Genomic DNA, 121,896 nt, shown 5'->3' on the forward strand with positions numbered 1-121,896 from the left:
GAGCAATCCAGATGGATATACCCATTTCTGAGGCTTATTCCCTGGAGTCAGTGGGAAAACATGGCATCGGTAAGTGTGTGTATCTGTCTGTTTGCATCTGAATAATTGAACAGATTAAAGTGTAGGATGCTGAAAATGTTTCTCTTGTTCTCTGCAGCGATAGAGGTCGGTCCTCAACCCAACGGCGTGACCAGAGCTGATATTTTTAACATGGCGAAAGAGGCAGTGGATCTCACACTAGAATGGCTTCAGAAATTGAATTCTGGTAAGAACCAAGTTCTGGTATTTTGTGAGGATACAGTCATTCCTAAAAAGCATGTTATGGTGATGGTGTGCCCTAATAACAAGCCATGGGTCACTAAATCCCTGAAAAATGTGCCAAATAGAAAACAAAAGGCCTCGCTTAAAGGTGACAGGTTAGACAGAAAAAAGGAGGCAAGGAGAGAGGGAAGATTGCTAATTAAGAGGGCCATATTACAATACAAAAATAAGATAGAGGAAAACTTAAGCAGCAATAATTTGAAGACAGCATGGTACGGAATGGTAAATGTATCCAGTGGTGTGATGAGCCTCTCCAACTAAATGCCACAAAGACCAAGGATATGGTCATTGATTTTAGGAAATCATCTCTCCCACCATCTTAAACCTTCATCAAAGGAACTGGCATTGAGTTTGTAAAGCATTATAAGTATCTAGAAACAGTCATTGATAAAAACTTTACCACTGGGGATAATTGATGCAATGTAAAAAAATGTAATAATTTCACTGAAGTTTTCAAATTACCTCGCTACCTCTGTAACTGTGAGCCTCCTTGAGTACACCAGCATTTCTACTTATTGCTGTACTTTGCCAACAGGAAGTACTTTTGAAGGCGGTGAGGTGGAAGCATACACTTTGGTGAAGAGTGTAGACTACCCAAGGGATCCTACAACCAATGACATTACTGCTGCCATTCACCCCCAGCTGCAGGTACAGGACAAAGACAAGATGCATGCACATATAAGCCTTCACTTAAAGTGACTATAATCTATATTTTTAGAAAAACAATGCATCAAATGACAACGTGAAAGGGGTCACTCACAGTGATGAATCTGCACAGAATTACCTAGAATCTGCAGCTCCCCTTGGCTTTATGGAGTTTTAAAACAAATTTGGGCTCATTGATTAGCTTTTCGACCCACAACTTTACTGTTTTAGTTCACTCTCCTTGTTTTGTCAAGGAGAGTGTGGTGTGGAGGATGTGGTTTCGTTCGTAGCAGGTGGATGTTTTTTGCAAAAAAGCTCTTAAACCCACGGTACACTACCTAAAGACAGTTGGTATACACTGGTGAACACAGTGGAGCAATTAGCAGCTAAAGCCCTCAAATGAATGCTAATGTTTCTCCGTATCAGCTGGATGTGTAAATACTCAACTCTTTTCTGACAAGTTTGTTCCCCATATTTGTCAATGTTCTTTGTACTAACAAATAGTTTCTGGTGCCACCAAGTGGCCACAAAACTGGTTATTGGAAGTAAAAAAGCCTGTTTCCCCAAATGTCGAACTAGTTCTTTAAACAATGCAATACTACAAGGTAGTCCCATTTGCACAGTGCATGCAATTAATAAAGCCTTGATTTTGGTGAACTACAGTAACAGTTAATGCCATATTTACATTCAAAAGCTGCCCTCAAGCATAATGACTAAGCTGTGAGCATTCTCTGTCTTTCTCCAGGATAATGACTTCAAGCTTCTCAAACCAGGCGACCCCATCTTCCTGTCATTTTCTGGGGAGACGGTGAAGCATGAGGGGGAGGAACTCTACCCTTTATTTGTAAATGAATGTGCCTACTATGAGAAGAAGATTGCTTTCCATTTAGCTAAGAAAGTCACCTTGACCTTCCCGTCTATAAGTGTGAAGAAAGAGGACTGAGAGTACAGAGACAGAAGACAGACTTTAAATTGTAATCACAGAAAAAAAAAGAATGTGTACACTACATATATATATATATATATATATATATATATATATATATATATATATAAAAATAATTGTGTTTTTAATAATCACAAATGCACACTATTGATTACCTCATTATCCTGTTTAGCAATCCACTACAGCAGCTCTGCAAGAGTACTACCTCTGTAAGGGCCTAAAGAAGAGACTTGTGTGTAATACCAGAGTTGTTATTGTACTTGACTGAATGATATTGCACAGGTACTGGATTTATAATCCTCCACTCCCTGTAAATGAACTAGATTACTTGGACATTGATCTTTTTTGCACTGTGACAATGATACAAAACACCATGTGAGAATGTTAGAATACATGGCAACATGGATCACTTTTCAATAGTGACTTATGAATTCGAACATGCAGATGTTTAGCAGCTTTATTATTTACGATGTTCACCAACTTAGTTTAGCATGCTAACATTTGCTAATTATCACTAAACACAAAGTACAGCTGAGGCTGATGGGCATTAGCTTTGCAGGTATTTAGTCATATACTAAAGTATTGCATTGCTATGTCATTGCAATGCATGCTATTTTTTATCGTTATCGCAATATCAACTTGCGAAATACACACTCACGAATCGAGAAAGACTACAACGTATCGCGAAAGACACTTTCTAACTTTTTGTTATTTGAGAGTATCAGTAGAAAACTCCACTTAAAAGTGTAACTAACATATATATATATATATTCTTTTTAAATGGTGCCTTTTATGTCTAATTCAGTGTTCAATTTGTTTAATAACATGTTGGAAATTTTCATTTTTTTTAAATTCAAAAAGCAATTTGCTGTATTTTAGCATAATACTGAAAGCAGCAGAGTATAACTGAGTACACTTTAATATCAGTTTATTTATCGCAAGCAATATCATCGCGATATTCAACATATCGCATATTGTATATTTCCCTCTTATCCTGCAGCCCTACTGAAAAAAGCAATAGCTATCAAAAAGCATCTCTGTAATTTCTATATAATTGTAAGGATTAATGATGTTTTACTAATTCTATTACAACGGATCACACAAAAACAGTACGTCTGCAAACGTCAAATTTATAGATACAGAAACAGGTACAGTGTGCTTCAAAAAAACATTTATAAAAGCCAGAGTGTATACATATCAGACGAGTAACAAAACATTGTGACAAAAAAAAAAAAAAAAATCACAATTTCTAATCTGGTGCTGTGTAATTAGTTGTTTTGGACATACAAAAAGTAACAAATTCATTAACTTTCCAGACAAATGTCACAGTAAGTGTGAAGACGTAGATTCATGAGGATTTTCACTCGCAAATAAAGATTTTGCAAATTCAACTGTCACTCTCTTTGACTCTGGAGTCTCACCAACAAACATTTAAAAGGCTTTAATTGTTTCAACACTGGTATTTGGCTGTCGAACCAGTCAGTTAAGTAACTGAGGAAACTGAGCTCTAATGAACAGAGACTGCAGCCACAATTAAAAAACATTTAAAAAGGAGCTTAACAAATGTAAAATGGCAGTAGTATAATCTGGGGCTGAAACATTAGAATTTAAATAACAAAGAGATCACAGGTTTGCTTGAGAGGTCGTCAAATCAAATTTAAGTTTTTTTTAACATTCAAATTAACTGCGTTAATAAATACTAGATCTATAAACACAAGGGACAATGGGAGATTAGTGGTTACATTTCGTCAACACATACCACAGACTGAAATCAACAATTTCCACAGATGACAGAAATGTCATCTTAAAAAGGCATGCACAGGAAAGGCTCGATAGTTAAGATTATGCAAAAATAAAACCATACAAAAAAAAATTAGGCTTGTGTAATATTTTTCATGCAAAACCTTAGAAAGCTACCCTGACTTGCTTGAAACTGCATGTCTGAAACGTTTGTGCAAGTTTATAAGCTATAAATGATTTAAGGGCAATGTGGTGAGCAGCTTTAGAATCAATGGTAACCGAAAAGAAGGCATTTAAGTATGGCACAACAACACAGTTAACACCACAAATAACAAATGATCCACAATATCTGGGTGTTAAAATACATTAAAGAACATGCTTTGGGTAAGATACAGGTTAGAGATGCTAGAAAACATAAGGTGAAATAACATAAGCCAAAGTATTAAACCCCTGATTATGAGCACTTATGATGATTAGCTGCAAAATGGTTTGGTGTAGTCCTGCCTAGGTCTGTGATTTCATGTCATTGTTTTTTTCTATTTAAAGATTGTTAAGAAGAAGTGCAAAGTTATAACAAATACAGTCCTTAACCAGAATTTTTTTTTTTTTTTAAAGAAAGTCCTCAGACCAGTAGGCTGTTTTTAAGGGAAGTTGTTGTAGTAGTCTCTCTTTAGGCTACCCTGTAAGCAGTCATGCGAGTGTAGTTTTTGCGGTGACTCCTGGCTGCCCACAGGAACAAAGCAGCTGCCATCATCTGCAGAGGAAATGAGATGAGGGCGAGGTAGAGGGACCAGCCCAGCGAGCCCTCCACCCCTTCTGGTGGTGGCGAATACTGTTGGAGCAAATCCACACCGGCCAGGAAACAGCAGACGGTGCCCAGAGTGCAAAGACCTGATGAGTAAAAGACGTAAAAGATGAACACCACGAAACAGCAAAATTGAAGCACCTCATTGTGTTGATAGAGGTGTGAAGGCGGTAGGAAGAAAAGAAAACTGTGAATTTATATGTTGTGTCAGCTGAAACTAAACTACAACTACTACAAACTACAGATGATGATTGATGACATCATATGTTTGCTTTACTGTAATTAATCAAAGCAAAAGAAAACTTTCAGAGGTTTGTGCGTCTGAGAAAGTAAAACGGTTTAAGTAGTCACAATCAGGTGGGGATGTACGAGGAAGAACTCACCTTACAAGAAGAAGACCACAAGCAGCACCACCAGGCTGATGTAAGTTTTAAGTTTGAGAATCACCAGCTGGACACGTGTTAGGCACAAAAGGCGCTGGCGGCATATGGCGTGCCATACAAATACCCGCGACAATTGTTTGCTATGAAAGGTCAAACACCAGCGTCATCATTGTCAGTGAATCAGGACACTCCATTGTACATTTGTTCCACCAAAAGGCACATCCCAGCTACCCGTGCCTTGACTACTTTAGTGTGCGTGCTTACTGGCATCAATTGACACACGCCAAATTATGCAGCGCTATGCGATGTAGTGCGTTTGTGTTATACGATAAGAAATAGTCTGCATTGAGTTGAATTTAGTATTACGTTGGCGAATTACCAGTAGGACATGTATTTTAATGTCAGTAAATTTTTTTCAATGACTGTTAGTTTAAAAAAGAGCACAGCAGCAGCTCTGCCTCTGTCTGCTCCTCTAAAACATACTGTGGCGAGTTCACCATGTAAAAAGGATATTATACATTTAGGAAGGTGTTTGCTTGACTAACAGGAGTCTCTTGCTACAGTACTCTCCACCACCCCAAACTTAAATCCCAACGTCCCTTTAGAAAATCACAGATGTTATGCCATTTTGTTCCATAGTCCATGGCAGGAATTGGGGAATATGCATGCATTTCTCTCACCTGCGAGTAGATGGAGCACTCCCACACCCAAGGTGGGGGTGAAGCTGCGGCACAGGCAGGCGCAGACCCCAACAAGGCCACCGAGGAACACCAAAGCCAGAGACACCAAGGGTAGGAGAAACTGGCACCTCCACAAGTCTGAAAACGGAGAGAACATTAACAAAAAAAAGCCTACATTATCTTATGTTCAAAAATGTCAGGTGCACGTTAGGACCGTGATCGGAGGGAAACAGTGCAAATCATCAAAGGTAATTGGGACATTTTGGTCACCTGGAAATGCCTTATTCAGCGTTACCTGGTAACTTACGGGATTTGTCAATTTTCTGTTCTGCCATACATGCAGATGAACAGCGCAAGTACCCGGAGGTCCGCGTTTACACGCTGGTAAAACTCCGCTGGATGTCTCTGTTCAAAAGGGTTTGAAATCAGCAACTTTTCCCTCTTTAGCATTTAGCTTAGCGCCATTGCAACCATAAAACACTGGTTTGTCACCCACCTCAGCTCCACCCTGTCGTCAAAAATCATCACATCCTGTATCGCCAAATTCTGGGCTTCAAAACGGCAGTCCACAAACTAATGGGTGATGTCACGGATGCTATGTTCACTATTTTCACAGTCTATGGCTAAACATCACTTCACAATAGTGGTCTTTAAGTCTGGTGAAACTGGGTTAAAATGGAAGGAATGGCAGGATAAACAAAAAAAACTTAAACACAACCTTGTGTAATCTACAGCCAGCGTTGGGGAGTAACGGAATACATGTACCAGCGTTACATATTCAGAATACAAATTATGAGTAACTGTATTCCGTTACAGTTACAATTTAAATAGGTGGTATTTAGAATACAGTTACATTGTTGTTGTTTTTTAAAGATTATATTTTGGGCATTTTAGGCCTTTAATTGACAGGACAGCTGAAGACATGAAAGGGGGGAGAGAGAGAGAGAAGAATGACATGCAGCAAAGGGCTGCATGTCGGAGTCGAACCCGGACCCGCTGCGTCGAGGAGTAGCTAAACCTCTATATATGGGCGCCCGCTCTACCAACTGAGCTGTCTGGGGGCCCAGAATACAGTTACATTGTTGAAATCAATGGATTACATGACGATACTTCTCTGTATCACTAGTTTATTCACTCTCTAAATAAATTAAGGCAACTCCACGCATTTCCCAGAAGCCCCAATATGAAAACGAAAAAATTAGCCATTTGCATGATCGCTGCTAGAGGTAAAGATGGAGCCAAAACCGGCACAACAGAGCCAGGGCAGGAATGCGTTTCTATCTTGGAAATTCAAACAGCATTTCACATTAAAGAAAGAACAGGGACAACGAAGTACAACTGTGCAGTGCAACCTCTGCTTGCCAGCAACCAACCTCCTTTCAGCGTCCAAATTACTCCACCTCCAACCTGAAGAAGCATCTTAAAGTAAGTTTTTTTTTTTTTGTTTTTTTTAATTAGCCAAGGGTAGTCGTCTGCTGTAGTTTTACTGGTCACCTTGCTATTTTATAGTTGACGTGCGACTTTACATTCTCCTGTGTGCTGATTTACTAGCCCCAGAGCCGTTGAAAGACTTGACTAGCCCCGTTTGACATGCTAGCTAACGTTAGCTAAAATTAGCTTGTGTTAGCTTAGACTGCGGTTAGATTTTTGTAGTATGCAGTTCGGGACTACAAATACAACAATCTATCTGCTTGTTTAGGTACACATTCAGCCAGTTGGAACAGAAGAACACAACAGAATAGGCCTGTTTAGTAAGCTGTATGTGATGGCCGCATTCCTACACTTATAAAATGCAATTCAATGTGGAAGTAATCCAAGTATTCAGAATACGTTACTCAGATTGAGTAACGTAACGGAATACGTTAGAAATTACATTTTTGGGCATGTATTCTGTAACGGAATACGTTTTGAAACTATCCTTCCCAACACTGTCTACAGCCACAGGGATAACAGGGTAGACTCACATGTTCTCAGCAGATCCTCTTCGTTGTTATGGATTCCAGGGTATTTGTACTTTGGTCGAAACTGCTGAGGAAGAGTGAAGCTCACACACTGCGTCTCCATCTTCGGATCTAACGTCAGAATCAGAGAGCAAAAATTCAACAGAGCTGTCATCATTTACCCATACACAGGCTGTGATGTAGGGTTGGGCAGCATGAGGATATACAGTACACCAGGAGACAATAGAAATGTGTCATTTTCTCATCATTTATATTGAGTTAAATATCCCCTTTATTGTCAGTGGTTGTACTGCTGCAAAATCGATGAGCTGAAGTGTTTTATGACAATATTGGAGTAACAGGTAGGGATGCATCGATTCAACTTTTCCTTTTAACTAACACCCTCAAGTAGGGCTGGGCGATATGGAAAAAATCAAATATCACAATATTCTTGACCAAATACCTTGATGTCAACATTGCGACGATATTGTTGGATTGACAATTGGTGCTTTAACAAAATATTATTTACACAATGAGATTTTTGATAATCATCAGAAATGTGGATTTAATGACAAAGTGTGTAAAGGCAAATAATAGAACAGCTAGAACAGTCTGTTGAGTTCAGAAAATTACATCACTTTACTCTAATGCAGCCTTCAAAACCAGGAAAAGACCACACTTAATATATTGCGATTTTACGATATCCAAAATCTAAGACGATATCTAGTCTCATATCACGATATTGATATAATATTGATATATTGCCCAGCCCTACCCTCAAGTAACTTTTAAAGCTAGACAAAACTTTTTTCTGTACTGTTTTAAATCATCATTATCTGCTTGATCTGATGCTCTAGACATTATTTGTATTGCTTCCACCTTTTATTAAATGAAACATTTTAGTCACATTTTCCTGTAATGCAGCCAGACATATTTGATAACTACAATTTAAAATAAATCAATGTCAGGCATACGTATACGCCTGCCTGTATAACATGAGTTAATAATGGGAGATCTACAGAACCTATTAGTGTGGGATTAAGGAAGCGTTGTGAAAGCTGTAGATATGTCATTTTTGAAGGGGGGGGACGCGCACATACCTGGCTCTTTGAACCAGTGGGACTGGCTGGGCACCAGTATGCACCTCCACCACAGTCCCAGGGTGCCGTTCAGGCGGAACATGGTTTCACTGTAAGTCTTCTCATCAAACTCTCCATTGAGGAACTCCTCTCTGAGCTCGGAGGAGTTGCTCCCCTCACGTTTGACTGGTGGACAGCTGTACTGGTACCAGTGCTGCGTTCCCACAGCCACAGAGAGATACACTGTCGCCAGCAGGCTCAGCACCGAGCCGATGACCAGAGCCGTGGCATAGCGATTGTCTACCATGGTCTAGAATGAAGACAACTTGATTTGAGGCTGTCTTTGCAAGAAGGTACTGCTCTCTGATGATAATAAAAAAAAAATCAAAATGCAGTTGGGCATTCACTGTGTGATGGTTACAAATTATATTTCCGCTTGGTGTTTAGGCACCACGGCATGTCTGTTAAGTATTGTCAGGTAGTATGCCAGTGTCAAGAGTATCTCAACATGATACTCTATTTAATCAATGTCCAAAACACAGATGAGGCGTTCACAACCTGCGGAAGAAGCAAAGATACACATAGATTAATGTTTAGCTGGCTGATATTATATCCTTTTTACCTAGTTGCTTAACCGAACTGGTAAGCTACAAATGACAACAGTAAGGTGTTGTTAGCTTGTTAGGGACGTTGCAGCTAATTAACTGTTTCATACAGCTAATAATAACAAATGTACAACTAGCGTTAGCATCTTACTAACGTTAGCTAGCTAACGTACTTATCTAGCTAGTCACAGCTGGCTGCATACGTATCGAGACATTCCACTTAACGTTAAAGATTTAATTCAAGGTCGTTGTTGACCTCAGCGATGGACAAAACTTCTTAATATTAGCGTTATTATTTCTGCTCGTTGGATTTCAAGCAGGCCTCCACACTCTTCTTCTACGTTGATAGGTTTTCTTCTTCCTTTTGATTTTTGACGGTGGTTAGGCGCACTAGCGCCACCTTGTGCTTCGGAGCGTGGACCAGATAGCAAACCTTGCTGAAAAGAAATGTAAAAAAAAAAAAAAAGAGACAATCTGCCAGTTCTCTTAATACATCCATGCAATCTGGCGGTACTACTTAAGAAGGATAATTATTGTCGTAATACAATTTTCAACAGTAAATTGTCCTGTTCAGCTCCTATCTTTATCAGTTATAGGGGTCCTTATCTAAAAGCGTTTGTTTATATTCTGTTTATAGGGGATCATTGAGAGTATTATCAAGGTTCAGAGTATGATGGGAAATCATTTTAAAGTTAATATAAGCTACATATCAGCAGTCCCACAATGTATCTGTAGTTGTATGATAATATATAGTATTATAGTATAGTCCCAGATGTGTTTTTCACAAGTAAAACATTCTCCAAAACACAAGCTGCTATGATGTTTTTGCAGTGCTTTAATTAGCAGTATTCCCTTTGTGAAGAGAAAATGTTATGCAGAATCAATGAGGTAGAAATGCCCACAGTTGATGTGATGGTTACATACAATATTTGACTAAAAACACATTTATTCACTTTTTATAAAAAGACACATTCATTCACTGTTGTGTCCCAAATGAACCTTCTTTCACATAGTACAGCTTTTTAACAATCAAGCATACATCGAGCTAACACAACAAGTACTGATTTGAGTTTCTACATCAGCAAATAGAGTAGTGCAAATTGATTGATTTTGTGCAGCAGTGAGTTCCCTTATTATCACAACAAATCATCTTTAGTGAAGAGCCTCCTGTGCTCATGGGTGGATGACCAAATGGGCCGTCAGGCCCAGGGGCCCCTAAGCCAGAGCTGCTGCGTGAAGTCCTGTTATGAACTTTGCATTTCCTGTCGTATAGTCAAAGGGCACAGTCATTCATGTCAACAACAGAGCCCCAAAAGTCCTACTGAAAAACTGAAGGAATAGCCTAAACACTCACTTTAAAGATGTCACAAGAAAGAAGCCATAAGTGAATTGTTGGGTCTTTGTAAATGATAGAGTGTGGTCTAGACCTACTCTATCTGTAAAGTGTCTTGAGATAACTCTTGTTGTGATTTAATACTATAAATGAAATTGAATTGAACGTTTATCCCCTCAGTTTATCTATAGGACTTTATATCAGCTGAGTAATCCCCCCCCCCCATCCACATCTACAACTGCATGGCCATACGGTAGATTTCATTGCAAGGCAGGGTGGGATATTTGAGATGCTGTCTGTTGAAGAATGCTCTTTCAAATATTATTCATGCAAAATAACCTACATTGAGGTTGATGTAATTTTTTAAATTTTGTTAATGTTCTGTTGGCTTAAGTGTACCTACGCTGTAAATCCTGTGTTGTTGAGAAACAGGTGAATTTATTTTTAGGTATTTTGCCTTTTGTTTTAAGATGCAGGTGAATTTCTTTAATGTGCTGTTGGCATTAATCGTGTGTATGTGTGCTGTAAATCCTGTTGAGGTACAGGTATATTTAGTCATTGGCTTTTACTTCCCACTGTCTCATAGCCTGCCTATACCAGTGCTGTTTGTAGTTTGACTGGACTGTTGCATTCAGGATGGGGGTGGCAGTAAACTCTACACTACATGGCCCTGAGCTGCAGGGAGCCTCTTCCAGCTCCAGAACAGTCACATTGTTGGGTGCAGCTGTGCTGAGGATGTTGGCAGGGACAAAAAGCGTCACCTGCGGGCCTCGGGTCGGCCAGTAACGTCCAATGTTGAAGCCATTAATCCAAACTTGCCCCTGAAAAAAAAGACAAAGGACTGATTAATTATTAGTATTCTGTATTTGCATTGTGTTTTGAAATACGTCTTTAATGATTTACAAAACCACAACCAACGCTTTAAAACCTTCACAGATGAGATACTCTGATTGTGCCCATGCTAGGGAATATCTTGAAATGATCAAACAGCATGTATTTTATTAGCACTTTTTTTGTTTTCACCACATTTAGAGTAGGGCTGCAGCTAAATATTATTTTTTATTATTCTTATTTGTTATTATCTACAAATGTGAGTAAATCAGGCTGATTTTCAATTATGATCCATTGCGTTTTCCATCTAGTTAAACTCCTCAACATGCGTATATACCTGCAATTTATTATTTTGTGGTCTAAAATACTGAAAATGGCTTTTGTTCTAACTAGATGTCTTGTATGGGCAACACACCTTTCTCCATTTGGGCAGTTGGATGTAGGTGTCCTGGGGGAGGGCTGGGATGCCGCCAGGAATGATGAAGCTTCCCTCGTAGAAGGCTGGAAGGGAGAGAGCAGCAGGCTGAGGTGGGTCTGTTGGTTTCGTTTCACAGAGAAGGCCCTGACTGACCGCCTCATCGATACTGAGGCTGTACATGGTCCAGCTGGTGAGCATATCTTTCCCCAGAGTCAGGTTGGACACTAGGCCCTGTGCAGCAAAGAAACCAGACAGAAAGAGCAGATAATTCACACTGACATCCCAGCTTGTTGGAAACTGTAATGTTTTACTTCACACATTTTTTTTCAAATTGAAATATAACATATCATTTGGTTGCAGTTACATCTAATCTGTAAATTAAACTGTTTTTAGGATTGTGCAATCTGAAATCTGAAACCCAGTAAAGCCTTGTGACACCTGTAGCCTATGTCAAAGCACACAGTAACTTTAAAATGTAGCTGCAAAAAAATAACCTTAAGGTCGTTGATGTCTTTTCCGTAGTTGATTCTGCCCATATTCTCCACCAGTATCTCCAGCTGACTGCCAGCTTTCCCAGTCACTTTGACAGTTATGGCTTTGTTCCTTTCAAGAATCCCCACAGCCACCTAGAGAAGAAATCAGCAATGTTATATCAGAAATAATCACTTTGCTACATTTTTTACAAGAAATATGTATAATAAAAAAACAACGTTATACACTACCCGAGTTCCAGTGCAGAGTAGACACATTAAAACAGTATTTTTTTATCTATCTTAAAATAAAAAATATGAACAAATCTACAAAAAAGAGTTTAAGTTCTCTAATTTCAAATGTTGTCTAAACACAAGCATCCGTACAAGAACTGGTGCTAACCTAAAATTGGTACAATGATGACGGTGCTGGGGACGTATTTAGTACCAATAAAGTTTTTTGACTTTTGACGGCCAGCGTTATGTTTAGCTATCTGGGGATAAAAGCAACTAAAGGAATGTGCATGGACTTGCATGTAATATTTGATAAGAAACAATCAGACTCACCCCGTCCACTGACACATAGGCTCTGTCATGGACCCCGTTCAGTGGAGATGACAGAGGAGTTGGTGTGCTGCAGTTAACAGGCAGTGTAGTCCTGTACAGCACATAACCAAAGGCCTACAGGACAAATAGGAAAGAGGCACATCTTGAACAAATTAAAAATCAATCATACAGTTTGACAAAATATTGCTAATGAACTTCAAGCTTACTACATAAAACAGAAAAAAAAACATTAAAGGATACCTGGTTCAGTTCAATGAAAGTCTGAGGATACATGCTTTTGACGGGACCAGAGAAAGACAGTGTTTCTAAGGCATCTGATATCGTCTGGAGCTGCGGTGGCAGAGGTTTGCTTTTTAGTACTTCATGTTTTAAATCATGTGACAAAAAGTTTTTTTAATGGTAAGTTCATAGAAACACAGGGTCCACCGAGTACCTACCTTTTTCATCGCAACAGTCCCATATGCATACTTTGGAGTTGTGGGTGGTATTGGTCCCTCTGGTATCTTATGGTACTGTTGTGAAAGGATACACAAGTTCTTTCAGATGACATATACTCTAATAAGTTAAAAAAAAATATGAATGTAATACTTGTGGTTGTGGCACATTAATAACACCTCTATATTTGACACAAACAGCTGAAGTGATATTTAAAAGCAAAACTAGAGGGCCTGCACTAGTGTTCTTACCATTTGGATCACCTCTCGAATAGCAAAGTACTTCTCTGTGAGGTCTCCTGCTTCCGTGAGCGGGGCATCGTAGTCGTAGCTTGTGGGCTGCGGGCTGTATGGCGTGTTGGCACCTGAGATATCAGGAGGCAATCAGAGGGGGAGTTTCTTCTTAAGGCAATCCATTTTGCAACACACAAGAAGTGGTTCTGCTGTAAGTCTGTTGAAGTGCACTCACCATTCCAGTATCCAAAGTTTGTTCCTCCTATGAACATGTACCTGGGAGGAGCGAAATCAAACTGAAATGTAGACAGAAATGAAGCACACGTAGATTCTAACAACTTTAAACTATTTAGAAAGTTATTCCCTCTCTTCAAGAGAGTGTATTCTGCAGATGTACATTATGTAACATACTAACCAACTAATTTGTTGGCTGGAGTGTCACCATCATAGCAACTTGTTTACATTTCCGGCATCAGCTGATCAGCTTCCAGTGTATTACTGTGTCTAAAGCTGTCATAGAAATCTGTAGACTCACAGGTTAACGTTTGCTCCCACGGCCAGCATCTCATTGAGGGACTTGGCCACTATGGCGGACAACACAACAGAGTGATGTGACCCCCAGTGGTCCAGCCAGCCAGTGTAAAATTCAGAGTTCACCTGTTAACACAGGACAAACCCCTATGAGTGTCTAAGAGAAAATCTAGCGTGGTTCAAAAATCACAAACCGTACTGAGGGAAATACTTGCCAAAGGTCCATGAGGTTCAGCGTGTCTCTGTGCAGCAAAGGCAGCGGTTATATTTCCACCTAACAGCATCAAAACACAAAGATAAGCTCACATGTATTTGTGCAATTTCCTCATGACTTCTGACTAAGTTAATGTGAGGAAAAAACAGAAGCTGACCACTAATATCGCAACTACTGTAAAATGTCATGTATTAGTCTGATCTCAAGTTGCCTCTACAATACATAATCAAACCTTTAACCAGCGATCAATATTTGCTTATATTACATTGCATTGACTAGACACCTGACACCTACCTGGCCCAAAGTCCACAGTGGCGTAGAGACCTTGTATTGAGCCACACTTGAGGTAGCTAAGCCCAGCTCCATCTGTGGTGAAGAGCACCACCTCCTCGCCCAGGTGAGACCGGAACAGTTTGCTCAGGTGGCGCATGTAGTTGTAGTCACAGGCAAAATAACTGCCATATTCATTCTCCACCTACCAAACACAGGCACAGCAGAAGGAAGATGTTATTTTACTTATTGAATGAAGTACTGTAATGATATGTAATGCACAACAACAGACACAGACCTGCAGAAATCAGTCCAGGACTCACCTGCACAGTGATGATAGGACCACCGTTCTGGTAGAGGTAAGGCTTCATCATCGGCAGTAACTTCCCCATCCACTTATCTACTGCTGCGATGTAATCTGAAATACACAAAGTATAGTGTTGTATGTACTGCAGCATGCAACCACAACTATATTTCATTATTACCTGCGCCCAAGGAGGTCATGGTTTTGGCTTGGGTTTGTTTTTAGGTTTGTTTGCTTGTTTGTTTGTTTGTCTGTCAGCAGGATCACAGAAAAACAACTGGCCATGAAATTTGATGGAAGGGTGTTTCATGGGCCAAGGCAGAGCCCATTCAATTTTGGAGCAGATCGGAATCATGGGGCGAATACACAAATTATTTTCTTTATTTGTGTTAACATTGTGAGATAGGGCATTTTTTTCTGCATTCATCTGGTGTCTGAATAATCTGAAAATTAGTTTCCACCTGGAAAAATTCACACTGCATTAACATTGTGAGGTAGGGTATGCCTTGGAGGAGGTCTGCCCATCTAATTCATCTTGTTTTTCTTCTTACCTGAATCTGAGGACCGCAGCACAATGTCTTTCTTGTTGAGAAGCCAGGCAGGCAGCCCACCCTGAATACACACAGAACAATGTAATGGAAGCAGGTTTTTGGTGCAACTTAAATGGAAGGTCAAGTTCAAATGAATTCAAAGTGATACTACATCACAACTCCATGTTTTGAGTAACCCCCCTTTGTACACTTCAAAGGTGGCTTTAAAAAAGTTTCTAGTTGTGTCCTTCATGAACAACAATGATCATGGTCCTCTTAAAATCCCGTCAGTTACAATAGATTCCAGTTCTCATACTGGAAAACAAACACCAAACTTCTATATATATATATATATATATATATATATATATATATATATATATATCTGGTGGGGATAAATATGACTAGTTTATGTACTGTTGGGTGGCTCAGTCTTTAAATGCATCATATTTTATAATTTGATCAGATGGTTGTTTGTATAATCTTGATCTCCAAAGTAACAACTATACAACTATAGCTGTCAGATAAATGTGGTGTAAAAGGAACAATATTTCCTGAAATGTGTTGAAATAAAAGCATAAAGTAGCATGAGATGAAAATTCTTCAAGAGTTTGATATGTGCCGCATTTCTTTCTTTTTAAATTGTCTCTGAAACTTTTTTTTTTTTCTAGAAACTCTATCAAAAACTCAAAATGTGTACATTTACTGACAACCCGCACTTACCATGTCCCACTCTCCACATATGTAGGGTCCAGGCCGAAGGATCACCACTAAACCAAGGTCTTGGGCCAGCTTAAGGAAATATTCCACATCTCTATCTCCACCAAAATTGTACCGGCCTGGAGACTCCTCGTGGTAGTTCCAGGGAATGTACCTTCAACATAAAAAAAAGTGTGAATATAATCCCAACACACACACTCTAGTTATTTATGTAGGTTGTGGCTAGCTAATATACACATAAGATCAGGATAGTCCCCTCTCTATCAATATGCTTTACCGGAAGTCCTGGGTACATACATTTTACACAATTGCATTCCTTTATATATACTGTATTAGGGCTGCACAATAGGAGGGAAATATCTAATTGCAATTATTTTGACTGATATTGTGATTGCGATATGATTCATGATATTGGAGGAAATTATCATTTTTGTATTATTATTCTAATTTTCATTGAAAAATATTACATTCAGTTTTTTTTTTCTTTAGTCTGTACGATGGGATTTGTAGGCCGGGACATCTCTGCAGCACCACAATATTAAATTCAGAATGGTTTGACACATATTTTGCCTTTAACAAATATTGCGTCCCCCTGTGATTTGGATATTGCTCTAGTCCATATTGCGATTTCGATAAAATTGCGATTTAATTGTGCAGCCCTACACTGAATATACCGTAGACAAAAAAGTCTCTCTTACTGTATGTCTATAATATTTTACATACGTTAAAAACAACTAATGACACAAAACATATCAAAGATTTGCCGTTTGTCACCTAAACAGGTATGTCAGGTGTAGAGAGGTGTGACGTACAGATTTAAAGACCACTGTCAGTGCAGTTACTTATTCTGTCCACTATGCTGTTAATACCAGCAATTCTGAGGAAGTTTGTGAATCTGTATGTGGTCTAATGGCCTGTCAACAGATGTACAGCTCTATTGATCACTCGTTGAATCTGGTCTATAAGTTACTGATGATCAAGTTAAACTAACAAATTTGATACGAAACCCCTAAGATGAAATGACAATACACTCGCACATCCCAGTGGATGTTTTTGCAGGAGGATTATCAATCAACCTGTTGTGTCCATCATAACTTCTGAAATCCCAAAGTGACATCTTCAAATGTCTTTTGACATACAATAATCTCCCTCCTCCTTGATTAGTTTTGTTTGTATTGAAACCAGTTGAAACAAGCACAGTCTCAACAACATTCTGCAATTAAAACAACAAACCAAAGTCAGAGTGAAGCATAAAGAGAACGTTAAGGTAAACCTACGTCTGGATGGCATTCAGGCCTGCCATGTACATCTTGAGCAGTCGATCCTTCCAGTAGACTCTGGGGATCCGGCTGTAATGGATGCTTCCTGATATGTAACGAAACTCTTGCCCATCTCTCCGAAAGCAGTCGTTCTGGTAATCCACGCTGAATGAACGAGGTGCCCCAAGCTGCAGGCCAACACATCATAATATGACTCATGAATGTTCATCATAAATCAGTTCATGTTGTGTTACATGATGAGGTTAAAGTTTCATGTTTTTCTGACTTTAGGAATGTGTCATTTAGACACGGTAACCTGTCCTTGACTGTACACTAAAGGTTGTGAATAATGTGTAATTAAAAATATTTTCGTGTGGAAAGTGTTTTAGTAATATATAGGCCTATATAGAGACACACACACACACACACACACACACACACACACACACACACACACACACACACACAATACTGACTTGACTTCTGGATTAAAAAACAAACATACAAACACACAAAACTGATGTTAACATGCCTTTGGCACTATCAAAAAGCATTAATAACTCCCATTAAGATTGTTGTGTAATGTATGTCTGTGTATTTCAAGAAATGCAATCAAATTGACAGCAGGTTCCAACCCTGTTTTGAATTATAAAACTAGATCAAATCAATCTGTTTTGATCAGTTGTAATGTTATTGGAATGAGGTTGTAGGTATAGCTCCTTTAATATCGAGAATCGAGACTATAAAAACCTTTAAGAACTCAGAGGTAACTTACTGTTTGTCCAAACAGCAGCAGCAGTATGCTTCCAAATCTGAGCAGAAACATGATTAGTCCTCACACGAGGCGTGCTGTCCGGTTTAAGTACATTAAATGAATGCACCTCTGCATGCAGTGTGTAGGTTACTTCGACACATCCAGCTACAGTTCTTACTTCCCTATGTACACTGTGCTATTTTGAATGAGTGAGACATCATGAGTTGCGGAAGTAAAATCATGTGATCATGTGTATTGTTGTGGTGTAAAAATGCTTTTTAATCAGTAGGCGGCAGCAGTGTCGCGCGTTTTATTTATGAGGCTTGAAGGTGAAATGACGTGGGAGCTATATCCAAATGTGAGAGCCTACCCTATTTCCTCCTCCCCCGAGTGAGGAGTTGTAGAGTATGATGGCATGAGGGACAAAGGAGTTCTTGAGTCTGTTGGTCCTACACTTGGGAAGGAGCAGCCTTCCACTGAACAGGCTCCTCTGGTTGCTGACAACCAAACAACAGAAACAACAGAAAGAGGCAGAGCAATTGACATCAAGTGGAATAGGCAGTTTTAAACAAATGTGTTTTGAGTTGCAATTTGAAATGGGGGAATGAATCGATGTTTCTAAGTTGGGGTGGTAATGAATTCCAGAGACGGGGAGCAGAGCGACTGAATGCACTGCTCCCCATGGTGGTGAGACGGGTGGAGGGGACAGACAGGTGTATGGGGGAAGAGGATCTGAGGGAGCGGGAGGGAGTGGGACACTGGAGGAGATCAGACAAATATGGGGAGGTTGTAGATGGCCTTGAATGTAAAAAGGAGGACTTTGAATTGGATACGGAACTTGACCGGGAGCCAGTGGAGCTGTTGGAGGACAGGGGTGATGTGGTGGATGGAGGGGGTTCAAGTTATGATGCTGGCAGCTGAATTCTGGACCAGTTGAAGTTTATGGGGGGATTTGTGAGGGAGGCAGAAGAGGAGAGAGTTACAGTAATCCAGACGGGAAGTCACGAGACTGTGGACAAGGTTGGCGGCAGTGTGGGGGATAAGGGAGGGGCGGAGGCGATTGATGTTTTGTAGGTGGAAGTAGGCAGACCAGGTAATGTTATTGATGTGGGGTTGAAAGGATAGTGTGCTGTCAAGGATGACATGCACATATAAAGAGGTTACTTCCACAAACAAAATACACAAAAGGGAGTAAGTCATGCCTATATGTGTGTTGGCTCAGCAGAGATGAGAAAGGTTATTCTTCAACCAGTGGAAAAAGGTTGATGCTATTTTATTCATTTATTCATATGGAGCTCAGCGTAAATACTTGCAGGAAGACTTCTAAACTTAAAGGGATATTTCGGGATAGACGAATATATCTTTAAATTGGGTCACTTATGTAGTAGAAATGTGAAAAAATTATAGAAATTGGTGCCTTCTAGGCCGAGATAAGCCAGAAAATGTGTTTTTGGCTGCACTAGCTTCGCTGCTTTAGACTCCATTCCCAAGCCACGCATACCGTTTACAGACAGACAGACAGTGAGGCAGCATTCAACTCAACTCAAGTGTGTTTTATTGTCATTTCAACCATATACACGAAACAACGTTTCACTGTGGCTCAAATGGTGTTACACATTTAAAATATATAAAAACGACATTATATAAAAACGACATACGAAACAGGCTACATTTAGCTAGTGCACACACATTATATGTTCCGTAAAGTTCAGCTAACGCATACTAGCATTAGCGCTTGGTGGGCTATAAACACAGAATATAAACACAGCCGTAAATTTGCGTGGAATGTAGAATGGTCGGCATTTAACAGTCACAAACTCCACCAGCAGAAGCAGTAAGTTGGATACAAGCAGCTCATTTCTGCACAAGTCCGTGTTAACACAGCCCACTTCCACTAGTCTTACCCGGCGACAGAGTAGCAGGCTGGATAGTCCGGTACACTGTTGTTCAGCCATGTTTCCACAACAAAACACAAAACACAGCAGTCACTGAACTCGTGTTAGGAGTGTCGTTGAAGTTGGATGTAGTCCAGTTTGTTGTCTAATGAGCGGACACTTGCAAGCAGGATTGATGGAACAGGTGGCCGGCTAGCGTTAGCTTTCCACCTAGCTAGGTTATACTCCATGACATCCCTGTTTTAAACCTGTCTCTCTCTGCTGCTCAGTTGTCATTTCAGGCTAAGAGCACAACCCTCTTCCTCCCCTTGCTCCTCGGTCTTCATCTTACACGGCTCCTGGTTCCTCCTCCGGCAAGACTGCCGTCTGCTCCTCGGTTCGGTCTTCGGGTTCCTCTCACCACCATCAGTGTCTAGACTCCATCAGGGGATCAGCTTCTGGCTTTCTAACCCCCTAATTAGATATAATTTCATAATGATGGAGTCTAATCTCCAAAGACTGTACATGTCATATCATGCATTCGTACAATAAGTCTTTGCATATCTGCAACGAAGTCTCTCCTGATTCAAATAAATCATAATGAATGGGGTCTTGCCTTCCAAAATAGTAATTCAATAGAACTCAGTGCTTTGTTAATATTTAACTCCACTGATAGAGAAATAAGCACACTATGTGTTTCCATGTTTATTTCAGTTCTGGAAGCCCTGCAATAGAACAACAGTGGCAGAACTATGAGGAAGTGTGGATTTAGAAAAACAAGCAGAACACACACACACACACACACACACCCACCCACCCACCCTGGTGGCATTGCACTAATTTAGATTAGATGATTAGATTAGATTAGATTCAACTTTATTTATTGTCATTGTGCAGAAAACAAGTACAAAGACAATGAAGTTGAAGACGCAGTTTGCGTCTAACCAGAAGTGCAAAAAGAGGCTTAGTTGGTTGGATGTCCCCGGGATGCAGAGTTAGAGTTCAGTAGGGTGACAGCCGCAGGAAAGAAGCTTCCTCTGAACCTGCTGGTTCGGGTGCGGAGAGACCTGTAACACCTCCCGGACGGGAGTGGGGTGAAAAATTTGTGGTTGGGGTGAGAACAGTCTTTGATTATGCTGTGCACCTTACGCAAGCATCACTTGCCCTGGATGGCCTCGATGGAGGGGAGTGAGGCGTGGGGCAGTTTTCACCACCCTCTGCAGTGCTTTTCGGTCATGGGCAGAGCAGTTGCCATACCAAACTGTGACACAGTTGGTGAGGATGCTCTCGATGGTGCAGCAGTAGAAGTTCACCAGGATCTGAGGAGACAGGTGGACCTTCTTGAGTGTCCTCAGAAAGAAGAGATGCTGGTGAGCCTTCTTGATCAGGGTAGAGGTGTTGACGGTCCAAGAGAGGTCCTCAGAGATGTGGACACCCAGGAACATGAAGCTGGTGAGACACTCCACCTCAGTCCCGTTGATGAGAATGGGGTTGTGTGTGCTAGCTTTAGACTTCCTGAAGTCCACAATGAGCTTGTTGGTCTTCTTGGTGTTGAGAGCCAGGTTGTTGTCAGTGCACCACAATGTTAGGTGCTGGACCTCCTCCCTGTAGGCTGTCTCATCGTTGTTGCTGATGAGACCAATCACCGTAGTGTCATCTGCAAACTTGACAATGGTGTTAGAGCCATGTACAGGTGTGCAGTCGTAGGTGAAAAGGGAGTAAAGGAGAGGGCTCAGCACACATCCCTGTGGTACACCGATGTTCAGGGTGATGGTTGAGGAGGTATGATTATCTAACCTAACAGACTGAAGTCTGTTGGTTAGGAAGTCCAGAATCCAGTTACAGAGGGAGGTATTGATGTCCAGTTCACTGAGTTTGGTGATCAGTTTGGAGGGGATGATGGTGTTGAATGCTGAACTAAAGTTAATGAACAGCATTCTCACATTGGTGTTGCTGCTGTCAAGGTGGGACAAGGCAGAGTGAAGTGTCGTAGAGATGGCATCCTCTGTACTCCTGTTCTGATGGTAGGCAAATTGGAAGGGGTTCAGTGAGGGAGATAAGCAGGTCTTGAGATGGGCCAGGACCAGCCTCTCGAAGCACTTCATAATGATGGGGGTGAGTGCAACTGGACGGAAGTCATTAAGGCTTGTTGCAGTGGAGTGTTTTGGCACTGGCACAATGGAGGTGGTTTTAAAGCACGTGGGGACAGCTTCCTGGGCTATTGACAGATTGAATATGTCAGTCCAAACCTCAGTCAACTGCAAAGCACAGGCCCTGAGTACGCATCCAGGGATACCATCAGGACCAGCAGCCTTACATGCATTAGTCCTGCTCAGTGCCACACACACAATGGTGGTGGAGAGTGTGAGGGGCTGGTGATCTGCAGAGACCACAGCCTTGATGCCTTTTCAGGTTAGCTCTGGATGAGTTATAGGCTTGAGCATCACCTAATCTGAATGCAGTGTCTCGTGCCTTCAGCAGGAGTTTGACCTCACTGTTCATCCATGGCACAACTTACCCAATAAACACCTTGTGAATAAGCTATATAAAGTAAAAGCAAAACCATAATGAGTAAGCGTAATAGTTAATAATATAGTAGTAGAGGGAATTTCCTTCACAGGAGGAAATAGCTGGTTTATGTTTAATGATTCTCATGCTTCCTGTGATTTTGCAGTAGTATAAACTTAATGCATGTCTAATCCATCGCTGATTGGATAGCTGACCATACACTCCCACAAAACTGTAAATGTGTAAAAGGGGAATCAGTGGTGATAATTTTTATCAAGAGGGCACTTCATGAAAAGAACTTCTTGGTCTCAGAAACAGGTAAGAGAGATGCTTTATTAAAGACAAGTTTAATATCAGTTGTTATAATGCCATGGTAATTGTGATGCCAGTATTTAAAGTAGTTTGTTTAAGGTTCATCTAGTGAGTGGCTTATCAGTACTGAGAATGGTTATTATTACTCTCTGCCCATCAGAATTGTTTTGCTTTCCAGAGTGAAAATGGTGAATTACAAAGTGACCGTTTCCACTGGCAATCTCGCCAATGCTGGCACTTTTAACAGAGCCCTCATTAAGCTTGTGGGAACAGATGGGGAGAGCAGACGCAAGGCTTCATCATATACCAGACGAGGAACAGTAAGTAATAGGCCTCTAAATGTCTAACCCGCTGCCTCAGGATTAGGGCCACATGTGAAAACTGTATTTGAGTTCTGAGTGTAGAGTCAGAATTCTAAGAAAAAAGTCAGAATTCTGACTTTTTTTTTTTACACACAATCTGAGAAAAAGTCAGACTTCTGACTTTAAACCTAGCTGACTTTAAACTCAGAATTCAAATACATTTTTCACCTGTGGCCCTAATCCTCTTCCGTATATACTGTATGAGAGGCACATTCTATATCAATTTAGAGAAGCTAAAGTGGGATGATACAGCTCAGTTCTAAATACCCTTTATCTTCATTTTAAACTATTTCTGTCATTACTCCAGGTGTCTAGTTTTACTGTGTCTTGCCCTGTGTCCATTGGAAAGCTGGTCCTGATAGAGCTGGAGAAACCACGTCTCCTTTTTGAAAACCTTTGGTTTCCTGCCAAGATTGAAGTGAAATCTCCTGAGGAAGACACCTACAATTTTCCCATCTATCGTTGGATCAATGACAGCAAGGTGCACCGTTTCAGAGAGGGAACAGGTTTGCAGAAGTTAGCTTGTGTGACATACTGGGAATGATATTCACAGATCCAAACTTCCGGGATCGATTACTCTTCAGCAAAATGTTATTAAATCACAAACGACATTGCTTTCTTATGGTAGTAAGGTAGACAACGAGCTACAACCTCATTTCCATCAAAACGAGCCGTCCTCCGACCTGGACAAATAACATTGGTCTCTAAGCAGCTTACAACACAAAGAAAGATACAACAAATATATTCAATTGCTAGTTATGTCTCTAAAATTATGTCAAAAATGGGTCTACTGCTGGTTAGACTACACCACTGAATAATTTGGTGGAATATTTATTGCAAAAATATTGAATATTTTAATTATTACATACTGTAGTGTCTCCAAACTTACTTCAGACATAACTGGTCTCCTGCTGGTTGTACTACAACACTTACCTTTAAAAAAAAGTTGTATTATTATAATAATAGGATAATCTGTGAATATCTTTCCAACTTTACCGAAGTGTCTGACATCCTGTAGGCTGTTCACTGACCATACTATATACTATACTATATACGTCAATAATTTTAAACCTTGTCATTCTTTCTTCAAGCTCTGACAGTCTTTCAAGACAAACATCATCTTGGCATTGAAAGTAGGGAGCAGGATCTGATTCAGCAAAAGAAAGACTATCGGTGAGAGCTCAGAGCTTAAACACATTAATAAATTAATCATATATAATGATAAAATAGCCCTCATATGACATTGTTACACCTGCCAAAGGTACAACATATATTGCAAAATTGTAACATTGAATATGTGTCAAGTATATTATGCTTGCACTCTAAATTAAAATTGCACAAACTGGAATCTAGACTGTCCAAAGTTCATCATCTGCTTTCTCTCTTTTTTTCCCAGCTGGGAAGTGTATGCAGAGGGAATACCCCACTGCATGAAGGCAGAGTGCTTTTTTTCTCTGCCTTCTAAGGACCGTTTCTCCTTTACCAAGAACATAGAGGTCATCTCCACTCTAGCGAAAGAGTAAACTCCTAAATTCTGTTCTATCTATCTATCTATCTATCTATCTATCTATCTATCTATCTATCTATCTATCTATCTATCTATCTATCTATCTATCTATCTATCCATCTATCTATCTGCTTTAAAGCCTCATATAAATGTACTATTTGCTCTTATTTTCTAGGTTTGTTGAGCTGCAACTGAAGAGACTGTCTAAGTCCAAAAAGAACTGGCCTGATATTGATGCTATCAAGGGGGTGTTCTGTTGCAAACGAACTGGCATATCAGGTACTATCATAGTAATTTATTGGAATACTTGATACTGTATACACGATGATGATAATTTATTACCATTATCAATAATAATAATAATAATAATAATAATAATAATAATAATAATAATACTTATTATTGTAACTTTTATTTATAGCACCTTTAAAACTAAGTAAAAAATGCTTTGCAGGGCACCTGGCTAGCTCACCTGGTGGAGTGCGCGCCTATATACAGAGGCCGACCTGTGGTTCATTCCTCCTCTCTCTCCCCTTTCAAATCTAAGCTGTCCTATCAAAAATAAAGGCCTAAAAAATAAAATAAAGTACTTTGCAAAAAAAAAAAAAAAAATTATAAAAGTCAATTATAACTGCTCCGTAGCAATGGGCCAAGCATTTTGGATGGAGAAGAGGACAAAAATGGCATATAAAGGAAGATTCTGTCAAGTACCAAACAGAGCCATTCCTGCTCATCTTTATGAGTATGTCAAAGGAACAGGCCTATGGGTTGGTGACTGGTGCGTAGGCAACTTGAACTCCTAACCTCTCGCTCTGAAAACCAGTATCAACCTGGTTGAGCTACATCTCCCCTCAGAAACTTATGTCTCCAATCTGCAAAGCATAATGCCAGAGTACACAGATGCATGTTAATCTAGGACACAAACTAAGTAAGCTGTAAGCTATTGTCCAGGTGACAGTACCTCTAGCTATTGGGGCTATATTTTATTGAGTCAGCCTGGGTTGACTCAGTAGCCTACTGGGTTGGGTTGACTGATTGTTAATCTGAATCAGGTGTTAATGCAGACACATTTAAAATATGCAGGGCAGTTGTCTACAGCACAATGCCTGATTAGATACATGTATGATCATCTTGCAACACCAGGGGCTCGTACTCAGAACCTTTGACACCCTAGACAGTTGCTGAAAATGCAGAATTTTAAACTACAAAATACTACTAATAAAATTAATTTCTCACTAGAACATTCTGAGAATTTGTGTACTTTGTTAAGACTACATAGAGATGCCTGTAGTTTTCACAAAAATCAATAAATGACAAACTGATGTTTAAAGTGCCCATAATATGAAAAAAATACTTTTTCTGGGATTTGGGGGTGTTCTTTTGTGTCTCTGGTGCTTCCACACGCATACAAACTTTGAAAAAAATCCATCCATGCTGTTTTGAGTGAGATACGGTTTCTGAATGTGTCCTGCCTTCAGTCTCCGGGTGAGCTGTGACGTCACAAGCCGAAACAAGCTGGCTAACCGCAACCGTTAGCTCGTAGCGTTAACTAACGCTAATGCTAACGCTAGCATGCTACCTCGTTCTCAATAGCAAAGCACTGCTACAACACACACAAGTTCACCATAATCTACAAAATAACTACTTACATGTGCGCCCTCATTTAGAAGTCTCCCAGCTAATCCTGCCTTGTAACTGACTGAAGGTGGAGAAACAGCCTTTCTTTTACTGTCTATGGAGCTAGCTAGCTGACATGATCTACATCTGAGCTACTGCGCATGTGCAATCAAAGATAGTACAGAAGAAGAAGAAAAGAGGTCTCACTCTGTAGCTAAAACAGAGACCAGGTGAAAAGAGGATCTGCAGCAGTGAGAGAGAGCTGTGCAGTACAACAAAAATATGGTGTTTTTTGAAAATTAAACCATGTAAACCTATTCTGGTACAACCTTAAAATACAATTATGAACCTGAAAATGAGCATAATATGGGCGCTTTAAAGCTCTATTTTGCATTGGCTACAATGGCGTAGATGAGGACACAATAACAACACTATATGGATGATTTCTTATGAATTTTTAAAGTTTAGTATTTTAGATGGCTGCTGAGCACCACCATTAGGACTATTAGTATACAAGTTAAGTTTGGCACAGGACTGGACTGTCACGTTGTGTCACATCATGTGTAGTGTTACAAGTGTAGCGTACTTTGAGTCGTATGTAAAGCAAGTACAGGTAAGCCTATAGGAGCACCTCAGTGGCTTGTAGGTTGTTGTTTTTTAGTCAAGTAAATCCCTTATAGGGAATCTGTAGATCAAAACACATACACTTTAATTCAGTGTCCAATCATGTCTTTGACTCTGCATTCTTTGTAACACATTGTTTTCCGGTTTCCAGTTTCACATGCAGTGTGCAGTTAACCTGAGAACAGTGGCAAAGTAAGATCTTTTATACCAGAGTTTGAAATTTAATTAAGTATAACTCGGTTCTTTTTCAAGACTATGTCCAGGACCATTGGAAGGAGGACACGTTTTTTGGCTACCAGTATCTAAATGGTACCAACCCCATGTTGATCCGACGTTGTTCAGCACTGCCTGATAACTTTCCTGTCACTGACGACATGGTCTTCCTCCGTGGACAGTGTAGCTTGAGAAATGAAATGAAGGTGATTATCTTGACCTTTATTCAAAATATTCATGTTTATTTAGTGTATGTAATATCCACATTGTATGCATGTGAAACAAATCATTTCTCATCCTCACTAAAATTTGAAACAGAAAGGCAACATATTCCTGTGTGACTACAAGCTTTTGGATGGAGTGAAAGCAAACATCATCGATGGAAAACAGCAGTACTTGATGGCTCCACTCGTCCTGCTCCACAAAACACCTGATGATAAACTGATGCCAATTGCTATCCAGGTGAGATTATCACTCAAATATAGCTAGCAGTAAAGATGTAGCCTACTGTATTGACCCCTTTGCTTATCAAAAGTGGCCACCACGGTTGCTTATTGATAGCATATTTTTTTTAGTGCAATAGATTATCAAATGTCCAGTGTTTTCAAAACAAAGATTATTTATTTATTTTGCGTTTGTTATTAACAGAGTCAAGTTCCCACTCATAGACAAACAAAAACATAACATTCATTTAACAGTTTGCTTCTCCAGCATCAGCAACATCTGAGTGCAGTTACCTTTTAATTATAATACCTTATTCTAATTGACAGTGAACTACTGCCCCAAGTGGTGGGAGGTTCAACACAAACAAACAACATCAACCAAAATGGCTCTTACACCTACATTAGAGTATTGATTAAGGCAACTATCATTCAAACCGCACGATGTAGGTTCCCCTGCAACAGGTAGAATCCACCTTTATGATAGTGTTCTATCAAAAAAGATGCAGGGTTCTTTGCAAGTAGCATTTACCATGGCCAGTATCAAGATGGCAGCTATGAAGTCTCTTTACTAGGAGAGGGTGTTTATTTCATCCTGCCTGAGGGAGGGTTGGGTGCAGAGATGTTCACAAGTCATTTTTTGGAAGTCCAAGTCAAGTCTCAAGTCTCTGGCCATCTGATCTGTCCCTAACACTGTATTATTAAATCTTATGAATTCAAAGCATGTCCTGTAGCTACCATCCATACAGTACATTATCAAAATCAGTTGTAGGATAACTGTATGGGGTCTACTGCAATGCAATCTGAAGAAACACAAATTAAGAACTCTTTCAATTTCATAACTGTATTTTTCAACATTTTGGTATCTGCACCAAATAATACATGTTTGTCTCTGTTACTAACTGGCTGTAAAGCCCAACCTCATCATGCATTACATTTTTCAGTGTTCAAAGTTTGAGGAAACATCCGTATTGAAAGTTAATACACCAACCATGGTGCAAACATGTGAGAACTGATACTTTCCGTATTGCTATTTAACAACAACCGGGTGAAATATTAACTCTAAGTCTGTCACATCATATGGATACAACTATAAAGATACAATGTGCCTGTTCCCAGCATTAGCACAACACTTTGCTATGGTTATCTTGTTACCTGTGACAATATATGCTAGATTTAACGTCTCTTTCACATTAGCAAGTGACTGACCTATCTTGGAGAGTTTTGAGATGTTTGATGAAGTTCGACATTGTCGATCCGGCATAATTTATCTTGGTGCCACACACCTCGCATGTTGCGAAGTTACTGAAAGCAAAACTAATGACAAAAGGCACAACTCCAGGAGGATTTGGTGTTGCCATCGTCAATGCATTTTTTTGATATGTGAGTGCGTGCACATAGGCATAGCGCATGCGTTACGTTGCACATTATGGCAAAGGGCAGGGGACATGCAGATCGTCATACGTTTCCCCAACGTATATGCGCCAATAAAAGAAAATAGAAATACATGAATGAATTTAGATTTAAAAAGCAATAATTGCATGAAAACAGGTTGTTGACGAGTCTCGAGTCCGAGTCAAGTGTGAAGTCTTTTGGGTCGAGTCGCAAGTCAAGTCTGAAGTCAGCTGTTTGTGCGTCTTAAGTGCGACTCAAGTCCGAGTCTCAGACTCCAGTCCCTATCTCTGGTTGGGTGATATGTTGACCTTGGATTCAATGAAAATATTAATTTCCCCGTCAGAAATCAATTTATTTTCTGACTGAAAAGCAGATGAAACCTATAGTAAATAGGCAGTCCCCTCTGGCAGACAATACAGGATGATTCAGTCATGCACAACAAGACGAAAAAAAACAGCTTCTAGCTGTTAGACTCATGAACACATCCCCCCTTCCTTCTCCTGCAGCTGAAGCAGACTCCAGCAGATGACAACCCCATCTTCTTTCCTACTGATTCTGAGTATGACTGGTTGATGGCCAAGATTTTTGTGAGAAGTGCAGATTTCAGTGAGCATCAACTCAATGTTCACCTGCTGCGCACTCATCTACTGGCTGAAGTGTTTGCAGTGTCACTGCTGCACAACATGCACATGGTGCATCCACTGTACAAGGTAACTAAAGGGATAATACTAAACTTACTGTAGTTGTAGTTTTATCAACTACCAAACTAGTTTATGAATCGTAATGTTTGGTATATCATTCTGCTTAATATAGAAGCATCAACATTTCTGACTTTGTTACATGTAATAATGTTCCTAACAGAGTTCCCTCTTTTCCTCAGCTCCTCATACCTCACACCCGCGACACTCTTGAAATCAACTTCTTTGCTAGATATTTTCTCATATCTAAGACTGGAATTTACCCAAAGGTACAAAGCGACCAACATGCTCAGAAGACCATTAGGTAAACAATATATTTTTTTAATATCATAAACAGTATTTGACTCCTTTCTAGATTGCAGCTTCTGGTGTAGAGGGTATGATGACAATCCTGAAGAGATCACTGTCCTCAATGACCTACAGCTCCCTCTGCATACCAGACGACATTGCTGAACGTGGTGTGGAGGCTCTGCCGAACTTCTACTACAGGGATGATGGACTCAAGCTTTGGGATATCATCCAAAGGTAGTCCTGGGTGTGTCCTGGTATATGACAACGGGAGTAAGGACAGGACAAAGGTCAACAAAGGTTGAAGGTCACCATCTTTCAATTTTTGACATATGTCTTGTTAACATCTCTCTTTCTGGTAGAAAACAATTTAATCCTCATTTAAATTGTCTTACAAAAGAGTGTCTCATTCATAGAAATGAAATGGTTAGAAAGAACAGTTTGACCTTGTTATTGGACTAGTACAAAACAAAATGCCGATTGTTGTTAGTTGTCATGGTGACAAGACACGTCAGTGAGGCCGTAAAGTTTTTGCAGCGTAATGGGAGGAGACAGGCCGGCACAGCTCGGGACACATTCTCCGGAGCGCCGGGGAGTGAAGAGGAGGTACAGTTAGACCCAGCAGCAGCGGGTCAGTGGACCATATTAAGAACCAGTCCGCTGTTCAGCTAATTTTCTGTAACCAAGGCAGCACGAAAGCACAGCGGAACCAGCCAGCCAGCTGATGGCTAGCTAGTTAGCTAGCTTGCTAACTCTGCCATGCCCCAATACCACACCGGTCAAAGAAAACAATCCAAACAAAGTTGACACTCACCTGGCGATAGCAATGTGTTTTCCTACATAGTGTGGAAAAAACATTAAGTTGAAATTTGACTCATTTAGCGGCTGGCTCTCTATGCCCTGTTACTTTACTACTCCACTACTAATTTGGCTATACGGCAAAACCTCACCTTTGCAACATTCCGCAAGTCGATTTTTATGGAAGTTAGTCCTTCACTCAATGGCCGCCACTCTGACCATTCGACTGGGAATGCCCTTTCTATCCATTTTATTTCTATGGTCCCACTACTGTAGTGTGTATATAAAATGTATAATTCAACTAGGAATGTGTTTTACATTTTATGTATCCATGGTTCTCAAAGGTTTGTGCAGGGAGTGCTCAGCTACTACTACAAGAATGACACTGAGGTCCAGATAGACTCTGAACTGCAGAAGTGGATTTCGGACATTTTTGAACATGGATTCCTTTCCCAAGCATGCACAGGTAAACTTTAATGAACAGTTGAATCTTAATCATTATTAATGTGTACATAAATGTACCATTATATTATCGTAATGCAAACACAAATTAAACTGTAGTCATCTGGAAGTCTTTGAGTAATGCAGTTTATACCTTCTACAAACTTCTCAGGAATTCCAAAGAGCTTTACCACCTTGTCTGAGTTGATCAAGTTTGTCACCATGGTGATCTTCACTTGCTCAGGACAGCACTCAGCTGTTAATACTGGACAGGTGAAGCATTTTACTTTACTGGGATGATCAATTATAATGTTGCTATTTTTGTGGAATGGGTTCATGAGGTGTTGCAGTTTTTTCTGAACTGGAGAAAGAGACATAAACATACAGAGTCTACAGCCATGCTAACAGGTATGTGAGGCTGCACTTAGGCACAGTGATGCTTTGAGCTAAATGCAACAAATGCTAAAATACTCACAATGACAACGCTAACGTGCTGACTTTTAGTATTTCTAATGGTTACCAAGATCACAATCTTAGTTCACCATGTTAACATGCAAACATTTGGTAGTTAGCACAAAACACAAAGAACAGCTGAGGCTGATGGGAAGGTTTTTAGTTATTCCAAAGTAAAGGACAAATAAAAGTGTGATCTGATGATGGCGTTGGGTGAAAAGTCAGAGGATCACCAAGGTGATCCCAGTTCATCCTGAAGTCAACAAGAATGTCTGAACTAGATTTAATCACAATCTAGCAAATAATAAAGTTTTAAAGTTGAAAACCACAAACGTTAACCTCATGATGGTCAGGGGATCACCAAAGTCATTAGGATGCATCCTCTGGGGACCATGAAGGTGTTGAAATAATTCAGTGTGGACCAAAGTAGTGGACCGACTGACACAGCATGGCTTCAAAGAGTATTAAGCAGTTATCTGTCAACCATTAATTAATTGCAGTATGACTACGGTGGCTGGATGCCCAACACTCCCTCCACCATGCAACTTCCTCCACCAACGACGAAGGGGACAACAAGCGAGGCCAGGATGCTGCAGACATTGCCTAACAAGGGCACAACAGCTAAGACAATGGCCACCTTGTGGCTACTTAGCAAGGAGCCCTCTGACTTTGTAGGTGCCCAAAACCTCATGAAAATTACATAAATCACATTCATGTATTCATTAGAACAAAATACCCTGTTAAAAAACTGCTTACTTCCTATATTGACAATAGTGTATTTGATTTACATTTAAAACAATTTTTTTTAATGTATTGATCAGGTGCCTCTTGGCAAATACCCAGAGGACCATTTCAGTGAAAGAATCCCCTGCGGGCTGATAAAGGTTTTTAAAGGAGAGCTTGAAGTGTTAAGTGCGCACATCAACATCAGAAACCAGAACCTGGATGTCCCATACACATACATGGATCCAATGAAGGTAGAAAACAGTGTGGCCCTTTGAATATTAAGTGTGACCTCCTCAGCTGTTGGCCAAATGCAGCTTCATGTTACCAAAAGTGAGAAAGGAAAGAACATGTTTCTGTTTTTATCTGACTATGGTGTAAGGAAACTACTGCATGTGATCGTTGTATGCTGAGCTGTGATTTTTATACAACCTGTTTGATTCAACTGTGATGAAATCATAATCCACATCTTATCTCTCTATAAAAATATTATTTTGCATTATGATTGTAACACTTTAGAAGTAAACTGTGCTTCATGACTTATTGTCATAATGAAGTATAAATAATTATCGGAATAATAATTATAATAATAATAATTAATAATCGTAACCTATGTTTTGCTGAATTTACTAAATGCTATGTAATGTATTTGTATGGTAGAAAATTAGGCAATTACTGAAAGGAAGACTAAACCTCTGTGTGAACTCTGTGTCTGTTTCATCTCGTGTAAAAAACAAGTAGCCTACTTATCACACCGAACGTAGTATGCTTAATTTCGTAGATTAAAGGAGGTTTCTGTCACCAGAGCAAGAGGTATTGCTTCAATGGTCTTGTGTTGCATGAAGGAATTGTTTTTGTCTGTCCTGACTTATTTTTCTCTCTCTATAAAAACAAATTTTCTTAGTCTCAGAGAGAAACTGCACTTTCATATTTGAGGTGTGTTCCTGCCATGCTGCATGCAATAAAAATGATTGGATATGAGTGTTTTTCTCTCTCTATAAAAGAATAATTTCCCCCATAATTTTCCCCCAAATCTAAAATACCAAATGTGAAGCTGCTGCATTGAGAAGTTTCTTACTATATAAACACATGTATCTTTTGCGAACACCATGTGACAATTTGCACTTGTCTGCATCAACTTTATGTGCCACATCAAAACAAACATGGTGCATGTGAATATAAATGTAATGTGGCTGATTTGTCATTTAATAATCACAGCAAAGCCCTGATTAAATACTGCCAAACAAATTTGAGTTAGCACATTTAAATTAAACATCGATTTGTGTCTATATTCTACACATTCTTCATGTTATAGAAATACTTGAATCTTATGTTGTTGTGTTAATTTGTGTGTGTGGATTTCTGCATTTAATACTTTCTCTGTGTGGTAATTTTTTATCTATACTGTAAAAGTCACTTACATATACTGTAAACTGTGACCAATTCCCTAACCAAAATAAAGTATTGCTAAGCCTACATAACGATGAGTGCCTGAGAGATTATTATTATCATCATTATTATCTAACTACATCATCTGTCAATGTTTTTCACAGTTTTTTTAAAGATTACTTTTTGGGCATTTCCACCTTTAATCACCAAGAGAGCTCAGACATGGAAGGGTAGAGAAGAGGGGAAGACCATAGACTGTATATAAGTCTATGGCAAGCCCTCAACCAACTGAGCTACCCAGGCGCCCCTCTGGCCCTGTTTTGACCATTAAAGCGCCAATATTATACTAATTTTCAGGTTCATAATTGTATTTTGAGGTTGTACCAGAATAGGTTTACATGGTTTAATTTTCAAAAAACACCATATTTTTGTTGTACTGCACATTGCTGCAGCTCCTCTTTTCACCCTGTGTGTTCAGGGCTCTGTTTTAGCTACAGAGTGAGACATCCCACTTCTGTACCATCTTTGGTGGGAGTCGCACATGCACAGTAGCTAGGTAAGGATCACATCAGCTAGCTATCTGTTTCTCCAGCTTCAGTCAGTACAAGGCAGGATTAGCCAGGAGACTTCTTCTAAACGAGGACACACTTCCAACTTTGCGTGGAATACCTGCAGAACAGAGGCATGTAAGTATTGTGTGTTCATAGGTGTGATTGGCAAAGGACAAAAAAGCAGGAAAATATACGCTGCACCCATGACGCTTCGACAGCCTCATTTACATTACTGTTAATCAGTCATCACTTGATTACACATTGCATTACCTTGTTATAATATAAATAATGTGCCACATGAAGAGACAGTGCAGCATATGACAGTAGCAACAGCTGAGAAGATTTGGGTCTGTGGTGACCAGGTCCACCTCACACAAACTTCCTTCTCCCATTCTCTCTCTTTACTACACTACACACACACACACACACACACACACACACACACACACACACACACACACACACACACACACACACACACACAAATTCAGCTCTGGCACTGTAGCCACACCAGCCCACATTACCACGCCCATGCAGCCCCACCCACGGACACGTGCATTCACTAATTACATTTGTGTACAGATGATGAAATAATATAAGCAGTAACTTATGTAACAGATTTTAAACATGTAATGTAACTGGCAAACAATGCTTTCTACTTTTTAAAGAGCACGTTTATAACAAATTTATGTAATTTATATAATTTATTTATGCCGTTTGTATTCTGTTACTGTCATTCTCTACAGTATGTAGGTATGTAGTATGTCTGTCTGTTTGATAGTCCGTGTTTCTCTCTGTTGACACTGTACATATTGTCTGTCTGGTTCTCCATCTTTTCATCTGTTTTAACTCTCTAACTCTGCAATTTAAATGTTTTTTATGGCTGTCTGTGATGATACTTCAGGGTTTTTCCTTGCTCAGAATTTGTCTTTGCGGGAACACATAAAGTAGGGGGAGGAGGGGTTCTGGGGTCCTCCCCCAGGAAATTTTGAGGGTGAAAGACTTCAATTCCTGCATTCTGATACATTTTTAGGCACCAATTTATGGTAAAAATGTCAATATTTATTGCAAGGAAATCACAAAATTCTGGTGGCAGGTAACAATTCAAAATACAAAATATAATTGAATATTATTATATTCAGTAGTCCAGTAAAGAGGCTTTCACATCCGGGACATGGGCCGGATACGACAACACTTGACCCTAAAGTCCAGTTGTTTAATTAGCATGAACAGGGCTTTATGGTAAAGTTGTTTCCCCCCAAGGAGCACGTTTTGCTCCCAAGTTGAAAAATTTAGGATTGACTTAGGATACTTAATCAGTGATGTTGAATATAGCCTACAGTGTAACGGACCACCACAGTTCATACATACATGTGAACCGCGGATTAATTGCAGAGTTGAACCTACATAGTGTAAAACTACTACGTGAATGGGGCACAGCAGAAAGACGGAGCAAAACGAGTACAGTTTTCATGTGTACTCCTATAGGCCTACACTTCGCATCAGGCGTTAAAACCAACTGTCAGCCCGTCAGCAGCGGCTTCTCACTGCGCAGCCGGTCCCCCAGAGCAGCATGATCAACAGGAGGGAAACAGAGATCCCGTTTGAAGGTGATGTGCTTGATTTTGAGTGAACGTCCCAATTTAAGTAACCTCTGATCAGGTCGTAGTAAATTAAGTACCCTAAGTTTAAGATTAGGTGTTGGTCATTCGCAACACCTTTCTACCCCCCACACACACACACACACACACACACACACACACACTTATCAACTCTGAACTCTACTAACTCTGGCTAACGTTAGCTGTCAACCTCCCGACTAACGGTTACCGCTAGCTAGTGATCTAGCGAGGATTAGCCCTTCAGACCACATTGGACATCAGTGGACTCTCCATCCAAACTCCCGACTGGACCTTCGTCTGCCACAACTGCCGGACTCTTTCAAATACATGTACTCCCTGTCTCCGCCGATCACTTGGTAGCATTGGTCAGCTGTCAGCTTACGCCAGCTAGCTTCTGTTAGCTTCCACAGATTGACGACTCACCCAGCACATCTGTTCGCTGTAGAGCTCTTTTAGCCATGTTTCCCGGCTCAACACTAAGTTAGTGTGGGCCACCACCTCTCTGCACTGCCGAAAATAGTGCTCCCAAAATATTCCTCACTGCAACTTCTCAACATCATCTGCTACGTCGCTTCAGCTTGCATTGCCAACATAAAATAAAAATATTGTCCCGTTGTCGGCTTCAGCTAAGAAGATAGTTTGCCCCCACACGTCCAAAATTCTTATTCAAATAACCTTCCGCAACGATTGCAGGCTCTTTGGTGGATCTCTGCTTTGAATTAGGTTATATCGTGACAAATTAATGGACCACTTGTGGAGTGATATGAAGACATGAATCAGAGGCACAAAAAACGTTGACAGCAGTGACCGGTCATTATGTTTACCAATACCCCCGACCCGTGCCTTGCAACCCCCCCCCCCCAAAAAAAAAAAGAATCACACCCATGGTGTTGCAGCAGTGTTTTGCCATTGAGAACGAGGTGGCTAACCGCTAGCATGCGTTTCGGCTAGGGGCGTAGAAAGCCGTGCAGATTTTGAACAGCTCACCCGGATCTCACTCAAAACAGCATGGATGTTTGTATGCATGTGGAAGCACCAGATTTTGAATCACCAATTTGTGAAAATATTTGCCACCGTTAGGGGGGCCAGAGGGGGGGGGGGGTCAAGGCTTAATATTCAGGGCCACTAGCCACCCTTGGCCCCCCTAGAACCACCACTGCTTCACACTCTCTATTTTGTCCCTTCCTCTGGACTCTTTCTGTCCTCTTACTTTTCAGCCGACTAGCCCGACCCCTCCAGCTCCATGGTTGTCTAACTCAGTAGCCCGGTTGACACCAGACCCTTCTCAGTTGTAACTGAGCAAATTTACCGGACGTTCGTCAGGGTTTTCCCAGGCTACTAACTCAGTGCATGCTGAGATGGGCAGCTGAAAGAAAATGGTGAAAGCCATTAATCATCAGTTGCCTAGACCATTGCAACGCACTACTGGTGGATGTGCCTGTATGTGCCATCCGACTTCTGCAGCTCATCCAGAACGCAGCAGCCTAGTTGGTCTTCCACCTACTGAAGTTCTCCCACACTACACTGCTCCTCCACACTCTGCACTGGCACCCAGTGGCTGCTTGAATCCAACTTGTATTATACTCTAAGTCTCTTAAATGTAAGAACACAAAATATGTACAAGTTACTAGAATATTTTTTACATCACCTCTGCTAACCTTGGTTTTATTTTATTTAATTGTATCTGTTTTTCTTCTTTTTTTCCCCATCTTGTGTTTTATGGGTATTTCTTCTGCTGCTATTGTGCCTTATTTGGCTTGGAGTTGACTTCGGCATTGTGATTGTTTGCGTGATCTTGATGGTTCAATAAAGAAAGGCGGTAGTGGGAAGTTTGTGCAGCATCGACTTTGCAGTTCGCACTCCGGACCAAGAGGCGGCGGTAATGCACTCCCACGTTGTTTACCATCCGTCATACAAGCGGAAGTAAAGCAACGTACACATTAACGCTGGCGGTGTTCACACGTGGGTACAGAAGTTTATCAGAGTAATGTGGTGTAGTCTTAGTTAGGAAACATGTCGAAGAGGCAGACAGCCATGTCAGAAGAAAGTACCATTACTGAAGTGGTACTCGAGGAGGAGGATGTCCAGGAACCACCGCCAGAGACCAGACGGACCCGCAGCGGCCGCAAAGTGCGCACTCCTGCAGCACTGTTGGACTCACAACCCACGGCGAGGACTCCCAGCAGGCGGACCAGGAGGTCTGTCCTCCAGGAGCTGCCGGCTGTAGAAGAGAAAAACACGGAAAATTCAGGGCAAAAACTCGAGAGTCTGCCTGCCGAACCGGAGCCGTGTAACGTGTCCGAGCCAGCGAAGCTGCACACGGAGGCTGCAGCAGATACAGACAGAGTGGACGTTAACGGTAACGGGCCTACACCGGTAGAATCTGCACCCTCGAGTTCCGAGGCCGTCCCTAAGAAGAAGCATCGTTCGGGTTCAAGTGGGAAACCATTAACTCCGGTCATTCCGCTGGGAAAACCCAAATCTGGGAGAGCGTGGAAGGACCGCAACAAGCAGAGGTGTGTGGCAGTATAGCGAAGTAATTAAGTACATTTGACGTTACTCAAGTACTGTAATTAAGTAACTTACTTGTTTTTAATTTTACACTACTTGTCCTTCCCTACATTTAAGAGAGAAATGTCGTTGGGAAGATCGCGGACAGCGAATGTGACATTCATTATGGAAAGCTGCAGCATAATAATAGTCATGAATCTGTAATGTTAATTGGTGCTGATATTGAAATTAGGATTGAGTATCAAACCTCAGTACTTTGAATACTACCGACCACATTGTGTCCTTATCAGCAAATGTCAAATCCGTCATCCGTATTGAAAGTTGGCTATTTAAAATTAATTTCAATCCTAATTTTGTCACCATTTAGGTAACGTGATTGTTTGGCAGTTAGTGTTACAGCATAATATGTAACACATGAAGCTTGGTTTATTTCACTGAATGACCATTTATTTTAAAATGTTTATACCGAGCAGAGCAAACACTTTTTTTGTATCAAAAGTCCACCAGTATTTAACATTTCTATTTGTTCATCTCACTTCAATTTTATTGCTGCAAAATGGGATTGCCAAGCAGACAAACTGACCAACACGTATAATAATAGATCGATACTTGGCGTCTGTGTATCGATACAGTATTGCCATGGAAAATACCGCAATATATATCGATTGAGAACAATTTCTCATTTGCAACAACGACCTGTCACATTCACACAGTTTCACAGTGTGATCTGCTGGCCACTGAGCAGTTCCACTGGAGCGGTTGGGGTTAAGGCCCTTGCTCAAGGGCACCTCTGTGGTGGTCACTTTCCCCACCCAGATTTTATCCTGCCAGTCGGGGGATTGAACCGGCGACCTCCTGGTCCTTAACCCCCTAGGGCACCACTGCCCCTAATATTATGCTGTATAGATTTTTTTTCCCCCACCCCAAATATAATAATTTATGAAATTCAGTGTTTCTGTATCAATTACATTTGTCAGTCTTTACTGCCACAGCAGTCCCTAGCCTCATGTTCCTTACATGGAAATAATTGCAGTGATGTTTTGGGATTGAAAGAGTTGGATCGGTGCATCCCTACTTTCACGGGATGCTTTATGAATGAGACACTGTTACAATTTGTCTTGTATTATCTAAAAACCTGCTTTATGTGATTTTTGTCTTTTAGGTTCTCTGCAATGGTGAGAGATAAACCGCTGTGCTCTTCTTGGGAAAAGAAGATGGAGGCCAAGCGGGAGAAGGAGCTGGTGAAACAGTATACTTTGAAGCTTAAAGAGGACAAAGCCAGAGAGAAAGCGGTAAAGCTGTGTGAGGATTTTACCCCTGTAATGTTTAATCATTTGCACCTTTTTTTTATTGATGCTATTTTTCCGTGCTTTATAGGAAAAGAGGAAAAGGAGAGAAGACAACTTGAAACGTCGCGCAGAGAACGAACGCAAATCAGAGATTGTGCAAGTGGTATGTCAACTGTTATTGTCTACACAAAAAGGTCTATAGGCATCTAGTAGGTTACATATGTTTTGTGACACATTTGAGTCGCATTAAAGTTATGGAGAAGAAAATTCTAAACTGCTTCAGAATTTCATTTGTGCAATAAAAAGAGCGTATCAAGTGAAAAGTTGTTAATTAGCATCGCAAGCACACACAATCTTTCCATCAGTGATTTGACCTTTTGTTCATATATTCTCCCGTCTCTTTTGCATCACAGATCAAGAACACAGCAAAGATCAAGAGGATGAAGAAGAAACAACTCAGGAAGATTGAAAAGAGAGACACTCTGACTCTGCTGCAGAAGTCACAGAAGCATCAAGTAAAAGGCAAAGGGCAAAAAAGTCACGCGGTTGACCAAGATTTGACCTAAAGACTGAGATGATAAAAATTAATCTCTTCAGTACTTTGCCTACATGTCTTATATTTGGATGTCTGAAATACAACAAACGCGTTTCTATGGGAGGACGTATTTTCACATTAAAAGACAACAATGAGCGCTAAAGTGATCATCAAACTGTTAAGATTCAACCTTTTCTGTTTTGTTTTTGGCGTTATAAGTATCTTATTTTGCTTTGCCTGTTTCTGTTAAATTCTCATAAAAGCCTGTAAAACATCACATATGACTGACTTTGTTTCACTTGCAGGATTTTATATTAAATAAATAAAATTTTAATTCTTACTGTTCATCAAATTGTCACTAATTGATGGCTGGGAAAGCTGCACACAGGTTAAAAAAATAAATAAATGGTACAATGAAGTTATGCTCAATTTTAAATATGCACCATTAGCACACCAATAACTAGAATGTGTACTTTTCCTTTAAGTTGAGGTGCTCTGAGTATTGTGACATCTAAATTCCTTTTCATAAATGGCATGGAATGTAACCCGTAAAATGCAGAACTCAAGATTGATCAAAATGACAGGATGACGGGCCTGGCAGAAAAGGGATTTAGTGGTCGTTGAAGGCAAATTCTCGGTTGCCGTTGTCACAACAGCCTCAAATTTAAGATGGTCATCAAAAATATGTGATGAAATGGGTGCTGAGAAATAAGAATTTTTAGTTGACTGAAAGGAAAATTAATCAGCAATTATTTTTGAAAATGTATTCATTGCTTATCCGTTGAGCATTTCAGTCATTCATCCAAATATGAGAAATACTCACTGGCACCAGCTTCTCAAATGTGAGGTTTTGGTCCTTTTTTTATTTTATATGATAGTGAATATCTGAGTTTTTGACTATAGGTCCAACAAAACAAGCAATTTGAAGGTGTAGACTTGGGCTTTGGGAAATAATAGTAAATGAAGGCTTATTTTTTAGATACTTCATAGACAAAACTATGTATCTGATAATCTAACCCTGGTTTAGATTATCAGATACATATACACGTCTTCAACGTTTTTTTAGGCCAAGGACCCCTTAGCTGAAAGAGACGGAGCAGGGACCCCATATTGTATAAAATTAAGTTGCAAATTAAACTGGGCCTACAATAACAAGTAGAGCCCTTACACATACCGTTTTATGGTGCATGTATACAATACTAAGCTAGTAAAATAATTGACATTCATATATTTATACATCATGTTTTAATGTTAAACATATGTGTAGCACAGTGAATCCTTAAGCTTAACTGTATCTGTCGATGGCTACCTTACCTACTGACCAGTAACCTGTCATCAATGTTATGTAAATAAAAAACTAACACTAAACACTAATAGGCCTACTTAACTTTGCTAATATGTTGGATTCATGTTTATGTATATTTTCAGACATTTTAACTAAAAAAAATGTTTTATGATTGAACAATTACTTGGTGGCAATGGTCAGTTTGTGTCATTATTATATGGCTTCAGCTGATATAAGTGTGTGGGAGGTTTGGGTGTGGACACTGTCTCTAATGTCAGACACACTGTTTTGTTTTTTTCGAAGTGTTAAGCAAGAGGCTGCTGTCATGGGACCAGATGACGGTTCACAGAGTTGCAGACACTTGGCAGTAACTTAATCTTAATGTTTAGGCTCTGTACTCCTCAGTTGGATTTCAAAGTAAACTACGACTATGAGATTAAAGTGAGACCATAAAGACTAAGTAACACAATCTAACTCATATAAAAAATACCATGTTAGTCTCACTGAGATATAAAATCTCTTTTTCAAGAAAGACCTGGTCAAGATAGCAGAACAAACATATAAAACAATTTACAATCACAAAACAACTGAATTCGTTTATAAGAATTCAATTAAAAAATTGAATTCATAAGCAATAAAACACACCCTTTACCACCTTAAACACCTGTCAGCATAATGCAATACAATTCAGCACCATTATAAACCTCATGAATGTGGGATACAGGCATTTATTTTAGCTAGGTGTACCTAATAAACTGGCAACTGAGTGTATACTGCTGTGTAACTGATATTACTGAGTCAGTTCCTTGCCTTTTTACTCTTTCATATTTGTACTACTAATACACAACATTTCAGCATGTCACATAAGATTCCAATGGTTTTATCTCAAACGCAATCTTCAATATTCCATTATCCTGTAATTGCCATCGGTGTTCAGCGAAAGTCACTCTGAAAGTGCTAATGCTTTAAATGTACAAACGGTACCATATTTCGGTACCTGAGAGCGCGTAAGTTTATCTGCAGGGTTGGGTAGTAACGGATGACATGTAATCTGGATTACGTAATCAGATTACAAAAATCAAGTAACTAATCAACCCAGATTACAATAAAAAAAGTGTAATCAAATTACAGTTACATTGTTGAGGATTACCTGATTACATTTTATCATGCAAACAATGCAACTTTTTTTTATTTTTAATTTTTAGTTAGTTCACACCGGAATGCTTTAAAGAGAGCAAAAAGATTTCTTAGATGTAATGAAATAATGAAGAGAAAAGTAAAATAATTCACTGATCAATTCTGTTACGGTGTCTTTTATTTAAGGTGCATATTTATTGAAATGATATAAGAGTAATCCTAAAGTAATCAGATTACATTACATGTTTTGGGTAATCCAACTGATTACGTTACTGATCACAGAAATTGCCATGTAATTTGTAGTCAGTAATGGATTACATTTCAAAGTAATCTGACCCAACCCTGCTTATCTGTCCTCTCTGCATACTGACAGAGAGCGGAGCTCCGACACACACACACACACACACACACACACACACACACACACACACACACACACACACACACACACACACACACACACACATACACGTGCAGAGGTGCGGACGGAGTAAACTTGAGCAAACTACGTCAAGTCTGCAGTTTTGTTGAAGTCACAGTGAGTCATGGCAATGCCGATAAAGTGGTTTCAAGTGTGGTTACAGTTTTTCAAAACTTCACACAGACAGCGTTTGCTGCGATATGATGTTAATGGAGAGGCAAAAGCGGTCGCGGTGCTGTTGACGTTACACTTCCTCTGAGACAAGCAGGCACAACAGTGGTTTCTATGCCCTGGTGACTGACTGACAGGCTGAGGTTGTAAGGCAAGGCAACTTTATTTCTACAGCAACTTTCAGCAACAAGGCAATTCAAAGTGCTTCACATAAAACATTAAAGAGCAGTTAAAACATTCATGATGAAAATAAAACTAAAAAAGAATAATATACAAACACAAGAATAAAAGTTACAGTGAGTAAGAAATGAATAATTATTCAATTTAATAGGTTGTAGGGATGGGTTTGGGAGGAGAGAGGGAGGGGTTTTATTTTTATGTTTGTTTAATTTCTTTAGAGTGTAAAATATTCTAAATAAATAACATAATGTTCTAAGTAAATAGGATAAATAGGTTTGGGATTATTTTCACAACTGAAATTATTGTTCTGTAGAAAATCCTAAAAGAAACACTGTTGACACATAAGTTTGAGTGACATTGAGTGACACATAACTTTTGTAACACTGCATCTACTTAAATGAATGCATCATAAGACTCTGGTTTCAATCCAAAACGGTGTTCACCCAGAATAGCAGGGTACATTTGAAGAGCAGGTTGCACACAAAGAGACCCTGCTTTTTCCCCTCACATTTATTCTCGTTCCAGAGACTTTAACTGATATTCAATATTAAAGTAGACACTACGGTCTTTGTGTCACATTGAGAGACAACTCCTTCAGTTCGTCACCAACCTGTTTGCTTTGTAAATTATTTCAGTTGCAGTAGAATAATCTGCCATCCTTCAAAACGCACGGATAAACATAGCAATTTGTTTCACTGAGGTGACAGATGTGGAAGGAATGATCATCGTTCAAACACGTTGAAAGCTGGGTCTCTTTCACATCATTTTTCATGCAGGTCATTCATTGTATAAAAGCAGGGACAAACTCACTACGGTCTTTGTGTCACATTGAGAGACAACTCCTTCAGTTCGTCACCAACCTGTTTGCTTTGTAAATTCTTTCAGTTGCAGTGGAATAATCTGCCATCCTTCAAAAAGCACGGATAAACGAAGCAATTTGTTTCACTGAGGTTACTGATGTGGAAGGAATGATCATCCTTCGAACACGTTTAAAGCTGGGTGTCTTTCACATCATTTTTCATGTAGGTCATTCATTGTATAAAGGCAGTGACAAACTCAGAGCTTGAGTGAGGGGTGCACATCTGAAGGTGAACTAATCAAAGCGCGAGCTGAGAGAAAGCAGTATTCACATCACAGCTAAGGGCAGCTAATCAAGTCAAACCCAGATACGTTTTGTAAGTACAATCATTTTCTGTCTTTTAGTGTACTGGTTTTATTGCATCATTCAGATTTATTTTGTAGTATTATCTTCTTTTTTTAGAAATGTCCGATAGACTTAGTCTTAACTGCATGGCAAGTGGAAGGAACTGTTTTGTCTGATCACATGAGAAAATATAATTTTTCTTTTAGATGCAACAGAGATTCAAAATGCTTCTGCTAGTTCTGATACAGCTCCTGCTCATCGGTAAGTCAATCATGTTTTTATTGTTGTTACAGTGTAGGGCTGTATTGTTGTTACGATATGCGCAAAATATCTAATTGCAATTATTTTGACTGATATTGCAATTGTGATATGATTTACGATATATATTTTTCATTGAAAAATATTAAAATAAAAAAAATAAAATGATTATTGTGTGATTTTTGCGAGGATCTGTACCAAACGAAGAATTTTTTTTTTAGTCTGTAGGATATGATTTGTATGCCGGGGTGTCTCTGCAGCACCACAATACTTAAGGGGTAACTTAAGGGTTTGTTTTTTTCAAACAAACCTATTTTCCTATGTTTTTGTGTCTAAGTGACTGATAGGAACAACAATCTTTGACATTGGTCCAGTATTAAGCAAGATCGCTGCAGTCGGCAGCACCGAAACAAGCTACAATTAAAGTTAATAGGGCAATTGTGCAGCTTGTATTCACCTTTATAAAAGTGCCACTGACAGGCTCCAATTAATATTCTAAGTGTCTGACAACATTATGGAAAGGATTTCTAAGGAGCTCGACCTTTCTGTTAAAGAGTAAGAACCTTTTTTTAAACATATAAACATCCGCGAAATTGTGTTCCCTTAAGCCACCAGACTCCATGTAAATAAACAGTAATTTTAGCATCGTAAATCACACTTCATTCAAAGTCGACAGAAACAAAATATACATACATGTGAAAATATGTTGGCGCTATACACACTAAAAGTATTTTTTCTTTAAATGGTGTCTGGTGGGTTTAGCGCGAGCGATCTCAGAGCTGTTTCTGGTTAAACAGAAAGGTCTCAGAGAGGTTTTAAAAAGTCCTCTCTGTAGACATCCTTTCCATAATGTTGTCAGACACTTAGAATAATAACCGTAGCATATCAGCGGCAAACTAAAGCACTTTGAGTGGACCAAATTGACGATGCACATTTGCCCCATAAGGTTTCATTGCAGCTTGGTTCTGTGGCTGCCGGTTACAGCGTTCATGCTTAATACTGGACCAGTTTCAAAGATTGTTGTTCCTATCAACCACTTACACACAAAAACAGGGAAATAGAGTCCAGGTTGAAACAGATGGTTGTTACCCTTTAATTCAGAATGGTTTGCACTAGCACTAGTCCATTTTTTTCGATAAAATTGCGATTAATTGTGCAGCCCATTACAGTGCATTACAATTTTTGGAAAAGGGACACAGTCTTCTATTATATTAATGTATTATTTATTGATGCTATTAATAGCATCAGCAAATGCTCAGACTTTATCAACTGAAGCAGCCACAACTGCAGCAGATACAACCGGCGTAGCCACCACAGCCGCAGCCATGACGGCCGCAGCCACGACCGCCACAGCCATGACCGCAGTAGCCACGACCGCCACAGCCACGACCGCCACAGCCATGACCGCAGTAGCCACGACCGCCGCAGCTACAACTGCCGTAGCAACGAAGACAGCAGCGATAACGACAAACACAAACACCACTGCCACTAACACTGCTGCTGCACATGCTGGGATCACGTACATGAGCAGTCTGGTTGTGTGTCACTTCAGTGTCATTCTCTACAAGTTCCCATTTGCACTGTAACTTGGTTGTGTTGCCTTTATCTATTTTTACAGAATACAGTCATTTATGTTAATATATATAACCTAATGGCCATGTTATGAAGCGCTCGTGTTGATAGGTTTAGAAAATCTAGATGATTCAGTGTGTTAAAATGTTAATAATAAATGTTTAGTAGAACTCGGAACATCTTGGTTTGTGTCTTTTTATTGTCATCACTTTTAAAGTCATTAAAAAATATTCAACGGTGATTTTTCAAAGCTTCTCCTGCACAGTTCACAGTCACTTTTGTCCCTTAAAAAACATGGTAAAATTAGTTGATATACCGACTTTTGAAAAAATACTTTCATCCTCGCTCAGTAATTGCAAAATCAAATTTCCCACATTATACGTTTCTTCTAATGTCTGTTTTGACAATCAGGCAGTGAGAAAAGGCTTCTACAATGAATTACCTCAGAATGTACCCTGGGTGTGTCACCATCACCATGACTTGTTGACACTGAGACTATTTGCCAAAGTGACACAGTTTCAAAAAACAGGACTCACCCACATTAAAAGAACAGAAAGAATGAAAATAATGTTTCCTTTAACACACACACAAAGCAAATGCTTGTCTACATTACAAATGGAGTGAAGTGTGTAATGATCAAGGACAAGTCCTGGCTAACATGGTCAGATAAACCCACTAAGGGCCTTGAGTCAAAAATCTAATGTGGGCCCCTTAATTGCAACTCAATTATATTCTGACTAGAGTCCCAGAAACAAATTATTACTCCTGTGCTGAAATGGGTTAATGTTTGCTGTGTGTCAATTAGTTTGTGGTAATTTAAACCAAAGTGAATGCCAATGAATACCCCAGAGAAGAAGTGATTAATCACTTTATATATGTCCCCAAAGGACTATTCAATTGGTAGGTCAGTGAAACAACCACAGGATATAGCTAAACATAAGACACAACGTAAACAATGAGTGCAAAAAAAAAACACTAAACATAGAGTATAGGTAGGTTAGAACTGACATGTTAGCTAAATCTAAGGGTCACTGAGAAACTCAGATACAGGAATCATGGTGTGAAACTACCTGCACAGGTACAGTAGGCTATATGTAAGGGGTGGGCGGTGTCAATAATCCGTGTGTGACTTGTATGAACCGTCAACAGAAATTAAAAAGGCACGTTTGAAAATAGAAAATCTCTGGGGGTGTGGCGTTACCAGACAGAAGTGGTGAGAAGAAGTGAGCTTACCAGACATTAGCTATGCTTGAGACTAGCTGCTCCAGGCTATATTAGCCGCCCGCTACTAGCACACCTGACCCAACTATCGGCGCTCGAGTTGCATTGTGGGTATAGTAGAGGCCAGGTTTTTTTGGAATAAGAAAAGTTGATCTCTGGTTCTGCTGATTCGAATTTGATACAATTTCATATATATATATATATATATATATATATATATATATTTATTATATTATATATGTCTTTATCAAATGTGGTGAAACCATTAGGAAAATGTGAATAAGGTCTTCCTGGAGGCCTAGACCAGTAGGCTAATGCAGATAATTTGGACTAATGATGTTTAACCAGAGGGTGGCGGTATGGCACAATCTTTAAGGATGTCTCTGGTCAACAGTTTTAAATAAAGTCAAAGATAACTTCTGAGCACATTTGTGATATGGCCATAAATGAATCGGTACAGCAAATCATTTGTGTAACTTGTACGAGTTAGAAATATAACAACAATTTTGCATCAAATGTATACCTGAAGTATTAGATAACTGGATCATATTCAGGGTAGAATTGTTTTTAATGGTGGCTGGGTTGGCTCAGTGGTAGAGCAGGCACACATATACTGCAGGTTTATGCCTTGATGCAGAAATCAAGGGTTCAAATCTGCCCTGTAAAAATGTCCTGCATGTCTTCCCCCCCCCTTTCTCACCTAGCTGTCCTGTTAAAGGTGGAGAAGCCCCACCCCAAAAAAAACATTTTGACTGTGTATGCAAGGAAAACACTCAAATCTTTCCAAAACTTGGAAATTTTATTTACAGTTCAAGTCAGTCACATGCAACATTTTCTTCAAATGAATAAACATGAAATTAGCAAAAACAAGAAAAGGAAAAAAAAGCATATTATTTTCTTTTAAAATAGCAATATACAAAAATAGAGCTTACAAATACTGTACAGCAATTGTCTCCAAAAATATTCTGCTGCAGAATTCTTAGTTTTACAAACAATGTCTGTGAGAGTCCACAAACATAATCAGTGTTAACAAAAAGGGGTGTGAGGGTAGGGGAGGAGTGTTGGAAGGGCACTACGAGAGCTCCAGAGGAATAAATAACACACAATAAGAACAAGAGGAAAGTTCACTTCAGGGAGGCAGTGATAGAGATTAATAATCATTAATGGTCTGGTCGCTAAAACCAACCATGTAAATATAATGAAACCCCTCCTCTACAGAGGATGTGGGTACCACATTTTTTTTTTAATTTTTTTTTTTAATAACACAGTATTGTCATATTCTTCCGGAACACTGTCTGCCATCAAACATTGTGCCCTAAAGGGACAATCGTATAAATGTTTCTCTGACGCCATCATTCAGATGCTTTCTACTCTGAGTATCAGTATACTTTTAATGTGAAGCGGTGTTCCCGACTGTCGTATTTCATCTTGTCTATTTATAATTAGAGTTCACTCAGAAGCAGCACGGACATCAATAGTCATTTCAGTGGCGGGAAGCCATTTATTACTATGGCTGGCTCAGTTTCCATTCTTTTTTGGCCATAGACTTTCCCCTATCTCGTTTACATTTACAACATTCTTTCTTATTGGCTGGGACTTTGATTTATAACAGTTCATTTTGGGTTGGCACTTTGTTTTCAGTGGGATTAGGACGGCACACAGGGAGGAAACGGGGAAGTTCAGGTGGAAAGGCTAAAAGTGTTTACAATCAAACACTTAAGATGGCCAAATGGCAGGAAGTGTTCAGCTGCCATTTAGTTTATATGAAGGGGCCTTTTGTTGTGCACCCTATGTATAAATACACTAATACTGATACTATGGTCTACATACATTTAACAATGGTGATATCAGTGGCAACTGGACTATGCAAAAAGGCATGCTTTCATATTACATCTCCTCCTATTCTTGTCTTTCTCTTGTGAACCTTACATTCCAAGACAAAGCTTTAAGACTTGTGTTATTAGCACTGAGCTACAAAATATGTTGTCTTTTAGGGATAGTGGCATGTACAGTATAGTTTATATAGAGACATTTTGGGAATAATGGTATGAAGGAGAATGTTGGTTCTCATATTGTAAAATTTGCAGTGAGATATAAGTTCAACCAAAGACTTAGAAGCAAAAAAGGTACCAAATACTGTACATCACACACCATACTGAAGCTTATGTTGCTGATTTTCCTCAACATAAAGCCACAACCTTGGCAATAACAGGCAATAAAAATGATTTTCTGATCACAAAGACAAAGAGTGAAATGGGCTGGGATAAGGCCAATTAAAAATAGCCCTGGTCTGGGTACCCGGATAGCTCAGTTGGTAGAGTGGGTGCCCATATATAGACGCAGCGGGCCCAGGTTCAACTCTGACCTGTGGCCCTTTGCTGCATGTCATTCTCCCTCTCTCTTTCATTTCTCCAGCTGTCCTGTCAATAAAGGCCTAAAAACGCCCAAAAAATTATCTTTAAAAAAAACAAAAAACAGCCCTGGTCTTTTGTTCAAATAAGGCTAATGTAATATATTAATAATTAATATATTTTGTTGAAGTTGCTCTAAAATAGTTTCTCATCAGTGGTGGCATAGTGCTGCATTAATGTCAGAGGACTGGACCTGGATAAGGGCATGGAACAACCCACTAATACGCTACATACAGGATAGAGAAATCCTGATTGAGCTCTGCTGACATTCTCACCTTGCTGCACGCTCTGACCCAACCAAAAAGGTCATCACTGTGGGGTGTGGGCAGACATTCAGTAGAGATGAAACATTCAAACTACAGAGTAACAAAGCTTATCTGTCACAGAAGGAGAAACACATTTTCACTTTGTAAAACCATCCATGTGTTGGGACCCTGTGCAACTCTGTCCTTGACAGTGTTTGGTGTTAGAGAATAAAGTCTAATTGGGAATTTTGTGTTGTTAAAGGCACAATCAATGTATTTAATTTTAAGTATATACACAAAGATATTTAAGTAAGATGAAAATAGTTTTTTCTAAACCAATCAGAATTTAAAATATAAGCCTGTTTAGTTATTTTTTCCATCAGTAATATTTGTAAACATTAAACATGTAAACAAACCTTTTACAGCACCAACACAACACATTGTAAAATTAAATCTAAATGTTGTCTAATGTATTCATTGTGTTTTTTGTTTTTTTTACAGTGGGACTACTCTTTTGTTTACACTGTGCCTAAAATAAGAATGTATGATTGTCAATTGGCAATACATATCACAAGTAAAAAAAAAAAAAAAAAAAAAAAAAAAAAAAAAAGAAAAAAAAAAGAAAAAAAAAAAAAATCTCCAATTTATCTTAGGTCCATCACTCTGACACACAGCTTCTTTTTTTTTTTTTTTGTTAAGCCACCCATTTAGATCAGCACAATTACCCACAACCCATTTACCAGATGCAGCCAACAAGGGATGAGGACAAAAAACATAACCACAAAAGCTGGCCAGGCTCATAGTTACTGTATGTGTGGCACAAAACAAACAGCCCTCTGTACCGTACAGAAAGAGGGAGAGAGGTGAAAGCACCAGAATACTGCAGGCAAAAAGCAGAACTGCCCTTTATGCATGTATGTGTGTGCATGAATGAAAATGCTGCTTCATTACAACTTGCTGACCACTGACTCTCTGGCAGCCCAGGCCCCTCCCTATGTGCATGTGTTTTACAATGTAGTGGGTATCTTGACCAAAAGATGTGCTGATGATCTGCTGAGGACAGTCATTCTGATGATTCTGCTAACTCATTCACCTAATGCAGCTGTACCAAGAAAGTATAATAAATAAATAAAAAATAAAAAAAATACAAACACTCTATTGGGCCAAAAGCAAAAATAACTGCAACCGTGTATGCAGCACATTTTTTAGTTAGGAGCATAACAGTGAAGAAGGCAAAAGTCTGCTTCATCCTGGTCTCTTCCTAAATTGAATTATCGATGGTTTTCTAGCAGGATATGTAATGCTAGATTAAGATAAATCAACAGGACCGTTTGACATTTTGTTTTGTGTCTCCTTAATGTGAAGCAAGCCACTGTAACATCCACACGGCTCAACTTCAACACAATAAAATGATGCAGCAGCAGAACAAAATAAAACTGGAACATTTTTGTTACATGTTACAGATCTTTGTTTAATGTTGCCTCATTCCTGGTGTTTCTGCTGTAAAAAGGTTTTAAAGATAAAGCACCAGGTTTTACACTAATACTGGTTTAGATAATCACAGTAGTTGAAGCAGTTACTTTGAAATTATCTGTTGGATAGGTTCTGAATAGTTTTTTTCTGAGTAATGCCTCGGGTGACAGCATATAGTCTGTGCTCGTGTATGGAGGATGTTACCCAGGAAATTTGTTTAATGAAAATATAATTTGTTCACTGTATTACAAGAGGATAATAACAACAGTCACATTGTAATGAATGAAAAAAACAGGCGATGAGGGAACAAATTCTATAGGCTTGGTTGGTGTGAAAAACTCAACACATTCAAGCCCTTCACATTTAGTCAGACATAAAGTCTCAGGGTTGCTTTGAGCTTCATTTCTTGAGTGTGTTTAATTAAAACTAGAAGCATTGTCCAAATTTCCTGGCATCTCTCTACCGATATAGGTTTTGTTGTCCCTTTAAGATTTATTTATTTTTTTGTTTTAAAATCAAAGTTTACTAAGTAAAAATGAAAACCTATGTGGCTGGAAAAGTACATAGAAATAATAGTTAATGATAAAATATAAAACATAACCTTGCTACTAGGATCACAAGCAATTAAAGTTTGCCTTCTCGTAAAGTGCTTGTTAAAAAAATAAAGAAAATGTATATGTTAATGTATTGTAGTTCTTGGCTTTTTTTGTTTATCCCCCCCCCCTCCCCTTCCTGGTCTTTAGCTGGTGTCCCCAGAAAAGTGCATTGGTTGAGAAAAAATGATCGACCATATCTTGGCCAAGAAGGAAACTAAATCAACTCGTCTTCATTGTCCATGAAAAAAACCCCAAAAAACCCCCATGAAAACAGTTGATTATCAGTTAGAACTGATATCAGGAAACCTTTTTGTGAACCAATGCAAGAATACGAGAGGTGACGATGGCTGCAGACACACAATTTTTGTGAGTATCTGCGCATGAACTCCAGTTTATCCACAGACTCATACCAAAGGTGTAGCTGTACAGGTGAGAGTATGAGTGACGGGATGTGTTTGTTTGTGTGTCTGTAGTGAACTAAAAGAGAGGGGTTGATTCTTCTACACCAGGTTCTCGATGCCGGGTAGGGGCTGCTGTATTGGCACGGGGGGGTCCGTGCTGCCGGCCTGCTGGGCGAGCTGCAAGACGGGCATGTTGCACAGCGGGCAGACTTTCCTCACCTCCAACCACTTAATGAGGCACCTGGAAACAAAGTAAAACCACTTAGCATATGGTTAGGGCCAAGAAGATGGAGATGAATGGGTACAGTAAATGTAAACTTGGGTTAGCTTGGGTTCACTTGACACACAAAAGGTTATTCAAAGTCACTTTTCTAGCCCATATATTAAGCCACAATTAACAATTGTTTTGACACAATTAACGTGTCAACACTTCTGTTTATGAGCCTGGCAGGCTTCTGCTTAAAGGCTAATTCCGGTCGATTTCAACACGTAGCTACACAACACGTTGTTTGTAAATTTGGAGTGCTGTCGGTAGTGCGAAAAACGAAAACAATCGGTGTTGCCCAAGGGGGTAAGCTTCTCCTCACAACGCGTACCTCCTATGGCGCCATTTTGATGCTAACAAGCACTCACCCCCCGTTAGCATCCCATTGACTGCCATTCATTTTGACGTCACTTTGACAGCGAATAACTTTACATGTGAAGCGTTTAAAGACTTTATTTGTCCGTTGTTTATTTCTAAAGAAACACGATAATGTATAAAAGGCTCCATTACCTTGTATCTCACGTTATGGCTCCGTAGTACACGTTTTTGTAAAAATAGGCTAACGATTGTGTCAAAACCATGCGACTTACTGTCGCATAATAGACAAATTACCGTACAGTACAGGAGAAGCTCGCAGGTAGTTTCGACTTACATTAGCTGTTTAAGTTTAATTACTAATGTTAACTAGCATTTTAGTTAGCAATAATTAGCCTGTGTCCATGTTATCGCCTTATATATACCTACGCTCTCCATCTCTGCAAGATTGGGAATGATTGAGATTTCTCTTGGCACAGCTACCAGCAGACTTACAACTTTCAGACAGGCTGCTCATGTCACATTTACATCGTCTCTCTCAGTTGGAGGCTGCGCAGTAACGCTCAGCGCTCACTGGAAAAGTGCTTCTAATGGCCTTCACTGGTCTCCGTCCAGAGCAACGGGTTCTGTTGGTCCATTCTATATACAGTCTATGGTGTTGCCCACACCGTGTTATCCTCCTGCTAGCGTTAGCACCCAGGAGGCTGAAACCGGGCAAGTTTTAAACGTGCTTTTAGCCTCTTAACATGTTCGAAATGTCATTACAAGTGCCTACCCATGTGAAGTGATTCCTTCCCAGTGAACACAGTGAATCTGACTGCAGTAGATGTGAAAGAAATGCATAAAATGTGTGCTAATTCAGCTCTGTTTAGTTCCGGTGTTGAGATGGCAAGACGAGTGCTTAGGGACCGTCTACAAAGTACAACACCGAAAAGAGATACAAACATATTTATTAATTTAATGATTAAATAAGGTAGTGTCTCCAAACTTACCTCAATTATAACTTGTCTCCTGCTAGTTGTACTACAGCACTTATGCCGCTTTCTATTTACCTCGGAACTCGGATTTTCCGAGGTCAAAGTCGGAAACGCCCCCCGGACCTCAGATTTCCGAGCTCGGAACTCGGACAACCTTGCAGTAGCCCGAGTTCAAAATCCAACATGGCTGCCCCCTGTATCAACAGTTGTGAAAGCTGCAGTAACATAAAGTTATAAGCACTTCCGTCTTATTTGTCACTAAATCAGTCGTTCACACAGGCATGTTCAACTTCTATCTGTGGACATGTTGTTATGCTGTTTGCGTGCACAAAAAACGGCGTAATGCGTTATCAACTGGTATTGCTAACAATAGCTAACCGGGTTAGAGCTAATGAAAACAATGAAAATCCGTCTTTTAAATGGAACGCATTTAACTCGGGTATGACATCATTCCCAGCTCCGGCTTCCGAGTTCCAAGGTAAATAGAACGCGACATTATTTTAAAAAATAAGCATATGCCTATTTTTGAAAATAGTTTTGTATTTGTTTTCGGTGTTGTACTTTGTAGACGGTCCCGAAGTACTCGTCTTGCCGTCTCAAACATTGACTGTAAAATTTGTGGACAGAGCATGTGTGACGTCACCCAGTGGCTTGTGGAGATCTGCTATGAGTCGTCGAGTTTGCCGTTACGGGCGCAGCCATCCTGGTTGCGGAATGCGGATGTGATGATTTTAGACGAGAGGGAAGAGTGAGGGAGGAGCCCTTACACTCTACGTTACACACTTTCACTGGCAATCACATCATAGCCACGCCCTAAAGCACCCCCTGCTTTATGGCCGATTTTAAAATCAACGAGACCATAATTCCAAAAATGATCATTCTGTGTTGCAGAAGACTTGAAACTAGCAATTGAAACCATAAACTCATTATGAAAATGTTTAATGAGGTAATAAATCAAGTGAGAAGTGGATCACTTTCTCATAGACATTCTACAGAAACCAGCCTCCTTTTGCAACCGCACGTGTCGCCCCCTGCTGGAATTCAGACAGAATGCAGGTTTAAGGCACTTTAAACTTGCATTTGCAGCACTTCGCTGAACCGGATGCTTTGTCCACTAATATACAGTCTATGGTCTCAACACCGGAACTAAACAGAGCTGAATTAGCACACATTTTATGCATTTCTTTCACATCTACTGCAGTCAGATTCACTGTGTTCACTGGGAAGGAATCACTTCACATGGGTAGGCACTTTTAATGACATTTTGAAAATGTTAAGAGGCTAAGACAAGTTTAAAACTTGCCCTGTTTAAGCCTGTTTGGTGCTAACGCTAGCAGGAGGATAACACGGTGTGGGCAACACCGACTATTTTTGTTTTTTCGCGCTACTGACAGCACTCCAAATTTACAAACAACAGAGCTACATGTTGAAATCGACCAGAATTCTCCTTTAAGAGTTATATTTTGCCATAATTTTATGTATAATAGTATTATCTGTTATTCGGGATGAATTTAGCTCATCATAAACCTATTGTATTGGCACACATGCTGGTAAATAAGTAAAAAGTAATTACAGTAAAGAAATGGCAAATGCATGTTTGCAATCATTTAGAAAACGGTACAGTCATTACATAGTTTGTCCACCAGAGGGCACTGACAAATGAATCTTTCAATTTAAGATGTCCAGCACACAGTACATGTTTTTGACACATTTTTTTTTTAAACAAATTGAAGAGAACCTTTCATAAGTGTCTGTTTATGTTAAAACAAATGAACATATATTAATATTGTATAGCGGATTTTTTAAAACTTCTCAATATTGAGGTTACCTAATAAAACAGATGGCTAGCAGAGAAGGGTTTTACATTGTAGGAGTGGTTTGATTTTCTTTGACTGTTTAGACTTTTATTCACCATGAAAACGTGTTATTACAAGAATCCATTGTACATGTCAAGAATATAAGCTGACCACAGCCTCCATTCACTGCGAAGAAGCAAACTACAAACGTTTACAGCCACTATTCAATTACACAAGAGCGTGTCATAAAAAAGATAAGATTTTGTGAGGATGGTCAGTGGTATGTAAGCTCCTCTGCGCTGGCAGTTGGAGCCATTTACCCTGTAGTCCTCAGTGGCTCTGGGCTGCTTTCACTCTCCTCCCCCAAAATAGTACTAAATCATGGGGTGAGGAGGAGACAGTATGTAGTAGCCATGTACATACTTTAGTTAAATATGTTCAACTCACACGTTTTCTTATGAACAAGTGTGACTCTCATTAATTGCATAAGGCCAAACATTTTGATTGTTTTGCTCTCCAGCTGTGGTGCTAGTACTGTCAATCAGACAGAGGCAGGCACTGTGCAGTTTTATTACATTCTCTATTCTGGTACTCCATTTTACAGTTTCACCTAACAGTTTATCTAGGAGTAACTTAAATGTGTAGCTGAAACAAGCAGTCAATTAACTTATTAAATGAATGTGAAGTGCAAAACATTTTTTTTGTTCCAGCTTTACCAATGTGGGAATTTTCTGTTTTATACCATTGTATACATACAGTGAATATCTGGTTTTTGGACTGTTAAAAGCAATTTAAAGATTGCCTTGGCCTCTGGGGAATTTTAATTGGTATGTTTCACTTTTTTTCTGACATTTTTAGAGTAAACTATTGATCAAGTAGTTGCAAAAATAATGGGAAGATTAATCAATGATGAGAAGATAGCATGCTCTTCACCACTGAATGTTTTTGTTAATGGTCTGCTTGGAATGTGTGTTTTATTTGTATAACAGCATGGCTTTATTTGCACACACACACTAAAAGGAGTGTTTATACAGTGGATTCAGTGAGTGGTGACAACTCTTGCAGCAATGGGGGGAGACACTAGGCAAGGGAGGTGTCGTGCCGATGTAAACAACTCAGGTGAAATGGTCCGGGCACATGGGGAGGTGTGTGGGGTAAAGTTGGATCATGCAATATATCATGTCCTGTGTAGCTCCGCACTTCACACAACTGGCATTACTTTTATATACAAAAATATTTAATTATTAACTTTTTGTTATCAACATGCTCTCTGTCCATGCAAACACATTTTTTTTATTTTACAACTGTTCACTGTGTCACGGATAAAATGCCTAAGAGTAGGTAAAGATGCATTGGAATCTATCTTTTGTTAAGGAAATCTGTACTGATCCATGTGTCCTTGACTCTGTGCGTGCGTGCGTGCGTGCGTGTGTGTGTGTCCATGAATGTCAACAAAACCTTATACTTACTTCCTATGAAAAGCATGTTTGCACGGACAAATCCCCAGCTCATCTTTCTGTTTGAACTCCTCCAAGCACACCGCACAAATCTGAAAGAGAGAGGGGGAGTTACAGATATTTTCTGAGGAGGGCATGCAACAATTTCAAATTTGTTGGTTGTTCTCTGGTGTTTGGTTCTTTCAGTCTTAAATTTGAACTTTGTGTTGGCAGATTGGAAACAAACTATCCAAACAACCATGGTCAAGCACTCATGGAAAACGACAACTGAGGCCAACATCTGCAAAAAAACTGACACAAACAACAGTGCAGCAACTGACCAACTGTGTTCTGTTATACAACTCTGAGAGAGAGGCTTCCTTTAGCGGCAATGTTTCCAGGGTAAGAGACTTAGAAAGAAGAAAGACTAATTTGAAAGACAGACACGGCCATAAAAGTGGACCCACAACACAGCGGACAATTGGTGCATTTTTTAACCTAATCTTTAAATTTTTTAATGGCTATCTAGCTCATGGGATTCTACCCGACTCTATGAGTGTATGATCCCAGTGCTCTTTGATTTTGTAGGATAGAACAGGTTAATAGCAGTGATAACAGTAGACCTTTATCCGTGACTGGTGTCCTTGTAAAGGTGACTGAGGCAATTCTGATCACAGACACACAGACACACGCACGTTTAGAGGTAGCTGGGATATATAATGGCTGTTGAGGAGGCATCCTAATCAGAAGGCAGACCCACATCAACTGTCTCTTTAAAGCAAAGGAACATAGGTTATCCTCCATGCTGTTGCCGGATGTCAGAGCCTGTCACCCCGTTCTTACAGGTAAGCCCGCACACCCTGTCAGGGAAACTCATTTTGGCAATTTATAAAATAGGTGAGTGGCAACACCATATATAATGTAGGTACATTAGAGTTGTAATGACAAGGACAACAAACAAATCTTAGGGAAATGGACATTTCAAATTGTGAGAAAATAGGCAAACACCTGCAAAAACACAGCACAGCATTCCCATCACAAAACTTCATCCAACCAGTGGGTAACATTTCCATAAAAGAGGGTTTTACTTTGGCACATTTGGCTGTCTAACCCTGCAACTGTTACTCCTTTAGCCACACAGATTCTCTTTTTCCCAGCTCTACTTTATAGAGGTGGATGGATAAGGAAGGATGAAAGGAACAGCATGGTGGCTCTTAGCTTTCTCTTCTGATGGTTTTTGGACACAGAGATCCTCTGTTAAGATGTCTGCTTTGCTCTCTTGATTTGTGAATAGAACAACACTTCTGTTCCTTTCAGTGCCTTGTCTATGGTGTCTCACTCTATAACTATAGAATCCACTATAAATAAACGCTCCGTAATGTAAGGCGAGCATGTCGAGCTGCTCCGCAATGACACAGAATGGCGGCCAGCTGCTAACAAATGATCTTGTCTAACAGTTAAACGGTAAACTGAATTATGTTTCTGAAAACATTTTAGGCCAGAAATAGGCAATACAGTTAACAGTGCTGCCTAGTTTTACCGTTTCATCTGAGTTTGTTCAGCCTCCATTTTTGCAATACAGTAAACAGTATGGCACCCACTTCCTGTTTCAATTGTATTTCAGCCAAACAGTGCACTAAAATATGTTTCTGAAAATATTTTGGGCGAGAAATAGGCAACACAATACAGTGACCGAATCTTATATTTGATCAGCCCTGCCTAGTTTTACCGTTTAATCTGAGTTTGGTCTGAGTTTTTAAAAAAGAGAGAGAGGGGCGTCTCTCTCTCTCAATCCGCTTCTATACTCTTTGTGAAATCACATTAGTTCTGTGATGTCGACACATGGACAAACTATTAACCAAAACCCCTCATTAATGACAGAAAAGATACTAGTAAGGATAAATGGCGTACTGGATTTGTACACAATAAAAACATAATAAACTCTTCACAAAGCATAAATATCTAAAGTAGGCACTATTGTCAACATACAACATAGAGATATCAATATTTTGGCACAAATATTAAGAGGCCTTCAATTTAATCTAATACCCAATGCACTGTAAACATTATCAAAATGAAAACAGCAATGAACTTTATAATGTCCGATACGACTACTTTAAGATAAGGTATAAAATGTGAAATCATTTCCTCTAGCCCATATGGACAGATGTATAAAACAACGGGATACAATCCTGTGGTTGCTAAACGTGTAACCTTAAGACGGGAGGGAAAACTGAATAGTTATTCTAGAATTACAAAGCAAATCCCGCAGCATAGAAGATTTGAGGCTAATCAGAGAATACTATACCAAGGCCAGTGTTTCCCCTAGGTTTACTGATTTAGACTGGCAGATGGGATGGAGGGGTGCTGAGACCACTGCACCATACATCGGTATGTCTTTTTACGGCGCTTTCAAACTAGAGTTTGTTTGCCCTGCTGGTGGGGTTTGTTTGGGCAGGTGAGAATGCGGCAATCACACTTGGGTGTGCACCAAAAGCTGATCAAATAAGCATACTGAGACCTGCTTGATGAGATGGTCTCGGTACTCTATCAATTGAACTCTGGAGCGGTTCGTTTATGGTGAGAACGTGATCCGACCTCAAACCGCACCAACTATATATACTCCGCAATGTGAGCTAATGTCTCCTGTAGTCAGGTGTGCTTAGCACAGAAACAGACAGCAGTCAAGCTCGCCATCCGTCACTCACTCCGTGGTCAAACCAGCCGCCGCTAAAATTGGATACACCGGCAGAGCAGAGCGAAATCTCGGTGACCAGAGCAGACGTAGTAACATTGCTCGCGAAATAATGTCTGGTTATTTAAATGAAATCAGCTGGTTTGACCATGGAGATGCATGAAATATGCACTAGTATGGGGGCCCGTTTCAGGAAGGAGGTTTAACAAACTCTGAGTCTAACCCTGATGTCTGAGTTGATTTACCCTGAGATGGGAAACTGAGTTTTCGGTTCCAGAACAGCTGATATGAGTTGGTTCAATCAACTCAGAGTAGGTTCACACACGTGCACCACCACAATAAAAAGGCAGCATGAATGGAGCCATGATACTACGATTCACTATGGTAACAACCACAAACAAACGGGTCGGCGGAAATACTCATGCGCACAAACAGCGAGTTTGAACATGCATTTTGTTAAAAAACAAGACAGCGGCTGCTGTAAAAGAGAGAGAAGTGGAGTGGGAGAAAATTGCTACTCGAGTCAATGCGTAAGCATTAACAGAGTATTAATTTCATATTTAATCACAGTTAACTGGTGAAAACTGGAATTGTATTACACCTATAATTTCATTTAGGTGCAATCCTGCGGTCGAAAAAGTAAGCTACTACTATATCCCATTCTGAGGATGAGGCACCATGACCATTAACAGAACTATAATGTATAATCATTTATTTCTTTTTAATGGCTCTCACTGGTTTGTCTCCAGGGAACACAACAAAAACGTTTAAAAAACGTTTCAGAGCGAGTCACACTTTTCTGCATACAGTGGCTTTAGGCTACTATTACAGTATGATCCGCATCACCAATGTTATAAAGAAAACTGCCGTTTGCAAAAAACGGTATGCGACACAAATAATCTGCTTGGATGTTAATAAAGCATGTCCACGATGGTGGATGTTAGTGATATGAGGACGGATATCTACATATCTGATGGACTGTGAAAAAAAAATACCTCTCAAATCGGTTATGTGGAAATGAAAATACATCTAGTCGGGACTAGAGATGGTCCGATACCATTTTTTGCTTCCCGATACCGATTCCGATACCTGAACTTGCGTATCGGCCGATACCGAGTACTGATCCGATACCAGTGTGTCATATATTTTATTATGTTTTAACAACTGTATACTACTATCCCTGTATGGATGTGATATTATTTCTATCTTTGCTGTCGGTCTGGCTCAGGTTAAACTCTTTGTGAAACATGAATGCCACAGAACGTTCTTTTATTATGCAGTTTGACAGTCAGTTATAACGGCAAAAGAACATAAATAAACTACTTTAACGTATTTTTTCTTTAGGGCTTTATTACGTGGAATCGGATCGGTGCATAAACTCCAGTACATTTTCCGATACCGATACCAGCGTTTTAGGCAGTATCAGAGCCGATACCGGTATCAGAACATCTCTAGTCGGGACTCAATATCATCTCCCAACGTAAACTCTCTGTGAAGTAATACAACTTTTTCATCAACGGGATCGTCGACAAAAGGACATGAAATGTTTGAGAAATAAACGTTTTATAATTTGCCTAACATAAACCAATACGTTTTTTTATTCATGCAGATAACAAACTGCATTAAAATGCGCCTGATACGGACTGAATGAATGAATGAGGAAATGAGAGAGAAGAAACCTTGAGTTTCTGGAGACTGAGAGAAACTTGCTCCCGACTAGGTTAGGTTCACAGACTCAGTTACCATAGTAACTTTCTGAAACGGAAAACCCAGAGTTTCCCTCAACTCAGGGTTAACAAACTCAGAGTTTTCACTAAACCTGCTTTCTGAAACGGACCCCAGAACACAGGACCTTCTCATGTATTTACTTTCTTGCTCCCGCCCCAGACACATCTGACCAATAAGCGGAGTGAACGTTCTTGTATGATTTGGATGCATTTTGGTATGCTTGGATTTTTCCAGGTGTGAAACAAAATCAAACCAAGGGGAAATTGTTTCAAGTTTACAAACTCATCAACTGATTCAAATCAAAGAAAACGAACTATAGGTGTGGAAACGCCCTTAAAGCTTGTTCACCTACCGTTACTACCGTTATTACCCTTACGAGCAATGTATCATTTAAAAGGCTAATTTTTTTAAATAGGGGACCGGCACAGTGATCACTCCACATTAAGCACTACAATACATCACTTTCAGCAAACTTCACGGAGAACAACAAGGGCAAAACAGCATCACCAATCTGTTGTAACCGCATATTCTCTGGTTGAGCCGTCTATGGGTCTAGCTCAGCTAAAACACAGAATCCGTCAGCGCTGTGGAGATAGGTCTGGCAATGCGAGACTACCAGTAGGCAAATGTTACCCACAATGTTATCTTCACTTCACCTGTTCAACGTTAAAATGACGATTGCACAACTAATGGGAGAATATATAGTAAGTGTGGTTAATTATAGGGATGCACGGATATGAACATATTTGCCAATACCAATAACCGATATAAACATTGCTAACTGATTTTACCAAAATCGATATGATATGTATAAAACAATGTTTCTATGATAATCATATTTTGTACCTACTGAAAAACATGCGTAAACACTGGGAATTTGTCTTTTTTTATTTGCAAAACATTTGAAAAAGTCCATAAATCATAGATTTACCGGATTGTTTCCTCTCATAAGGTAACAGGGCCACAATGAAAAACACAAGTAACTAACTAGTTTGTGGCTACTTTTATAACATGAAGCAAGTGCAACGCAATAACTAGGGATCATAAAACAAAATATCCTGTTTAGGTTTTATGACTTATCAGGGCTTTCCCTGCATTGGCAAGGGAGAGATCACTGAAGCCAAACTTGGCTTGTCACTAAAGAGAATAGCTGGTCCACCTTAAAGCCAGCCCAGCTTAAAGGTCCCATGGCATGAAAAGCTCACTTTATGAGGTTTTTTAACATTAATATGAGTTCCCCAGTGGCTAGAAATGGCGATAGGTGTAAACCGAGCCCTGGGTATCCTGCTCTCTCTTTGAGAAAATGAAAGCTCAGAGGGGCCGATCTGAAATCTGCCCCTTATGGAGGTCATAAGGAGCAAGGTTACCTCCCCTTTCCCATGAGAAAGAGAGAGACATCATGGCTTGCAAACAAGCAAAGTGGCAGTTGGTCAAGGCCACACCCCCACCCTCCACCTTGCCCCCCCTCTCTCATCCTCAATAGCATTTAAAGCTACAGACACAGAAATGGCACATCCTAAGGAAAGCTCATTGTGGAACTGGCTCTAGTGTTTGTAATTCTGCACCAAGGCTGAATTTAAGGAAAGAGACTTCAGATACAGTATTAGGGGACCACTAAGGCCTATATAAAAGCATCCAAAAAGCAGCATGTCATAAGACCTTTAACTTTGAGCCTCCTGTGCTGAACTTTTTTTTCTTTAGTATTTTGTAAAATGATTTCTGCTGCATTAGCTATACAAACCTTTCTACAAATAGATAATAGAAAGTGTAATCATAATAGATACTGACATTTTTACATGTTATTATTTAATGTGTAGTGTCATCACACAGTCTAGTCTTAGTTTGTTTTTGGATGTAATCACTTCTTTGCTGAGAATTTCTATTTCAACATAACCACATTTTGATTCTTTTTGAGCTTTTCTATCTACAATAGAAGTTAGTCCGAGAAGCCGATTACATAATGATTTCCTGCCTTAGTTAAACAGACACTAATTGCACACAGATTGTGAGAGTGAATTGAATGAAAGGCAAGCCACAATATCACCCACAGAACATCACAATCAGTTGAGAACTATTGTCATCCTATAACCAATAGGTTTTACTTGGTTGTAAGAGGGCTAGGGTAGGTTGTTGAGCACCCATTGCACATGCCGGCTGCTAGCTCACATTTACAGTAGGTAGATAGGTGTGTAACTGCAATTGTAAAAAAAAAAAAAAAAAAAAATAGGTGTTAGTTGGTGTTGCATTATGATTTTCTTTACAAGACCAGAGGCATACAGCAGTGTTACTTTAACACCATATGGAATGACATGAAACCTTTACATTAGGGAATTATTTACACTCAACACATGGGACAGTTAAATGGAGAACGGGGTCAATGTCATACAAAAAGGATAACTGATCAGGTTACACATCAAACAAACTTGAACATGACTTGGCCAGTAAACTGATCCCATATTAGCACTCCTATTCTAGATATTCCATCAAAATGCTGGGTTGAATTTGTGCAACTCAGTGTATAGCAGTGTCTTCAGCGTGATCCTTTGGCGTGGGAGCCTTTAAAACTAGGTCATCCACCCAGGCTAGCGTGCGTGTTTGTGTGTGTGTGTGTGTGTGTGTGCGCACGCGTGCATGCGTATTATATTGTTCTTAAACAAAAACAGCTTGGTTATTTTGTCAGTCTTCACTCACATGACACCTCCCAATGCTTTCACTCAGTTTCGAACAACATAAACAATACAAGTCTGAGGCCTGATGGACAGTTGGAAACTCCAACACTGATGACAAGAAACTGTGTTTAGCCACGTGTCAAAGCACACATGAAGATGCTATTGTTAACATTTCATTTGCACTACAGTGTTAAACTGATAGTGTTCCTGGCTGGGGATACCATTTTTTCCACTGCAAAGCCACTGGTGCTGCTTGCAATTTTCCAACCAACCTGAGCTGACATACAACATTACGTAATAGTATGTAAATGTAGGGGAAACACTCAGGACTTAACCAAAAGATTCCATTTTTTTTTTTTTACAGTGTGTCAAGACGGATGCACTGAATGTTAAATAACTAACAATGTATATGTCATCACTGTTGCCAAACTAGACTAAACCCAGAAAACTCTCAAAAACAGATGAACAGAAATATAAAGCCAAGAGTACAGCTGTGCAGACAGCCAAAGAATTACTGTGTGTCCTGATATGTTTAGACATGGCATATGTCTGCTCCTGATGCACATTACATAACAGGAGTTTGTACCATTTGGAACCTTTTAATGTCCATCTTGAAGCGGAGGATGTTTATGTTCATAATGACAGCATGAATTGCCCATAAGTTCCAGGCCTTAGCCCTTTATTTTAAACCAATGGAGAGCACAGTGCATCATGGCACAACCATCATAACTGCACAACCAAGAGGATCGAAGGATAGAAAAGATAATCGTAAATGAACAACATTATGTCTAAAGCATTGTTAAAATTAAGTAGCACACGCCTGGTTAGTCCAAATTAGCTGATATAACAGTACAGTGTGTACTTGTCAGGTCACATTACACACACTAGAAGGTTCTGTATACTAGATAGGCCAAGTTGTTAAAGAGAGAAATTTTTTGGTGTTAAAATGTCATCAATTGAACGAAGAAGTGCTTACCTCATGCAAATTTAGCTCTTTGACTTTTTCCTTCTGAATGACCTAAGAAGCATGATAAAAGACAAGGAAAGTTTAGGAACCAGTTCCTCTGGAAATACAACGTCTAATGAGTGTGTGATGAAAAAACAAGCAGTCATGCTGAATAGTGACATAGAGATACTGTATGATGTACTATAATATAGTTTCTGTTTTACAGTAAATGCATGTGCACAAATGTGTGTGGGGGTTTGTGTGGGTGTCTATTGTATATGAGGTTGGTAGTCTTACATAACCCAAAGAGAAGATGGACAAATGGATATTTTTAGCTGGCTATGCTGGTTACCATAGCATATACTTTTCCAGTGTGTGTGCGTGTGTTTAAGTTTGACATTGTTTGGATGTTTCTGCATGCTCGTATTACATAATTTAAGGACATGAGAGTCATGTTTATGTCCTCCATCTCTCTCCCTCTTACTAGCTTTGCAGGCTATTCTTTGCTGGAATGCTCAAGTGCAATTCTGAATTTTTGGGAGTACAGTTGTGCTCGTCAAAAACCTGTGTGTGTGTGTGTGTGTGTGTGTGTGTGTGTGTGTGTGTGTGTGTGTGTGTGTGTGTGTGTGTGTGTGTGTGTGTGTGTGTCTGGAGTGCTTACTTGTTTGTATGCATATAGCTCTTTGTGCGCCTGGTGCCGTAACCTGGGGAGACGTAAAGACAAAACATCTTTTTGATTAGCAAGTGACCTTCAACTGACTACTTTAAATAGAGAGAAACTAATCATACATCCTGGAAAAAGAGAGAAATGACAACATGGATGTAATTTCCGTATAAATACTTGCCTGCCAAGTGCCACTTGTCTGTTCTAGTGTATCACTGTGGTACCAAATGGGTGTAAAAAGCTATTCTCAATTCATATAAGAATTGTATATAATTCTTATATAATATAATAATAATTTGGCATACATACCGGCTCTAGATTTTATAAATGATATATCTCACAAAGAGACAGCCAAACAAAGGGAGAGTAGTTTTTCAGAGCAGATTTTTATCTTGGGAGGTAAACATGTTTTGGTTGGTAGTATTAAAGAATTGATTCTGTTTCAGTCATATGTCAGGTGAACCAATCATGAGACTTCTGACGGAAAACTCCCTGAACTCTGTTAAATATTGTTTTTTGCTTAGTAATGCAATAGTAGGCCATTAGCAGATATCATTCTTAAAAGACCTGAGGCCTTAGTTTTTTGTCAAAACAAACACCCGACATTAAGTAACATATCAACTCACATCAACATCAACCCAAAATACATTGGATCAGACATTAAAAGCATTACTGCAGGTTGTTGAGGAACTCTTGCAAAACTCCAAGTTAAAAGGAGAGTACCCACAGATACAACCAATGTTTAAGGTTTATATCAAACTCTTGGTATAACTCTTAATAAACATTGCTCTTGTACATGAGAAAAAACAAAACAGCTCAAAACAAAGAGAGATCAGAAAGAGCACTGGATAAGAAGGAAATCTAGGTAATGACAATGAGAATTAAATACGGAGGAAAAAGGGGAAGAAAACAAGAGCAAGAGAGATAGGAAAAATTCATAGGTTTTACCTCCATTACAAGTAACCTTAACCTCTCGCAGCAGAGTGAGAGGGATCTGTAAAACAAGCAGCACAGTCTAGGAGAGAAACTGACATTTTGAAAGAGGTCAGCAGGAAAAGGTGCAGAGACTCCCAAGGGTAGGGGACAACTGGTCGTGTGTTGGGGCGGGGGTCACTCATTTGGGTTGCTCAATTGCCTTTTAGTGCAATGTCAAAGTGGGCAAGGAGAAATGACCTGCTAAAAATTTTAAAAACGCATCCAAATTGACCTTCTTCTCAAAGCCATAATTATCATCAATGGGCAACTTGGAATGTAAAATATGTGGGACAGCCTTTGTTATAGTGAATAACGGCTAAATGGTTTGGTCTACCTTGTAGTATGTCACTTCACTAAACACATTTACTGTTACAAAGATCTAGGTGCATTGCACATTCATAAACATGTAGGCCATGCTCATGAATTCAGCATTCGAGGCCTCCTGTCTCTTTGAGAAACACCCTATGCTCAAGAAATACTTGTCAATTCTTGTTATGTATGCTACATTGCATATTTCACTCGTTTTTGTGTGGACTGAAGACTCACTAAAAGAGGTGGTTGAGTATTTCTATGAGTGTCTGCCTTGTGTCAAACTATGTGTGAGTGTTTGTCTTTGTTGGAATAATGACCGGTCGCTAGAGCTGGGCAATATATCGATATTATATCGATATCGTGATATGAGAATAGATATCGTCTTAGATTTTGGACATCGTAATATGGCTGAAGTGTTGTCTTTTCCTGGTTTTAAAGGCTGCATTACAGTAAAGTTATGTCATTTTCGGAACTTACCAGACTGTTCTATTATTTGCCTTTACCCACTTAGTCATTATATCCACATTACTGATGATTATTTATCAAAAATCATTGTGTAAATATTTTGTGACAGCACCAATAGTCAACGCTACAATACCGCTGCGGTATCGATATCGAGGTATTTGGTCAAAAATATCGTGATATTTGATTTTCTCCATATCGCCCAGCCCTACTCGTCGCACGTCAACTTTAACGTCAATTCCTTGGGGGTATCATTTACCTGTCAATGTAAACAGGAGCAATGAAGCTTACTGCACAGACAGCATAGGATTCCCAAATTAAAGGCAGGATTTGAGGTATAACGAAGGTGTGGCCAATTTGTAAAAGAAGAATTTGTTTATAATGTAGCCGTAATGCATGCATGATGGTGCATATAATTTTCAATTTTCAAGTCATTTTGCAAGGGGTCCTTTGGGAGACTGCATCTTTAAACGCCTTTCATGGAGCAAAATCGCTCTTTTTAGTGACTAAACCTGGCAATCTTGACTTTCAGTATTGAATCATGGTACTGCATCAAAGTCAAAAAGTGTATTTTAACAGTTAGATGAGGAATTGTAGGAACACAGTATTAGTTAACCTACTTACCATTGGCCCTGCACTGGCAGGGTGGCGAGGGGTGAATTTTGTTGGGAACTGCTGCATCACACTGTCTTGCTGGACATTATTTCTGTTCAGTTTGTTGCTGCCAGGAGAAACCCTTGCAGCAATAGCAGCCAGGACAATTTGATAAGACCCGTGGGGTTAAAAAGAGGGGTGAGGGAATGACTAGTATCCACCTCCACTTTTCCTTGGCAAACGATTACTGGATCACACTCAAGGCTAAATGCTTAAAAAGGGAGCTTTAACAAGATAAAAGTTAATGGTTACAAGCAAGAGATTTAAACATCCAATTGCAAATTGATTAAATAACCAAAAGTAAATTTAATTAACGTAGGAATATGGTGAGGACATTAAGGAGGTAAAGTGGCTCTTAAGAAAAAGAGTTAAAACTAGTTTCTTTGACGCTAAGTGCCATGATCATAATAATGTAGACAAGCAGCTTTGGATCTCAGCATACTATTACAGATTTCTTTTCTTTTTTTTTTCTTTTTTTTTAAATCAATTCAGATTATTAAGTCACCAATTGTAAAATCACAGCTACCTTCTCCAAACTGTGCTGTTTACAAATACAAAAACACACATTTATAACAAAAAGGGAGAAAATAATTTAAATTTCATTCAACCTAAACTAAAAGCCATAGTAACAAGTGCCATACAGTTTGTAAAATAGAAACTACATGGATATTAGATATTTCATTTAACTGTTGATTTGACTAGGTATAAAAGTTCCCATCATCATTAGTACCTGTTCATATATCTTGTTTATGCATAGACATGGATACAGCTATAGTCAAGTAGTACATGATGAAACTTTTGAAAAAATTATTCAAGTGACCTGAAATGTAATAATGTTATGGGGGAAGTTATATAATGAAAGTCTGTGAGAATTAACATTCAGTTCTCATCATTTTCAAGTCTCACATAAGTAGAGATGCAGACAGTTTGCTAGTCAGAAGTGGTACACTTTGTTTCACGCCATCATGGTCCTCAGGCTGCACAAAGCGTTTTCTGAACAAAGCTATGTAAATTATAAACTCACATGTAAATTCGGAAGTCGCAATGCATGAGCAGGTGATACAACCCATGCAGTTCATTAAAATCTTAAAACAAATTGTGATGCACTACAACCAGATGAATGATTTGTTACACCCAGTAAATAGACTGTATCGCCTAGCCAAAGAGACTCCTGTATGACACTTACTGCCACAAACTCACACAGCAAAGCAACATCAAACACAATAAAAATTCTAGGCAAGTCCAGAGTTGAAGGGTGCACAGATTTTACCTTATTAAGTAGCAGCAGAAGAGGAGGCTGAGGATGAAGACAAAGATGGCTGTCCCAAACACCACAATGTAGATATTAAGGGGAAGATTCTGGAACCCTATATTTGGCATCCTGAAACTGTAGTGCGGGAAATCGGAGCTCATGGATATTCTGGATGGAGAGCGACAAATAATACAGAACATTAGAATTTCCACACACATTCAGAAAGTGGACAGAAAAAAAAACTTGGACCAATAAGGGCACAGCATTACATGACTCAAAGTAAGACTGGAACTAATGGTCATTTAGTTGCGCTTTCAAATTAGTTTTACTTTCAGAATTACAGGAACCTATTCAGGGTTTGGTTTAATTTCTGTTTAGTTTTATTGTAAATGCAGGGTTTCTCCTACATAGAGGAATTTTTGGCAGCCCCGCAAAGAGGTTTTAGCCAGCCCCTAAGGAAAATGACCAGTGCCAAACTGATAAGAATGTGACTGTGTTGAATAGCAACTTACGAAACAACAGTTGAAAAAGCAGAACATAAACTTGAATAGGAGCGCTTATCTCAGTTTTACCGTCCAGAGTCAGGTTGTGCCGGACTCTCTCGGTGATTATAACCCTGGTATTTTAATATTAATATTATTTTTTAAGCAGTTTTGTTGATTGGGGTTTCATTTATTCAAGCGTAATAGACAATTTTGTTTATCAAATTGTTAGAAATGACAGGCAAATGCATATAGATTTCTGTCAAATAAGGTAACACAGACTCATTGCCTTTACTGTACGCAAACCGATCATGTCCAAAAAGAGAATGCCCAGAATGACATTAAGAGGAAGAGTGACTCCATGCAAAGTGTGTGCCCCCATAATGTGCAACAGAAGACTTTAAATGACAGCATATGTGATATTGAAGCATCATAATATATTTTTTAACACGCAACCAGACACAACATGAGGTAAAAAGATACCCCAGAGCTAAAGATACAATACAGTGCTGAATATCTAGACTTTAAGCTAATAGAATTATTCCAAAATACTTATAAACTCTATTTGTAATACATTTGAGGGGTGTACCCTCCTGCTGTGGCAGATGGTGCACCTGTTTCAACTGGTTCGAACATCTAAAAAAAGAGTGTTTTGGTTCCTAGAAACACAACCACACTAAAAACATTAGAGTAATTCAATAAAAAGCCACAGTATGTTATGGATAAATAGGCACTCCCCCCACCCCACCAACTAATTAGCCAATAACCATTACTGCAGGCTGAATTATGACTCTCCTGCTCTAGGGTTTACTTAAATTGGCCAGATATCAAAACCTTAAAATCTACACTGAAAGTCTAACTAAAACAGCAGGGCTATGGTGCAATACTGTACACTGTGACAATATAGGACACATTAAGTTCTCATGTACATATTCTACTGCTAACAGACAGCTAGAGCTTTGATCCTACAGTATTCTACAGCTCTCTTTATTTTTCATCGACTATCCAGAGAGAAAGACTTCTTTGTTTGGTTTTTATTATATGAAATACACAAAATAAAATACACACTGGTACGCAGTGCTAACACACCCTTTTTTGTTACAAAACAAAAAAACAATGATTAGCGTGGCCGGGTTGGTTAGTGGGTAGAGCAGGCGCACATATACTGAGAGGCTTATGCCTCGACGCAGAGGTCCAGGGTTCGAGTCTGACCTGTGACGATTTCCTGCATGTCTTCCCCCTCTCTCTCTCCCCTTTCTCACCTAGCTGTCCTGTCAAATAAAGGCGGAAAAGCCCAAAAATAATCTTAAAAAAAATAATAATAATTATAAAGGCTACATATTAACATTTATTTGACAACATTGTCTAAGTATACCTAAAATAAATCCCTTCTGAAGAACTGATTCATAAAAGCTAAGGCAAACCAATAAGGAGCTATTGGTCTAGTGCTTTTACTCAATATACCAAAGGGACATGAGTAGACATGTCTACGCCTACACAGAGAAGAGGAGGAAGAGAGGACAGGAATAACTCTTTTGGCTCCTTTGGGAACCCGGTCTTGTGGCCCTCCCCTTCACTAAACACCAAGAGCTTGATTCCTCTATCCTTCTCTGGACTGTGGAAAGTTTTGTAGGTTTTGCTGAGGCCATATTATGATTACACCACATGTGTATCACAGTGAAACTTGTCCTCTGTTATATAAATAAGGTGTCTCTGTATTGAGAACACTTTCTCAGCATTACCCTCAGAAGCCTCTATATAACATAACTCCAGCCAGTATTGGCAGTCATGATCGGCGCCTCAACACAGAGCCACTCGTTTCCCCTATAAAAAAAGAGTTGGCACAGAGTCATCTGCAGTCCAAGATATGCCTACCTGTTTTACCAGCTTTACACAAGTATATAATACAAGTATATATATTGTCCTTGGGCACAAAGGCCAGAATAAGTCTGAGCTTCATCTTATTTAGTTGTCCCGTGCAAATCTTTTGCCAAGGGATGGATGCCTTCAGTATGTTCTGGAACTTGATATTATAGGGGAGCCCAACGGTTATCAAATTAAATAGACCACTGCCATAAGCGTGGCCATTTCATTTGAAATTTCAAAACAGCACAAGCCATTTTAGCTGGTGATTTTGCCACTTAACTATCAATCTGTTGTCGGCTCTTTAATCAGCTGTAGATAAATAATGCAAAGATGTAATTTTGATGGTCAGTCTTTGTCCAATTCTCTCTCTCACTCTTTCCCTCCAAACAAAGCCCAGACAACTTCCTCGCTTATCTGAACACACCGCTGCAGAGCTACATGCCTTTCACACAAACACCTCTACAAGCACTTCAGGAGATAGCTAGATGAAACCAATGAAAAAAATAATGCATAACTAGCCAACAACTTGTAAGCACACTATTACATTTATTATAAAGCTTAACGTTCTCCGGCTAGTTTAAAAAAAATCTTCAAGACAACTAACAACAACATATACCATCTCTTTTTTTTTTCTTTTTTTTTCTTGTAGACTTACAAATATATAGCACACACATACCCACATGGCGCCTTCATGCTGAAGATCAAAAAATGATGCATAGATCTGTAACACAGGCTCTTGAGAAGTGACATAACTTGTCCTTGAGAGCCTTGTCAGTGGGTTGCCTCCTGTTGACTTATTTGGATCATAGCCCTTCTTTGCCCCGTTCATAATGGCGTTACGCCAAACTCAAGCCTCGCTTCACTCTCTGACTCTCTCTCCTGACTCTCGCTCTCTCAACAGCCACAACAACCCCCTGCTTATCTAACACACAAAAACACCTCTGGAGAATGTTAGAGCAACGCACTGAAAATTAGGTGAAAATAACTTGACATGTTTAGCCCTTTTTTGTTAGCAGATCAACTTTAAATATTGAGTTGTGGCTCACCACCCAAGCTGACATGCACCCCCAGTGCTGCATGGAGTTTTCTCCTACGTGTTTCCGATGGTGGTAAACAGTGGACAGTGAAGACATCATGAAATGTGAAGAAAGGTTTGGTAGTTATCTCCAGACATATTTTGTAATCTAGTAAAGCCATTACCACGGCAATCCTTGCAACGAAAGAGTGCACACACGAATAGTGACATTTCATTTTGCATGTAAACATTTGCATTTCAAAAGCTATTCAAGGCTAACCTGACAGACAACAAGACGACGTAAGTATCTTAATTTGTCATCTGCTAGTGGTTCATGCTTAACATTATTACTGATGTTTTTTTCTTCAGTACACGTCACCTACAATTATGAGAAATATATTATTCACTCCTTTTGGGCTTCTTGACTGCCGATCAGCACAGCTTTACAGGTTGTTGTAAGCCAACATAACGAACAAAAATAACAGAAAATCTGAAAACAAATCTGCATAATTGTTAGACATTTATGGAGGAAAAAAAAATCTAATTAACTGCGCCCAGCAAACACTACGGCAGTTTTCATGTAGCCTAAAAATCACATTAGCATGGTGGCTATGTCACTGCTAAATGCTACTGTTTAGTTAGACACAACTATTTAACCCCTTGACAAATAGTGATAACATGAGCTCAGGCTGTATGAAGTAAAACAAAATGCCAATTATTAGGCAAAAAACAAAGCAATCCTTCCAATCATTGAGGGAATGCTTTTTGGAGGAATGGTGTTAGTCTTTAAAGTTCAGACTTGCAGTATATGCCCAGTTAGTCAGTTAATTTGTCACCCATCTGTTTGTTCTGTGAAATTTTACAGATCAAACGTCTGCCATGACATTAAAAACTAGTAGGCTTAGTACTTGCCGTGCTTCCTGTTCCTAAATAGCTTCCTGTGCATCTAAAAATACCTTGTTACCCTCTCCCTCTTTGAAAGTGAAGGGCAAACTCTAGACCAAAGCCAAACTTGCACACCACAATGCGTATAAAACTAGTTGTGCAAAAAATGTGAATTTAGAGTGAAGAAGTGCTGAAATGGATTTTCCACTGGGCGGGTCTGTGCTGCGTTCCGGCTGCGCTGCGGTTTTGTTCCGTCCTCCGCCACGCGCCATACTACACCAGGAGCATATCAGAAGCATAGCGTCTAGCCTCCACAACTCGCAGATTTTATTGTCTCTACAAGTACTTGAAAGAACAATCACGTGTTTATTAAGCTAGTAATTACCTTCCACTCCAGGCACTCCTGCAATTAAACTTCATGCCTTCTCTTTTCTGGTGCTGTCCTAGGGTTGCACAATATTGATAAAATGTGATATTGCGATATCGATTATGAATATTAAACATATGTCAAATTACAAAAGTTATGGGAAAATGCATCAAAATAGATTCATAACAAATGCAACACAAGGTTTATTTCAACTGACTGGCATATTGGACTGGTAAATAACAACCATGTCTACAGAACAGAACATGTTTTACTGGTTGGACAGTATAAAATACTTCTCTGATTCGTTCCGTTTTGTTGTCTCTATCTATTTCTTCATTTACACTGTCACTCTCTCGAAATATGCACACATGTGGTACGCTACATAGGGTTTGTCACGTAGTGGACCTGTGCACTGACGTGCACTAACATGTGCAAGTGGCACGTTAACTGGCCAATGAAATGATGATCATTATAGCTTTTTTCAAGCGGGCTTTAAATCAAACACAACTAAGCCACACAGCCAACGGACGGGACACAAAAATATTGCACACTTATCGCAACACTTTCGATATAATATTGCGCAACGTGATATCGCGATAACGATATTGAGTCGATATATCATGCACCCCTACGCTGTCCTTAAAAAAAGGATCTGTGATGTCATATGATGTTTTTCCACCTCCAAGATGAATCTCTCTAAGTATTCGATATTGGGGGGGTGTCTATTGATAAATTGCTCTCTTGCTGTTTCCCTTCCTGCCCGGCTGTTTGAACACCCCGCGTGAAAATAGACTTTGCGCGTATCTTCAGCGGAGAGCCACATTACGCACACTTCTGGGATGTGTCGAGACGCGGGTGGTGGAAAATCAAGCATTGACTTGAATGGCCGTGACTGCTCGCAGATGGGCAGATGTAGCTATGCACTGACTTATCGGCATATAATCGCCTTGTTGACTGCTGTCGGCCTATCAGCAAATAAGATGACATTCACCGATGGCAGTGGCCCTTGTTTATCTGTTGTGTTGAAACAACCTTTTTGCTGGCTAAATGTTGTGTTGGTTATTTGGAATCAAACTTGAACAGTAGCTAGCATAGCTGCTACTGCAGCTGCTGATTCGGTGAAGCCACTGGGTGGCACGACTCTAGCATGACGTAAGGGTGCAACGAATGCCGTGTGCATGTGTGGTTTGTTAACAAACAAAAGTTGGCCATGTGAGTATAACCCCTTCTCTGTGAAAGATCAGCGACAAGAAAGGTGTATTCTGAAAAACACAAGAGGTGACATTACATACATACATACATTTGATTCATGTTTCACAAAACAAAATGTTTTTGTTCGGCTATTTACTAAAAAATTCTTCTCATTAAGTAGGTAGTTGTATAACTGGTAAAAAAAAAAAAAAAAAGGCTTTTGAAGCAGTTATTTTTCAAAAAAAGAACCTTCATTTCAAACAAGATTATATTAAAGGAACACGCCAACTTATTGGGACTTTAGCTTATTCACTGTATCCCCCAGAGTTAGATAAGTCCATACATCTTCACAACCTTCACATCTCCGTGTGTGTCGTAACTCTGTCTGAGCTAGCCTAGTTTAGCCCAGATCCTGGAGGTAACCGGCTCCATCTAGCCTACTGCTCCCAATAAGTGACAATATAACGCCAACATTTTCCTATTTACATGTTGTGATTTGTATAGTCACAGCGTGTACAAATAACAAGGTCACATGAGACACAGCCATCTTCTAACCGTATACATACTGGGAACTATATTCTCAGAAGGCGAAGCACTGCTACTTGGGCGGAGTGATTAGCGCAACACCTGAAAAGCACTGTTGTTACTCGCTGCTCCTCACCACCAAGGGGGCAAGCGAGCCTCCACAAAGTGTACCTCCCATGGAGCCATTTTGATGCTAATAAGCCATCACCCGCCGTTAGCATTCCATTGACTGCCATTCATTTTGGCGCCACTTTGACAGCGAATAACTTTACATCTGAAGCGTTTAAAGACTCTATTTGTCCATTGTTTATTTCTAAAGAAACACAACAATGTATTAAAGGCTCAATTACCTTGTATCTCACGTTATGGCTCCGTAGCAGACGTCCTTACATATACCTACGCTCTCCGTCTCTGCAATATTTGGAATGATTGAGATTTCTCTTTGCACAGCTACCAGAAGACTTACAACTTTCAGACAGGCTGCTCACGTCACATCTACGTCGGCAAGCTCAGTTTGCAGCTGCGCAGTAACGCTTAGCCAACATCGGAAAAGTGCTTCTAATATACTTCACTGGTCTCCGTCGAAAACAACGGTGTCACTTTGTCCATTTCTTTTACTGTCTATGCCCACCACGGGGCTTCTCATGTGCTGTGAGCAAATCACTCCGCCCAAGTAGCAGAAGTAGCAGTGCTTCGCCTTCTGAGAATATAGTTCCGAGTTTGTATACGGTTAGAAGATGGCTGGGTCTCATGTGACCTTGTAATTTGTAGACGCTGTGACTATACAAATCACAACATGTAAATAGGAACATGTTGGCGTTATATTGTCACTTATTGGGAGCAGTAGGCTAGATGGAGCCGGTTACCTCCAGGATCTGGGCTAAGCTAGGCTAGCGGTGGGTGCGTCAGACACAGTACGACACGCACGGAGATGAGAATGGTATGTATGGTCTTATCTAACTCTGGGGGATACGGTGAAGAAGCTAAAATCCCAATAAGTCAGCGTGTTCCTTTAAAGGTTGTTTTATATATTTGTATGATTGAATTCATGCTCATTCAAAGATAGTGTAATGAAATGCTGAATGACAGTAAAACTGTTATTTTTTATAATTAATAATGTCTTTGTTTCCCTGTCAAAAAAAGAGGGAATAACAACAAAAAAACAAAATAACCAACAGCAAAGAAAATATCAGTATCTGCATCAGCCAAATTGTTATTTTAAACATCAGTATCGACCCAGAATTTTACAAATCGGTGCATCCCTAGGCAGATGTGATATGCAACCTCTCACCTTATCCCACCATTTCTGCCACCAACTGCCTCTTTCACTCAGACATTTTCAATGGCCTCACCCTGTTACATAACCAGCAACAAGACCACGCACAGCACATCACATCACATGTATAGGATATGAGCGTTAGTCGGCAAATCACTCTTCACATTCATTGTGCACCTTTTCCTGTGGTATGATAGAACAGAAAAAAAATTATAAAGTTGACTTCTGTGATATAAAAGGCTGAGAAAGTTTACTTTCCTGTCCACTGTCACTAGCTAATAAAGGGAAAAGCCCTGTTAAATTGTCAGTTCATCAAAATTATAAAAACAGACAGAAAATAAGAACATATTTTCTCCTATCTGTAGTGGTGTCTGGCCACAAAACGTTTGGTTTTATGTGCCAAGGGCAGTGTACCAACTAATCATACAAGCTAGATTCTGTTTTGGTCCGGATGAATTTCAACTGACACAGTATATTTTCATTTCCAGTAAAACTAAATAAAACAATGTAATGAGCTGCTGTTCCTCATGTGTGGGTAGTTTTACATGAGGAGAACGTCACTCCCTAACTATGTGAAGCAAAGATCACACATCAGTATTACACTTTTTCCCCTCTGTTGTTGGCTGGTAGGCCTAAATAGTTTCTCTATTAGACAGATTCTTCTGGACAAGTATTTATTAACCCAGTCTACAAGCAGAAACAATTTCCCACAATGCCAATGAGTCATCATCAATGAGGTACTATGAACCTTCCATTTGTGTCCTGAATAAAGTTATTATTATTATTATTATTATTATTGTATATTATCATCACTTATTTAGGTCACAAAATGGTTTCATTTTGACCTATGCTATGTCAAAACAAGCAAATAGACTTTCTTAAAACAATTACACATTACAGTACTTGCAGAGTTCAGTTTGAGATACGAGTTTCACAGATTGATATCAAAATATTTAGATCAAAATCTGATTCAGGATAATGATGAGTAGTTTAGAGTAGGCCTAGTTAGCATAGGTATTTGTAGAGCATAGTGTAATTATATATGTTTTTAAGACCTTCTAAACCATACCGTATAAGACAACCACATAGCCCATTGGTAGTTTTATCTAGACTTGCCTTAAGCTAAGTTCCCACTACAAGACTCCAGTCTGCTGTACTATTCACACTACACAACTTGCTGTCTTCTTTTCACTGACTGACTGGCGACAGGGGCGCACCATGGATGTATAAAGAGAACTGGATACAGCATTCGAGGCATAGCCTCCTTCATTCCTATGAGAGTTGATCAGTGTCGCATGAAGCCAAAAACGGTCTTTATGACGTAAAAAAAAAAAAAGTATCCATTGATTTACAAACATCTCTTTTGACATGACTTTAGACTACGGGATTTTTGGATGGCTGCCAGAAACAAGCATTCCAAGTTGTTGGTGGCTGATTTGCAGCGATGAAACTAAGTAGAAAAAGAAAGATCAGACAGCGTGCTTTTAGGGGGTGTTGTCATTGCCTGTTTCCACACATCTTTATAGCCTGTTTTCTCTTCGTACAACAACAACTTCGGTCCGTGTTGCAAATGCAGCACATACAGTAAAGTACGGGCAACCCCTCCCCCTGGTTTCCTCTCAACCTGTGTCTGGTGCTCTCATTGGCTGTAGCTCCCTGGCACAGTCCCTGACAGCTCCAGATATTTAGCCAGCTAGATATCTGGAATGTGTCTGCGAGGCACCAGTGAGCCTCTCGTCTCGCATTTCTGAATAGTTCATCCATCGGTGCTTGCGGGCAAGCGCTCGAGCGCTGAACTAATGTCAAATTTGCCTCCGATATGGAGCTTTTGTCGGTAAGCTCCAAAAACTGTTGGCAAGCAGAAATCAGGGCGAAAGTCCTGTAGGGGCACTTGCCATCACCAAACAAAATCTCTGGTCATCAAAATCATTCTTGAACATCTGACTGAAGAACGATCCCTTTGTCCTTGCTAATCTGTTTACATAACTAATTTATCAGAAAATGGTATGACTGTACGCTTAATCAAAACAAACTATAAACAAGTCTTCCATCCGTCAACTTCCCCAGCCCTCTTCCATATCTTTATTCCATATTACTCATAATCAATAGGGGCTGGACCATTAGTAGACACATGACGTGGACGAATGATGACCTTTGGACCCATGATACTTCACATATTTGTCATGTGATGAAATATGGTTTAGGAAGCTAGTGAGTAATACTGCCATTGGGTTTGTTCCAAGGAAAATGTATCCAAATGCTTAACCAAAAACAGGTTAATTAAATTAACCATTGTCCATTAACCTCTAATGCCCTAGTAATTTAGTGCATGTATCTTTGATACATTTCTTTTTTTCCCCCTTGTTTTATCGTATTACTAAATAAAAAACAACCCAAACACCTTAAGTCTGTTCAGTAGTTTCTTGTGATCAGCCCACAATATCACATTCACAAGATGCTGTCTGAATGAGAAATGGAAATTTCCACTAGCAGCCACAGCCAGCCATGAGATTTGCACATCTGAAACTTAATATGCCAAAGGGCAGCAACAAACACCAGGGCCTCAGAGGCAGAGCAAAAGGGCTCTTCAAATGTGCTGGCTGTGGTAAGTGAAATGCCCATATTCAGATGATACTGAACTACCAATTTCTCAGCAATTTGAGGGGGGGGATGTTGCAGGACACTGGGCATTTACATTTCTGACCATCCATCAAAACATTATTGCTCCCAGTTGAAATGTCTTTTTCTTTGTCCTTTCAGCAAGAGAGGAGGAAAAACAGATCAGTTACAAATCATGAAGATGCAGGCCAGGGATACAGCTGTCAGTAAGGGATGTAGAAAGCTTTAAAAGATATCTTTCTCTGTTTAAACTGTCCGACAGTGTTACTTCCTGAGAGGAATGAAGATGATAATATTGATGGTCACGCACCCCATTAATAATGGCAGTAGCCAACAGTGTTTCCACTTTGAGCCCTAAAATATGCATTACAGAAAACTTGTTTTTCCAAAGTTGGGCCAAGTTCTACAGTAAGTACTAGATCGCTGTAACTACAACTGCAGTTATGGAAATGTGGGAGGCACAGGACTTGAGTGGCGCTGCCAAGGTCAACCTAATGCCGGCTGCTGATAGAAAATTTCAATTACTGGATTTACATCTAATGCCACTCCACGTAGGCGGACCTCACCCGTTGAGAAGTGTAAAAATCTTTTCAGTTCATTATGAAACTGTGGAGGGCCTACCTTAACTGTAGGTAATTAATGGAAAACACTAGATTAGTCATGAAAAAATTAGAACAGTGTGAGTTTTCCTTTTGTATGAAAGAGCAAAAAAATTGTAGCATGACATGTTTGAGTTAACTTGACATTGCACGTCCTGCGATGTTGCGCATGTGCACATCGCAATGTCGATGCTGAAACGGTATATCGTGCAACCCTAATATGAAGCCAAATGTCTGGGAACTAAAATCATCTGAATGGGACCAAAATCTAAAAGTGTGTTATGACCTTTACTATATGCTCTTTTGCACTTGCTCCCTCCTATTAAAGCCCATCATTCCTTAGTGGACTCTGATAGTAACACAAGCTGACACAAACAAGAGGAACTGACACACGCAGCTGTCTCGTAGCACTCTTGTTGACTTTTGTCGAGTAGCCACATACACACCCCTTTAAATCAAGAGTGGTGAGTGATTTCGTTTGAAAATAAGCTTTTCAAAAAAATAGCACTGAACAAGATAATATTCAAATTGTAACAAGCATAATCCTATGCCATGGTTTTCACAGCTACCTACTTTAGAGAAACAGGACCCTTGGTCTGTCCCAGGCACTATAAATAAAACCTGTAGTCATGTGAGGGTGAGTAAGTCATACTGAAACATAAAAACAGCCTGAACCCAATACAAGTCATATCAGTTCTCGGGGTTATCCACTACTGACCTGCAGGAAATAAACAAATAGTCTGAGACAAAATGTAGCATCCAAAACGTGTCACGTTCACACACTGCGACTCAATCTAAAATGTTATATGCTTACTCCATGAACCTACTTCTTAGTGAATCATTACTTTAGTCAATCTATTTAAGAAGAATTTGAGTTGGCCAAACGCCTTGTGCTTGAAGCCAAGAGAAACAACGAGGGACTAGGATTAGTGGATAAAAGCAAAGAGTAGCACAATAAATAGAGACATAATGTCAAAAAGGTAGCCACTAACTGCTCTGCATCAAGATAACACGGGAAGGGGCCAGTTATTGATCAACAACAATCAATGCACATGCAGGCTTTAGGCACAACTCTTTGCTTGCATTTAGCACAAACAAAACAGTTCCCCACTTACAAATAGATATTGCAACCTTTGCAATTTGCTGTGTTCTCTGACGGTGGGGTATCAATATGAATTCAATATGTAGTAGCATTCAGCCTTTTACCTACTCATATTTTTTGTTTTACTGTGCATGAGGCTATATAATGCATACAGTATGTCAAATTATATAGCAAATTTTCAGCAAACCAGATTAAGAATTGTGAGTTAAACAAGATGGTTTTTAAAAAGTATTAAAATAATAAGGGGCAACTTATTTTTGCTTTGATTTGCGTATGTATGGGGTCTCATGCATAATTTGGTCAATAAAACCAAATCATGCATCACTTATTCATTACATGACTATATCACACAAACTGAATAACTTAATAATTGTAGGTCCAGCTTTGATTTGATTTATTATGTTTAAATAATAATACTAAACTACTAGTAAAGTAAAACTACTTTACTAGTCTTTGCAGGGGCTTATCATGGAAATAAACCTGGGCCACATCATCTTATTTACCTTTAAGTTCAGCTCATTACGTGCTACGCAATAGTTAAACACTGAAAGTAAAAGTCTGGCCTACTGATTAACCACACAAAAGGTATTTTAGTTTACTATGGTTTGACGACAAATTCAACAAGCTACATTTATCCCCCAATTACAGGAGCTAAAGGCAATATTGTGTTATGTAAAATAAAATCCCCTTATGTTCTTTCCCACTAATTCTGCATATTGCACCTTCTTTATATGTTAAGCGCTGCAGCTACTGGCAAACACTGAGGGAGTCTGAAGGAGGCCTCTTGATCACCCACTACTCAAATGCTGCAGCAATGTGTATTTGGAACGTGTTGGACCAGCTCTAAGTGTTTAAGGAGACACCAGTCTGACTAAAATCTGTTATGTGATATTTGACTATTTAACGTTTGCCCTCAATGTGAGGCACCAGTGCCCTCAAGTAAGTTCCTTACACATAAAGTAACACTCATTTCCTCTTAACAGGAAAATGGCATAACACATAGACAGTATGAAATGACATTCCTTATACTGCCATTGACAAGCAGGCTTTGTATTGGGATGTTCACAAGGTGTCCATCGTCAAAGTAGAATGAGTAATCCCTTTAATTGCGCAAGTGTATTTTTATTTGGTAATATTGTGTGTCAACACATACATAGCTGACCACCATTTTTCTCAGACTGTCTAAAGACCCTTTATAGAAGCTACCTAAACACCAAAACATCCGTTTACAAAAATGAAGTTAGAGGAAGACCAGCACCTTGCTGTTACAGAAGCCCAGTGTTGCACTTACATGATCCATTGGAAAAGAAACTCACTCTATAAGTAAATGAGCTGGGCTCAACTAGTTCTCTTACAGTAAGTCTCTTCAGGATTGGGTTGCACTAGCTATTCATAGGTAGTTGAGCTATTTTATTAATTATGTCATTTCAGTTTGCCCTAAACTGTCTTATTGAAAAATGAAAATGTTATCTGGCTTAACCTCTGGGTTAGGAACATTATAGTTATGCAAATGATAAATGATTTAGGCCTGCTAGATATTGCCATGTAATTCAAGAAAATCCAAGTATCAGACACTACTAGAGGGGCATTTACATTTGTGCACCAATTCATGCAGTGCAACGTTTAACCACTGCAACTCAAGATTAGAAAAGTGCAAATACTCACATTGGCAAGCATGTCTGATCTCTACCAATACTCAAAACTCATTCTCAAATTATTAAGCCTTTAGGACCTGAACGTTACATCTAAATGACGGCTTTCAGCCACTGTTTTTAACTGTAGTGTCTGTGTGCTTTTAGGACTTGTTTTGCTTAAAATTCAGAGAGACTACAAATCTATATCTACTCTGTTTTGGACAGGAGGTACAGTACAGGGACGTCAATGGTATCACTCTCAGAGGTCAGTGCACAGAAGTTCAACTAATTTGAACTTTTGGTGTCGTCCACTGCATTGGTGCAGGGATGTTGTTAGTCAAATAGCCCAAATTCAACACAATGCAGAGTAAGGCTAAAAAACAAATTGTTGTAATCTATATTCTTTCCCTACATGCTAGAAAGACTTCAGAATGTTGTAGGACATTGTACCATTGTTGTACAGCTGCTTCCACAGTAAGAAGTCACTATACAGAAATGTATGAACACATTTTCGAGCACTATCAGGGCTGCATTGTTCAGTGACAGTTGATAGTTCACTAACTCTACACATCAACTTTGCCACTGCTGGAGAATATGTGCAGTCATGCGTACAGGGATGTCAATCATTTGCATTAGTCAGTGCATAGAAAGTTGAACAAAGTGAAACTTTTTGTGTAGTGCACTATCCACAACAAACTTAAGTGCAAGACTCTAGCCAGTCAACATACCGCCTTTCAACAAAATTTGCCTCAGAGGGCTTTACAGTCTGTACAGTATATAGGTATGACACCCTGGATCCTTAGACCATCGAACGGCAGAATAAGGCTAAAAGGTATGTTTTTCAAAATTGTGATGTATATTCTGTCATCAGATTGCTATTAACATGACTGATTCTGGGAATGACAACTTATCTCTGGTTACTTGACAGCTGCTTCCACAGTAAGTAGTCCTACAATCAATATTTTCTGCCACTCTCAGGTCTGCATAGTTCAGAAAATAACCTGCTCTCATCTCATACAGAAATGTTATAGATTGGAGACCATACGTTCTCATTTGCTACTCCATATAACTTTTTCTTTACAACAACAAAAAAAGTACATGATAGCATACACATAATTAAACGGTGTCATACTTGCACTGCTGCCAGCTACACCCACCAAAGGGGAAGCGTGCAATAGCTCATGCGTGTTACAACCCATGAGCCCACACAATGCTGTTAGTGTTGACGGAAACATAGAGAAAGCCCTACTGTTTCCCTGCCATCCGTTTTCACAAGGGTTATCACTGTTTAGCTAAAAGCAAGTTCAGGTTTAAACCTTGGCTTTATTATAATGAGCAATACAAGTGCTATTGTCCCGGGTGATAGGACATAATTAAGCTGAGTTGACTTTTACTCAGTCATTGGGCGCTATGAGAGCTTAATGATTCCACTTGCCATTATATACATATATATCAATGCATCTTTATGTTGCGGCTTGGCGTGGTTATTGTCCTTTACAGAACAGGAGACAGCTGGGCGTAGCCTCGCTAGCTAGCAGCGTTAACCTTAGCTACAAATGACATCGCGTTCCTTAACGTTATCTCCGACTAGCATACAGTCCAAAATATCTAAACAATGGTAATGTTAAATAGCGTTGACGTTATGTCAATTCAAAAACATTCACACACCCCTCTGCAAAGTCTGTATGATATAATATATTCACTAGCTAGTTAATAGACCACACGTTTGACTGATCTTGAACTCCAAATATGACAGCATCAATGCTTCTTGCCAAGAGCAATACATTCAACATAACAGTACGGTTAAGCATTTAGCAGCTAATGATAATAGGACCATCCACTCACCAGCGGTTCCCACAGCCCCAGTAGTAGCGTCTGTTGTGTATTTCTTCACACACTCGGGGTGCTAGGAGGCTTTAAAAGCCGACAAGTTGACCTGAACTGAAAGCGAAGAGTGTCCTAACAACAAAATCTTATCGTAACCAAACCCCTGCTGCAGGGCGACCTCATCACACAGCCCCCGCCTGTGATGTGGACGATGGTGGCGGCTGTGGTTAACGAGAACCGCGCTGGGTCTGAGTGGGAATCAGAGGCAAAAAAAAAATGACGATAAATAACGGAAAGTGGTGGATAAATGTATGTCGCTGGCAGGGAGGGGAGGTTATCCCGCGAGTGGCTTTCTCGTAGTGATTTCCCCCAAAAGAATCCGTCGTTGGCAACAATGATAATCGTGGTTTGCAATCTGCACGACTCGCACGTAACGTATACGTTAAGCCCACTTCCAACAGTAGCTAAATCCCACCTCCTCCCAGTCAACTCAGCATATAGAGGCCCATACAGACCGATGAGGGTAATGCACGGATTGCCGCTGGAGGTTTTGAGGACAGCGTGTACGACGAGGGGAGTGATGCGAGCATGGGAGGGAGGGAGGGAGGGGATGCCGCAAATGGTCACGTAGCTAGCTGACTGCAAGGGGTTTTAAAATAATGGTTAAAATGAGAACCAATACTGATTCTGTAATGGTGATGCCATGAGATACAGGGGACCAGTTTATTAGTCATGTATAAAAAGTCAATGTACAGCATTGCAGCTGCATCAATCAAGTTATTCAGATATATAAAAATAACAATATAAAAGTAGCCTAGCAAATAGACTAAAATAATAAGAAGTAGCCTAGCAAATAGACTAAAATAACAATTAAAAAGTGCCAAAATACTGTATAAGATAATATTAAAGAATGATGTACAATATACAATTACAAATTTAACAATACATTTCAAAAGAAAAAAAAAAAAATCAACTCATAGTGGGCCCTTTCAGAGTAATAATTCTGTAATTGGTTAATTAAGACTGGTGCAGTATTTTACTGTGGTAGCTGGTTGAGGTGAAGCTTTTAAGTTGTTAAAGTTTATGTTTCTTAGTGTAATCTATAACACACATCATATTTGAACATTGAACATACATTAACAACCTAAAGTAGTTGTTATAATGGTTAATATAGCATAAACCCTCTAAAGGGAGCCTTCCTAAAAAGTTAAATGGTACTAAGAAGGTTTGTAATGTGTTGTGATAATGATCAAAATTGCTTAAATACCAAACACTGTTAAAGGGACAGTTCCCCCAAAAATGAAAAATACATTATTTTCCTCTTAGTGCTGCTGCTGTTGGCCATAAATACAAAAAAATAGTTCTTGTATGAAACAGCTCATAGCCAGGTCTGTGGATTATCTTGAGTAGCCATGTGATGATTTCTGGAAGGAGACATTGCTGATGAGTTTTTCAAATTCATTTTTTGGCGCAATGAGCATCAGAAGCTGAGTGCCATCTAGTTCCATTATATTTGAGAAAAGGCCGACATCTCTACACCCGATTTCTCAAACAATGGGGAACTCACACCAAAAATCTAGACTGATAAATAGCACTACAGGTAAGAGAAAAAAAAAATATTTTGGATTTGGGGGTGTACTGTCCCTTTAAGAACCATCTGACTTAAACACTTACTTATACGTGTTTTTTTAAGCACCAAACACAAAAAGATGTAGGTTAATTTCTTCATTATAAGGAACCACCCATGGTTCTAATTTGAGCCTTTATTTTTAGAAGTAGCCTGCTATAGTGAACATGCTGTTGGTGTTTCTCAATGATGATGATGGTGATTCTTGCCTGTTTCAGTAAGGGGTGGATAAGACTGGGAAAAATATTGCCAAGCCAAAAAACAGTCACACACCTAAAAATTGCCTGATTAAATGTTTTTGGACCTCAGGGCTATTTCGAGTTATTTATAGAGCTATTTGTAGGGCTATTTTTTTTCTCATGTGGTTTTGTTAATTACTATAACTATTGTACAATAAAGGCTGTGTCAATTTGCTCTGGGGAAATGCCCAAAAGGTAAATAATCTGATCTGAGTTTCTGAGATTTTTTGATAGGCAATTCAGAAATTATTTAGGCACACCTCCTAATTGCTTATTTATTCTCTGCTGTAGGTGACAGTTCCATACAGCCTATTTCATATGAATATAAAAAAAAACAGTGTATTTTATAATAGCTAATTATAATAATAAAAAAATAGGTTCTAAATCTTGAGGAGTAGACCACTATATTGTGGACATTTCTGATGTTAAGATCAACTACAAAACCACAATCAGCTCTCAATATTGCCATCTCTAATGCAAAAACAATGCCTATATCTGGCAACATCAGGCCATTTCTGGCCTATTCAAGTTATCAGTTATGAAGATTTATTGCTAGATTAGATTTGTCCTTGAGAAATTACACTGAGTGCATACAAATGTATGTCAGCTTTGAAATACTGTGGAAAAATCTAAGTTGCCTGGCCTATGTAAACGCTTCCATGTGCAGACTGAGTAACATTTATCGACTTTGAACTATTTTGAACTCTTGAGCTCTGAGCTCATCACATGTCACTCTTTACCCTAAAACCGTCACTTTATCAACAACTTAATTACCAATGGTTTTCACCTCTGTATATTTATATTACTTCTCATTATGTATATATATAATATTTACATTCATGTTTACATTCATCTTTTTCATTCACAATTACTGTCTTCCACACATTTATATCACCTTATAAAACACCTTTTATTGAATACATTTATACCTATATTTTAACTTGCACTATTATATGTTGTATGTCTTGGATTGTCATGTAGTTTTTTTAACTTGTTTACAACTATTTCTTCTGTAATTGTTGTGGATCTGACAATAAATAACTTCAATAACTACAATATGCAATATATAGCCTAGCACTAACATTTAAAGTCTTTTTTCATAGTAACATTCAAACAGTCCTCCTTTACATGTTGTTAGCAAGACTACTGTTGTTTAACATTTATAATATACAAAACATTTTCTCATGGTAACTGACAGTTAAAGGTGTGGGAGTTTGGTGTGACACATTTGCTGAAACTCATCGCCAATTCCCAGCGCGCACCCACACATACAACTGTGTCAGCACTTCCTCCTGAGTCCTAAGAAATATGAACACCGTATCCAGGAAGCCACACTTTGGCCACCCAGCCCGGCACTTCATTTCCTTTAAAAGTAAAGGAGGAGCACGACCATTCCCCAATGCACATCACTATGAGCGCATGTCAATGAGGTGCGAGTGACAGGGCTGCATTGTGAGATGGGTGCAGAGTGGGAGTGCCATGTGACACTCCTGAATGGGCTGCCGGGGGTTGGCCGGGGGGAAGGATGGCAGCAACCACAAAGGCCCATTGAGGGATGGCAGACTAGGTACAAGACTGGCACTAGTCCTCCTTCCCTTCCATGGGATGGCAGGAGGAGGCTGCTGCTTGGTACTGACTGAATGGAGGAATTATTTCAGAAGAATAGGAGAGAGAAGGTTTATTATCACCATGTTACACTTCCTTTAGTCTGTTGATGGCCTTTATGTCCACTTCTGCACATACACCATGTCTTGTGAGATTTACGACTGCGTTTTGTTCACACAGCCAACAATAGGCTGTTGTGTTTTCAGCACCACAAAAGCATTATCAAATTACACCAAATGAGAGTAATGAAATAAAAGTTTCCCCCCTCGCTGGCATCAAAATAAACATATACAGTCCATTCGAAAGGCCATACTTTTCACAGTCTTTTAAAGAATATTAGATTTTCAAAAAAATGCATTATCAAAGGTTTCAGTCCATAAGAGAGCATGGTATGACTCTATGAATGCTACCAAACCTACAAGAAAGGCACATGTCACATGTGGTGTACAACATTTTAGAAAACAACCCACAATTCTGCCAGAATTACAATTAACACAAACTATGTGCATCTAGTCATGGAGATGATAGTGGTGGGTCAGGTTTAATGGCAATAAAAGCACTTTAAATTCAAAACACCAGAGATTGAAGAATAGTGTAACAATCTGAAGTTTTAGATGTTATCGAAAGCAAAGATTTTCTGGTGAGTGGTTTACTATGTTTTGTCTAGTTGGTATACTGTTTGTAAAATGACAGCCTGACTACAGACTCATGTTTTAGCATAGGAAGAAGACTGTGATAAAAGTGCACTAAATCTCAAAAGCAGAAGGACTGTGTTCAGTATATTCCTCAGGAACACTTACTGTAACAACACTATAACACAATCAAATAGGCATAGCACAGAATACAAACCAAAAGAAAAGAGTACACACTATACATCTATTATATATTTTTACCTTAAATTAAACAGAAATGCATGACATATGGTTGTTAGTTTGCATTTTATTACCAACACTATATATGTAAAATTCAGTGACATCCTCTTATTTCTCAGGCATTTAAGGTTTTTGTACTGCAAGCAGCTGTTGGCTCAACTGAACAAGCTGTCAAAGCTAAAACGTGTTCTCTTTGTTTCATTTCCTGAAGTTAGAGATGTTTTACAGACCTATACTGTACTGTATGTCAACATTATGTTTGCACTGTTCCAGCAAGAGAGAGACATTAAGTGACAATGTGCAATGTTTGAGTGGCGCATTCATACGAAGACACATTATTGCACTATTTGCTGCCCTCTACTGGCGATCATTTTACATTACATTTAGATCTGTGCGTCGAATTTCAAAGTAGGACAATGTGAAGGCGGCGGCGCACTATGAAACATGCATAATATAGTTAATTGATGTGAAACAAATGAGGCTTAAGACCTGAAGATGAATAATCAGTAATGCTACATGAGGCCTGATTACTGTAGGTGTCTCTATCTCAGATGTGTGCTGATAGGTGTCCTGTGTGTTCATAAAAACACTCGCACTCAAGTTAGTTTTATGTGGTGTATTTTCCACCATATGTCATTTAAAGAGTCAGAAAAAAGTTATGCAGATAAGATTTATTATAAAACTTGTGTTTTCTGCATGCAAACAAACTCATGTATTAGGTAGCCTATTTTTAATCACTATCTTCACAAAATCAGTTCCATATGTTTGGTTTGACTGTTTTTATGTCTGTTATGTATTTGTATATTTTTCTATTTAATGAAAGTAAGCTGTATAGGGTGATTCGTATGGATTATGCCTTGTGGGCCTAAGTTGAGCTGGCCTGTAGAGGGCATTTAAAGCAACTGGGAGTCTCCTGAAAATGATATCTACTCCTTAACGAATTACAAACGTCATGATTATGTTACAAGTACAGGACTAGTGCATTTTTGTCCTCCAAAAAAGCATTGAGACAGTGTAGCTCAGTCAGAACACTGCTGCTGGAGTTATTACTGGGACAAATAAACAGTACATTACTCACGTCAGGCCTGCTGAGTGTTAAAGAGTTGGTTTTGAAATATCAAAAGCTCCAAATGTGTCAGGTTTCTGGTCTTCTTTTGTGTGCTCGCAACAATTCTTCATGAAAGCCATTAGCATCTCCACTGTCTTTAGAGCATTTAGCTCCAAGTTGTTCTGACTGCACTAGATCACAAGATGGTCAATCTCCCACCTGTAGGCGCAATGAGGGTGATGTTGTCCTCGAACTTCAGGAGTTTGACGGACTGGTGACTGGAGGTGCAGCTGTTGGTGTACAGGAAGAAGAGCAGAGGGGAAAAGACACAGCTTTGAGGGGAACCAGTGCTGCTGATGGACTTTGAGTCAGAGACATGTTTTCACAACTTCACATGCTGCTTCCTGTCAGGCAGGACGTCTGTTATCCACCTGCAGGTGGAGGCAGGCACGAGCAGCTGGGAGAGTTTAGGGGCCTCTCACTTCCTCTGAATTGCATCCCTGGCTTCTCCACTTCCCTCCCTTACTTGCGTCTTAGTCCGTCCCACCGAGGCAGCATTGGGGAGATGGAGGAAATCATGGGAGGAGAGAGGAAATGTGTTTTTAGATGGATGAGATGTCCTTTCCTCTGAAGCGTCACACGATTAGTTAGCTGTATGGGCAACAGCTTTCAGCTGCACGGCTTCTGGGAAGGCTGCTCTCGTGTATCCTTGCTCATAGCTCCTCAGAGATCCCTCCTCGATCCTCGGTCCTCAGGGCAGGAAGAAGAGCTTTGAGACAGCCTTCACGAAGTAGGGCTAGAAGAACTTCCGGTTCAGCCGATTCAGGTCATTGTTGTGGGAGGGGGGGAGGGGGGGGCCTCTGGGCTGGGCAGTGATGAACAAGCCCCGGGCCGTGCTGAGGTAGGGGAGGGTGGGACTGAAAGGCTGGTGCTGGAGAATGGAGTCACAGGAGATGGTAAAAGTTGTTGAGGTTGTTTGCCAGACGTAGGTCGCTGATGGAGTGGGGATTCAGCAACCTTAGCTGTCTGAGTTATGAGCTTTTAGAGATTCAACATGTCAACGTTTCTTATCACTTTAACAAGATTATTGGCGTTATTGCCTAGTTTTAACACAGAGGCCCATAGAAGTCAACGTTATTTTCAATACAAATCAACTCCTGCTGCTGTAGTTACCGATCAGCCACGGACAGTGTTCAATGTTTACAAGCCTGCCATACTGGATTGGAAATTAGAAAAACATTTTCCATGTATGTGAGAGAGTCAGCACCTTCTGCAGACTGTCTGACATTTAGAATCAGCAAGGTTGTGCGGCTGCAGTTTATGTTTTGTAACAGGAGAGGTCCACGGTCAGATAACTCCTGCAGCTCTCCCAGTGAGACACATATAGCAGCTAGTCTGTGACGAGGTGGCGTATCTAAACACAGGCAAGATGGAAACAAAAGTGTGTTCACTGACCCCACATATAATATAGAGTAGTGTTTCCACATGCAAAACACGCAAATTTGCTTTAGAAGCAACAATTCTTTGCATTGTGTCATAGTATATTAATTTGTTATTGAGAGTGTATTACAAATAATAACTGCACAATGTGATTCCTCTAGAACAATGGATAAGATGGTGTAATAAAAGCCGTCACTCGTAGTGACAGAGGGTTATTATTATTATTGTCTTTCAGCCTATTGTTTTAGGTGTTCTTTATGGTTTTGGTTCATCAGCATTGTTTTTAGTCGCAGCAGGCAAAAAGATAAACCCACTGTACACTGCTCAGCACTTAACATAGTTAGCAACTAGCTGGTTAACAAAGTGGAGCATTTAGTAGCTAAAGAGCCAGATATATTTCATTCGTCAGGTGTCCAGAAACACAACTGCAAATTAATTTTATGTTGATCTGTATCGGCAGGATGAGTAAATAAGAAATCGTTTGCTAATATGTTCACCAAATCAACTTTATTAGGTGATAATATGTCATTGTTGTGTTTGCAGCTTGTTACGCTGTGGAGATAGGTCTGGTAAGCGAGACTGCGCTGCCCTCAAAAGGCCAAAAAATGAATTAATGCTGCTTTAAAGAAAGAGCACATTTACATTTTACTGATCTCTCATTTGTAACATATTGCTTCTTCTGTCTGGGTAAGATGTGTTACTAAAGGTTCAGAGCTGTTGTTTGCACCAGTAACTGGTGATTGCAAGAAGCATTAATAGCTGCAGGTCATAGAATGACTGCATCAAGGCGTTGGTCTCTCATCCCTTTCCTGGACTTCCAAAATAACCTCCACATCTGCGCAGGTCAGGTCAGAGGGTTATCACTCACCTTCCATTCATGTCCTCACTGTAGGACCACCGGATGAGACACAGCAAAAGGCCTGGTCAATAATGTCATTGTCATGCGTCATGTTTTTGTTCTTCAGGCCAAAGATAAGGCAGGAAGCTATATTAATTATCCTGCCTCTCCCTCTTCATGACTATCTCTGTCTGCTTCCTACCTTCTTTAAACCTACATTGTGTAATTTATTGAAAAAGAGAATTAAAACAACAATGCGACAGGCAAAGCAACAAGACCAAAGTTAATACTGGAGTGGCTAGAACAGTTGCGTGTAAACGATGGAGAGAGCTAATTTCGGGTTCGGCCATCGTAGGAGGAAGGGCTAGAAAGTAATATTCAGTTTGTTGTCATATACAATTTCACCACTAGATGGGAGAAATTCTTACACAATGTAGCTTTAAAACATCTTCAACATCATCTTCATCTTGGGTGTTGTCCATGTTTTTGTTTTAAACTTTGACACTCTCATTGTGTGTTTTCACTTCATCAAAGTTAATTTGTTTGCCTAAAAATGTCTTGTTCAGCGATACGCCAACCAAAGCTAGCTATCTACCGTTAGCGTTAGCTGGTAAGTTAAGGGAACGTTTGTCGATTTTCTGTTCTCCTGTACATGTAGATGAACGGCGCCAGTACCGGAGGTCGGCATTTCCCCATCTGGTAAATCTCCACTGGAATGGATGACTCACTTCAGAGAGGTTGAAAATCGCCAACTTTCCTCCTTTAGCGGATAGCTTAGCGTAGCACCATTGCAACTATTAACAACACATCACCAACATCATCATAACAACATCGCCCTCTTTTCAAAAATCTTAACATCTAGTTGCAAAAAACCAAGATGGTGACGCTTGTGTTGCCAAACTCGAGGCTTCAAAATGGCAGTCCACAAACGAATGGGTGATGTCACGGAAGCTATGTCCACTATTTTTACAGTTTATGATCCTATTGCCTATTCAAAGTCCTAACTCATACTTTCCGCAGGTAATTGAAGAATTAGTGAATGAGATTGAAATGAATAATAGTAATCACCAAAAGTGAAGTTTATTTTATTTATTTCTCCATCAAACCGGACAGCATTAGTTGTACGAGGAAGATTGCAGCCTGTTCCGCTGAGTCAGATAGAGAGGTGGTAATGGACCAAGAAATGTTATGTACTGAGTAAAACAAACATCTAGACAACAACGGATCACAATGGATTTGGTCACTGACAAAGTGAGCAAGTTTGAGTGATGACAATGTGTTATTGATTGGATGTAGTTGTTAAAATACAAAATTGCATGAAAACAAGTGCAAAAATGTAACAGAGAGGTCAAACGCCACCAATTTTTACAGAGGAACCTAAATAAACAATTTAAAGACAAGTTAAAAATAAATAAGATAAAGGCAAAAATCAGTAACAATGTAATGAGCAAAGTAATATGTTTTTGCCTGAAAGGATTTGCTTTTGGCCCAAAGAAAATCAAATGAGGTTAAAGCCCCTTGAAGGAGATTTGTAATTTGTGATATTGAGCTATATCAATAACTAAATAACTTGATTTAAATCATAGAATTATCCAGAAGAAGAGCGAGTCTGTTTTGTTAGCTCTGCCTACCCTCTCTGGTGGACCAAATACTGCTGGGTAATTAAACCTGTCACTAACTGTGCACCGCTTGTGATTTTTTCCATAAAACGTCACCACAGACATCAGTTTGTAATAACACAAATGCAAGGGCTTTCATATTGCTACCTTACTTGGCGATACATAGTGACTTAACAAAAATAAATTTAAATGAAAATCCTTAAATACCTTAAATTCTTTGAGAAGGTGCAGCAATGTCTCCAAAACCATAGCAGTACAGTATGATGTGATTTAATCTAATACAGATAAATTAAAAATAGGGTTTGTGTTTTTGCTTGGCTTGAGTTTGCCTTAAATTATATTAATTAGATGGGAAAGCTGTTAAGCTAAATTTAGTCAGAACATCAAGTGACTGTGTCCAAAGTATTGACTCATACAGATAATCTTGGCCCAGTCAATGTTTGGATTTGGATTCTTTTTTGATTCTGCAATGTAGCAGCACAGTTAATTCAATTGTGTACTAATAACCACAAGTCAAATGATCCCTATATTAACCTTTTTTTGCCTCTTTAAAAAAACAATGGAATATAAAGGAACAAGGAGAATGTTTGAAATAACTGCATTGTTACCACTACTCAGTCCTACTTATTTAAGATAAGCTGCTTTGTCCTTTGTGCCATTCTGTGAGAAAGGCAGCTTACTTGTTAACATGGGTGATCGAGAGAGACTTGAGAGTAGGAGGAGGAGGAGCAGGAGGAGGAGCAGGAGGAGGAGGAAGAGGAGGAGGAGGAGGAGGAGGGCATCAGTTTTAGTGAGGGGGGAAGGATTTGGCCAAAACTGTTTGTGACAGGGCTCCTTGTTACACTACAACAACAGAAAACTCCAACCTCTAGCCAAGACCTGTTGCGCAACCGGTGGTGTGATGGTGAGGGAGTGAAATAGAATAAGAGAAAAGAGTACTGAAAAGAGGAAAAAAATGGTGCCTGGAAATAATGTTTTCTTGCTCTGTTCAAACATGTTTACATTTAAATACTCACCTTTGCCTTACGTCCTTGTTGGTGATTAAATTCTAATATACGACTCAGATATGGTTTCCATCAAGTGAAACATCTATCTTCGTCACAGAGTGCCTGTCATGAATGTTACAAATGTAAAAAGAATGTCTTTTTGATAACTAGGGCTGTCAAAATAACGCGTTCATTTCGATTGATTACTCTGAGAAAAAATAACGCAGATTAATCCATTCCATATTGGCGTTTGACCCAGAGCTGTTCTAGCCACCATTGGACTGTAAAATGAAGGAGGGAGACGAGAATGTGCTGCCTGATTGGAACATTTACTTATACAAATCTTCTTCCTGAATAGGGTTGGGTACCGAAATCTGGTGCCACTGATATGTCTGCACTTCTCTCTGATGCTCTGAAACAGACGATACAGGCAACACAAACACCGCTGCACGTGACGCTAGTTAACACTAAACTCAACAGCAGCTAACGTTAGCCTACCGCTAGCTAGTTAACACTATTAACTAGCTGTTTTTGTCGTTCAACAGCAATTTACTAGTGAAATAAGTTATTGTTATAGTTATTACATTATTATTAAATCATTTAATTTTGACCATATGGCCTTAGCAATAAACAAGTTCTTTAATGTCGCCAACTGTTGTTTAGTACCTTTCTTTTTTTTCTTTTTTTTTTAAACTTTATTAAAAAGTATCGGTTCAGGCACCGTTAATTATGTATGCGATTAATTACAGAGTATGTAATTAATTTGATTCAATTTTTTAATCGATTGACAGCCCTATTAATAACCTTTAACATTTTGATGGCTTAAGTGCTACGATTGCTTAGTTGTTATCATTTAACAGCAAGAAAGATCTGTGACTGACAAGTTTCTGTGGTTAAGACGTTTATGTGGTTGTCTTTTGTATGTTTGATCAAAATTTGATCAATTTTATATCTATGAAAAAAGAGAGATAAAAAGCATTCAGTATTTTCCAACTAGAAATTTTCTCCTGGCAGTGTGGAGAGACCTTTGAACTACAGTAGCATTTAGACCTTTACAAATGAAATAGAAGACAGAAAATAAAGTTGAATAAATAGATCCAAAAATCCAAATAATTTAATAATTTTAGAGACTTCTTTTTTGGTTTCTGGGGGAGAGGGGGAATAGACAGTAGCTGGTCCTGGATGCTACCATGGTTAAGGCAGATGTTAGCAGCTGTATCCTGTTTTTATTGGATTTGAGGAAGTTTGCACTCCAGCAACCTTTGCCAATGTTACAGTGTTATGTTTGCCAAACACTTTGGTTAGTCCTCATCATACAAGTTAGCTGGAAACATTAAAATTCAGCTGCCAACTGAACCAACTCATGGAGCTAACATTAGCCTACGTAGCTAGCTAGCTAGCTAGTTACACGTCATAAAAGCAACATTAATTAAGGCTAGTCTCGCATTGCCAGACTGTCTTCCACAGTGCTTTGGAGGAAGGTCGGGCTAGTCCACATGCATTCCGGGATGGGAGAGAAACAGAGCAACGCTTCCTCTGCAAAATAGCCTCGGGGAGGAACTTGTTTTGGTGAAACGTGTAGGTTTAAAGGTTGTTTTAGTCGTGCAAGAGAAAACTCAGATTGGACAGATAGTCTAGCTAGCTGTCTTGATTTACCCTGCAGAGATCTGAGGAGCAGTTAACCATAGTCCAAATCGATCAGAGTTTAAAATGCCAACACAAAGAAAGCCGGAAGGTGACAATGAACAATGAACAATCACCTGAACAATCCCGGAAATGAAACGTCGTTGATATAGACTAATTAAGGCGGACTTGGAATCATTACCTAAAGATTTCTAAAGTCCTGGCTGTGGCCCTGATGTTAGCCCTTTGATGAACAGGTGTCAAGTGTAGAATGTTGAAGTTGTAGATTGTAGATTTTTATTTGCAGACATCATGCATTGCTCTCACACAAGTAAGAATGTTTGCTGTCCAAAATGTCCTGCACTGAACGCTGCAGCGGACTCCCTGAAGCTCTGTAGTGGATGTTCTTTCCCACTCATAGAGGACCTTGAAGTTTGACCAATGTGAGTAACACTATAACAGTAAACCTGCCATTAATGACTGCACTCTGATTGGTCCTTTCCTTCCTTGCTGCTTCACGGTGGTGGTGGAGGTAATGAGTCACTCTGTCTGTAGCATTCATACAGGATGCTTGTTGCTGGGGAATGGCTCAGGATCATGAAAGGCTGTTGTAGCCAGCTGACTGACTCCCATCTTCAATGAGTTCCTGTGCAAGCTCCAACTGACCCATCAATGAAAAGCCACTTTCTTCCCCCGCTCTGGTGTGTGGCTGTGCAGGAGAGCGAAAGGGAGGTGGGAAAACGATGGACAATACAGTAACCCAACGCTGGCCAGACTCACAATGTGAGGTCTCTGTGCCTTGCTGGACCAACAAACAGAGAGGCCTTTCTCATGATCCAACTGCTTCATCAATCCCACGCCAGCATTCCTCTGCACTTTAATTATGCCGCAAACACATGCATATTCACGTGCTAATTACTTAACCTTGGCCGGGACACCCTGTAAAGTAATTAACATAGCAAAGGAACATGTGATCCGAGTGGACCAATACATAGAAAGGACATTATTGTCTTGTGATTGCATAATCCTGTCAATAAAAGACTGACTGATTGTTTAATCAGTGTTGTAGATAGATATATATAATTTTTGCTTCAATGAGCACAGTATGGCTCCATCCCATGTCAAAACAACAATCCTATTAATACAAATATTCCATTTATATCCAGTCAAGTGTCTTATATACTGTACTAATGTACATATTATGTACACTGCTTTTTCTGAAAATCAGTTTGGGGCTTTATATATATATATATATATATATATATATATATATATATATATATATATATATATATATATATATATTTAAATAAATAAATCTGTCTGCTACCTTAGTACCATGAACAGCACCATTGATTTATCAATACACAGCACACTTAGACTACTGATATTTCAGAGCCATGGTCGGGGCCATAACTTGCACAAACCTCAGTCAGATAGAGGATCAATGAGTCAGGCAGACAAGGGGGATTGGATCCCCCTCAAATTGCCTACTAAATAAGTATGTAAGTGCTTGTGTTTTATGTACATACATTTTGGGGTGGCAGTAGCTCAGTCCATAGGGAGTTGGGAACTGGAGGGTCGCTGTTTCAAGTCCCCGTATGGACCGAAGTACGGAGGTGGACTGGTAGCTGGAGCTGGTAGCACCTCCAAGGCACCAAACCCTCCGCCCCCCCCCCCCCAATCGCTCAAGGTGCCTGTTCAGCAGTCGCAGCCCACTTACTCCATTAGTACCTGAGCATGTGTGTGTGTATTCAGGCCTGTGTGGAGTGTGTAATAACAACAGAGTGTAAATTGTAATTTCCCCATTGGGGACCAATAAAGAGTATGTATAAATATAAATTAAATTAATGAATTAAATTACATAGTAATTGTGTACATAGAGTGTTAATCCACAGAGTGCATAATTATAATTTCAGTACAAGGAAGTTTCCATACATGTGCTCAGTTCATCAAGATACTACTCAAAAAGATAGGGCTGTTGCATCTATAATGGCCTGTTGTAACTGTGATGCCAAAGAGAGCCATCCCCCCAAAAAATGTGGTTACTGCAGTCTTTCCTAAATGTGCATGAAACTGACGAGTCTGTTTGAAGTCCATACTAGCACACAAAATACCTGACCATATTATGTTTATTCTAGGGCTGTCAATCGATTAAAAAATGTAATCTAATTAATTACATACTCTGTGATTAATTAATCGAAATTAATCGCATACATAATTAACGGTGCCTGAACCGATACTTTTTAAGAAGGTAAAAAAAGAAAAGAAAAAAAAGGGTACTAAACAACAGTTGGTGACATTAAAGAACGGCTTGTTTATTGCTAAGGCCATATGGTCAAAATTAAATGATTTAATAATAATGTATAACACTAACAATAACTTATTTCACTAGTAAATTGCTGTTGAACGACAAAAACAACAACCAGATAGGAAAAGGACATTTACAATAACTTCAAATGCACCACGAGGCTGTAGTTTACCAGTTTCATTGAACGCACCGGCTGTGTTGTTTCTCTGACGGCAGCTGCAGATTGTTACATGCCGGTGTTGAATCCTCTACAGTAAAACAGTCAAACTTTACACCGTTTAGCGTTAGCTGTCAGCATTGTAACCGTGTTTAATCCAGCTACTAGCTAGCGGTAGGCTAACGTTAGCTGCTGTCGAGTATAGTGTTAACTAGCGTCACATGCAGCGGGGTTTGTGTTTCCTGTAACGTCTGTTTCAGAGCAGCAGAGAGAAGCGCAGACATATCAGTGGTACCAGATTTTCGTCTGTATGCAAACGTCAATATGGAATGGATTAATCTGCGTTATTTTTTTTAACGCGTTATTTTTTCTCAGATTAATTAATCGAAATGAACGCGTTATTTTGACAGCCCTAGTTTATTCCAAACAACAGCTAATCAGTTCAGGAAGCAATGCAGTCTAATCTGCAGGGATATAGGGACCTAAATAATGTCATCCAAAGCACGATCAAGCTGACCTATAGTAACCTTACTATCTGAAGATAGTAGTAATCAATATGTTAACCCAACAATCTGACAGGAAAAAGCAATTTGTGCAGTGTTCGAACTATACCATGGCCTTTGGGGGAGCCCACTTTTAATGACTTGTGTATGCACTATACAGGATTTACCCTATTATACTTTATCGACAGGAATTGATAGGTCAAACAGCAAACAGCCACCCACAAATAGTCTATAAACAAAGCATCAGGCTATCTTTAAAATTTCACATGAACAACAGTTAAAGTTACTCAGGCTACCGAAGAATACCATAATTCCTCCGTTCAATTAGGCCTAAGCGACGCACCCCAAGCTTCCATCCTTAACTGTTTTGTCAGCAGCGTGTTATCATTTGAACAAAGTACTGTGTGTCCACAGTGTGTGCAGACTGTAGTTACAGTATTGCCTGAGGCCTTTTGGAGGCTAGGTTTTAGTTTGTGATCTCCCTGCAGGGGAAACGGTCTCTAACATGTCCCGTTTGAGCTTCTACTTTACTCTGCAAACAAAAGTGTATTGGGAGTTGCACCTATTTGCCTCCTACACAATTTCTTAGTAAAACCAAAATCAATTAAACTGCCTTGTTTTCTTTTTGCCATGGCTATATGATGCTAACTGTAGAATGGATTTCAAGGACTTTGTGCGCCGATTAATGGCCTCCAACGTTTATATTTTTTCTATGAATCTTTGAGTTAACATGTACTAAACATGAGTTGAATTTGCACAACAGCAGCGCCAAGCCTTGATGCTCATGACAAGAATAGCATGTATAGTTATCTTTATAACGAAGTGAATTGGGTTTAAATCGCGCATGCATGAATGAATGATATTTTTGCAATTTTACACATAATAATCCATGATGATCACATTACACAAAACTGAAAAACGTCAAAATGACACACTGTTAATATTTTTAAAGACCCCCCCCAACATTTCACAAATCACGTTTTCAGGGGAGCCCATGTCTTATTAAGGCTCCCCCGTAGTTCGCACCATGGATTTGTGCCGAAAATACTAAGCCAACTGAACAATGATCAGCACCCTACTCCAGTTGAAAAATGAAAACTGCGGCCCCCTCTTAATGAGCCACAGTTTCTAAACTGAGAGTGGTGAGAATTAACCATAACAGTGAAGTTGCAGAACCAGACAGCTAAACAATGAGCTCAAACTCAATATGAAGCTCCATAAAGCTGAGGGGAGCTGCAGATTTTGGTGATATAATTCTCAGTCGGTTCATCACTACGAGTGACCCCTTTCACATTGTCACACTGTTTTCACATTGTCCTTTGATATGTTGTTATACAAATAAATTGATTATAGCGGCTTTAAATGTTCTGCCTTAAACAAATTTAAAGACATACCCTCAGTGTCCTCAATGGCTTTACTTGATACAGTGGTCAGTGCTATTCTTCTTTAATTTGCTGTAAAGCAATGACAATAGGCTGTATCTTCAAACAAACAGATGAATTGGACATAAAGCTGCATGGGATGCATGACATAGTCTTCTATTTTCATATCGCAACTATTGTTTCCCTTTAGTGATATGATTTGTGTAAAGATCTTTAGTTTTCTATTGCAGCTTGTGACATTTTCTGCTGATTATTCAAATGATCAGATGATTGTCTGACAAACTTCCTCTTTTAACAAAGTACAGACAAAGCACACAACAGGAAGGGAGGCAACCTACAAGATGAAGCGATTATTGGCCCATACATAGACAAACGCTGATTACATCCGGGAGGTGCACGACACCACCGAAACATCTTTCTGTTGATTTATGGGTTTGGACCTGTAGACAAAACAGCTGGGGGTGGCCTTTTGGAGAAGTTAAAGGGTCAACCCACCAAAACAAACAGTGCCTGCTTTCCGAGAGATTTCCTGCTCAACAACGTGAAACAAATCCACCACAGGCACCATCATCAATTTGTATCTTGTCATTGAGAAGACACCATAAACACTTTTTTTTCCAATTACCATCTAAACAATTCTGATTGTTATCTTTGTTGATTGATATATTGTTTATTCTTATTAGGATATTTGTTTTGTGTGTTTGCAGGGGGGAGGTGGAGTTGAGGCTGGGTATGCGTTTTTTTCTTGTTTATTATTTTGGTAATTTAATTATTGATGCATTTTAGGATTACCATGTTGTACATTGTAAATTACACTTGACACCACTAACTTGAAAATTGTTTTAAAGACCATTGATTTACTAAATAAATTGTATATGTGTGAATAATGTGTTTTGTTGTGTTTTTGAGTGTACTTTAGTGTGACACACAGTGAACCTCAGACTCGCTTTGTGACATGATGTCTCTTAAACATATGATCTTTACTTATATTTAGTTTAAGCTTGTGGTGTAGCCTTTTTATTAACTAATGTATATTAGACTGTTCATCAGCATCATGAATCATCAAAATCAATTGGTCCCACCTCAGCAGCATAATGTATTATAATCACCGGTGGTGTAAAGTAACATAAAGTAGCATATATTTACTTAAGAAGTTACTTTATACTTCTACTCCACAACATTTCAGAGGGAAATATTGTACATTTTATTCCACTGCATTTATTTGACAGCGATTTTTACCCGTTGCTTTCAACATCAATATTTTACATCCAAAATATATGATCAGCTCAAAAAATATCATGCCTTTTTATAGATTAAACTACCCAATAGCGTATGAAGTAGTTAAAATTACATCAAACTTGACCAGTTGCAACATTGAAATGCTGCTTACACAGTAAATCATCAGTAATAGCAAATAATGCAATACAACACTCTGAAATTGCTGCCTAATGAGTACTTGTAATGTTGAAACAATTCCATAATATAATGCAGACTATAGGCCTATAGTAGAGTCTGTATAAACATAGAATTGAATTGATCAGCCCCATTGTTAAATAGATATATAGATATCCAATCCAGATATTTGATTCAGTATCAGCCCAATATCGGTGTTGGATTGGTGCATCCCTAACCTAAACCACATATCATAACTTGTGGCATGTCCAAGACCACACCAAGGCGTTGTCAGAAGTGTGTTTGTCCCCAAACAGTAATCCCAAGGTGTCGACTACAACCAGTTATGTTAAACCAAAACAACAACAAACAGCAGATTTTCAGTGGGGGGTAAGTCACTCTTTAACATATCACATGTGAAATAATATTTGACTTGATAAACTACATTTGACCATATTGGAAATGGTATTTCCCATGTATTATTGCAGGCTGTTTTTTGTCTCTCTTTTCCCACCTGAAACACACATGTGCCATAATGCATAAAAATGTCAATATAAATTAGCCTAACTTTTTTTTGAGTGAAAAAAAGACCAGCATCATGTAACTAGGCTATTATTATTATTATTCATATTGTCATTAGATTTTTTTTTTAATTATTATTATTATTATTATTGTAATTATTGTTATTGTAATTATTGTTATTGTAATTATTATTACTGTGATATTATAGTATTCACATTTTTATTTAGGCCTGTGTATTCATTAAAAAAAAAAATCTCGCTTAGATCTAAATGATTTTCTTAGTATGCATGATCACACACACACACGCACATCCTGCATGCTAAGAACAACAAACGTGTATTACGGTATTACGCAGCAGCAGGCAGCTCCGTGACAGCAGGCTTTTGCTGAGTGGGGGCTGGTCTTTGTCGTCATTACTGCTCATATTTAATCAATGAGGAGGCAGCGGCCACGGAAAAACTGGCTGCTTCTGGTTTCCAGGCATAAATACAAAGCGGTGCCGGTCTGAGGGAAAAACGGGCACAAAGGAAAGCGGAGCACTCTGAGGTTTTAAAGCTGAAGACCAAGAGAGCCAGGTAACCAGCTGCTCTACTAAAACCACATAACAGAATTATTATTTAACAGCGGGGCGGTGGGTGATGGTCAGTGCAGGGATTTAAATGTTGACCAAAAAGAACAGGCTGTATACATGTATTCGTACATATCGCTGGAAATACAGTGAGAACAGCTTATTTCTACTGTAGTTGTCGGCGCTGTAAGCGACCGTAACAATCAGATAGGCTACATTATACTACATAATAATCACACAGTTGTTCGTGTTGATAAGACAGGAAACGCTGCACGAAACTGTGTGACCACAACGATCACATTAAATGTTAGTTACATTGATGTATCGTAGCGTGTTCTTAGTCTGCTCTGGCTGGAATAAGGTGGATTTGTGTTTTTCGCTTGATTTGTCCGCATTAAAATGTGTTTCGATTTTGCTGCGTCTCCATCACATGTTGTCTTTCGCAGACAATTAATCAGAGTAACTCAGTGAAGTTGTTCGCTTTGTTTCAAACTGCTGCCACTTTTTTTTTGCCACATCACAGTTACGTGGCAGTAAAGGATTTTCCCATATGAGTTGTCCAGCCACGCACTATATAGGATGACATCAAACACTTAGACCTTCTTTCTGTCTTAAGTCAGATTTTTCATATCTGTTAAAAGTTCTCATTTCATTATTTGCATTTTTGGTAGCCTACCACTTTCAAATAAGTCACCTTTTATAAAGGGTTTATTTGTTACCATTAATTGTAACTAATGGCTGTTTTAATGGTTAATCAATTACATTTCTAATGTTTTATAGGTCAGTTATAATCTACTAATTTTAACAATTAACAATTAAAACATTAACAAAGGTCAGGTTAGGTAAAGAAAAAAATCCTTTAGCTGCTTACTTGCCTAACCTCAGTATGTCATTGCTTTTTCACTTTCTAACAAGCGTGCACTTACAAATGTTAATAAGTCAAAAGGTTTTACAGTCCATCAGGTCTGAAGGTATAAATGTTAACATTTGATAATAAAAAATAGATTTTGGCTTAAGTAAGTGGTCAAACCGTCCAACCAGATTTTGTACAACCTGTCAAACCAAAAGTTGCCCTTATCACTGGCGGATCAACGGAGCTATAAAGCATTAGCAAATGCAAAATGTATGACTCTCAATAAATTAGTTACAATTTATAAACTCTTTATAACAGAGGCTTGTTAGAGTGGTAACCACATTGTATTTCTCAAGGCTTTCAAGGATGTGTTTTTTATGATACTATATATAGTTAAAAAATTGTTTATGTTCTCTATATCTCTGTGGTGATACTTTTCCTGCCATCATTGTGTAATTGAATGCATTAAGCATGTTGTGTGTATCTTTAGGAATACTACAATAGTCTCAGGGCACTCTTTATCTGCACCAGGGGACCATCCAGTGTGGCGTGTAGCACAGCCGTGAGGTGTCTGTGTGAGTGTGTGTGTGTGTGTGTGTGTGTGTGTGTGTGTGTGTGTGTGTGTGTGTGTGTGTGTGTGTGTGTGTGTGTGTGTGTGTGTGTGTGTGTGTGTGTGGTGCTTCCACTCAATCATCCCAAATCAGATCAAAATCAGAGCTGAGAGAGAAGTGTGGAATGTCTGGCCTTTGGCACGAAGCCCTCAGACTACACTGCATTTTTTTTCCTTTGATGTAGAGATGTGTAATTACCATGGTAATACTCACATGGGACTAGAGTTGGGATGATCTGTCCGGTGTCTGGTCCGGTCCAGTGTAGTTTGTAGTTGTAGTTTGTAAGTTTATTTGATTAGGACAATGCACTATAATCAACATTTCTGTAAATGCACCAGTGTTAGCCAGTTGGCTAATTTTCAACTGTAGTCCTAATTACCTAGCATGCATGTCTTTATGTCAAATGGTGTAGGCCACCATTTGTCACTATGACACCTCCTGGCAAAATAAAAAGTAGTCTACATTAGCAACCTGTGCTGTCGGCATTTTAGTTGGGGGCTAACGTTAGTAAAACTTTATTTAATGTATAATAACCAATAGCTTAGCTTACTAAACGTTCAAAGTAGTGTTGCCTAACACTGGTAATAAGCAATACGACAACAGGATTAACATAATGTTATATTTGTTTATAAACCAACAAACTAGCGTAGCCGCTAGTGTCTGACAGCAATTTACCAGGCCGCCCAGAAAGTGCACCGGCTGGGCTTAAAGCAAATTGAAGATAGTGGCCAAACAGTGGAATTGCAACTTCCGGCCTCTTTATTTACTAAGCCAGTTGCCCCTCTGGGGACAAATAAAGTTCTACTTGACTTGACTTACTTGACTATAAGGTCTATGGTCTCACTTAGACGCGGCTGAGTCAAGTGTGACACCTAGTGGCAAAAATTTGGCTTAATATTCAAATTTTTTACACCAGCCCAAGCCTACATGGGACTGATAAAGACAATGCAGATGTGAGTCTGGACCCAGCTGCAATGCCCACAATTAAAGAGAGAGGAAAGCTGTAAAGATGAAAGATGGGAAGTCAGACACACTCATTTAAGATTTTAAAATGTCCACCGGCAGATGCACTGTATTGTTGATTGTCATTTCTAAGTCAGTGGTAGCCCCCTCCCTCCTCACTTCACCACCACCATGAGCCACCTATCTACCCAAGGCCAGCCCAAACATTAATCTGTGTGCAGTGGTGTAAAGCGTGGCGAGGTGGCATGTGGCGAGTTTATTAACCAGCCGTGGAATAATTACAAGCAACCAGGGTGGGATGCACAATCTGTCAGAGGGGCCAGTGTGTAAAGTAATCAAAGGCTGTCTATGAATTCGATCTTTCATTTAAAATCAGTGTTGCTGCCTACGAATTTTTAGAATCAGGTGAATTTTTCACTGAAATGTGCTTTATTTTAAAGGTGAAGCCCAACATTAACAGATTCATTCTGAGTGAACACTGAATCATTAAATCTATAATAGAGAGTTTTCTCATGAAAGGATGATAAGATGTTACAGTTTAAATGTTTCCTGTATTACAGTAAAGTGACACAATCATAGACCATATAAAAGAAGTGGCTGTAGTGTGACGTCACCCATTGGTACTGGTTTGAAGACTTGAGATCGCCATCTTGTTTTTTGGAGCCAGAAGTGACCATATTTGGATGAGAGGGTGGAGCTAACGCTAACTAGCTATCTTGGTTAGAAAGGTGCATCCGTAATTCACGTTAACTGTGATTCTAATTTGGGCTAGTGAAAAACATGCTTAAAACAAAATGTACTTACCAGTAAAAATGAACAGCCGACTTCTCACTGTCTTTTAGTACAACTAAAAGCTGAACAAGACATTTTTAGGCAACTAAAATGTTACAGTTAACTTTAATGAACTGAAATCACAGTAAAAGGGTGAAAGTTCTTAGACGAAAATACGGACAATGCCCAACGTCTTTTACTTTAAATGGGACCATAATTTACTAAATGAACATCATGTAGCATTGAAGAAGACCTAAAACAAGCTACCAACTAGCTACTAGCTACTAACCAACTCTTTTTGCAAACAGTGGAGTCACTCCTTGCTGGCCATTAGAAAGAAGGCAGGTTCGTGTGGCTGGGTTGGATCAGTGGGTAGAGCAGGCACACATATACTGAGAAGCTTATGCCTCGACATAGAAGTCCAGGGTTCGAGACTGATCTGTGATGATTTCCTGCATGTCTTCCCTCCCTTTCTCACCTAGCTGTCCTATCAATTAAAGGCAGAAAAGCCCCCCCAAAAAAGCTTCACTTTTTAGACCCGGAGGCTACGTACACTTCTTTTATACAGTCTGTCTATAAACACAATTTTCTGGACTTATTTGAGTTTTTTAGTGAACAGTTAAAAGCCTAAAACTGCTTGGTCATCCCATTTCTGGAAGTAGAGTTGGGATTTTTTGTACAACCTCACCTACTCCCAAGGTGCATAGAGAAGGGATATACTGTAGTGAAAAGGTCAAAACAGCAGTAACACTATGTAAAGAACCCATTGCAAACACATTACAGTGGGTTTAAATGATGACCCTTGTTGCAGGAATTTTGACCAAAACTATTAAGATATTTGCCCGTGTCTCTTTACTAAAATGTCACGATCAGACAAGATGATTAGCCATTTATCCAAATATACACTCACTCAAGTGCACTGTATGAAAGTAGACAGATGAGCAGGAAACTCAAGCTTACAGATCTTAATTTTCAGATATCAGATACACATCTTTACATAACAGGATTTCTGTCTTTTTCTGTCAAGGAAGTTCATGTGCCACTGATTCAAATAGTCCCAAATAGCTGCTAAAATGATATATGAGGAAAAATGTGTTTCGAAAAGGGAAACCTCTGTGTGAAATAGCTGCCTCCTGGGGTAGCGCATATATTTCACACCCTATTTGCATTTTTTACCTTTCTGTAATTACATGATGGTTTTCTCTATTACTCACAGGACATTTCCTAATTGGGACTTCACAAACATGATCTTTCATCATAAGTGATTTGATTTTCTACAGGTTATAAAACCATAATAATAGATGTACAATCTGCTGGCAGTGTAAATATGTTAATATTATATGTATGATATCATATTTGCATATATGTACTCAAAACAACGTGCAATAAACCTCAGATCGTGTGCTCACAGTCCAGGTCGTGGACAGTGATTTGGAAACTATGATTCTGGGAATCCAACTGATGATTAACAATGTTGTTGAACTGTGTTTTTTAATAATTAGTATTCATGGCTAAGGTAAGATAAGTTTTTAGAGAAAGAGACAGAACTGGAATTGAAACATGGCTTTATTTGGCGGCTACAGTTCAGTGTAACTGAGAGGTCTAGCAGTATAGGTTGAGTACAACAAGTGCAGACTGAAGTCTTTTAGGATTGTGCAATATGGATACATTAATGTATTGATACCTCTGCCAAGGAGGTAGTGTTTTCGATTCGGTTTTCTTAGTTTGTCAGCAGGATTATGGAAAAAACGGTTTTCATGACACTTGGTGGAAGGGTGTAGCATGGGTCAAGAAATAAGTCATATTTTGGACCAAATTCAGATCATGAGGCAGATACACAAATAATTTCCCCCATAACATTGTGAGGTAGGGCATGGCCTTGGCAGAGGTCTGCGCTCTCCAAGTGCCCTTCTAGTTACATATCTTTTTATGTTACGATGTACTGATATAGTACATTTTCTGGATTAGATATCTGGCAAATCAAGAAACAAAATAATGTAGAAATCCGATATTGCCACAAAGAAATTCTGCTCATTGATTGGCTACATCAGACAGATTTTTATTGTTTTTCAATATATATTGTCATATTGCTACTTCTAACAGAAACACCTGCCATTAAATCTGTGCCATGTCTTACCCACATTCAGGACGACAGTCATGAAGTCAGATTAGATGACCTGTGTGTTGACCCGTCCAGATTAGCAGGTTTAACTCACATCTGTGTTTGAGGTCAGAGATCATTCAAGACTCTGGTAGACTTTGAAACAGGTTATAGAGATTTACGGAAGTCCTTGTATATGTCCTTTTAGTTTGACTGGTTCCTACTTCAACTTATGTTATCCCCAGACATCTTTTCTTGCAACTCTGGATTTTGGTTTCCTCTCTGACTCTCTTTGTCAGCTCTTGTGACTTCTCCAGCTGAGTTGTCCAAATTGACAACTTGCTTACGACACAGTTTACCAAAAGTCAAAGTTAAATCAAGGTTAAAAACAAGCGGAGATGGAAACTATCCTCTGTCAAAGTAATGTGTATGTTAGTGCACATACATGTACATGACAATCAGAGGAAGATGAATGATTTGATATATGTATAATATTCAAATCCACTGAATCCTTCCTGTTGTGTGATCTCAACCTGTTGGAAACATAAGTGTGTATATTGCACATAGTGCCATATGCACTGTCCTGTGTCCTGTGCTGCTGTGGTAACAAAGCGAAGAATGTTTGTATATTGTGTAACACCAGGATATCACCGTCCTACTTCAGAGGACTTGGTGTTGTTGCTGGAAAAACAGACCCATTTCATGTTAAAGGCTCTTAGATAACAGTTATAGCAGTGTACATGAAAAAAAACTTACTATTGTTAGTAAATTTCTCCACTGGCTTGGAACATCTTCTGAATAGACTCCCACTGTGTTATTCTCACACACAGCTGTCCATACATTCACAGCAAGCAGCCTTGTGTACAGGAAAAACAAGGTTGCTTGTGTATTTTTCACTCTGAATGTTTGTGTCATTGAGCAATTTCAGTAACATTTGAGATGTGCAATAATAAATCATTTCTTATTTGTGTTTAGTCTGTTCTCTGACAGAAAAACACGGTTGTGGAGCGCTTTGGTAGCAGATTGGTTACAGCGCATGCAGCTGTAAATGTGGGTCATATAAGGAAGAATTCCAATAAGCAAATATATGGTAAATATCGCCATTCATTTTGTGAACTGTGAATATTTTTCAAAATTAGTAATGCTGTTTACGCCAAATTCCTACCCTACATATGTTATGTGGAAATTTCTTGTAAAAACAAAACAGCCTCTCCTCTCTACCAGCGGTGAATACACTAATTATTATGCAATGATGTCATCCGACCTTGACGATGACGTCTGCCATCTAAATCCTTTTTAAACTTCAATCAGTATTTTGATGTCAGGAATATGATTTATTTTATTGACAGTTTGGGGAAATGTCCAGCCCCCTGGCCACTAAGCTTTCTGAAAATGTATCAGATAGCCTATTAATGTAGCTGAACAAAAACGCCAAGGTTCTTAAAATACTGCTTACAGTTGTTCAAATTGACAACAATATTAGGGACTGCCAAAATCATCTGTGTGTCTGAAAAAAACCTTTAGACCCCAGAGGGTTAAGAATCACATGGGGTGTAGTTATTATTATCATTTTTGTACCTCGGCATAGTTAAAAAAAAAAAAAAAAGGTTGTATCTATCTTAATGAATGACGGAACACCTGCAGCTGCTGTGGAGTTTATATTGTTTATACATGTCCACGTTGTCTGCTTTGGTGATGTTTATTTTTACTAATTCTAAAAGTAGTTTCAGGCTATTTAATGTATGTAGCCAAGGTGTCCATTGCTCTTTTTAATTAATCTTTTCTGGTTATTTTTAGTGAGGAAGGTGGTTGTATAGTTAAACTTAATAAACAGTTGTATGTGCAGGCTGCAAAGTGTTTCTATAAAAATGGAATTTATTTTCAACTTTGTCATGACATTTAATGCAATCTTTTTATCGCCTAAAGATGTTTTTTTAATTTTAAAAGTATCTCATCATAACTCCTCCCCTTTTAAATGTAACGCAGTAACGTTTACTCAGTACATTTTAACTGACCTACATTTACATTTTTACTCAAGTAAAATGTTTTACTTGAGTACAATATTCTAGTCCTCTTTCCACCTCTGCCAGGGCAATCATTTGTTTGCACAATGCATTGTCTTATGTTTACAAGATATGGATATGATATGGATATTATCTTTGCACAGGATAATAACTTGTATGCAAATGGTGGATCTGATATCTTGTTCACACAAGACATTATCACATTCACACAAAATAATACATTATGCCCAGAAGCTGGGATCAGTAGCTGAAAAATACCCACCGGGCAGGGACATGTTACAGGAGTGCAGAAGGTAACATGAGCCACCCAACCAGCAGTGTGTGCATTCATGAGTTAGGTCAAAGTATGTTATGTTACGTTATCATTTTTTCAAGGTATGTAATGTGTCATTTGTAGAACATATCAACAATATGTTGAGTTAGATTTCTTACACTCAATATTCTTCTGTATGAGCGCCTGTCGCCTGCTCACTTCGTGTCATAATGGGGCCATTTTTAACTTGGGTTCTTTTCTTTATTTTGCCAACAGACTCCATCGAAGAGGATCTTGGACGGCATGCAAAGTTGTGAAATTTCCTCAGATAGCACTGATGATCCTCTTAGTAGCGACCTACGCACTCATCAGCAGCCTCGAATAGTAGTGATTGGTGCTGGCTTGGCCGGCCTTGCTGCAACTAAGATCCTACTGAAAAACGGCTTCACGGATGTCACTGTCCTAGAGGCATCAGACCACATTGGCGGGAGAGTTCACAGTGTTCAGCTTGGTAAGAGGATGCAGTTTAGCTCCTGTTACCCAGGTGGTGGTGATGGTTCAGCGTATATAATGCGTGCCTTTGGTGTGGGAGATCTGGGTTCAATTCCCACTGTGATACATCAACCAGTGTGTCCCTGAGCAAGACACTTAACCCCTGTTTGCTCCAGAGGCGTGCAACCTCTGATATGTATAGCAATTGTAAGCCGCTTTGGATAAAAGCATCAGCTAAATGACATGTAATGTACCTCAAACTTTGTGTTACACTTGTTTATGAATAACACCTACACAATGTAACTGTGCTTTGTGCAACACACTTATTCTGTACAATACCTCTGCCTTTTCATTTTTCAAAACATACAGCAATTTCATGAGTTTAATAGACTTTCCTCTTTAGCTATGAGCATTATTTTAGCTCAGTTGTCCAAAAATTCAACAAGAAAAGTACTAATGAAAAAGCACAATAAAGGGGTAACAAACAGCAACATCAGGGGAACTTTAAGTAATAGCTCAACATAGTGAAAGCTTTTTTGCAGAGGTTAAACTTCCAGGAAGTTACTGTTTACTAATTGATAACTCCCTGTTGTGCCACAACAAATAACAAGATATAACGTGTTAATCAGTGAGGTTTAGAGGTGCTGAAGAACAGATTTTGTTATCTTTGGACAGAGCCAGACTATGCTAAGTTGCTAACTCACACCTGGCTGTAGCTGCATATTTAGCGTACAGGCTTGAGAGTGGTCAAACTATTTCTTTAAGACCATCAGTATGTGGGTTTATAGTAATCATTTCCCATAGTTTCTTAGTAACAATGTAAGTGTTTTACATACCACTGTAATGCAGAGAAGTCAACTGTTCAGTAGCTGGGTAGCTCAACGGATATTGTTTTTGCGTTTCCCTGCACACTTTGCACACAAGTATTTCTTTCAAGCATCAATTTCACATTTTTCTCAGCTAGATTCACACAAAGCACTATTTGACTCCTGATACAAGAACAAATAATCTTCTGATACAAGCTGCAGGAACAGTATTTTCTAATCTGCCTCTTTCATATTTAAAATTAACTTTGATTAGTAAGTTCATATTAACTTAGAATACTGTCCAATCAGCCAGCCAGACATTCACGCTTAGTTTCCCTAAATAAATGGAATTAATGCACTTGGGTGCATGTCTAGTTCCAAGGTAAATAATAGTAATACAAATAATAAAGATGCCTGACAAATTCTTTCAACTGGCAAGAACAAACCAGTAGCGCGGATACTGTATGCACATAAAAGAGGTCACATGTAAAACATACATACTGCACTGTTAAATGTAAACTTACTAGTTGAGGATAATTGTGTCTGTTATATAAATGCCTGTTTATGTGCTTATGTAATCATAGAAACATTTAGCCATAACTGGCCCATGTTTTATTATATAAATGAATATTAAAAAAATGCCATCAGCAAAGTATTAAATGAATGGAATTCAAGTGGGCTTAGTGCAGTAGGTTAATTGAGTTGACCTCCTTCTTTAACTGTCCAATTACCTAACACTTAAGTGTGATTGTGCCTTAACAAAGCAGACTGCGGCCATGCAGATTTCAAAGAGATCCATTTTTTTTTTTTTAAACTCACACTGATCTGTGTTTCTTTTCTTCTTCTTTTTTCATAGGAAAAGCAACTTTGGAGCTTGGAGCCACCTGGATCCATGGTGCCAATGGGAACCCAGTGTACCACCTGGCAGAGGACAACGGACTGCTGGAGCATACCACAGACGGAGAGAGGAGCGTGGGACGCATCAGCCTGTACACCAAGAATGGTGTGGCTCACTACCAGACCAACATCGGGAAGAGGATCCCCAAGGACCTGGTGGAAGAGTTCAGTGACCTGTACAACGAGGTGAGGGGACACATGCACACAGAGACACACGTGAATGAATGCATGCATGGACAAGAGCACAGAGATACTGCCTCACATCAAAATATGTTTATGTAAGTCCAATTATGTCGCATAGTAACCAGTAGTAACCTCCTAAAAAACGGATGCTATGCAGCCTAAATATTGTTGAAGCTTTATTCTCATCTTAAGTTACCACTGATATAAAATGTAAATATGTTGGGCTGAATTGGGGGAAATGTGTATGAAATGATAAATATCTAGAGATATCTAGAATATTTCCACTTGATAGAACGGTGCATAAAAACATGGAGATTTGAGTTAGAAAATGTCCCTCCGTACAGTATAAATATCCTGCAGTTTAAATACAGGCTGATAATAGAAGTAGAATATATAAGAGGTTGTCAGACAGTGTACATTAAGATGATTTGAACAAACTTGAAGCTAAAGGGAAATAAAAGCCACTGCTAACATTCATCATAACACTATTAAATACTATCTTCAGCCATCTTAAGGTGAAGTAAAGCATGCTGACTTTAATAAGGAATGGCCCGTTGGTCCAGTTTTCTGTTCTGTTCTGTTCTCTCTGGCAGCTCTAGAGAATGATTATTATAGTTTAAGTAGGTCACGTCTGGAAAAGCATTTACAGAGAGAAAGTATGGAACATGATCTTAGGTCCAAAATGACCCACCCATGCTGTGTCCTTGTGATAAATCTTCTTCATGAAAGTTCACAACCCAAACCTTAACACCTTTACAGACAGTTTCATCATCCTAAAGACTAGATAGGTTCTTGCCTTGTCGACATTAATTAGCCCTGTTTAGTCGTCTTGTCTACCTTGCTCCAGTTTTCTTTCAGCCATTTAAAATCTTCATCATGCTTTATGTGTATGTTGTCTATAGATTGTAAAGCTCTTTGAAATAAATTTGCTACTTTGGGGTATATTAATAAAGTTGACTTGACTAGAATTACAAAGCTTCCAAGCTGCTGCCATTTCCAGGGTGTGTTTTTTCAATTGCTGCTGTAATAAAAAGAGAAAAAAACGAAAACCTCAACTTTATCACTCTTTGTGATGTCGTTCGGCCATTGCTGACATGTTATGAGTGATGAGGACACACGGTTGTGTGCTATTGCCTCTAGCGCACTGCAGCTGTTATACATTCTCCCTACTTGATAACTTACTTTCCTTTTCTATAAATCTGTTTAAATATTTCTTTTCCCCGATTAATAATTTGGTCTATAAAACGTCAGAATGATAACAAAAACACCCGTCAAAATTTCCCCAAAGCCCAAGTTGACAAATTCAGACTGTTTCTTTAATTTATTTATTTATTCAATGTTTATTTTGTATAGGGACATGTATGTAGCATAAACCAATGCCACACACCACAGCATTTATAGCCTAAGCAAATTTTTAATGCCCGTCCCTAGACAATACAAGATAATTCAAAACACAAACTCAACAATAGGTGCGTGAATTAAAAACACAAGATTCAGGACTCAACAAGAAAATACAGACAAAACAATACAAGACACAAACCAATATAATAAAGCACTGACCAACAGCCCAAAAATACTCTTGTAGCCGCGACTGCATTTCTTTTTAAAGAGCTTTGTGATTTGTGCTGCCTGTGGGGTTTCTCCATCATGCTGCAGTTCACCATTTGAAACAATCAAGTACAGACCCGATCTGCCCTGAACTGAACTAAACTGGTGGATTTTTTTTTCTTCCCTCTGCTTCCTTGACATCCTTCCTCATTCTTCTTCCTCCTGACTACTCTCCATCTCACCACCCTTTAGGTGTACGAGCTGACTCAGGAGTTTTTCCAGAATGGGAAGCCAGTTTGTGCTGAGAGCCAGAACAGCGTCGGCGTCTTTACACGAGACGTGGTGCGCAAGAAGATCATGTTGGATCCTGATGATTCCGAGAGCACCAAGAAGCTCAAACTGTCAATGCTTCAACAGTACCTCAAGGTGTGTGTGTGTGTGTGTGTGTGTGTGTGTGTGTGTAGTTGGTATACAAACCTACAAATCCCTTGACTTGTATCCCTTGTATAAGACTTATACTATTGATTATAAACATTAGGTTTCCAATTACATAGCAATTATGAGCTTTTATTTATTATTTACTTCCTCCTAACCTATAATCCATGTAGATATCCAGTGACAAATAATCATGCTCAGGGTTTGTAATTTCAAGCAGAGCTGTTCATTTTCCTACCACACAGTTGAGACCTGTGGTTTACTCATATCTTTTCTTTTTTACAGCTTTTACTCTGAGAGCAACTAATGATGACTATTTTCTTTATTAACCGTTCAGTTAGAAAATAGTGAAAAATGTCTGACACAAATTCCCAGATCCCACGGTGATGCAACTTTTTTTCTTTTCCCAACAACCCAAAAGGAAAACATTTAATTTTCAATTATATCAAACAGAGAAAAGCAGAAAATCGTCACATTTGAAAAGATGCCACCAGCTACTGTTTGACATGTTTGCTTGATAAACAACTTATGATATTAAGTAATATAAACCTACAGTCAGCAGCCTATTAGCTTAGCACAAAAACTTAAAACAGGGGGAAACAGCTAGCCTGTCTCTGTCTGACGGTAACAAATATCTGCCTACCAACCTCACTGATAACATGTTATATCTGGCTTATGTAATCCATACAAAACATAACTAGAAAAACAACTATTCTGTTTTAAGGTGGGTTATGTGTTGTTGTTATGTATTTCTTGCCCGGGAGCGGGTATTTTCTGCTGATTTTATGCCAACTGCTCAGAGCCAGAAAGCGAAAAAGCTCCTAAAATGTCAAAGCATTGCTTTTAATGACTAATCTATGATGAACAGCTAATTAATTAATCATGTCGTCTTGGCACTAAATGATATAACTCATTGTAAACTCATGATGTAAAGTGAAAATTAAAAGTAATTGTTAGAGGGAATCAACGTTGAAAAAATATCTAAGAGCTAAAACTGCCCCCCCCCCCCGTGATTATTGTCCACATGAGGCCACCCACCTTAATTGAAGCTTTGTCTCTTATATCAACAGCCATTTCATTAATATATTCATGCAAGTGCTACATTAGTGCTATATTCATTTGAGTGCTCCTGCCCACACACAAAGAATCAGGAAACAAGAGCATGTAGTGAACTGCAGCAGAGAACCTATGGTGGCACATTAGCTATTAGCTAACTGCTACCATGCTAGCTCACGATTTAATGAGGCAGATGCAGTAATATATTTTTGCTTTTCAATAACACGGCACCAGTATGTGTGCTCTGAATAAAACATTTTTAAAGCAGTGAAATCATGCTGATTTGTTCAGAGCTGTAGCTGTAGAGATGAATTGTTGACATACCTACAGTATGAATTCAATGGGATTTACTGGAGTTGATTCAAAATGCCAGGAGCGCGTTTGCAAAAGTGACTAAAATGTTGTCTTTGGGTGTATCAGCTAATTTGAGGTTTGTGGTTCAGGTAATTAAGCAGCAGATCATGTGGTGGAAATATAATTAAATGTTTAATATAACAGGTGATCAGTGATAATTAAGAGGGGCATCTGCCCTGAGCAGTAGCAAGATAACCCCCCTTTTTTGGAGTCCGGACACTGGTGGCGGTGGTGGCTGATGATTCTGATGAGACTGGTGGTGATGGAGAGGTGAAGGGGCGCTTTTGCATTTGTGACGATTTGCACTGAAATGACAGCTGACAGCAACAGCGTGAACCTGTTTTAGCGCAACAGCCGTGAATGTACCGCACGCATAACAGCCGCATGAATGTACTAAAGGCAGAGAGAGAATCATATTTAAACAGAGGCAGTGGCAGTATGATAGGCCAACAATTTAGGTGTGTCGCTGTGCTATTGGATAGATGAGATCAGCTGATGTGACCAGCTGATGAGAACAGCTGATGTCATGACTGACAGCCCCAGGCAATGAAAGCAAGGGAATAATGTGGGAGAGGAGTGAAAGGCAGGATGCATGAGAAACACAACTACAGGCCTAAGCATGCACAAGGATAGTCTTCCTGACTGAACTTATGCTATAGCTTCATTTTTCCTGTTTCAGGTGGAGAGTTGTGAAAGCAGCTCTCCCAGTATGGATGAGGTGTCTCTGAGTGAGTTCGGCGAGTGGACAGAGATCCCCGGTGCACATTATGTCATTCCTGAAGGTTTCATGAAGGTTGTGGAGCTCCTAGCCCAGGACATCCCCTCTCGCACCGTCAGCCTTAGCAAACCGGTCCGCTGCATCCACTGGAACTACTCAGCCCAGCATCAGGAGGTGATCGCCAAGAGCAGCCACACCCACCAGGACAACAATCACAATGAAACCAACCACGGCTGCCAACCTCGCCAAGACCCTCTCATCCTGGGTCACCCCATTTACGTGGAGTGCGAGGACGAGGAGTGGATCGCGGCCGACCATGTGATCGTAACTGCTTCTCTGGGTGTCCTGAAGCAGAACCACGAGGCCATGTTCTCCCCCTCTCTGCCTGAGGACAAAGTCCTCGCCGTCGAGAAGCTGGGCATCAGCACCACCGATAAGATATTCTTAGAGTTCGAAGAGCCCTTCTGGAGCCCAGAGTGCAACAGCATCCAGTTTGTGTGGGAGGATGAGGCTCAGTTAGAACAGCTGACCTACCCTGAGGAGCTGTGGTACAAGAAGATCTGCAGCTTTGATGTCCTCTACCCGCCCGAGCGCTACGGCTACATGCTGAGCGGCTGGATCTGCGGGCAGGAGGCGCTGTACATGGAGCGCTGTGATGACGAAACAGTGGCAGAGACCTGCACTGAGCTGCTGAGGCGCTTCACAGGTCAGCACGCCCATACACAAGGAAACAGAGCTTTGTATTTTGGGCACATGTTACCCATCATACAGCTTTTCTTTTGTGTTTTCTAGGATGATATCCACACAGGAATAATTCCTTTGTGTCTCATTCCCACTGTAACTGTTTTATTTAATCATTATTTAACCAAGGACGATTTCAAAAATATTCTTTATAAAAGATTCTTTTACAAGTCTGACTTCTGTAGATTTGTATGACAGAAAACAGAGAGAGATCAACTTCCGTCTTCAAACTCTCTCACAAAGAATGAATAATCTTAAACTAACACAATAGCATTGGAAGGCTGAGCTCAGTGACTCATACAAACTTGACGTGACTTGGTTGGGTCATTGCATTACATATAAAAGGAAATGACATAAGCTTCAGCTGTGATGTAAGTAGCTTTTTCCATGACAAAAGGATGACAGATAATACAGCTGAATGAGTGTCTGTTTTTGTGTCCAGTGAGCAGTGGCTAACTTGTCCGGTGTCACTGCCACAAAAGCAACACTGAGCAGAAGGATTGGTCATATGTTAGATAAGATGAAGAAACACAAACACACACACACACACACACACACACACACACACACACACACACACACACACACACAAAAGGTGTCACACATGGGTGCTTTTTCTCTGAGGCTTATCCAATGTTGCTGCTACTCGTTACCTAAAACGCATCACATTTTTCCACAACAGAGGCTTTTTTCCTGCTTCAAGGTGCTTCATTGTATGACTACAGGTTGACTCATTGTTTAGGAATAGATGAGGAATGTGCCGATACTGTAGGAAGGACTCATTTTTTCCACGGTAGAGGCAACCTCTCTGGTAAAGGGATTGCCTCAGAAATAGGTCACAGTGTGAGTGCAGCAACAGTGATTATCATTTCATGATGAGGTCAGAGGACTTCCTATAGATTGCAGACTGTAAATCGCACAGAGAAACTGCGCGCGCACACACACACACACACTCGCACATAACACCACGCACACCATGCATTCCTCATTAAGGTCATGGTGGTTTAATCCCCTCAGCTGTTGATTTAATTACATATAGACTCGCTGGTGCCTTTCTGCTCACAGAGGGTCACGAGTTGATTAGAGTTGGCAGATTGGACGTCCCAATAAAAGGCCTTAACTCAAAGCCGCCACATTCTTAGTGGGAACTGGTTTGATTCTGTTATGCAGTGGATTTTGTCGACACCAGACTGTCCATGACCGTCATTAAGTTTCTGCCGCTACTATCTGTACTGACTCCCTCTCTGACCATCTGTCCACAGGGAACCCCAACATTCCTAAGCCCTGGCGTGTCCTGCGCTCCTCGTGGGGCAGTAACCCTTTCATCCGAGGCTCCTACTCCTTCACCAGGGTGGGATCCAGCGGTGGGGACTGTGAGAGGCTGGCCATGCCGCTGCCTTATGCCAACAGCACCAAGGCTCCGGTAAGACCACCATCAGACAACACAGGGGGTGGACAAAATAATAAAAACACTACCATTTAATGCAATTCAGTAGCCCTGAAAATAATTACCCTTGTAAAGGTTTTAATGTTAGATTGTGTCAGAAGGGTGTCAGACTCACATTAATGATGATTGTGGTTAGTGTTGCTACGGCATTATTTTGTTGCACATTTCTGTTATTTTGTCCACCACACAGTGTATATTCATTGCACTCTGGATGTTTTTTTTATTCAATTTTAGCAGTTAAGTACCTTTACAGTAGTATCTTCACTGTTGTTTACACACCTGCATGCACTCTGAAAGCATCTGGCTAATGCGGCCGTGTCATCACTGCCATGTCACATCGCAGCACATGCAGAGCAAATACAGCTGGTGTCAGGGGGGTAATGAAGGCTGTTTTCTGGCCAGCAGTCTACATCATGAAACCTAATGTGTTCTGGCTGAAGGGGAGAAGGGCCGGGGGGGGGGGGATTTGTGTGCGCTCACTTTACACTGTTGAAGGAATGGCATGACCTCTCCGCTGCAGTCCTTCAACCCTGTCAAACTGAAATCTAAAGGCCTCAGGAAAGTTACCACAACCTCCTACATGTAGAGCGATAAAAGGGGAATCCATGACAGAAATGAAAAATCGTGTTGCTCGAGCAGCCAAAAATATGTCAGGATGAATGACACAGACGGCTCTTGTTCTGAATCTGGTTCTTCTCTCAAATCTTTAAACCTTTGCTCCCCTCCTCCTTCCTCAGCCTCTACAGGTCCTGTTCGCTGGAGAGGCCACCCACAGAAAATACTATTCCACTACCCATGGTGCTTTGCTGTCAGGACAGAGAGAGGCCACTCGTCTAATAGAGATGTACCAGGACTTGCACAGAGCTGAAACCACAAAGCCTAATATGTAAAATAAAATGAACCTCTGACTAGTGAAAAAAGAAATACAAAACTGTTGAGTTTTAAGCTTTTTATCTTGATGATTAAGTTACACTCAAAAGCATAACTCGGGCATTATTACATTAATACGTTAAGAATTTTTTTTGTACTTTAGATTCGAATCATGCTACATTTTCATCTAAGATTTACTGTTCAAAAGTTGCCAATGGTGCTGTCATTTCTTGTCTTTATCATTCTGTCATGTTTTTTAATCATTAATTTAATGTTTATAACAACAGCATCTGTAATTTAAATTGTTTTTGTAAGTGCCTTCTGTACGTACTTATTTCAAAAATAATGAAAATGCTAAATAAAAATTGAGAAAGTTTTAACAAAATAAAAGTTCTATCATCATCTAACAAGAACAGTTAAGTCTTCTTAATTCATTCAAATATTAAACACACTAGTGGTAGCCATCAGATATCTCCTCTTCATCCACTTCTGTCCCAATGAATATTTTCCAGAAAAGTAAAACCTCAGGCAAGAGCTGTTTCCATACAATCACCCTTTATGAGAGCAAGGCAGAAAGGGAGTGCACATAGAAAGAAAAGCTACAACGCTATAATATAATATGTATAATGGATGGTGTTAGAAATAAACTCAACCCAGTCCTCACTTCTGTTGGACAACAGTGTTGATCCTCTTCTTCAGTGGCAAACACCATCAGAGGCTGAAAAGATGGGGGACTTTTAATTAGCAACAGAAAACTGGGACCTTAGTTTTGAAATCCTGTATTTCCTCCCTACTTATTTTCAAGTAGCATGACAAACCGCTCCACGTC

The 121,896-nt window shown here is 39.4% G+C and overlaps 8 protein-coding genes across 18 annotated transcripts in view; 4 read left to right on the forward strand and 4 right to left on the reverse strand.

The window, feature by feature from the left end:
- LOC144524765 (neuromedin-K receptor-like) overlaps window positions 1-871 on the reverse strand; it is a 21,507-nt gene extending 20,636 nt beyond the window's left edge. Inside the window, exon 1 of the mRNA XM_078261233.1 lies at window positions 784-871. Coding sequence (XP_078117359.1) covers window positions 784-827 — 44 coding nt within the window. The 5' untranslated portion in view covers window positions 828-871. The remainder of the gene's footprint in view (window positions 1-783) is intronic.
- LOC144524771 (N-acyl-aromatic-L-amino acid amidohydrolase (carboxylate-forming) B-like) overlaps window positions 1-2,662 on the forward strand; it is a 7,258-nt gene extending 4,596 nt beyond the window's left edge. For all 4 annotated transcript variants that reach the window (XM_078261270.1, XM_078261254.1, XM_078261262.1 and 1 more), the window contains exons 4-7: window positions 1-69; window positions 158-265; window positions 857-969; window positions 1,712-2,662. The exon at window positions 1-69 is cut by the window's left edge and continues 25 nt beyond it. In XM_078261270.1, the coding sequence (XP_078117396.1) occupies window positions 1-69; window positions 158-265; window positions 857-969; window positions 1,712-1,909 (488 nt within the window). In that variant the 3' untranslated portion in view covers window positions 1,910-2,662. The remainder of the gene's footprint in view (window positions 70-157; window positions 266-856; window positions 970-1,711) is intronic.
- A 364-nt stretch (window positions 2,663-3,026) lies between these two features.
- Window positions 3,027-9,516, reverse strand: cldnd1b (claudin domain containing 1b). 4 transcript variants are annotated; one of them, XM_078261361.1, is made up of 5 exons: window positions 9,318-9,516; window positions 8,561-8,849; window positions 7,485-7,592; window positions 5,521-5,658; window positions 3,027-4,543 (listed from the first exon to the last, which is right to left on the reverse strand). In XM_078261361.1, exons 2-5 carry the CDS (start codon window positions 8,844-8,846, stop codon window positions 4,323-4,325), a joined length of 753 nt encoding a protein of 250 aa, XP_078117487.1. In that variant the 5' UTR covers window positions 8,847-8,849; window positions 9,318-9,516; the 3' UTR covers window positions 3,027-4,322. The 4 variants fall into 4 exon arrangements, with proteins under 4 accessions (XP_078117487.1, XP_078117471.1, XP_078117463.1 ...); XM_078261345.1 differs by having other exon boundaries at window positions 8,561-8,902; XM_078261337.1 differs by having other exon boundaries at window positions 8,561-9,097.
- A 440-nt stretch (window positions 9,517-9,956) lies between these two features.
- glb1 (galactosidase, beta 1) lies at window positions 9,957-18,228 on the reverse strand. The gene is made up of 16 exons (XM_078261371.1): window positions 18,035-18,228; window positions 17,278-17,447; window positions 16,004-16,154; window positions 15,302-15,362; window positions 14,770-14,864; window positions 14,471-14,651; window positions 14,178-14,236; window positions 13,967-14,088; window positions 13,667-13,707; window positions 13,450-13,562; window positions 13,201-13,275; window positions 13,004-13,093; window positions 12,764-12,877; window positions 12,221-12,352; window positions 11,724-11,957; window positions 9,957-11,298 (listed from the first exon to the last, which is right to left on the reverse strand). Exons 1-16 carry the CDS (start codon window positions 18,083-18,085, stop codon window positions 11,029-11,031), a joined length of 1,959 nt encoding a protein of 652 aa, XP_078117497.1. The 5' UTR covers window positions 18,086-18,228; the 3' UTR covers window positions 9,957-11,028.
- A 4,664-nt stretch (window positions 18,229-22,892) lies between these two features.
- Window positions 22,893-32,544, forward strand: LOC144530209 (arachidonate 12-lipoxygenase, 12R-type-like). Its single transcript, XM_078269693.1, has 14 exons — window positions 22,893-23,027; window positions 23,377-23,575; window positions 24,161-24,242; window positions 24,466-24,588; window positions 24,752-24,855; window positions 27,070-27,236; window positions 27,349-27,492; window positions 29,372-29,575; window positions 29,746-29,832; window positions 29,919-30,088; window positions 30,994-31,115; window positions 31,263-31,363; window positions 32,044-32,214; window positions 32,365-32,544. The coding sequence occupies exons 1-14, from the start codon at window positions 22,893-22,895 to the stop codon at window positions 32,542-32,544; spliced, it is 1,989 nt and encodes a 662-aa protein (XP_078125819.1).
- Window positions 32,545-37,738: 5,194 nt separating this feature from the next.
- Window positions 37,739-40,503, forward strand: ccdc86 (coiled-coil domain containing 86). The gene is made up of 4 exons (XM_078261380.1): window positions 37,739-38,344; window positions 39,502-39,631; window positions 39,717-39,791; window positions 40,042-40,503. Exons 1-4 carry the CDS (start codon window positions 37,842-37,844, stop codon window positions 40,192-40,194), a joined length of 861 nt encoding a protein of 286 aa, XP_078117506.1. The 5' UTR covers window positions 37,739-37,841; the 3' UTR covers window positions 40,195-40,503.
- Window positions 40,504-51,937: 11,434 nt separating this feature from the next.
- Window positions 51,938-91,353, reverse strand: rnf24 (ring finger protein 24). 4 transcript variants are annotated; one of them, XM_078261407.1, is made up of 6 exons: window positions 90,634-91,353; window positions 69,843-69,992; window positions 66,167-66,209; window positions 65,536-65,577; window positions 57,501-57,580; window positions 51,938-52,919 (listed from the first exon to the last, which is right to left on the reverse strand). In XM_078261407.1, exons 2-6 carry the CDS (start codon window positions 69,983-69,985, stop codon window positions 52,778-52,780), a joined length of 450 nt encoding a protein of 149 aa, XP_078117533.1. In that variant the 5' UTR covers window positions 69,986-69,992; window positions 90,634-91,353; the 3' UTR covers window positions 51,938-52,777. The 4 variants fall into 4 exon arrangements, with proteins under 4 accessions (XP_078117533.1, XP_078117529.1, XP_078117516.1 ...); XM_078261403.1 differs by lacking the exon at window positions 90,634-91,353 and adding an exon at window positions 85,231-85,781; XM_078261390.1 differs by lacking the exon at window positions 90,634-91,353 and adding an exon at window positions 72,828-73,013.
- Window positions 91,354-103,839: 12,486 nt separating this feature from the next.
- smox (spermine oxidase) lies at window positions 103,840-121,482 on the forward strand. 2 transcript variants are annotated; one of them, XM_078261418.1, is made up of 8 exons: window positions 103,840-103,951; window positions 110,219-110,333; window positions 111,797-112,031; window positions 113,675-113,901; window positions 115,699-115,872; window positions 117,971-118,715; window positions 120,013-120,173; window positions 120,935-121,482. In XM_078261418.1, the coding sequence occupies exons 2-8, from the start codon at window positions 110,331-110,333 to the stop codon at window positions 121,085-121,087; spliced, it is 1,698 nt and encodes a 565-aa protein (XP_078117544.1). In that variant the 5' UTR covers window positions 103,840-103,951; window positions 110,219-110,330; the 3' UTR covers window positions 121,088-121,482. The 2 variants fall into 2 exon arrangements, with proteins under 2 accessions (XP_078117544.1, XP_078117552.1); XM_078261426.1 differs by lacking the exon at window positions 110,219-110,333.
- Window positions 121,483-121,896: the final 414 nt, after the last annotated feature.

This window comes from Sander vitreus, chromosome 2 (assembly GCF_031162955.1).
Source record: "Sander vitreus isolate 19-12246 chromosome 2, sanVit1, whole genome shotgun sequence".
Lineage (NCBI taxonomy): Eukaryota > Metazoa > Chordata > Actinopteri > Perciformes > Percidae > Sander > Sander vitreus.

Bases quoted from the DNA above. Each gene is read 5' to 3' on its own strand.
- cldnd1b (XM_078261361.1), bottom strand. From the start codon at position 8,846: ATGGTAGACAATCGCTATGCCACGGCTCTGGTCATCGGCTCGGTGCTG. The intron at 7,593-8,560 runs GTATGTGCGCGT...TTCTGACGTTAG, and splicing joins CCACTGGTTCAAAGAGCCAG to ATCCGAAGATGGAGACGCAG. The intron at 4,544-5,520 runs GTGAGAGAAATG...TTTACTCATCAG, and splicing joins AGTGCTCCATCTACTCGCAG to GTCTTTGCACTCTGGGCACC.
- glb1 (XM_078261371.1), bottom strand. From the start codon at position 18,085: ATGTTTCTGCTCAGATTTGGAAGCATACTGCTGCTGCTGTTTGGACAA. The intron at 13,276-13,449 runs GTAAGAACACTA...CTTTCACAACAG, and splicing joins TTCGAGAGGTGATCCAAATG to TACCATAAGATACCAGAGGG. The intron at 11,958-12,220 runs GTTATTTTTTTG...TTTGCTGCACAG, and splicing joins AAGACATCAACGACCTTAAG to GGCCTAGTGTCCAACCTGAC.
- LOC144530209 (XM_078269693.1), top strand. From the start codon at position 22,893: ATGGTGAATTACAAAGTGACCGTTTCCACTGGCAATCTCGCCAATGCT. The intron at 29,833-29,918 runs GTACAAAGCGAC...ACTCCTTTCTAG, and splicing joins AGACTGGAATTTACCCAAAG to ATTGCAGCTTCTGGTGTAGA. The intron at 31,364-32,043 runs GTGAAGCATTTT...AATTAATTGCAG, and splicing joins CAGCTGTTAATACTGGACAG to TATGACTACGGTGGCTGGAT.
- ccdc86 (XM_078261380.1), top strand. From the start codon at position 37,842: ATGTCGAAGAGGCAGACAGCCATGTCAGAAGAAAGTACCATTACTGAA. The intron at 39,632-39,716 runs GTAAAGCTGTGT...CGTGCTTTATAG, and splicing joins ACAAAGCCAGAGAGAAAGCG to GAAAAGAGGAAAAGGAGAGA. The intron at 39,792-40,041 runs GTATGTCAACTG...TTTGCATCACAG, and splicing joins AATCAGAGATTGTGCAAGTG to ATCAAGAACACAGCAAAGAT.
- rnf24 (XM_078261390.1), bottom strand. From the start codon at position 72,922: ATGTCACTTCTCAAGAGCCTGTGTTACAGATCTATGCATCATTTTTTG. The intron at 65,578-66,166 runs GTAAGCACTCCA...CATGCTTCTTAG, and splicing joins AGCTATATGCATACAAACAA to GTCATTCAGAAGGAAAAAGT. The intron at 57,581-65,535 runs GTAAGCACTTCT...TCTCTCTTTCAG, and splicing joins AAGAGCTAAATTTGCATGAG to ATTTGTGCGGTGTGCTTGGA.
- smox (XM_078261418.1), top strand. The intron at 112,032-113,674 runs GTAAGAGGATGC...CTTTTTTCATAG, and splicing joins AGTTCACAGTGTTCAGCTTG to GAAAAGCAACTTTGGAGCTT. The intron at 115,873-117,970 runs GTGTGTGTGTGT...TTCCTGTTTCAG, and splicing joins TGCTTCAACAGTACCTCAAG to GTGGAGAGTTGTGAAAGCAG.